This window comes from Amia ocellicauda, chromosome 5 (genome assembly GCF_036373705.1).
Source record: "Amia ocellicauda isolate fAmiCal2 chromosome 5, fAmiCal2.hap1, whole genome shotgun sequence".
NCBI classification, from domain to species: Eukaryota; Metazoa; Chordata; class Actinopteri; order Amiiformes; family Amiidae; genus Amia; species Amia ocellicauda.
Genome location: NC_089854.1, coordinates 5,113,486 through 5,257,664, shown reverse-complemented (window position 1 = coordinate 5,257,664; position 144,179 = coordinate 5,113,486). Strand labels below are relative to the sequence as shown.

The 144,179-nt window shown below is 44.1% G+C and overlaps 1 protein-coding gene and 2 long non-coding RNA genes across 7 annotated transcripts in view; 1 reads left to right on the top strand and 2 right to left on the bottom strand.

The window, feature by feature from the left end:
• The window catches only part of LOC136750533 (uncharacterized), a 4,814-nt gene extending 3,917 nt beyond the window's left edge, over positions 1-897 (bottom strand). The window contains exons 1-2 of the long non-coding RNA XR_010816882.1: positions 672-897; positions 278-337 (exon numbers count right to left, since the gene is read on the bottom strand). This is a non-coding gene — a long non-coding RNA (uncharacterized LOC136750533). The remainder of the gene's footprint in view (positions 1-277; positions 338-671) is intronic.
• A 719-nt stretch (positions 898-1,616) lies between these two features.
• Positions 1,617-8,508, bottom strand: LOC136750532 (uncharacterized). 2 transcript variants are annotated; one of them, XR_010816880.1, is made up of 7 exons: positions 8,142-8,508; positions 4,887-5,207; positions 3,848-3,946; positions 3,355-3,417; positions 3,079-3,177; positions 2,619-2,650; positions 1,617-1,942 (listed from the first exon to the last, which is right to left on the bottom strand). It is a non-coding gene; the product is annotated as an uncharacterized LOC136750532 (long non-coding RNA). The 2 variants fall into 2 exon arrangements; XR_010816881.1 differs by lacking the exon at positions 3,079-3,177.
• A 29,831-nt stretch (positions 8,509-38,339) lies between these two features.
• Positions 38,340-132,416, top strand: tbc1d22b (TBC1 domain family, member 22B). Of its 4 annotated transcripts, XM_066703407.1 has the most exons (13): positions 38,340-38,612; positions 43,163-43,219; positions 45,774-46,123; positions 54,415-54,594; positions 59,276-59,346; positions 71,493-71,621; positions 77,136-77,201; positions 86,316-86,430; positions 103,369-103,475; positions 106,051-106,126; positions 108,644-108,771; positions 126,232-126,327; positions 128,094-132,416. In XM_066703407.1, exons 1-13 carry the CDS (start codon positions 38,557-38,559, stop codon positions 128,220-128,222), a joined length of 1,560 nt encoding a protein of 519 aa, XP_066559504.1. In that variant the 5' UTR covers positions 38,340-38,556; the 3' UTR covers positions 128,223-132,416. The 4 variants fall into 4 exon arrangements, with proteins under 4 accessions (XP_066559504.1, XP_066559506.1, XP_066559505.1 ...); XM_066703409.1 differs by lacking the exon at positions 43,163-43,219 and having other exon boundaries at positions 45,777-46,123; XM_066703408.1 differs by lacking the exon at positions 43,163-43,219.
• Positions 132,417-144,179: the final 11,763 nt, after the last annotated feature.

Sequence of the window (144,179 nt, the reverse complement as noted above, 5' to 3'; positions counted from 1 at the left end):
TGCATAAAGCATCGGTATTTGTCCATGCCCATGTTGATTAGAGTATTACAAACTTGAAAAAGTAGTAATTTAAGGTACATTTAGAACAGATACAAATGTGCGATTAATCACGAGTTAACTCATGATAATCATGCGATTAAATGTTTTAATGGATTGACAGCCCTAATATATATAAAAAAAAAAACCAAGCAGAATTCATCGTTTTATATTGAGACAATAAAAAGGTTTAAACCCCCCAAAAAAAAAAAAATATATATATATATATATATATATACACATTGTGGGGACTGTTGGTTTCCTCAGGATCTGGACTGGGGCAGGCAATAGTCCATGTGTCCTAGTACAAAGTAAAAAAGAGGGGCAGGGTCAAACAAATCCAGCTTCTGCTCTGGTCCGGGGTTGGCAACCCAAAGAAACTACAACGTCCATGTACAGTCCAAGAAAACAAAAATGGCCAAGTTAAAATATAAAAATTGAATAAAACCCAATGCCTTTGCTGTATTAACAGTTCATTTGTGGCTACAAATACGGATACAAAGTATAAAAGTAAAAGGATTAAAAAGTCTAAAAACGAGGATCTCTAAAATAATTAAAATACAGAAATGCTTAAATCAGTGGATGCTAGTGGACACATACAAGTAACAATACCACCCAGTTCTGTTCGTTCTTACCCTGTAAAACCCTGTGCGTGGTCCTCTCTCTGGCATTGCAGGGGTCTCCTGGCTCTCCTCTGGGGCTTCCTCTTTCCATTGGCTCCATGTTTCCTTCCCCTTGCTCTGCAATCCTCTTTAGCTCAACCCCTGGGAGCCTTTTATCTACAGCCTAACAGGTGTTCCTCATTGTCAATTATTGAATTTCACGTGATCTGGCGAATAAGCGGTACTCTCGTGAATGCGTAATTAGCCATGTGCATATTTAAACCAATCAACCCTAAATAAAACTCGTGCATTTCCCTTAAGTGGGGGGGATAAATACATGTGCTTTTAATAGGAATAAATTTGATAATCTAAGAAATGTAAAGTGGATAAGTTAAAACAAAAAGAAAATAAATAAATACATGCATGCATACATAAAAATAGGCCAACGCGCATTATTCCAATGTCCCGCGGGTGACCTGTACATTTTGCCCTAGTCCATGAGAGCCCTATTCCTGCAGGCTTTATGGAAATCTTCAAATCAGTGGTAATATTGCCTAACTGAGCCCGTGAACTTAATATTATATCATAGAGCTTGGTTAGTATGAAAACCACAAAACTCTGAAGTTTGAGCCCCCTGTGCTGCAGCTCTACAGGAGCACAGAGTTTCCTGTGAAACACTCTTGTTAGGTGTTAGGTGTCTGTATTTAAGTATATTCATTTCGGAGTACTGCAGAATGCCATACAGGGGCCTTACTGTTACCAATGCTTTTTATTTCATTGAAATACTACACATTTGTTGTTGATTTGTTTCGCTCATACTTGCCTTTGCGCTGCGGTGCTTGGAGTTATACTGTTTTTAACGGGTGTTCATTCTGAAGCTTCTCTGAGCTTTCCTGTTCATTTCAAGGTTGAACTGTGTAACAGTACTGTAGACCGTGAGACAGTGGCCTTGTTCACACAGACACTCAGGGACAGACATGCGGTTCTACAGTTTTAATTATTTATACGATGTATGATGTACCCATGTGTGGGCATGTGGATAATGTCAAAAACTGGAGATTGTGTTTATTAACTGATTTTAACCTTGATTAAGATTCCTTGTCCTTGTTAAAACGTGTTGGAGTTCACTGCAGTGCAGCCACACTGGGAATGACTTCTTCAGTGAAGATCAGAACAGAAATACAATATTCGTGTCAATAGCCGGCTCTTCTTGGGGTACAATACAATGTTGTTGTCTGGGGTCCATGTGTGTGTCCTGCTGGTCCCCTCTTGTGGTTCTTCAGTGAACTGTCGGCCTCTTCAACCTGAGAGAAAACAGAACCACAGCTGTAAAGGTAATTTTTCTGTTTTACTAAAATCAGTTCTTGCTTTCAGCAACCTGCTTTTTAGCACATCCTTCCACTGAAATGTATCAAACTTAGCTTTTCAAAGTAAAGTTCAGGCACAAGAATTGAGACATTATTAAATATAACAAATATAATAGGTATCACACAGCACAACTGATGTTAATTCCTGGTCCTGGGTCAGGGGAGTGTGTCAGAGTGATAATTGGTGAAAGGCACATTGGCATACACAGCGCTGTCCGGGGCTGCGCTGGCAGATTTGATGTGGTCTTTGGGTTGCTTGTTACCCTAAATCAGACCATGAAGGTTAAGTAAAATGAAAGCTCTGTCAGTGTGCATAGTGCTATATTTCACCATGAAAGTGAAAGTGTGCTAAAGTACTAAAGCAAAGTGAAACACTGTGGTATTGACAGAGACTGATAGTTACCAAGAACGCAGTCACTTCCTGCAAAACCTTGATCTGTTTTGTTTCTGAGCACGTTGTTCCTCTTGAGGGGAAAAACTAAATCTGTCATTTCTCACAGTATGCTTAAACCATTGTTCATCTACAAATGTAGCCAGAATGAGGTAAGTTAGCTGGAAGCTGCCATCATTATTAAAAGAAGAAAAGGGGCATTAAGACACTGATCTGGTTTACCTGTACTGGGGCTGTTCTCCTACACTGTTCTCCTGCAGTGAAAGAAGACAGAATTTATCAATGTGGTGTAATTCAAAGTGCACACTGCCTTCTCCCAGTTCAGTGCAATCCAACACACATTATAGATTACTTATACAGTCAGAAAACCCTGCATAAAACACTTATTGTATAAACATATAATCATTAATTTAATATAGGACATTGATAATATGACAAATATGTTGTTAACAGGACTGAGCTGCAGACACCAAGCACACCAGGGTGTACAAAGTGTATTATGGTATACTGACACACATAACACTTTGTGGGACAATACTAGATTGCTATGTTGATATTCAATGGAGCTATAGGACAGAAACCAGTAGCTGAACATCAATCCTGCTCCCAGCCTCCCACTATGAAGTATATGGGAGTCGCGCTGATAGCACTGTGCCTTTAAGCCCTGATTAAGGAAACTCACCTTGTACACCTGTACGCCATTTCATGTACAGAAAGAAAAGTGCCACAAAACACACAATGATCCCCACCCCGGACAGAGCTCCGAAGACTATAGACATTTCTGCAACAAAACAGATTCAGATAGAATGCTGAAATGTGCGATTTATTTTACCAATGATCTTTATAAACGTGTCTTCACTTTATGAAAAACAGTTAGAAGAGCAAGAAAAGGGCATTGCTTTTACTTGGCTATCCCTGTAGTGAGAGGCTCAAATCCTAGTGCGATAGCGTACTGTACCTTTGATGCCTGGACGTCTGCCATCATGTACTGCTCCTGCTGTGCTGGCTCCTACAGGAGACACTGAAGGGCAGGTTAAAAATCAAAAGAAAGGCTGCAATATTATGTTTGGTGTTAGTTTTTTTTGTTTTGTATTTTTAAGAGAACAGCCTCAGCAAGTAATTGGAAGATTTATGATAATAAAGCTTTACAATAGACTGGGTTTGAAAAGCCTCTTAATATGACAACAAATTAGAAACGAGAGAGCGAAAAATCCAGTCCTCACACTGTATTTAGGAAGAAACAGTCAACATAACAAATATTTTCACTGACACCACATTTTATTTCTTTGTGGAATCTGGTCTAAAGTGCTAGAAGTTCTCAAAAGTGGAAGCAATAGCAGCAAACATTTCAGTGATTATGGTTTCATCAGTGCTTTTCTAACAAATTAGAAACCAAGTAGGAATCATTTTGAGCAAAAAATAACCATCAAACTACAGCCTTATAAACTCACTGTCTTCAGCCTGGGTGGAGATCTCTGTGGTTGGTGTGACAGTAACTGTGGTCTCTACAGTCACAGGTCCAGGGGTGGACAATAGGGAGACTGAGGGAGCTGAGAGACAAACACAGTACTGGTTCAGGGCGCTTCATTGTAACATCATTGTCAACATGCCAGACTCAGCCTAAATTCAGTGAGTCCATTTTACAGTTAGGGCTGGTTCACAGACCCACATTAGCACTAGACTTCTCACTGCTATTTTGGGTAGAGTAGTCTAAGATTAGTGCTAATCAAGGTCTGTGAAAGTCATTAGCATTGCTAGTTATAATGTCTTAATAAACAACAGGGACGACTTTCTCATATTAACACATACATTTACTGAAGTCCCTTAGATATAAATAATGCTTGATTACATTTTTTTCCATTTAAAGGCTACTTTAAAATACTCAAAGAAATATATGATGAAACATCACAGATACTTTACTTATAAACCCAAAGGGGCTTTAACATTATTTGTCAGTAGTAGATAGGATCATCAGTTCTCATTCCTTTAAAACAAAAAAAAATACAGATATCACTGAAAATGTGGAAAGACCTGTCAGTGTTGTGTTTGTTGCACTGATTTCAATAGTAGGATAATTTTCAACTGATCAACAAAGTTGATCACAAATTTGTGTTAATTAAGACTACATTTTATTTCTGTATTTGGAGGGTATTTGGATGAAGCAACTTGCTTTTAGTTTAAATCTTCAGAGGAAAAAAAAAATCCCTTTTGTGATCATTTTGTTTGCTATTGCACAGTTTGCATTGTTATTTAAATAATGAAAAATCAACAAAATAAAGAAAAAATAGATTCCCTGCAAATATCTGTGTTTGTCTGCGAATGAAATACTGGGGACCCTGACCCTGACCAATGCAGTCACATGTTCAATTCACAAACAAATCAGTTCAGTTAACCAACATCAACTTATATATTTTGGTTTATGAAAGTATTACAATTATTTGTCACAAAATAATGTTAATTCAAAAACACCTGTAAGTAAGGACAGCCTACCTTTACTGACGATCAAGTGTATTTTTCTTAATGTGTCTCTGCCCCATTCCTCCACTCCGCAGTAATAGACCCCAGAATCCTGCAGTGTCAGTCTGTTCATCCACACAGTAAAGGTCTTTGCTGAGACAGAGTTAATCAGGTTGAATCTCCCTGCAGTAACAACAGTGTCTGTCTTACCAGTTCTAATGAGAACATCCTTATTCCCACAGGGATGACGACACCAGTACTTCACACGGTATTGAGAACCATCCTGATATGGACACTTAATCTCTACGCGTCTACCAGTCACTCTTCTGTCAGCCGACTTCACACAGCCTAGAACTAGATTAAAAAATATGTATAATCAGGAATTCATTCATCAGTGAGGAGTGAACAACAATCAAAAGCAAAACTCCAGCAACCTCAGTGAAAATCAGCGATGGTTGTACGACTAGAACAGTGGTGGGCAACCTAAATTAATCAGTGGGCCGCAAGACCACTTTTACCACAAGCCATGAATGTTACATTTTAATTAAAACATAGCAATATAATGCAATATATACACTCACCTAAAGGATTATTAGGAACACCATACTAATACTGTGTTTGACCCCCTTTCGCCTTCAGAACTGCCTTAATTCTACGTGGCATTGATTCAACAAGGTGCTGAAAGCATTCTTTAGAAATGTTGGCCCATATTGATAGGATAGCATCTTGCAGTTGATGGAGATTTGTGGGATGCACATCCAGGGCACGAAGCTCCCGTTCCACCACATCCCAAAGATGCTCTATTGGGTTGAGATCTGGTGACTGTGGCGGCCAGTTTAGTACAGTGAACTCATTGTCATGTTCAAGAAACCAATTTGAAATGATTCGACCTTTGTGACATGGTGCATTATCCTGCTGGAAGTAGCCATCAGAGGATGGGTACATGGTGGTCATAAAGGGATGGACATGGTCAGATACAATGCTCAGGTAGGCCGTGGCATTTAAACGATGCCCAATTGGCACTAAGGGGCCTAAAGTGTGCCAAGAAAACATCCCCCACACCATTACACCACCACCACCAGCCTGCACAGTGGTAACAAGGCATGATGGATCCATGTTCTCATTCTGTTTACGCCAAATTCTGACTCTACCATCTGAATGTCTCAACAGAAATCGAGACTCATCAGACCAGGCAACATTTTTCCAGTCTTCAACTGTCCAATTTTGGTGAGCTTGTGCAAATTGTAGCCTCTTTTTCCTATTTGTAGTGGAGATGAGAGGTACCCGGTGGGGTCTTCTGCTGTTGTAGCCCATCCGCCTCAAGGTTGTACGTGTTGTGGCTTCACAAATGCTTTGCTGCATACCTCGGTTGTAACGAGTGGTTATTTCAGTCAAAGTTGCTCTTCTATCAGCTTGAATCAGTCGGCCCATTCTCCTCTGACCTCTAGCATCAACAAGGCATTTTCGCCCACAGGACTGCCGCATACTGGATGTTTTTCCCTTTTCACACCATTCTTTGTAAACCCTAGAAATGGTTGTGCGTGAAAATCCCAGTAACTGAGCAGATTGTGAAATACTCAGACCGGCCCGTCTGGCACCAACAACCATGCCACGCTCAAAATTGCTTAAATAACCTTTCTTTCCCATTCAGACATTCAGTTTGGAGTTCAGGAGATTGTCTTGACCAGGACCACACCCCTAAATGCATTGAAGCAACTGCCATGTGATTGGTTGGCTAGATAATTGCATTAATGAGAAATTGAACAGGTGTTCCTAATAATCCTTTAGGTGAGTGTACATATCAACAATGTATTAAAGGAGTAACACATTGATACAAAGTAAGCAGTTGTCATAAATATACTACTTTATTGTGTATTATTGTGTGGGGAGGGTGGTTGTGGGCCACAAGTGGATGCAGCATTGGACCCGTGGGCCGCTGGTTGCCCACCACTGGACTAGAAGTTCTCTAAAAGAAAGCCTTTAAAAGTGTTTTCACTTAAAGGTGGGCCAAAAAGTGGACCAAGAGAAAAATAACCCAGTTCTCTTTGATTTCACACTGTCCCTAGCCATGAAAGAGGACCCAGATCTCTTTCTGGTCCACTTCAGCTGTTAGGTCTCAGTCCACTTACCATTCACATTATTGGTCTTTGGGAACCCAGACCACCAGTGTATACATATGTTAAAATTAAATATTTGTATGTTTATATGTACAGTATGTAGGTCTATGTATTTTGAATTAAGAATGAATTAGCTTAATTAAAACTAACATACCATGAATATAATAATGAGCATCATAACAAAAACAATACTAATGCTATTAACAATATATAATTATGTTCTTAGCATATTGCACTTTTATTAATTTACTGTTTTCAGTGTAGGCTGGTTTCTATAATTTCAGCAGGTTTCAAAATATTAAAAACAAAGAAATACACTAAAATAAACTTGCATGTGTGTTATTGTGTATTGTGATTATAGAGGCTCTGGAAAAAATGATGCAGCTTTCACAATTTAATCATTTAGCAAAAGTTAAAGTTACCTCAGCTCACAAGCTGGGAATCCCCAATACCGAGGAAGACTGCGCGAGCTCTTCAGTCAAGAAGTATGCACAGATCGAGTGATGCTCAAATCATTTTTAACACCACAATCTTTGCTGTGTGATGATATACATTACATTATCGTCATTTAGCAGACGCCCTTATCCATAGCAACTTACAGTTGGGCCCATTTACACAGCTGGGTATTTCTTTTTACTGGAGCAATCTAAGTGAAGTACCTTGCTCAAGGGTACAACAGCACTGCCCCACCCGGGATTTGAACCCACAAATAGAGCCCTAACCACTACTCCACAGTGCTGCCAAAAATCAGACATTATGCCCACAATCTGCTCGTTGACTTGTTTGACGAACTCACCTATTGCTTACCAAGGTAAAATTGGTTTTATATTCAGACATTCAGACATTCAACAGACATTCGCCAACAGCAATGCTACAGGTTCATCATGGACACAAGAGTGAGTCTCCATAAGGACAGAACACTTGAAACTAAATTGAAGTCATAATTCAACACTAAACACTAACTGCTCTAATACTTTAGACCAAGTCACAGCTTAAACAGTAGAGAAATAAATCCTGAAAGTGATGCCATGGCCACATCCTTGTAAGATACTTTGATGAGAAACATCGACCATAAATTATTAATAATAATATTAATATTAATAATAATAATAATAATAATAATAATAATAATAATAATAATAATAATAATAATTAAACCACAACAACTCACCTACCAGGAGAAGCAAACAGTGCAAAGACGCTGGCATTTTCAACCCCTCTGGTAATTTTAATATTCTTTACAGAGCGAGAAGTCGTAACAGGAAATAACAGAAGTGTTGTTGAACTCCACTTCGTAGGTAAAAATAGCCACACATTTTCATTTCTTGTCTGTTGTTGCAGAATGCCCTTTGTATAGCTAAATAGTTTTGAAGCTATTTTTAGCCAATGGAAAGAAAGACCCATATCAATATATTGTAACAGTTACCACTTTTCTTGGCTCTGTTACAGTTCCACCACACTCAGCAGAAATAAGGGAGGAGGCGCAGGATGCAAGCAACAGGAACTTTATTTGTGCACAGGCTTTTACTCAGGCAGGAGCCACCCTCTCTAACACTCTACAACAACTACAACTCTAGACCAGGCCACCCCTATTTAAGTCCTCTGGCCCTGTGACTGGCTCCTCCCTTTGTTTGGGTCGGTGGACACCCCTTCTGGTCTGACGAAAGGTGACCTGCCTCTTCAATAACTCGCACTTCCGGGGGTTGAGACGGATGCCCGCCCAGCGGATGCTCTCCAGGACACGGCAAAGATTGGCCAGAGCTTCGGTGAAATCAGGGGTGTGTACCAGGAGGTCATCTAGTTACAGGATACACTGCGACCGGGGAATGGGAGACAGCACCCGCTCCATGAGGCGTTTGAACGTGGCGGGCGCATTACACAGACCAAAGGGCATAACAGTGAACAGTCACAAGCCCTGGCCTATGGAGAAAGCCGTCTGCCAATAGCCGCTGTGGAGATCAAGGGAGCTGAACCAGGCGGAGCCCACGATGTAGTCCAGTGTGTCATCGATTCCTGGTGACCTGGTTCAATTTCTTGTAGTCAACGCAGAATCGCCAGCACTGCCGGGGCTGACTGATAGCTTGATTACCCCCGCAGTGACCATCTCCTTGATCTTCTCTTCCATGGCCGCTCTCTTCGCCCAGGCCATGCGTTGAGGGGGAATACAGATCGGGGGTGCAGTCCCGGTGTCGATATCATGCTGGACTAGGCTGGTTCGTGTACAGTCTTCAGCACGGAACGCAAATATGTCCCCAAACTCCCCCAGGAGTTTCTCTAGCTGTCGCCTCTGCCCCTCGCTCAAACCTTCCCTGCTGTGCTGGAGCAGATCTCGGACTGCCTGTTCAGTCTCTGCTGACACTCCGTACGGGGCTCCCTTGTACTTCCCGTGATCCGTTTCAGGGCCAATTGGCTGATTCCCTCGGGGCTGCTTTCTTTGGCCATCGCTGGTGGTCTGGTGAGCCAGCGTGGCGGGCTACCACTTGCAGTCATCTGCTTCTGGAGAGGCGGGGGACCCTTTTCATGGTCCTCAGGTTCAGCGTGGTCACTTCCCATGTCGTTTCTGGAACAGCAATGGCACCGGGGTGTAGCAGAGAGATGGTGGAGCCGGAGTCAATGAGGCCCCGACATATTTGTCCCTCTATGGGGGAGATACAAGCTGCGACCTTGTTCATTCTGGCCCACTTCTGCAGCGTCATCAGGCGTGACTGTTGAGTCAGAGGGACTGTTGTAACCGGAGGGCTGTCCCTCTTCTAGGCTCTCCTGCCAGAGTTTCCCAACGGCTTGCCTGGAGGCCGTGGTTGCGGCGCCTGGTAGACCCGGGCTATGTGTCCTCTTTTTCCGCACCGTTGGCAGATAATGTCCCATGTCTTGTCGGCCTGCTCTGCAGCGCAAGCCATCTCCTTGTCATCCCCAGACTTGTCTGTTGCCTTGGTGTGTCGACACGGAAGGGCTCACTTGGGTTGCGGTCTGGTGGAGCCAAACACTCCTTCTGCATGGGTCACCAGATGTAAGGCTTGCTCGAGTGTGGTAGGGGCGCTGCCAGCCCCACATAGCGGTGCCGGACCATGTATCTTGCAAAAATATATTTGCACGTATTTGTTTGTTCTTTCACAGTAGCCAAGCTGCTACTGTAAAGTACAGTGTATGCTGTTCTGATGTGTTTATTCTGTCACTCAGTATTTTGCATGTGTGAAAGCACACCTTAAGAACCGACAATGTTGGTGTGTAAACATATTTCGCTGGTCCCTGGACCACTGCAGAGTGGTCTCTGTACTGGTCCGGACCAGTTATGCCTGGAGTATTTCGGACCACTGTCGAGTGTTGATTCAAACTACTACTAATAAAAATGATGATGATGATGATACATACACGCTGTCTCAACTTTGGCATTTAAATTATTTGGTTAGCCCTTCCATTTTCTCACATCAGTTATCATTGATATTTTATCAAATCTTTTACACTGATTGCTGTTCACACCTTGCACCAGGTTACTGAAACAAGACATTCCGACTCGGCACTAATCAAAGTATCAAATAGTTTGTGTCTGAGTTTTTGTCTCTTGCTCTACTTCTGTATATTTTCATAGTCAAAGTCTTATGCTCCACTTTTTTCCATACTGATACATTTTCATGTCAAATGTAAAATTTTGTAAACTTTGAAAAACATTCCCAAAACTATATATGTCCTTCTTATTACAGATTGCAAAATTAAAAATGGAGAATGTAATCCAGGTAAGGACTCTTTATTAACACATTCTGTACTGTACTTTCTAAGGCTGATCCTAATATTTTACCACTGTTGTATTTTTGTTAACAAGTTACATTCCTACACAGTTCTAAAAATGCTATACAGGCAAATCAGATGAAATAAGAAAACCACTGATCTCATAACCCTTTTCTGTGAGTAAAGCACCCTAACATACATTATACTGACATACATGTTCTTCATTAAACATTGTGCATCTGTTTTATTAGATACATAGGCTGAAAGGAGAAAGATTCCTCTAGACAGCCAAACCAGTCCTTGAGGACTTAAACCAATGCAATGTAATACCTGCAGTGCCAGTTTTGGAAGTCATGCTGCCTTGCAACGACACTCTATGCATCAACATGGGGGAGCAAAGGATCCCATTTACTGTGTTGATGTTGCAAGTGGTATTTATTCACTCCCAAAGACAAAAGTGGTCAAAGAGCACCATTATATATCTGCAGATCTTTCACTGCACAAGTGATTGACTGTGAATCGGAGAAGTGTAGGGAGTTCATGGCTCTTGCTAGCCAAAGTGGGAATCCAGCTTTGGAATGTATTCATTTACAGAGAACTGCTGTGTCACTACCATTCACTCCACCATCTACACTACAAGACACAGTTTGTGAAAATATGTGTGATAATTGCCTTATTTCAAAGTTTAGGAAAGATGAATGTCATTCATTTCAAACACAACCATCTATTGAAGGGGTATGTAGTGTTAACCCAGTTTGTTTTAATGATCATGGATTCTCTGACAGATTTGTGTACTTTCTGTGTTCACTGGAAAGAAAGATTATTGGTGTTATTTTGGAAGGACAAGGGTTACTTTTGACCCCAAGACAGGTCAGTGGTGCTGCCAATGCAAAGGAAGTAGGAAAATGTCAAATGTTAGTTAGAATGGATGGAAATGAGTGACGAAGAAGCCACAGAAGTTATGAGTGAGAAATGCATGGCTATTGAATAGAAACCTTCTTTTGAAGTACATGAATACCCACCAGACAGAGCACTCCTTGTCAAGATGGTTAATTACTTGTGGAATAATAAACGGATATCTGAAGACTTACCAGAAGACATAGCAAAGCAGAACAAAGATGTACCTGGACAGTTTATCCACATGAAACAATTTGTCCTTACTGTCCACCACAGCTCTCAGATACTAAACTGGTGACTAAGATTGCTATTGTATATGGACTTTTCAAGGTTCACAAAGGTAAGTATTTTCAATGTAAGCAGTTTTTCATATTTATTTTGAATGATTGTATTCATGTTCTTTAAGTAATGTTCATGCTTTTATACACAGGCATCCAAGTGTATGTAAAGATATGTCCAGTCTGTGAAACACCAGTCCGATTTCAAGAATACACGTCAGGATTTCATAGTTTCAATGGCTGGATTCTCTTTACCGTTCCACTGTGTATGGTTTTAACAGCAGCACTGCAAGTAAGTAGTAATTGAAGTTACTATTTATGACTTAACATTTGAAATGCAAAACGTGGAAGAAGAAATTATAGCCAGTGGTTTATGTGATGGTAAGTATTTATAATAATTACATTTGTCAGTGTATTGTATTGTGAGAAACATGAGAAGTATTGATTACAGATCATTAAAATGATGAACAATTCTCAAATAGTCAAATACATATACTATGTATTTTCCCTTTATAAGTCCTTGAGAATGGAAATGTCACATACACTTCTTAATAACATTCAATTTGACACATTCATTGCAAGAGGTCAGTCTATGGATATTCAGGATTTATGTTATCTCATATCATATGTAATTTCATACTTGTCTGATTATTTAGTAGCCATTTTAATATATTATATCTGTATAATAATTAGCATGTAATGCATGTGTATTCTAATTGTAGTCTAATTGTATGCGTTCTGCTATGCATTTTTTATATTTTTATTTTCTATCCTTATAGGTTATACTGGTAACAGTCCCTTCCAAAAACCATTGTCATATTCTGCATTTGCGCCATGGATTGGGGCAGCCAGCAGAATAGGGTCAAAGGTACCAAAAACAGAAGCATTAAAGGGTATGCCTAGAAGAAAAGCTGACGAGCAGCAAATTAAAAGCATCACCAAGAGGACATGGTTTTTCACCTTCTGGAACATGGAACATGCATCTGATCCAGCATTTAACTGATCAGCTGATTATTAACCTATTTAGGTTATATCATCATACAATCACCTAAGTGTTATCAGACAGGCATATACCATAACTATGCTTCTATATGGACTGGCCAACCTACAAAAAAGTAATGCAAAAATACATATACAGTACTGTATATCAGCCATAGCATTATGACAACCTGCCTAATATTGTGTAGGTCCCCCTTTTACCACCAAAACAGCCCTGACCCATCGAGGCATGGACTCCACTAGACCTCTGAAGGTGTGCTGTGGTATCTGGCACCAAGACGTTAGCAGCAGATCCTTTAAGTCCTGTAAGTTACGAGGTGGGGCCTCCATGGATTGGACTTGTTTGTCCAGCACATCCCACAGATGCTCGATTGGATTGAGATCTGGGGAATTTGGAGGCCAAGTCAACACCTTGAACTCGTGATTCATCAGACCAGGCCACCTTCTTCCATTGCTCCGTGGTCCAGTTCTGATGCTCACATGCCCATTGTAGGCACTTTCAGCAGTGGACGGGGGTCAGCATGGGCACCCTGACTGGTGTGCGGCTACGCAGCCCCATACGCAACAAACTGCGATGCACTGTGTGTTCTGACACCTTTCTATCAGAACCAGCATTAACCTATTCATCAATTTGAGCTACAGTAGCTCGTCTGTTGGATCGGACCACACGTGCATCAATGAGCCTTGGCCGCCCATGACCCTGTTGCCGGTTCACCACTTTTCCTTCCTTGGACCACTTTTGATAGGTACTGACCACTGCAGACCGGGAACACCCCACAAGAGCTGCAGTTTTGGAGATGCTCTGACCCAGTCGTCTAGCCATCACAATTTGGCCCTTGTCAAAGTCGCTCAGATCCTTACGCTTGCCCATTTTTCCTGCTTCTAACACATCAACTTTGAGGACAAAATGTTCACTTGCTGCCTAATATATCCCACCCACTGACAGGTGCCATGATAACGAGATTATCAGTGTTATTCACACAGTGGTCATAATGTTATGGCTGATCAGTATATATCTATATAGATTTTGTATTTTTCCATAATGATTGTATCTGCCTAAAACTGAACATTTACATTTTCACAATTACTTTCAGAAAATCAATTGTCATTTCATGACTTTTGCTTTGTAATTGTGTTGATCATCATAAATGACCACCTTCATTCTCCACTGACTGCATTGAGCTTTTTTTTTTGCTACTTATTATGTATGAGATATTCAGTCTTCACATACTGCAACCCTTGCACTTGAATTCATTCAAAGGTAAGATTTAGTGTACTTCCAAATACTTTCAAATAATGTATGGATTTGTGGAATGCAAGTGTAACCCACTTAATTATCTTAGGTGGGTGATTTCTGTATTAGCTCTCAAACAGGACTGGATGCTTTCTGACAATTCATATGTGCTGTGAGGACGATGCACCTATTTTGGCATTTTTTATGAATATTTTAATTTAAGACTAAGGAAAAATACAATCAAGCAGAACACTTCCTTTTCTAAACTTTTCATCCAAATTTTAATTCAGTTTTTTCAAAGTACTGTACTTCTGTTTAGGTTCAGAATTAAAGTAATAGCAAGTACCTGGAAACGTATTCCACATGTAACTAGATGTTTTAGAGGGCTACTTCAATATCTGTTTTGTATTTTTGATGAGGCTCTTGTCAGAATAGACCCAATGATTGACAAATTGTGGCTCTTTTTAAAATTGTTATACACAGGAACATGATACACATTACTAAGCATTGAATGACTCAACAGAGACTCATTATGATATGCAGTAGATTCCAATGTGATTAATTAAGCTGTTGATTGGTTCTTAGTTTATTTGGTTCAATACTGACCAGAAAATCAGCTTGTTTCTATTTTTGTGTTTTTGTTTGTTTCCGTCCTAACATTTATCCTTTTATATTGTAGATGCCTTGTTGGAATTAATCCAGATCAAGGATCAGAAAAGGAGCAGAACATGGAAAGAAACACACATAATTTGGCTTTTATTTTTGTACAATTGACAAGTTGTCTATGGAGTGTCTTTAAAAAACTTGTAATTTACAGCAAGATAACAATTCTGTAAAAAAAGAATACAAATTATCTTCTGTAAAATTACAGAATATTTACAAGGAACTTTCTGCCAGAAAAATAATTGTACATTTACAGATTTCATTTTTTACAATCCAGGGATATATATTGTTTTTTTTACTGAATACAACTGTGTTTTTACGAAGATAGTACTGTACAAAAAAACATACATGGCATTATGTGAATATACTGTAATTTATGTAAACTTATGTAATATTTATATAAAAAACAGGATTTTATCTTCCGTATAATTACAGAAAAAAGTCCTGGCAACTTTCTGCCAGAAAAGTTACTGTAAATTTACAGATTTATTTTTACAGTGTAGCCAATGAGCATTGAGCACTGCATTGCATTCCAAGCATTCTCTCATTTAATGATAGTGTAATTACTGACAGCCGTGGTAGGCTTTTAAAAAGGGCTTGTTTTACTGAAACTGGGATCACAACTAATAGAGTGAGCAGCAGAGAGCAAGAGAGGGAGAAAAACTGAAAATAGGAGATCTAAAGAGACTTCAAACTTTATCCCTGCAACAACGCACATTTTTTCCCTTTACTTTTTATCTTTTGTATGTGTTTTTTATATCTCCCGGTTGCTGTTATATTTGTTGTAACCTGGATTTTAATCTGGAATTTTGTAAGCTCTCCATGAATACTGGATGCACTTTTGGACTGTTTGAAGACCACATCTATACCTGGATACAAGCCAACCCTACAGACATCGCTCTAGCAGTGGATTGGACAACCTTCTGGAAGCTCTTCTTTTTGCTGCAGAGACTGAGTTTCTTTTGGACAGTGTTGTAGATTTGAACTTTTTTTGGTTTGGCTTGGCCTTTAACTTTTGCACAGTTTTTAATCTGTTTTAAAATTTTCAGCCTATAAGGACTCTTCAAATAAAATTGTGCCCCCATTTTGGTCTCCGTGTTGCAGACTTGGGCTGCGGACCCCAGGTAAAAGAACCTGTGAATTACCTTTTTATAACTATTGGAGGTTTGAGTCCAGTGCTCAATTAAAACGTTAGGTGGCGTAGCTGTGCATTTTCACTGACCCTGCCGGCCAAATGGAAATTTAGCCCCCTCACTTTAGCAGCATTGAAATTCGAAATAATGTATGCTAGTACAATATCTGTTGTGATGAAACGTGATGTAGAAAATACTCTCGCTTTCAATCTGCAAAATAGAAAGGACAATAAGATGTAGGCAACAACAAATTAAATAATTATCAATTGTAAAGTGAGATTAAACAATTAGTTTAACTGAGCTACTTAGGAGAAACACTGAACTGTTTAAAAGGCTGTCTAAGTTGGATAAAATATAAAACGAAATTCATTTTCACATCTTTACTCAATTGCCTATGAGATTCACAACAGTTTAACACCACAAATGATACCTGCTTTTATAGTTTGTTTCCTGTCACATGACTCTTTGGCCTGCATTATGTGACCAAATCAGTTTGTTAATACACACAGTATTCTTCATTTAATGATTAAAAAAAAAGAAAAAAAAGAAAAGGGAATTTAAAGAATGAACATGTTAATTTAAACCATTTGGTCTAATGAAAAACAACAATACAGCTAAACCTATCATGTACAACTATTTTCTATTGCTAATCTTCAATGGAAAAGCTCTCAAAAACAATTAAAATATTTAATGGTATGTAATTGTTTGAATGCATGAAAATAATTTGAAGGTTTGGAATGAAATCCTAATGCCATTTCAATATTCCCAAAACTGAGCATTTTTGTAAAAAATAACGAATATCCTATAATATGAAATCTAGTTGTATGTGCTTTATTGAGTGTTAACCATTTCATAATCTATTATGGTTTCCTCTTGTATTTCCACCTGCCCCTCTGGCTGCCTGAAGGACATCAACCAGCGCAGCGCCGCATGGCCTGTCCTGATGGTGAAGGACAGCCCACACAGGCAGTGGCAGAAATGGCGGGTTGCCTCTACCACAGCGAGCAGCTGCTGACGGGTGATGCAATAGCCGCGCTCAGGCTTGCGAGGTGTCCAGGTGTAATACGCCACCACCTTCTCACCGTCTGTGGTCTCCTGGGCCAGCGCCCCACCGATTGCTTCCGCTGCTGTCCATGTCGAGGGTGAAGGGTCTCTGGGGGTCAGGCGCGGTGAGTACAGGGGCAGCGCAGAGGACTTGGATCAGGGCGTCGAAAGCCTCCTGGTGTACAGCTGTCCACTTGAAGGGGGCACATCTTGGGTCAAACCATGGAGGGGGGGAGCCACCGTGGACAAACCACCAGTAGTAGGAAGGTAGGCAGATGAAAGTCCGCAGCTGGCGGAGGTTGGCGGGGGGCGGCCATTCTCTCACAGCCTCGACCTTGTCTTCCTCGGTGTCGATGTCGACCTGGCTGACCCGGTGGCCCAGGGAGGAGACTTCTCGCCACAGCAGCCGAAATTTCTCCGGGTACAGCTTGAGACCGGCCTGGTGCAGTCAGTTTTTCACGTTCCACAGTGCTGAGAGGGCATTGCTGAAGCTACTTCCATGGTGCGGAACTGCTCGCCCTGTGAAGAAAGTGGTTTTGGTCCGTGCTTCTGGGGCCAGGGCCACCTGCCAATGAAGCTGGCGTCGGAGTCGGTTGTTCTTAGTCACTCCCTCAGACCTGAGCTAATGTCCAGTCCATGATTTGGAGCCATATTCCCTCAATATACTTGTTAAGGTACAACCACTTCACCAGAAGTAAACCCTTCATGTTCCCTGGACTAGGATAACCCCTGGACTGGGATAACCCAGCGCCGTCAGTACAGGATGGTGGATCCTCCGCAGGAGACGAGCTCGGGAAGAAAAAAGTCACCGACACAATGCCAGATCGTTTGTCTTCAGTTTATTTCTGCCACAGCACACAGTTTTATACATGTCAGAAGTCCATTCCGGGGCAGGACATATTACAGATTTAGTTGCTAGGCAGACATGGAATGTGTCCTATATCATAACTCCTAACACACTCGAGAGGTTCGGTTGACATATCTGCACGGTTTGCCTAGCAGTAGATGACGTGGGACTCTTATCTTATTTCTGGTTTGTCTGAAGAGCAGCATGTATATTGTTTATGTTATCAGCTCTGAGCTGTTCCTCACAATATAATATAAATATAGCGAGATTGTGGTTTGACATTTCCAAAATAGAGGTGAGGGGATGGCCGTGAGTTCAAGTGTCTAGACTTTCACAGAAATAGTTATGCGCGAGTATGTTATTTATGTTATTTCTGCAATAATGACAATTTTCAGCCCCCCTTGCCATGGCAACGTTTCCAGTGAGATATGACAATGTTAACTCTGCAACTTCTGTTAAAGGCTAATCCTACAATAAGAATACAATACAATGAGTTACATGGTTACAGTAAGCTAAATTATCAGTATGCCTACCAAACTTAATTATCCCCAACAATTAGTATATGAATATGTTATATAAAAATCCTTGTACTCTGTTCTCCCAACATGCATAGTATTATAGAGTGGGTATATACAATACATAGGGGGCAATTTTACCCCAACAATACTGGAAATAGAAATTGTATTTTTATAAAGCACTGAAATCACTGACACATGCATGAGTATTCACTCAGCATTAAACTTTCTCTGCTAACCTGTATATACCACTGCCATTAAAACAGGGGTACTTTTCCTTTGGCTATCCCTGTAGTGAGAGGCACTAATCACAATTTGATAGCGTACCTTTGAAGCCGGGACTTTCACCATAATGTACTGCTCCTGTTGTGCTGACCCCTACAGGAGAAACTGAAGGTCAGGACAAATATTTGTTTTTCGTTTGTCTTTTTTGTTTTTAAGAAGAACAATAATGTTAAGGTACAATGCTTCGGTTGAAGCAACCCTACGGGTCCCAGTGAATCAGACACCCCAGTCAGCGCTTCCAGCAACAGTGGAGACTTTTCAGCAGGAGACGAGTGCTCGGGAATAAAAAGTCACAGACACCAAAGTCCGTTCGTTTATCTTCAGTTTATTGAAAGTTTCACACAGCCTTTTATACATCTACAAGCAGTATTTTCACATGAGTTTCAGGGCAGTCCCGAACCTGGATGATATTTTCTTGGCACATGTTCCGGGCAGTTTTGAGACACGGGAAACAATATTTCATAAGGTTTTCTATGTAATTAGTCCAGACATGGAAGCGCTGGTACCAAGAACATAGTACACACTTTACTGATAAGAACGTGTTATAGATAATTTTGGTTCGTTACCCAAAGAATTGCCACGGCAGCAGTGTGGCATCTACAACAGCAGTGTGGCATCTGCCACACAAATACATTTGAGCAGAGAAATCATAAAAAGTGCAGAGAAATCCTAATAAGAACAAGTTTTAACTAGTAACTTACTGGAAAGTTTCTTATATTTTATAACAGTTATACAGTGGGTATATATAATACATAGAAGGCAATTTTACCCCAACAAACAAGTTCTCTGATTTAGAACATAGAAAGAGCTAAAGTAGTATCAGAGCGGTGCATATTTAGATTTTGGCAAAGACAATGTGTTACTGCTCAAGGGTAATTGGAAGATTTATGAAAGTAAAGCTTCACCATAGGGGGGGTTTGAAGAGCCTCTTAATATGACAACAAGTTAGAAACAAAATAGGAATAATGTTGAGCAAGAAATAACCATCAAAGTACAGCCTTATATATAAACTCACTGTCCCCAGCCTGGGTGGAGATCTCTGTTGTTGGTGTGACAGTAACTGTGGTCTCTACAATCACAGGTCCAGGGGTGGACAATACAGAGACTATGGGAGCTGAGAAACAAACACACAATAGTATCATCATTGTGTTCATGTCAGACTAGGCCTAAATTCAGTTCATCCATATTACAGTTAGGGCTTGTTTCACAGATCCACAAAAGCACTAGTCATGACGGTTTACTCAATGTAATGTAGGTAGTCATATACCCTATTCACACAGAAACTTATGCTGGGTTTTTAGTGGCATTTTGTTGCCGGCAAGGTGTGGGTGACAGGGTTTATGCCGGCATTAAGACACCAGCAATTTTACACCTCGAGAAACAATTACTAGTTACAGTTAATATCTGAGTGTATTAAAAACTTGCCAGAGTTCTTGCTGAACACGGATTTATCAGGACCCAGTGCAGTGCCGTGACAAAAAAAATCAGGCAGCACAAAAAATGAAGGACAATAATCTGAAAGGTAGCAGACAATATTATTAACATTTTATGAACAGCTGGATGGTCCTCCTGTGAATGATGTGCAGGGTCTGTTGTACAACAGCTCAGCAGAGAACATCAGAACAAGGTTTAATTAACGTTTGCCCATTTACAAGTTAAATGAATTAAAAAAAAAATCAGCAGATGTGGGTTTCCTTCTGAAACATTAGGACTGGTTTCTTATATACCTTCATTTGTAAAACTCAAAGTTCACGCCACTCGATGTCCTAGTAAACCGGGCGGAATTGAACAACCCCAACTTCACCGTGAGGCAGTTGTATGATATCAAGCAAACATGGCTGCCCTGGTACAAATCTTGTCCAGGATCCGGTTTAAGATCCTGTATGATCCTATGCAGGATCTTACAAGATCTTGTAGGATCCTGTATGATCCTGTTCAGAATTCTGCAAGATCTTACAGGATCATACAGGATCCTGTGCCATATCCTAGGATCCTGACCATATATTGTACTAAAACCTACAGTGTTGCACAATGCACATGATCATGAGGTAATGTATGGATAAATGTATATGGAACATGCTACACTAGTTTCTTGAATGAAGAATAGTAACAAGAGTACACACAATTTTATTTGTTTGAAAGAAAAAATAAATGTCCCTAAAATGCCATTATGTCCAGCTGGTCTTTCATATAGAACATAAGAAGAACATAAGAGAGGAGGCCATTCGCTCCATCATGTTCGTTTGGTGTCTATTAATAACTAAGTGATCCAAGGATCCTATCCAGTCTATTTTTAAATGTTCCCAATTTTTCAGCTTCAGCCACATCGCTGGGGAGTTTGTTCAGATTGTGACACCTCTCTGTGTGAAGAAGTGTCTCCTATTTTCTATCTCGAATGCCTTGAAGCCCAATTTCCATCTGTGTCCCCGGGTGCGTGTGTCCCTGTTGATCTGGAAAAGCTCCTTTGGTTTGATGTGGTCGATGCCTTTCATGATTTTGAAGACTTGAATCAAGTCCCCACGTAGTCTCCTCTGTTCCACGGTGAAAAGGTTCAGGTCCCTCAGTCTCTCAGTAGGACTTTCCCTTCAGACCTGGAATAAGTCTGGTTGCTCTCCTCTGAACTGCCTCTGGAGCAGCGATATCTTTCTTGAAGTGTGGAGCCCAGAACTGTCCACAGTATCCAGATGAGCTCTAACTAGTGCATTGTACAGTCTGAACATCACTGCCCTTGTTCTCAATTCTACACTTTTGACAAAATGCCCTAACATTGTGTTTGCCTTTTTTATTGCTTCCCCACACTGTTTGGATGGAGAAAGTGAGGAGTCCACATAGACTCCTAGGTCTTTCTCATGCGTTACTTCATCTAGTTCTATTCCTCCCATAGTGTAATTGTAGTGGAGATTTTTGTTACCTGCATGTATTACCTTGCACTTGTCCACATTGAATTTCATTTGCCAGGTGTTGGCTCACAACTGAATATTATCTAAGTCCCTCTGAATAGCCTGTTCTGCTGAGATTGTATCTGCTGAGCCGCCTATATTAGTATCATCTGCACATTTGACAAGTTTGCTAACTATCCCAGAGTCCAGATCATTAATATAGATTAGAAAAAGCACAGGCCCTAGTACTGATCCCTGTGGAACTCCACTAACAACCTCACTCCAGTTAGAAGCGACTCCTCTAATCAACACCCTCTACTTACATTACCCTGAATAACTACAGCTTCCAATCTGAGGATCAGTCTTTGGTGTGGAACCTTGTCAAAAGCTTTTTGAAAATCTAAGTATATCATTTCATATGCTTTCACATGATCTACAGCTGCAGTTGCATGTTCAAGAAACGAATAAATTAGTTATTATTATTATTATTATTATTATTATTATTATTATTATTATTATTATTATTATTTCTTGGCAGACGCCTTTATCCAGGGAGACTTACAACATAAGTGCAATACAAAGTGCAAGAATACAGTTAAGTACAAGGCATCAAACATTACAAAATCAAATTAACATTAAACAAAGCAATTCAAGATATAATACATTTTACAACTTCCAATTTATACAGTTAAGTACAGTAAGTGTGGACATACATCCTGGAAAGTAATGCTAAGTCAAAATGTAAAGTCACAGTCAAGGGTTACGGGAAAGGGAGCAAGGAGGAAATCAATCAATAATGCAAGAAGCATGATAAAATGCTATGAAGTGCTATCTAACGGGGATTAAAAGGACTAATATTACAAGTACTGTCTGAAAAGATGTGGTTTGAGTAAGCACCAGAAGGAGGTCAAGGACTCTGCTGTTTTGACTTCGGTTGGAAGGTCGTTCCGCCATTTAGGGTACAGGGATGAGAAGGAGTGGCTCTGGAGGAAGGAGAGTGGAGAGGAGGCAGAGTTAGTCTTCTGGCACCAGAAGAGCGCAGTGGTCTGGAGGGGATGTATGGGGAGACGTGGGTCTGAAGTGTGGTCAAGGGTAGCTTGGTGCAGTGTGGTTGAGACAGCGGTAGGTGAGGGTCAATGTCTTGAACTGAATGCGTGACGCTATCGGGAGCCAGTGGAGGGAGCGGAGCAGTGGAGTAGCGTGTGCGAATCGGGGCAGAGAGAATACCAGACGAGGCGCAGAGTTCTGGATGAGCTGGAGCAGCGGGTAGTAGTTGCAGGCAGGCCGGCCAGGAGGGAGTTGCAGTTGTCCAGGCGGGAGAAGACCAGTGACTGGACGAGCAGCTGAGTCGAGTAGTCAGTGAGGAAGGCACGGATCCGGCGTATGTTGCTCAGGAAGAATCTACAGGTGCGTGTCAGCGTGGTGATGTGCTGGGTGTAGGAGAGCGCAGGATTGAGGGTGACTCCTAGATTTTTAGCGGAAGAAGAAGGAGAGAGTGTGGTGAATTCCAAGGGGATTGAGATGGAGAGATCAGCAGAAGGTGAGGAAGAGTGGGGGAGGAAAACAGGAGATCCGATTTGGAGAGGTTGAGCTTGAGGTGGTGTGAGTGCATCCAGGCAGAGATAGCAGACAAGCAGGAAGAGATGCGTGAGGGGATGAGAGGGTCAGAAGAGGGAAAAGATAGGAAGATCTGGGCATCATCTGCATAGAAGTGGTAGGAGAAACCATGGGATGCAATGAGGGGGCCCAGGGAGCGGGTGTAGAGAGAGAACAGGAGGGACCCCAGGACAGAGCCTTGGGGAACACCTGTGAGGAGAGGCTGGAGGGTGGATGAGGAACCTCACCATGTCACTTGGTAGGTCCAGTTGTTGAGGTAGGAGGAGAACCAGGTGAGAGCAGTCCCAGAGATTCCAAGGTCAGCGAGGCAGGAGAGGAGGATGGAGTGATTGACGGTGTCAAATGCTGCGGAGAGGTCAAGGAGGATGAGGACTGAGGAGCCACCCGAGCACAGCTGAGGGAGTCAGTGACTGCCAGGAGAGCCGTCTCAGTGGAGTGAGCTGTGCGGAAGCCGGATTGCAGAGGATCAAGGAGTGAGTGTTGGGACAGAAAGTCAGAGAGCTGACGGTGGACCACCCGCTCGAGAGTCTTTGAGAGGAAGGGGAGTAGGGAGACAGGGCGGTAGTTCCGAGGAGAGGTGGCGTCAAGGATTGGTTTCTTGAGCAGTGGGATGACAGCAGCTTGTTTAAATGCAAGGGAAACAGCCAGAGAGGAGTGAGGAGTTGAGGAGGGAGGAGATGAAGAGGAGAAGATCAGGAGCGGTTGCTTGGAGGAGGCGAGAAGGGAGAGGGTCCAGGGCACACGTTGTAGGTTTGTGATGTAGGAGGAGAGCGGAAACATCAGAGTCCGAGAGAGGTGAGAAAGAAGAAAAACAAACTTGGTCGGTGGGAGGTTTGGGTGTGATGGGAGAGGAGGGGGGACTGTTGAAGATCTTGTGGATGTCTGCAATCTTGGAGGAGAAGGAGGCAAAATCATCAGCAGTAAGAGATAAGGGAAGAGGAAGGGGGGTTGGAGAAGGTGGAGAAGAGTTTGCAGGGGTTGTTGACAGTGGATTCAAAGAGAGATTGTAAGTAAGATTAACACCGTCCCTGACACAAGGGGCTCATTGTGTACCTGAGTAACAGTGATGATCCCCCGCATGGGAGAGCAGGTCTGTTGGCGTAGCGGGGTGATCGCTATACTGGGCGGGCTGTGTGGTGCGGTCTGAATCTCGAGCAGGAGCTCTGACCCGCACATGATACTGTAACCCCCCAAAATATTCCAAATTAGGATTAAGGTGTGGGTTATGATTTTATGACAAGGGCTGCGCACTCCTCTTAATTCCACTTTAAGATTCACAAATTAATATTTCAAAACCTCATGACTCATTAATTGGAGAAATAAGAATATAAACAACTATATAGAGTTGATGAGTGTATCTGAACTGAAATCATAACAAGTTTCATATACAGTTGATTCACATGGATAATGTTCACATAGACCATTCACCAAACATACCATTCAATGAGGTAAAACAAAGAAAAGAAAAATAAACATATAGTTGTGCACAACTCTAGAACACCTCCGGAGGACTTAGTAAAGAGTCTGTATTGATGTAAAGCACTTCCGCTGGGGACACGATGTTGAGAGTGAAGTCTTCTGTCTTGTTCTGCAGCCGGCGCAATGCACACATACAGATGCAGCCCTAAACAGAAATATTAAAATAATGCAAAATCCAGGGCTGTGCAAAGGCACTTCAGCACGTGGCGTCCCTCTGCAGTTCTAAGTTGCACGTCATCAACAGAAAGCAAATACTCATGAGAGAAAAGTGGGGGTGCAAGGACAATGAACGCCTTCTCAATACTCTTAGGGAACCTACATAAAGAGGGGTTACACTACGCTTATCTTGTTCCTCTGGTTAGGTCACAAAAGTCTACACTTTCAAGTTTTACCACTGACGTTTACACATAATCAAGGTTATAGTAAGTATTGTGGCTGAGGATGGTGCTTGTTACTCCTGACCTCTCCTGAATGATTGACTTTCTGATATACATTTTTAAACAGTTAAATCTCTCAGCTCGTCCTCTTTTCTGACATTAGAAACACAAACCCACTGAACGTCTGGTGACAGGAAGGTACCACTGGCAGGACATTGTGTCATCAAAGTGACAAACTGATGCTTAAACCACAAAAGCAGGTATATACTCGCTGGCGTCCTTTTCTTTTGCAGTGCACAAGTAATGAGGCGGTTCTGAAGCACAAGCAATCTTGGTTTTCTATCCCTGCCCGGCAGCTCACACAGTTCTTATAACTGCAGCTCTGTGCTTGTTGGTCGATTGTGCTTTGGTGCTTGTTCAGGTGAGTATAGATTAAGTTGTTCTTTCATTACATTTCAAACATAGAACATACATATCAGTAAAACTTTGCAAAAACAACATCGACAGAGATCGTAATATAGTAGCAATATGACAATTTTCTACAATGCCCTTTGCTCTGTTTAAAATGGGGCTTCATTAGCTTGCTGTCCTTCTGGTCATAATAGGAGACATAATAACACAACTGACACCCCCTGAGCGCAGTCCTTGCCTACACTGCATGCAGTACGGTAACACACCTGTGAATGCACTGGACGGAGTCTGGGTTGAATTGTTGCTTGCTGTCGTGTCGGTACCATTGATCTGAAGAGGATCAGAGCTGGATGATGGGGTGGGTGATGAGCTGGGTGATGGGGTGGGTGATGAGCTGGGTGATGGGGTGGTTGTTGCTAAACAGAAACATGAAGCCATCAGTATGATACCTAGACTAGCAGTACTTCACAAAATGAACACTTCAGTACTTACACAGGAGAATAACCAGCTATACCTGCTGCGGTAGACCTGTTCACACAGACATACCCTTCAGTCAGTCCAGGCTGGCTTAAGCTCTGCCTTCTGGGATCAGTAGATCTCTAACATGCCCAGCAAAGAGCACTGTTTAGTTAGTAGAACATAAGAAAGTTTACATTCGAAAGGAGGCCATTCGCCCCATCGTGCTTGTTTGGTGTCCATTAATAACTGAGTGATCCATGTATCCTATCCAGTCTATTTTTAAATGTTCCCAAATTTTAGGCTTCAACCACATCGCTGGGTAGTAGTACTAGAATATGGAAATGCCATTAATTACATTCAAGCATAAAACTGTCATCACTTCATGTTTAATAACAGAAATGCAACATATACAGTTTTTAAATCATTATTTACCTTTACTGACACTCAAGTGTATTTTTTCTAATGTGTCTGTGAACCAATCATCCACTCCGCAGTAATAGACCCCAGAATCCTGCAGTGTCAGTCTGTTCATTTTAACAGTAAAGAACTTTGCTGAGGCGTAGTTAGTCAGGGTGAATCTCCCTGCAGTAACAACAGTGTCTGTCTTGCCAGTTCTAATGAGAACATCCTTATTCCCACAGGGATCACGACACCAGTACTTTGGATAGTACTGAGAACCATCCTGATATGGAAAGTCAATCTCTACAAGTCCACTTTCAGCCCCAGTCACTCTTCTGTCAGCCGATGTCACACAGCCTAGAACTAGAAGAGAGAAACATCAGTGTCACAGGCACGGCATGACGGGCAGTTAATTGATCACTCTTAATTTATTTATTATGATTTATTTTCACTTATGTATTGGGTGTGTGCACTGATTGATTTTCACGGTTGTCTTATTTATGAAGTATGTTCTTTTACTTCCCTATTGTTTATTTTTTTGTGGTTTATTGGTTATTGGGTTATTTATCGGTTTATTGATTGATTGCTTCTATTGCCAAGCGCACGCCGCCGGATCGCATTCTCACCCGGACTTACCTGCACGTTGTCTCGCTGATTGCCTTCACCTGCACCCCTACCTCTTTTGTCAGTATTTAAACACAGAGACACCCTCAGTCAAGAGGCAACCTACTACTGAGCACATGGTGAGGAGAAACGGGGTTCAGGAACATCCCAACTGACATCTAAAGCAAGGTGCAGGACTGGAGGGAAGTAGACGGGAGAGACGATGAAAGATGGGGAGAATGGCGAAGAGCTCCCCGAAAAAGGATTACAAAGGAAACCCTGGGAAAATGGACGTTGCTAAAGGAGGAGGAGACATAATTGCTGGAGACGACAGGGGTCTACGGAGCGTTCAGTATCCTGCCTTGTTTCTTGAAAAAGGGAATAGTTGAAAGAAAGGAAGCATACACAAAGTAGATATTTAATCTTTATTGACACTTTTTGGATAAGTATTCCCCTCTTGATGTCCATCTGAATGGAGAAGGGTCCCTGTGCTGGGTGTAGAAACTGGGTGTAGATTCTGCTCTCTACAGTCCCTGCGGTGTGGATCTGTGGATGGGAAGGAGAGCGAGTGAACAATCACGCTTGGGCTTGTGCAATCTGAGACTTGATATTAATACTGGTCTCTTACCTGCGGTCTGGTTGGGGTCCCAGTTGGCCGACAGGGTCCCGGCACGGCTGAGAGATCTGTTTATATCCTCTGAGGGGAAGGGGGATTCTTCCTGCACTATTGCACTTTTCTGTGAATAAATTGGGTTTTATCTATTCTTAATTTCTGATTATTATTATTTATTTGGTAGGGTTTTTAGTAGTTTTAGTGCCCTGTTTTATTAAAGGTGTTGTTTTTTAGACTAGATTTTATGCATTTAGTCTCCCAATTTATTGTTTATGCTGGCACAGTCTTCATGCCCTGCCCTAGCTAATTAGAAATTGTTAGTTTCTGAAAACTTGCCTTCATGATTGTGCTCTGGGGTGCAGTCAAGCCTGCCCGGGGAGAGAATTGATGGGGGATAAAGGAGGTGGCGTGGTCGTGAAGCATGTCATCCCTAAGCACCCCGTAGGTCATGACATCAGTGCTAGTGACAGATTTGATCTTTATCCTTCAGCATATGAGGGGGTCAGTCTGAGACCAGGCTGCCGTCCGGCTCCTCAATGTGGATGGACAGGAGAAGCCTTCAGTCTGAGGGCAGTAATGCTGGGAATGATCGTGTATTAGGGGCTGTGAATTTCTAATCAATACAAAACAAGAGCAATCCTAAGGACTCTGATGTGGATCCTCTAGTCAAAGCTGCTGCTACGACTCCAAGTTGAACCTGTGTCACCCTTAGGTTTTGCCCTGTTCGTTACCGTTTTTCATTTTGTTTCGAGCACTTTCTTTTGGTTTGCACTACTTAATTAGGGAATGTATAAAATGGCCTTACCAGCAGAAAGAGAGGCTGGGACAGAGATGGGGAGAGGAGAAGGAAGCGAGGGCAGTGTGGTTTAGGGTTGAAGACGTAGCAAAGGAAGGAGAGCTCGGGCGCAGTTGTACTGGAGGGAGAAGTCTCAGTTTAAGCACTCGGGTCGGTTTTAAGTGCATGTAGAGCCGTGAGCATTGAGGACGTGCCGCTGCTGGAGACTGTTTTAAACCTGCTGCAGTATTTCGAATTCCCGTTTTAAAACCATTGACTTTCGCTTTTATTTTGGTTTTATCTTTGAGCGCCCTCTTATAATTTTTATTTTGATTCTCACGCCGCAACCCAGCTAAGGACGCAGTGAGGAGGACAGTAATGGTGATTTCGGGTGGCCTCCTGTGCTCCTTGTGGCGAGAGTTTTTTAAACCTGCTGGACTTTTTAATATTTTGTTTTTGGATCTTCTACACGAGGGCAGCAGGACGTCCAGCCGGGTCTCCAGCACCGGAGGGGCAGCAGAGCAACGGTCCGCTGGGAGGTGGAGGTGGAGATCCGCGCACCGAGTACCAAGCCATGGGGGTGGAAGTTGGTGCTCCATCTTCTGAGCTGCTGTAATTCTTTTGGAGCTCCTTTTACTCGACTGGGTCTTTTTTTTTTCTCTGTCCTCCTTTTGTTTTGTTGAGGTATTGTGGATAAAGGTGGGACTCCTATCAAGAAGTTAGCCTACTGCTCGAGTGGAAGATGGAAGCCCTGGTGGACGAGTCCAGTATTTTGTTTAAAAACTGTTAACCTTTGTTTGAAACGTGGGGAATATCTGTATTAAATTACTGAAACCCATCCCTTAGTGTTGCTCTATTGTAACTGGTGTGTGGGCCCCTGGGTGAAAGACCCTTTAGGAAGAGGTATTTTTGTAGGTACTTGTGGTTGCTCGGGGGCATTGCAGCCCTAAGAGTCCTGATCCTCAACCACCGAAATTCAGGTGGCGTAGTATGGCTACTTCGATTTATTTTACCTCATCTTGAGCCCCGGTGACACCTGTTTGCCCAGAGAAGGCAGGTTCACATTAGTCTTATACAGCCTACTAAACTCAGTGCATGAACAGGGAGGGGTCCCATCTGAAACATTTCAACATTTTCCCCAAACGTCTGCGTAACATCAAATTCCCTCACTTGAACTTGTGAGTGTATTAGTAGGCTTATTCAAAACTGTCATTGCTCTGTGTGACAGTAACTTGCTTCCTCTGTATGTGTTTCTGTTGGGTTATCAACCTTTAAAATGTCTTTAACAGATGGGAAATGAAAGAGCAGGACATTGTTATAAATCACACCTTTAAGAGTAAAGCGTGAAGCTGCAAAAGAAATCTGTGAATTGATTTGGTGAAAATGTGATGTACTAACTATGGAGTAACCTAGCAAAACTCAAAAAATCTAAATCTTTCAGTCAAAATGTCAAGATCTAACTGACAAGTTTACTGAAATACAGCCATTAGGGAAGAAATGGGAATACATGTGATTTACTTGATTGTTTAAGATCGCTCACAAGAAAACAAATGTTACACAACACTTTCTGTTAACTGGTTTGTGGTCGAAGGGTTTCTTTTACAACATGACTGTAAAGACAGACGGTCAGACTGAAACTACAGCTTTTGGATCACAGTGACATTTTGAAAGACTATGGCGCTGCTCTGTACTTCTGCTCTCCCTTTTCACAGGACAGGTTGTATCTTCTACACTCCGCATTATGCATGCAGGGTTAGTGTATTTACAGTACGGAAACAGATCGTCCCTGTTATCTTTGCTACACCTTATCAAGAACTGGACCAGTGCGCTCTCTCACTCACTACAACCTGTAGCCATCACTGTTACTGGAAAGGAGACGCCATGGATTCTTTAGTCCAGGCCCCTTAATTACATAATGCAATCATAGTGCAATTCAGGATTCAATTAAGCAATTAAGATCTGAGTTAGAATAAAAACTCAAAAGAATTGTATAACTATTCAAAAAATATATAGATTTACAATAAAAACAAATGAGTATTCTGAAAACGCACTACATTTCTGTTAAACCTCTTCAAGATGATCGAATCTGAATTGTCCTGCACAACTCTGGAAACAATGGTGATTCCCTGTAGCTCAGATTGCCTGCGTTCTCTTAGTTTCTGCCAGGAGATCCCCGTGTGTTTCTCCACTACAGCAGCAGTCTCACTCCCCTGCGCCCCTCCAATAATCAATTACACTCCAACGTGTCTGTCTCAGGAAACGAGGTTATCATATTCACACAGTTCTCTATCGCGCCAAAAGCAGCAATGAAGACTGACTCACCAGCGAGGAGGGAGACAGAGGGAAGAAAGGAGTTCATTTTCAGCCGCTCAGTATCATGATGCTGTCAGCTGTGCTCTGATACAGAGAGGCTTCCTTGCAGCTCATAGGAGGAAATGAATTGATTGTTTTCAATTCATTATTTGAAGAGGAAGACATGCTAACATGCATGTTCATTTGTAAAGTTGTATCCTCACAGCTTTAACTGCTGTGTTTGAGTCTGCTCTGATTTGTGCTTTGTGTCACACCTTGTTATCTCGGTGTCCAGACTGCGCTTTTCAATAAAGTCACATTCACTACCACACACACCGGGCAATATATCAGAAGTACTTGGCAGATATTTCAAAGTAATCCAGAGTTTAATCATCATTTATACTTTTTTTTTCTAAGAAATAAAGCCTAAATAAATGTAACTTCAAAACAAAAACAAAGTGCTACATCCTATTGTACAGCCCAGTCTCTGAGGTCCCATAAAATGTGAGGAAAAATTATGGTTCATAATTCAGGGAAGGAAACAGACCAAAATAAACAAACAGGGCTTTTGTTTGAAAGCTGCAATGGAAATAAAGATTCACTAGTACAGCTGAATTAAAGGCAGACCAGATCTCAAGACCATTGGCTTTAGATGAGCTACAGAATGACAGTGTATGATAGTGACAATTAAATGAAAGGTGAATATATGAGCATTGTGAGGTTTCTTATGGACTGAGAAAAATCCTGACCATTCTTTCGCTCCACTCCTTTGGAAAGCACATGCACTTGTTAACACTACTGTATTGAAGAAGAACTATCACACTGCAGTCCCTAAACTGGTGGGTTTATATCAATCAAGTTTAATTTGTTAGGTACCCTTTGCAGTATAGCCACAGAGCACTTTACACAGTGATAGACATACAACAAGATAAAGATAAAATAAACAGTTTAAGTGAACTAAAATAAAGTAAACCAACATAAAACAAAAGGCACAGTGCAGAAAAAAACAAGAATTCCTATGGAGAGCATATAGGAGAAAATACATCTCTGGGGTCCACAGTGTAACACAGGAGAGGAGGACCCAGGCACAAAGAGCTGAAGGCCAGAGATGGGATCAGTGGAGAAGAGGCAGCAGCGCAGCACAGCACAGCTCTAGAGAAGGGACTGTAAACCACTGGGAGACGAGGGTTGATGGACATGGTGACGAGGAATGTTAATTGGATGATTGCACTTGTTGCTGTGGGATGTCAGAAGTTTTGTTTAGAGCTGTGGGGATGACGACCTCTGGCGGGGACCTGGAGAAGTGTGGGGGGGGAACATATCACATGGCTTAAGGCCTATATATATTTGTTACAGCAGCAAGGAGATCAGAAAGTTGTGTAAATGGTGCTGCTGGCTGTGGTCTTCCCTCTGGTGGGGGCCGTGGAACATCAGCAGCCCTTGGGTGGCGAATCTCCATGGTGGGGTTGCTCATTAGCCCTCTGGGGTGGGTTGTTCCTCATTGGCCCCTCAGAGGGGGCTATTGCTGGAAGACAAAAATAAAATTGTGCTCAGGTACTGGGAATACAATACAATTTCCTACCAGACAAATGCAATTGTGCATTGCATGTCCATGGCACACCTGCATATATGTACTTATGTGTCACATGTTTTGTTAAAATCCTGACTTAAAAAACATTCATTCTGTCTCACCACCAGAGCAGTCCTAACATCTGTCCACTGTCCACTAGGGGGCACAATTGCCACAGTATTTGGGTGATTCAAATTGGAAAAGTTGGTAAAACACTGGGCAATTCGGAGCACAGCCCCTTTCCATGTTTGAAGTGAAGAGGCTCATTTATTATGTGTGTTCACACTGCCATTTCTGATCTGGATCAAATACGTCGGTAGCAAATACGATCCTGGCAGTGTGGGCGCTCGACCAGCTCAAGTCCCAGCATGCACTGTGGTGGCGTTTGTTTTAAAGGCAGGTGGCAGACGAACACCCTTCAAATCAGTGGACCAGATAAGAAATCACTTCCCTACTTCCCTAATTATAAATAAAATACTGTTAAAACTAACACAAAAGGGCTAATTTTATGTCAGAAAAATATATAATGATTGTATTTGTATTTAAAATGCTTTGGTTGCAAAAAATGCAAGTGGTTTTGCTAGTTAGAATAATTTGTAATGAGAGGAAACAGCAACATATGTCTCTGTGTTCTAAAGGACTAATTTCATATATACATATAGTTCAGTTTGGATCAGGGTTCATGTGCTTACTAAGACCCCTGTGGGGGGGGGTTACACTGCTTACAAAGAGCAGTGTAAACCCCACACCACTGATCCGGATGCATTTGATCCGGATCAGAAATGCCAGTGTAAACGTGCCTATATTACGGTCCAAGTCCGAGATCTTTTAACTTTTTATTAATGATTTATTGTTTTTAAAAACGAATTTAAAATAAATTTTAATTGCTTTTAAAGGATGTCTTGATTTTAAATGCACTTGTTTTTTTTTGTTTTTTGTTTTGGTTGTTTTTGTTCTGTTCTTTTGTCAAATGCATTGACCGTTTGGATTTTAATTTTAAATGCATCAGATTGTTTTGGTTTTGTCTTTATTTTATTATTTTATTTGTTTTTTTTATTTATCTGGTGCATTTTCATTTATTTTCAATGCATTTGACTTTTTTTGTTGGTTTGGCGTCTCAGTTTGCCTTTTAAACACATATGTTTTGAATGATAATTGCACGTAATTTGAGTTTTCGTATTTTTTGGTTAATTTAAATCACGTTAAGATTTAAAAAAAGTTTTAAGTGATTTTAGAATTGTTAAAAAAAATGTTAATCATCAGCATTAAAATGCTGTATGTTTTTATTTTGAAAATGTAAAATACTTCTCCATTAAAAACAGTATTACGGTTGATTTTGAAATGTGAACTATGTAGTGAAAATATTTTTTTTCACTTTCAATTTACAGTTAAAAAGAGACCCATAATCTCATGCCAAATTGTAAAGCCAGAAGTATCGTCTCTCATATAGTACCTTATAAAATTCTGCCACCTGCTGGATAACTATCACTACTGCACGTTTTGACTTAAATGCACTACAAATGCACTGGAGCTGCATTAGAAACCAAAATACACTGTCTCTGTCCAGGACCAGGGCTGAAGTCCCCTCTCTAAACCCACTTGAACCGTCCCAACAGGATCCGAGTTACCTGTTCAATAACCCACCCTGCTTATTTCTCTTCATTTATAATAAAGCAGAGGCTTTAAATAAACAACACATACAATATTAAAAAGATTGAGAGAAAGACAGAGAAAAAGGGAAATGAGAAAAGTGGTGGATTGGGGGTGGGGGAGGGAGGAAAGACAGAGGAAGAGTGAGAGCAAGAAAGAAAAGGGAAATAAGAAAAGTGGTGGCTTGGGGTGGAGGAGATGTTTTTGCATGCGCCTAGGAACTGTCCAGGGAGGTTTCATGACATTTTGAAGAAATTTGTGGGCTGCCATTCCTCCAGATGACAGGCCTAATCCCCGTCACTCTGTCAGTGGTGAGGAGCTCCAACGGCCGTCTGTTTCCCAGAACGCGGTGACATTTCAGCTTTGGAGACGCTACAGCCGCCGCAGCTGTGGCACCCCGGACTCGCTTTATTTACTTATTTACTCAGGCTTGTTTGAGGGGCAGGCGGTTTGAGATGAGCCGAGTTCCTTGACAGAAGCAGTGGTGAGAGAGGAGACCTCCCTAGGGCTGCCCTTCACGTCACTCTCACCAGCCTAGACTCATACAGCGTCTTTCTTTCAATTGGCGTCTCAGAGAATTTCACTTCACAAAACCGCCATCCCAAGTCCAACCAGTACCCTCTGAGCTCGAAGAGAATGTGCTCTAAGACTCCTCCAGTTTCATACACACTTCCTAGACGCACAGGGCTGTCCATGAACACTCACCAGTCTGGATGACCTTTAATAACTGGACAGGAGATAACAAGGAGCAGATGCTCATGCAGAAAGCATCGCTCGATTAATTCGGCGAGACGTATTCAATACTGCAGTCTCAGGCGCAGTCTGCTCCAAAGGGTACATTTTTGGCACGGAGGCGGCATGCCAATCAATTTCTTATTGTAATCCAAGAGGCTGCCATCTGCAGGGTTTGACATTTTTATTATGATTATTATTTATTTAAATTATTATTATTATTGTTTCTGTCATCTGCCTCTCTGTGTTATGGTGATGTGTAATCCTCCCCCAAAGACCCTTTACATCTTGGATTATCTCATCGTATCTGGTTTATGTCCCATCTTCTCGCCCTTCCCCCCACGATTGTAAAACTGCTGCAGTCAGAGAGTCATTGCTCACTGTGAATGAGGCGGTTAACTATGACATCACTCCTTCTCAACTTCAGAGAGTGTCTCTGGGACGGTGTCTGTCTCTATGTCGAGGCCACGAAAATCAGGGGTTTATGGGTGTGCCTGAGATGATGGTTCAAATCCGACTGGGGGGTGTTGGCACACGTTATAATGTGAAACAATGGCATGAGGTTTCCTGACACTATGGAGGTGAGGCATAAGAAAATAAACCACCAAGTTTAGAAAAAGCACTACTGTGAAAGCTGTCACCCAGGCCATTCCCACCGATTTTGCATTTGCATTCTGTATCCAAAAGGCTATTGCTAGAAAACTGAGCCCCTTTTCTCTAGTTTTTATTTTGAGTGTGGCATGGCCCCTTTAAAACAATTGATTCCGTCTGAAATTGAAGCTCAGTTAATAACACGAATATAGGCGCAGGACACATCCCTGCGGACGTCTGCTCTTGCTCTGACCTCCCCGGGAGCCTCCTGCGAGTCCCGTTATCAAAGCCGATGCCAAGGGGGAGCGGGGTGTGATTAACAGACTTCAGATGAATATTTGATGTAATCGGGGACGGACTGGGAATTGGAGTGATTACAGTACAATACAGAGAGCCTGCTGCGGAGAGAGCACTGTTGCTTGTGGAGAGAGACAGAAAAATACAGAGGACTGAGGGTCAGATCCGACATGGAGAGAAAGAGAGATAGAGAGAGAGGGAGGGAGAGAGAGATAGAGAAAGCTGTGTGTAGTGTTGTACAAACAAAGTTAGACACACCAAGTGATCATAAACCATTTCCCCCCACCCCTTGTGTTATGGACTTCATCTGGTTTGTTTGTGTTACAGGAATGTACGACTCCCAATCCCACAGAATGATGGGAACAATGTTTAGAGGCCCCGTTGGGACTCTTCAATTAGCACGGTGGAGTTTTTTTTTAAAAGAGCTTTGTTTTTCCAAGTCTTGATGTTGCTCTTCTGAGGGGGAACAAGCCGGTGTAAACAGATGGTAATGTATTAAAAGTGTGTGTCTGCTTTGTCTGCGTCACAGAGACATGGCGGCGCTCAGTTGTTGCATGCCTGCGTTTCAGATCGCATTGCATTCCTGTCAGCCACCCCCTGCAGCCAGTGAGCTGGATTCTGAAACACTGCCAGTGTGTCAGGATTTACAGAGCGACTTGGCAATTTAGGAAGATCACATAATAATCACTGGGGCCCAGATCTGGACAACAGGGAGAAGGTTGTTTGCAGTATGTACAATTCTCCCCTCCCCTCAATTTTCAAGTGGAAGAGGGACAGAAACACTTGTATTTGCATGGGAGTGTCAGTTTGAAAGAAGTGCATTGGAGTTAAGTGACCTTACATTCAATCACAACATGTGTTGTTACACACGCAAGTGGGCTGAGGAAGGTATTGGACGCCCCTCGTAGTTGATATTGCTTTATAATGCATTCAGCCTGAGCAGTAGAGTGTAGTATATAATCTTCCAGGGGTTAAAGTATTTGCATCCACTTTACAAGAATTTAAAGGCTGCTGGTGCAATTCAAATACACACCGGCTCGGATCCGAATAGGAAAACATGTATGAAGGGAATTATAATAGAACCGATAAAGAACTCCATATTACGATTACACAAATTCTTTCTGTAGCTGTAAGCTAAGATGAAAATAAAGGCACACGCTTGAGTCTGTCTTTGTTTTTATTAGGTTGTTTATTGCATTACTTTGCCTTTTAAAGCTGACATTTTCTTTCATGGAATAATACAGCCCTGGAAATTAAATATGTGCCGAGAGCTTTTGTGCCTGACAATGGATGGGCTGATGTAAGATAACAAGGTACAATGTGTTTTCAGTGCCTGGGAAACACTATCCCAGCCAGGCAGGGCTCTGACACAGTTCGGGACGTCAGTGGCAGGGCCCCAGGCCAGGGTGGGAGCTGGAAGGAGTTTGTGCCTTGTAATTGCTGTGCAAGTTCACTCTCACACCTGTCCTACTTCACGTGTGAGTAGAGCCAGTGCAGTGATGCCATTTGTTGAACGAAGTGAACCAGCCAGGGGGAAACGACCGCACAGAGGTCACAGCCATATTAAAATGAGCAGAGAGATCACAACAAAGCCGCACAGTTCGACGGAGCTCATCTTTATTTGGCAGCCAGCTCCACTAGCGCTGTATGAATCCAGCCTTCCCCGTGCTGCCTGGCTCCGTTAACAAGAAGTGGGCCGCCGTTCTTTAATCACAGCATCCCCCAGGCACCACCTTTTGATTAATGCACAGATGAATAATTTAGTGGCAGAACTGCAAACCACTGATATGCAGCCTCCCTCTGGAAAATTGAACAACTCCCCCACCCCTTTTCCCCTCTCTTTAAGGCTGGACAGCAGCCAGAGAGCTGGCCTCCTGTTAACACACTAAACAGAAGAAACTTTATCTGTCGCCACTCCCCATCCTCCCTGCGGTGCTTGATCTAATATAAGTGGGCAGGAGTGGAGACTGCGCTCACAAGTGGGTAATAGCTGTCATCAGAAAAATCAGGCACTCGCCTAGTTTGTTCTTACTGATACCGAGTGAACTGTGAAATCACTGGGACATTTTTCCAATTTGAGCTTTTAATGGTCTGTGTCTGGATTATGGTCTCTATTCACTCCTATTAGATCCTAAAGATTCAGAGCCATTGACCGTGCTTAGTGCAGGACCTGAAAACATCAGGAGGTTTGGATTGCAGGTTCCCAGTCGGTGAAACTCAGTCACATCAGTCTTAATCTGTGTCAGACAAATCCCAGCTAAAGCCCTCCCCTTCCACCTTGTTGTCAACTCTTCGCTAAAAAGTGCTTGATATATTAAACAAGGCAATTCATACAGTACTACTACAGAAACAAACACAGAGACAGTCAGACAACATCAGTGCTTTACTGTATCAGCAATGGTAATCATTCCTCATGTACAATTGCGTCAGTGACAATGCCTGCTGATATTTCCGGTTCTCCCACACAGGCAGCTGCAACGAGGCTTCCTTCAGGCAATTTGTGTGGGGATTATTATTGAGAAAGACATACAACAGTAGTTAAAGAAAAAACAAACTCCAGTGAATCAAGGAGGAAAAGAGAATATGCTACAATAAATAAATAAATACATATTTGAGAGTGTTTGTTTATGTACGTTACTGTGTATCTTGCCTTCTTTGCAGCACAACTTTTCTTTCCTATTAAATAAATAACTATTGGTGCAGTGAAGCTTTTAATAGGATTGTTGGGATATGGAAGGGGACAGGTCAGTTGCCTACATTTGCAAGTACAATTAAAGCAGTTTAACTGGAGGAACAAAAGAGACATCCTATTGATCACTGAGAAGAAACTAAAAGATACAAATAATAATAAAAAAGTACCATTCCCCTGTCCCATCCCTCTGGCGTCACAGCTCACCTGCTAAAGCTGACGACACCTGGGGGAACGCCTGACGTCAATCACGCACAAAGCCCTACTTCCCCTGCGCAGACTCCGCCTCTGATTGGTCCCCTCCCGGCACCTGTCAGCCGCGGACCAATCAGCGCTCCGTCTGTGCAACACTCCAAGATGGCGACTCCCAGTGCTGTGTTTTCCACCCTCCGCTAATGTGAACTAACAACAATAACAGCAAATACGGCTCAGCTCGGACTTCCTTCACCTTGTCTCACCCTCTTTCCATGAGAGCCCGTCGCAGCAGGTCGGACGCCGGGCTAGTGTGACCAGGAGACCGGGGACCCCCCTCAGCATGGCCACGGATAACAAAATCCAGTTCTGGAAGCGGAGCAGCAAGGTTCCGGGGAGGTAGGTCTCTGATCATCGGCACACACGGACATGGCTCCCCACGTCTCTCTCTCCCACACGGGCGAAATGTCGACGTAAGGACATAGTTTGTGTCCCTTTTTAAAAGGAATATGCGCTTATTGACGTCATCTGCACGGCGGCGCTCTGTGAACTTTTCTCCATCTGAGGACAGCAGGTGCCACAGTGACACACAGTCCCTCCTGCATCCATAACAGCTGTGTGATTTACTGGATAAACCAGTCATTCATATCTGTCTATCTGTGTCATTTCTGTATTATTGGAGGATTAGCCTTTTAGCATATGCTTTACTGACAGCTTATGTGTATAAACCTAAGCTACACCCTTCTGATAATCATAATAATACGAAAATGTGTGGATGAGGTTAATTCAGATATTATTGACAGTGTCTTGACTCTTAAGTGTCTGTATATTCACTTTAACATAGAAACAAAAAAACGAATAAAGCAATAAAGGTCCAAGTTCAATAATAATGTTAACAATAGCTATAACTGTTACAATGTTACAGTTGCAGTACATTTGGTATAATAACAATAATGGTTATTTGTAACCACAAATGCTCCTTCAGAGCAGCTGCAGTAAACTCACAAGGGCCCATAGTCAGTACCAGCCTTTTGAATATAAATTGTAAAAATTGTTTTTGCTCTTCTTCTTTCTCTTTCTGTGTGGTGTACGAAACTGAAACTTTATCTTGTTGATATTGTGTGTGGCTCGCACTGTGCGTTGTGTGAAATAAGGTCAGGTGCGTCACTAGCGAGCATCGAGCAGCTGAAGAAAGTGTGGAATAGGGTCGGGTTCCTCTGCCAGGACAGGCGGTCAGCAGAGATGGAGAAGGACTGATTCCCAGCAGGGTCCCAGTTCTAGCCCTGGTTCTGCTACAGACTTCATGTGTTAGGTACTGAACCTCTGTATCAGTGAGAGATAAAACTCGTTCTGTTGTGACACTACAGGAGCAGAATTATTAATAATAATAATAATAATAATATTATTAATAATAATAATAATAATAATATTTCTGGCCTGTGTCTGTCTCAGAGAAACCTTATGAGCAAAACTGAGTTCCTCAAATCTGTGTCAGTGCTTCCTACTCAGATTTCCCCATTTATTGTGAAGAGTCACATTCCTGGCCCATTTCTGACTGTAACTTTTTAACAGGTTTGGGTTTCCATTGCTCTTGTTCATGGAATCGGTTTGATCTGCCTTTAGAGGCTGTTTGGCATTACAGAGCCGAGTTCGGTGAAGTCTTGGCACTGTTTGTGCTGCTGCAGACCGTTATTGGTGTTTGCAGATGTAGAAGCCCCCTAGTCCTCTCTTTCGGCTCATCGCGGCGCTCTCTCGGAGGGCGCTGTCTGCGGTTAGAGTGACAGAACGGCACTGGGACGTGCCGCAGTCGGACGGCCACAGGTCCCTGCCTCTGACATGGGTGCCATCTCATTTGGGCAGCAGCATCATTGTGCTGTGCGTGTGGCCGTGAGTGAGAAGTGCACAGGAGTCTGGAGTGTGTTTGCGTTTCATTCCATGACATACCAGGGATGGCTTTCCTCTTGGCCGTGCCACCCACTCACAGGTTGATGCAGTCTGGCCAGTTCTTTGACAAATTGTAGCAAGGAAGCAGAAAACCAAATAGCCTATATCTATATCACAAGAAGGTAAACAGTGTGAATTACCCAGCCTCTATGCAATAATTGTACCAGAGATGTCACCCTGTGGATGCTGAACAAGATCTCTGAGGTGCAGGCGTGTGTCTGCAGAGCCATGACTCAGCCGAGGGGAGTTCCAGGCCGTGCTCTGCCCTCGGGGGTGGCGGTGGGGGAGTTTGCTGCTCTCAGTTTCCCAGAGTACTTAAACTGATGCCTGCTGGGTCCCAATGTGACTCCCTTGGTTTTGACTGTGCGCTAAGAGAGAGCCTTCTGCCACAGTCTGAAAAAGGAGAAGAGAAAAAGAAACTGTCACTTTCAATTATGATCAGTTTTCATGTCTCACACAATTTTTTTTTTTCTCTTTGTCTCTTTAGCACAAGTCAAGTTTGTTTTTCAGATGGCTCGGGATCTGCACATAATGATTCGTTTGATGAAGCGTCTGTTCTGCTCTACAGCGCGAAGCAGATGAGATCAATAGCAACTCTTAAATATTTAGCAGTGAAGAGCTCTTTCTTTATTGCGATGGCTTTGGCACGGCGCTCGTTACCAAACAGGGGCTCCTCATTCTTGCCTTTTATTTGAGTCTTTTTCCTTCTCCCCGTGCTCCGTCAGAAGTACAGTAACGGCTCCGTGGGGAGGGTTTATGCGTTTTCGAGGCGCGACGCCCCCGGCGCCTGTACGAGGCAGCGCTTAAACCGAGCGGAGCTGAACTCCTGACACTGAGATCTTTTCCGAGGGGAGGCGCAGCTGTGGCCTTGCAGTGCAGACGAGAGCAGGGAGTGATCTGGTGTGATGTGGTGCGCGGGAGGAAGGAGGGAGAGAGCCGGGGAGCCGTGCTCGTCTTAGCTGGGGGGAGAGCGAGCGCATTTTATTCACAGCAGAGATGTGCCAGGCCGCTTCACCGTCTTGGGGGAGATTAGGAGGAGTTTAAGCCTGCCCGTTCCCCGAGGGACTTTGTTGATAAGAGCACCTCGCGGAGCCAGAGACGGGCCGCTTGATTATTTGCGGATCACCAGCCAATCATGAGTCACGAATCCACCATCGGAGCTAGCGCTGAATGGGCATTAGGACCAGTCTCAACCCTGTGGGTGGCCGTTTCTGTCAACGTTTGAAGCACATTATTGCAGCTGAACTCGAGCTAGTCCTGTCCGTCTGTGAAAGTGGTACAAAACACATTTCTGATTAATTGGATTGTGTTTTCTGGGAGGGTATGAGCCGAAATAGTCTGTGTAATTTAATTTTACATTCCTTTAGTATATTTGCCCGTCATTATCGCAGTCTCAATACTTTTGCATTCTCATGAACAACGTCTCCCAAAGTTTCTCTCTTGGTAACCTGCGTTGTCTGTCCTCTCAGTCCTGCAGACAATGCATGGTCTCAGCTGTGTGAACTGTCCAGTGCTGTTAGCATCCCGCCTCCTGTATAACACCCGTCTCTGTGCATCAGATCAGTCTCCGCTCCCTGCAGTCTTCCACAAAAGCCCGTTCAATTCTCGTTGTGTGGCGGGGTCCTCTTTCTTGCGAAATCCCCACTTATCATTTAGTAATGGCCATCCTTCCATGTCTTCTCTGATGTGATGTGTGGGGGAACTTTTTTTTAAAAGTTCCTTAATTTTTTAAGGTGTTCCCAAATTATTATTTTGTATAAATAAATACCTAGTGCTGCTTATATTGCAAAGGTACAATTAAAAACACAAATGACTCACAGCTTGACTTCAATAATGCAGGTAAATGATACAGGCGAACGCACAGTAATAAGGTGAAGGTTTTCCCAAATTAGTTTACTTATGCAGAAAGTACATGAGCTTCTTATTTATTTAAATGTTTGGTCATTTATGAGTGTGACCTACTTAACTACTATTATTATTAGTTATTATTATTATTATTATTATTATTATTATTATTACGGGCAGAGAAGGTTTAATGGCTTGAAAAACAATAGAGGGAAAAACTGTGAATCAGAGGAAGACCGAAAGCAGAAGAGAAACCCAAAATAGGATGAGGGAGGGAGAGGGAGGAGGAAGAAAGACTGGTGAGGGAAAGTGTCAGTTTCTCACTGAGGAGATCCTTTCTCTGTGCTTTGCAGTCTTTTTAACAGGACCCTCGCTGGCGAAGGGGTGGGGGTTGTTTATCAGCGCTCTCTGCTGCTGTCTGTGGTCTGGCTTCTATGCTGAGAGGAGCTGATTGACAAGGACCAGTGGAGAAAGAGGAAGTCGTCTGCACTTGACTGAGAGAACAGTTCTACAGTCCTGTGGGCTCCATGCTCTGGCCAAGCCCTGTCCCTTGTTCTTTGAGTGTGTTGAAGGGTAGCATGGGCCCTGCCAGCGTTGCTCCTCCGGTTGTCCCGCTCTCGGCTCGCCCGGCGGAGGCCTAAATCAGGAAGGCGAGGTTTCTGCAGATGTCACTGCGCCGCATATGCTTATAGGCCAAATATGATCCTCTCCATTTGGCAGAATTAAAAGCTTTTACTGTATCACGCTGTTGACAAGCTTATGTGGGTTTAACCTACTGGTACAAAAATAACTTAATATTCCCAACAGCTGTTATTACGGGCAATTGCTGGGTTTTGTTTTTGTGTGTGCGCTCTGTTTTGCTAAAGGGATGATTCGTGGATGAAGGACTGACTGCACTCCTGGTGTTATAAGTGCCGTGTGATAATCCCAGCTGCGGTCCTTGTGGTGGGATTGAAAAGCCAGTGCAGACGAGTGTCTGGGAGGAAATCAGACCAATATCTCATGAGAGGATTTATGTTTATATCCAGTGGTCCTAATGTCACTTAAGTGTTTGGTGTGGGACTGTCGGAAACAAAGTGTTTTTTTTGCAACATACATCCAGGCATTGCCCCCCCACCCCCCACTTTACTCACAGCCTGTGTTGCCTTGTCTCCCTGCAGTATACAGCCTGTTTATGGAGCTCAGCATCCTCCTCTTGATCCGAGATTACACAAAACGTAAGTTGTGTTCATGAGAGATGGGCATGCAGTTGTGTTTCTATTTGTCTGCATGTATGACTCGTGCGTACAATCCCACCTGTTTATGCACGGTTTCATTCCCATCACTATTGTTTTACCCATTTTTGTTTTGGCCTTTTTAAGACATACTCAAACTCAAGTAATGCTGTTCCTCAGACGTTCCTCTCTCTCTGTCTCACCCCTCTCCTTTGGTGAGTGTGTATATATGTCCCCTCTGTGCACTCCTTGGAAGTTGCAAGGTCATGTCTAATGCCTCATTTTGAAAATTATGATCTTCATATCTTCTGATATGAAGAGAAGTGAGGGGAGGGTATTTCCAGGCCTGCTCAAGGTCCTGCCATAAAATAAACACTTCTGAGATTACCTGGAATGTGAACAAGGAAGTGGCGGCCACACTCTCTACACTGCAGGAGAAATGGCCCGCTTTGGTGCAGAGATGTTGAAATGCATGGGGTTGGAGTGTGTATCTGGACCCTGAAGACCCTATTCAAAGCCCGATAAAGTCGTGTGCTCCTGCTGTATTTCTCCTGGGTCTGTGCCTTCTCTCGTCTGCTCGGAGAAAGATCAGCATATTTTTCTGTTACCATCATTGCGGATTTCTCCCAGTAAAGCAGTCCGATAACAGTAATGGGATTTCCACAATTTTCCATTAATCTGCATTAATGAGAGGAGAAATGGGGCTTTCTGAAGGAGGGGAGAGTAATTTACAGGAGGTTGTTTTTGGCAGAAGGTGGAGGGCATTCAAAAACCCACACCTTTACTACAGCGGTTTTTTTGGTTTAGAAATGCAAAGGTCACACTTTGGGTTGGGCTAAAGTAAGGAAGTAAACTAAGCGAAACTAAGGTGATCTATGGTATCGGCGAGGCTTGTGATAAAATGTGAGGAGTTTAAGTTTAAGTGTTGCATTCTTCCAGAGGAACACCCTAGGCGTGGTCCCGAGCATGAATGGGAAGGCAGTGTGAGACACGGCTATGAAAGTCTAGCTTTAAGAGCTCTGCAACACACGTGGCTTCACCCACACCCTTCACAGACTGCTGCACTTGGGTAAAGATGCTCTTTAATGGATGCAAATTGCAGGCATTATCAGGGCCGGAGCCAAATGGCTGCGGGATCAATACAGTGTCACCGTCTGATGGCCGCAGAATGCACCGGGTAATTGATTTCGGATCCGGCATGGGACAGGCTTTATCTCTGGGAAAAGGCCCGGGACAACGTGCGGCCAATGAAGATTAATTAGCTGCAGCTCTGTTAATGCACACAAGCGGGACCCCGTCTTCGGTGCCAAGCGCTCGGCCCAGCTGGGTCCTGCCAGAGTGAGAGAGCCTTGCGTTTCGGTCGGTGGCCCACCTCACGCGGGACACGGGTCTATTATTGATGATCCTCGGCAGAAGACTCCCTTGTGATGCCGGGGATGTTGCCTCACACTGGTCGGCTCTGGGCAGCGATTGGCCATTAACTGGGCTCTTAGCATCTGTGGCTAACATCTGATTCTAAAAACATTCACGCCAAAAGTGTAACGGTACAATTCTTGCCGTGCATTCACGATCAGTCTTTTTATTTTAATTCTTATACATAAATAACACCCTACCCTGCTTCACTGGGCTATGACTGCTGTTTGATTACACATACATTTTACATTACTTAAGCCTTAGCCTTTGATCGGCTTACTCGTGTTTGGACTCATTGTATGAAACTTCTGACAGAAGTCACAGGGGGCTCACATGGCTACTGCGATCAGGCCTTCGCTATTCTTTTAATTCCTAGCTATGGGTGGGGAAGCAGAGTTTTTTTTCTTTTCATCATTTCCATTAATAAAAATCAGTTCCCTCACCCATCAGGATTGAGTCGGGGCCACTCTGCGCTCCTCGCCTGTCTTGATGCAGGCCCTGTTGTGGAGGAATCCTGGCGGGACACAGATGTGTGTTGTCTAATTCTGCTTGATGATCTGCCATCTCCTTGACTTGCTAATTCCTGCCCGTAGATGAAACGCACTGCTTGCACCGAATTCTGACTTCAAACCAAAGCAGTCGCTCAAGGTTACGCTGGGCTGCTTGTGAATGCTAAGACTGAGGGTTTCATTTACTCCGCTCGAGCTCTAGAATCCACGCAGTCTTATATCGCATCTAAGTACACCGGTAATAGCCTCACTTGAGCTGTGCGGCTGCATTATGGTGGCACGTTCTGCTCTCTCATGCGCAGAGTCAGATAAGTGTCACTGGGTGCATTGCACAGAGCAGCGGCCATCTGGTGTTTTGCTGTGTCACTAACTCCGTCCTTACAATGTGTCATTATAGAAAATCCTCTATAATTGTATCCTGTTTCAAATTCAGTGTTATAGGTCACTAGAGTCCCTGGTAATTACATTCAGGTTTGAGGCTGTGCGTTTCTTCTCCGTTGTACACTTCCAAACTCTCTCCCTCGTTCAGGTTCGTCCACAAGTCTTCCCATTCATTTGTGCCCCCTTCAAAGATGCTTTCAAAGGACTTGGCTGCGTACATATGCTCTCTCTCTCTCTCTCTCTCTGTCCCTCAGCAGGTTTCTGAAAGAAGCTCCGAAAACAAACGCCCTGTCCGTCAAGTCCAAGAAGGCCTCAAGCTTCCATGAGTTTGCACGGAGCACCAGCGACGCCTGGGACATCGGGGACGACGAGGACGAGGACTTCTTAGGGGCTCCCGTCCCCAGCCTGACCCACACGCTGCCTACTCCTGCCCCTCCTCCGCTTCCCACTCCTCCCCCGCTTGATGAGAAGGTGGATGTGGCGGCGACCAATCATACGCTGCAGGAGCACGGCTGGCAGTGGGACCAGCCCAAAACGGACAGGAGCCAGAGCAATGGGAGGGTGGTGAAGTCGCAGAGCGAAGCCACGCTCAGCACGACTACAGGTGGGTGGGCAGCGGTGGCAGAGAGAGAGTGGGGGAGATGAGAAAAGAGTGGGTGGAAGGGGGAGAGTTTTTATTATTGTTATGTGTTCGCTGAAACAAACCCATTAACTGCAAGACTGGCTCAAGTGTTTTTACTCATTACCTTATCATCGATCTCTGCTATTGTTTTGATTATGTGGATTATATTAATGATCCAAACTCAGGTTTTGTGAGTCAACAGTCTCCGAAATAGTCACTGACAAAATTACTGGTGTGGGTTTTGTGGGGTAGTTTAATTTGCGCTTTTGAGACTTAGAAAAGCAGCAGGTGTCTGGGTTCTCCACTTTGAGGTGTTTAATCCCTGAGCGATATGCCCTCCAGCTTTATTTCTTGGCTCTACTTGGAGTATCCCAGCAGCTTTGATCTCAAACAAAAGGGCCATTTGAGAAAGTGGAAATGCAGGCTGGGTATTTACATGGTGGAACAGGGGCTTTATTGTAATCCTCTGGTGTCTACAGAGAACACTGAGTACTAACGAGGGATCTGGGGGCGGGATTTAAACAGACCCCCCATGTAGTCAGTCAGTGTAATACCGTAAATATTTATACGTGACAAATGTTCGCAAACTTTCTTATTTTTCACCGGTTTGCGAGGAGAAATTTGCGAAGGTGCACAGGACAATTAAAATACAAATAAAATGTTCAGTGTTAATGAATGCTGAGTGCCAGTGCCTAATTCCACACCGTCTAACCCTGAGTATACGCTGTCACGGTCCGTCCAGACATTGTTATCAGGTATCGGATTTTAAAAATACCAACTGCAGTATAACATTAAACCGGATAATTAGCACAGCGTGATACAAATGATTAAGCACACAATCACACAGAATAAATAATGAACGTAAATGCAAGTAAAGTAGCACATGCCATAGTGGGGTAAAGAATAATCCAAATCGATGAAAGCTAAATTCCCCTGCAGATTTCTCAAATGATTTAAACATTTAAACCTTTTGTAAATGTCATCACTTTATACACGGTGGATAGTTATTTGTAGCTTTTGTTTATAGTTAAGGTTTATTATGTCTCAGGTGCCATTTCAGTTTCCGTTTGGGACTCTTAACTATTCAGAGTATTTATGTTCATTTGGACTGCAGTAATTTGGCGATTTTTCACGGTAATTATTATCCGTGAAAATATTTGCGTCAACGCTATTTTGTTTTCTTATAGAGATCCTGCAGTTTGTCTTGGTGTCTGTATACTGCCCTGCCTTGACACACTGTCCTGCAGAATTCAGCATACGGGTTCCTGCGGGATCCAGTTGATCCCAGCTGCTGACTGTGATGGCTGCAGTTTATTTGTTTAGAGGAAAAACGAAACATAACAATTGCTGGGGAAAATGAATACTGATTTTAGAATACAGTGAGAGGGTAGTGTCTGCTTTCCTTCTCTCCTTCCTACTCAGTTTCTAGTCTCGGCTCAGCGGCACTGTTTTTCCTAGCCTGCAATGTGATTTTTGTCCCAGTGATGGCAATGTTGTGCCAGAGATGCACCTGCAAATGTCTGCGAGTCAGGCAAGGAATATCCGAGCTCAAGAGACAAGTCAGAAATATGGAGATGTGAGCTGTTTGTCCTGTTGGCCCCAGTGGCAGAAGAGACCGACCAGATGTTCCTGCGTCTCTCTCCAGAGCGGACAACGTACTTTCCACGGGATTGAAAACATAGAGGGGGAAACAAAAGGAGACGAAATCACAGACTCCATTTTCCAATAAATCCAGAGCAGCCGAGCGTGATATTTATCGGGTATTATTGCCTACTTATTGGGCGTCTGCCATGCCGAGAAATTGACAATTAGCCGCGGCTGTGTTTGTGTGCCACCTACGGTTCCAGTCTTTCTTATTTGCTATCGCGGCATTAGTCAGGCTTTGCTAATGAGCCTGATTGGGAGTTCCGGATGGTTACCTGCCGCACCGTGCCGCGCACAGCAGATGGGATCCCTGCGGTGTGGAGCGGCTGTGTCGCACGTCTTCCCTCTCCTCTCTCTACGACGGCGTGCTCCGTGCAGGGTACGGGTACGGTTGCAGTGCCAGTCAGGTGTTTTTTTTGTTTAGTTTTTTACACTTTATACAACAACACTTTCTTCTGAGTCCCAACTCTCCGTGGGACTTTCCCATAGACTTCTCCTCTCACCCCCCCCATCAGTTTAGCTTAATTTATTTTTCTCATTAGTTCAGTTTGTGGGTCTGTTTGTGTGTGTGTTTGCATGCTCTGGAAGCTGACATTCTCCAACCCCAAACTCTTTAAAATCACATTTGTTCAGCAAATTTGTCGCTTGCGGTAGAGTGGGATTTATTCTTTTATTATGTTTGGTCGGAGGGGGGAGAGTGAATTTCGATGCCATCCTCAATTCTCTCCAACTCTCCAACCCCCCGCCCCCCAAGCCCTGTCTTCTTTACTGGCGTCTTCTGAAGGGATGAGTGATTAGGGACCAACACTAACAGGATCATCGCAGAATCTATCATATTTAATGCCGGGCTGAAGCAATTACAGGGGCACCCTCCCTGGGACGGTGGGTAATTTTAGGCAAAGCTTGCCTCTGCCACTCAGCAACCAGTGAGCAGATATAAATTGCTTCTGGGATGCTGGGGTCCCAGTGGGGGGGCACACCGCTCTGCTTGCTCAGGAATCTGGGTCACTTCTATTTATCCGTTTATTTGTATTTATTTATTTATTTTGTGTTTTTTTTTGGTTGGTATTTTTGTATTTTCTTTTCATCTCGCATTTCATGGACGGCGGCTCTCGGTGTCAGTCCTGAATGCGGGAAAGACTTGTAATGTGTACCATCACACCCTCGACAATGATTTATGCTCTGTGTTTCGGCAACTGACAGTGTGAGGGTTCCTGGATATTTTACACCTGTCTGTGCGTCTGTGTGTGTGCGATAGAGAGTGAGGGAGGTGGGAAAGATTACCGATCTATGCATGTCCCCATAGATTGAAGCTTTTTCTATAGCAGCACTGATTTCACAGGTCAGTCATCTCCTCCCCAGCTGCTTTAAACTCTTTTCACATTTTTATAATTTTAAACTCTCTCTACTTCACTTTCTTCCCCCCAAGGGCACAGGCTGAGTTCCTCATTAGTTTTCATATATATATATACACTCACCTAAAGGATTATTAGGAACACCTGTTCAATTTCTCATTAATGCAATTATCTAACAAACCAATCACATGGCAGTTGCTTCAATGCATTTAGGGGTGTGGTCCTGGTCAAGACAATCTCCTGAACTCCAAACTGAATGTCTGAATGGGAAAGAAAGGTGATTTTGAGCGTGGCATGGTTGTTGGTGCCAGACGGGCCGGTCTGAGTATTTCACAATCTGCTCAGTTACTGGGATTTTCACGCACAACCATTTCTAGGGTTTACAAAGAATGGTATGAAAAGGGAAAAACATCCAGTATGCGGCAGTCCTGTGGGCGAAAATGCCTTGTTGATGCTAGAGGTCAGAGGAGAATGGGCCGACTGATTCAAGCTGATAGAAGAGCAACTTTGACTGAAATAACCACTCGTTACAACCGAGGTATGCAGCAAAGCATTTGTGAAGCCACAACACGTACAACCTTGAGGCGGATGGGCTACAACAGCAGAAGACCCCACCGGGTACCACTCATCTCCACTACAAATAGGAAAAAGAGGCTACAATTTGCACAAGCTCACCAAAATTGGACAGTTGAAGACTGGAAAAATGTTGCCTGGTCTGATGAGTCTCGATTTCTGTTGAGACATTCAGATGGTAGAGTCAGAATTTGGCGTAAACAGAATGAGAACATGGATCCATCATGCCTTGTTACCACTGTGCAGGCTGGTGGTGGTGGTGTAATGGTGTGGGGGATGTTTTCTTGGCACACTTTAGGCCCCTTAGTGCCAATTGGGCATCGTTTAAATGCCACGGCCTACCTGAGCATTGTTTCTGACCATGTCCATCCCTTTATGACCACCATGTACCCATCCTCTGATGGCTACTTCCAGCAGGATAATGCACCATGTCACAAAGGTCGAATCATTTCAAATTGGTTTCTTGAACATGACAATGAGTTCACTGTACTAAACTGGCCCCCACAGTCACCAGATCTCAACCCAATAGAGCAGCTTCGTGCCCTGGATGTGCATCCCACAAATCTCCATCAACTGCAAGATGCTATCCTATCAATATGGGCCAACATTTCTAAAGAATGCTTTCAGCACCTTGTTGAATCAATGCCACGTAGAATTAAGGCAGTTCTGAAGGCGAAAGGGGGTCAAACACAGTATTAGTATGGTGTTCCTAATAATTCTTTAGGTGAGTGTATGTATATATATATATATATATATATATATATATATATATATATTTATTTTTTGGGAAAGTACCAGCATATTATTTTATTGAAGATCAAATATAAGGTTGATGGTGGGAATATGTCTCATCTATATGGAAGGAAAAGGTGTTATTAAGTGGAGTGGTGAAAATTAAGGGAGGGTAAAGGAAATAAAGGAGAGCTGGAGGGCTTGTTGGATGATCAGAAGGGTTTCTAGTCATGCTTAAGTTGCGTGTGACCCCAGCGGTGTGCGAATTGGTGCGTCATTTGGTAGCTGCAGTGACAACTCTATGATGGCAGCTCTGGACACCCCTTTTGAAGCAGTGTCCAGCTATAGTCTGACCATCGACCCTGGCAGAGACCATCAAGACTTCGAATGACTTTGACGGGGAGGCCAGAAGCTTTGCACAGCCGATTCATTCCCTCCATTTTCATTGCCTCGATGGCGGGTGATGGGAATTGGAATTTGTAAACTGGCGGAGAATGGTGCATCGCTGGGTGTAAGAGCTTGTGTGACCCCGTCTTCGGTGATGCCGCAGACGACCAGGGCCCCCCAGCTCCAGGGGGCCCCACTATTGAAGACGTGGGTTGGGACAGATCGTGTGCTGATACAACCGAGGAACAGTGGAGGTGGCGCCTTCTGCCACCTTCTCGGGTCCTCTCATAATCACAGCCTGCGGGGGGGGATGGTTACGTTTAATTATTAAGCCGTGTTCTAATAATGGTCTGTTGGAACAGTGTGCCAGTCATGTGCTGACGAGCCCAAGCTGCTGCCAGCCATGTTCGCTGTGGCAGCCCAGCCCTGGAAAGTCCCCCGAAGAAAAACTGCATTTAACCGTGAGCCCCCCCAGGCAATGCATCACTGCTGTACTTGATGCAGCATCGCTGAAACTAAAAAACGCACAATAAAAAGCACCAAGACCATAAAAAACTCTCTTATTCGTCTCCATGGATAGCAGTTTTGGATGCTTTTTATGTGCCTTCCCTGCTCACATCACAGCTGATGGATTGATGTTCCGTGTCATGATTGTCATCTTATTTATAAATGCCTAAACACACAGAGATCATGTAGTTTGCGGTGAGCTCTCCCCCACTACAGCAGGGCAGAGATAACCCTCATGTGTGGTTGCCAGTCTCTCGGTTTGTGTGTCCTTGCCAAGCCTTAAAGAGCAAGTTTCTGCCTGGCACGGGCTGGTGCCCAGGAGGCTGAGGACAGGCAGATGGTCCTGACAGGAAGCGCATTGAAAGGTGGCATGGAGCGTGGGGGGGTGCTGGCACCACTGCAGTTTGTGTCTGCAGCAGCTGTTTGATGTCCCGGGGGACACCGCTGTTGAAATGCATGCTCCTTTTGGGGTAGAGACCTCTACCTTGACCGTTTCTCTCTGTTCAGCTTTTTGTGCTGCTGCAGAACTTAGTCTTAATTGCGCCCACGAGGAAACCGCAGTTTGGTTCATCCGAATGGAGCCTCGGGAATCCCTGTCAGGGAGCTGGACACGTGTGGTCCCATCGTAGCTCTCGTCAGCCATGCCCGAGCCGTGTCACGGTGTTTATCGTTGGCTGTGTAAATGGAGTACCGGCTGCGTGTTTTGCATGGCACGTAAAGAGGCCTCCCCCCCCATACGGTGCACAACAAAGCCCTGCTCAGCCTTTTCCATATTAATATTGTCACTCAGCAGTGGGTTATTAAAAATGTATTCTCTCCCCCCTTTGAAGCGTTTATATACGGTATGAGTCTGTAAATTCGCATCGGGGGAGGAAATTGTCATGTGTGAGCGTGCTTCCCTGACATGAATAACTAAAAACTCTCTAGACAGCCATTACATTTAAAACATATGTAGACTACGCTATTCTTTATTCTGATAAAGTTTCTCTGTACTCTTGATATATATATATATATATTTTTTTTTCTACATGAACGCGAATAGAGAAAAGAAAGACATGCGGTTACTAATGTCCACCGAAAGTCCCACACCTGAAGGTCATTGTTTCCATCAGTAAGAGATCCTGGACACTTGAGAAACGATTCCCAGGTCCTGGCGATATGGAACCTCGTGAAAGTGATGAAAATGTATACAGTGCATCCAGAAAGTATTCGCAGCGCTTCACTTTTTCCACATTTTGTTATGTTACAGCCTTATTCCAAAATAGATTAAATTCATTATTTTCCTCAAAATTCTACAAACAATACCCCATAATGACAACGTGAAAGAAGTTTGTTTGAAATCTTTGCAAATGTATTAAAAATAAAAACAATAAAAGCACATGTACATAAGTATTCACAGCCTTTGCCATGACACTCAAAATTGAGCTCAGGTGCATCCTGTTTCCACTGATCATCCTTGAGATTTTTCTACAACTTGATTGGAGTCCACCTGTGGTAAATTCAGTTGATTGGACATGATTTGGAGAGGCACACACCTGTCTATATAAGGTCCTACAGTTCACAGTGCATGTCAGAGCACAAACCAAGCCATGAAGTCCAAGGAATTGTCTGTAGACCTCCGAGACAGGATTGTATCGAGGCACAGTTCTGGGGAAGGGTACAGAAAAAATTCTGCAGCATTGAAGGTCCCAATGAGCACAGTGGCCTCCATCATCCGTAAATGGAAGAAGTTTAGAACCATCAGGACTCTTCCTAGAGCCGGCCGCCCGGCCAAACTGAGCGATCAGGGGAGAAGAGCCTTAGTCAGGGAGATGACCAAGAACCCGATGGTCACTCTGCCAGAGCTCCAGCGTGTCTCTGTGGAGTGAGGAGAACCTTCCAGAAGAACAACCATCTCTCCAGCACTCTACCAATCAGGCCTGTATGGTAGAGTGGCCAGATGGAAACCACTCCTCAGTAAAAGGCACATGACAGCCCACCTGGAGTTTGCCAAAAGGCACCTGAAGACTCTCAGACCATGAGAAACAAAATGCTCTGGTCTGATGAAACAAAGATTGAACTCTTTGGCCTGAATGGCAAGCGTCATGTCTGGAGGAAACCAGGCACCGCTCAACACCTATCCAATACCATCCCTACAGTGAAGCATGGTGGTGGCAGCATCATGCTGTGGGGATGTTTTTCAGCGGCAGGAACTGGGAGACTAGTCGGGATCGAGGGAAAGATTAATGCAGCAATGTACAGAGACAGCCTTGATGAAAACCTGCTCCAGAGCGCTATGGACCTCAGACTGGGGTGAAGGCTGTGAATACTTGTGTACATGTGCTTCTTTTTTTTATTTTTTTTTAATACATTTTCAAAGATTTCAAACAAACTTCTTTCACATTGTCATTATGGGGTTTGTTTCTAGAATTTTCAGGAAAATAATGAATTTAATCCATTTCGGAATAAGGCTGTAACAAGTGAAGCGCTGTGAATACTTTCTGAATGCACTGTAGATGCACAGATAACAAGAGGCACAGTGAGCTCAGAAAGTGAACACTATGAATCCTGATAACAGGCGGCCAGATCGGACGTCGTGGGCCTGCAAGCTCCAGTCGGGTTGTCCTCAAAAAGGTCACATAAGGAATGGATGAGAGCTGCCACGTCCTGAGGTTTCATTAGGACACTGCTTAAGGCAAGAATGCTATTATAGCTGAAATTCAGCTGTGTTCTTAGAGACGTATTTTGACTCTAATGAGCTAAAGCACATACTAGCTGCATACTGAGGGTTGGGCTTGGGTTAAAGTGTGTTCGATTCCTCAGGAATCCCCGACTTTTGTGAATCTGGAATCTTGCAGAGAGATTCAGAGATTAAAGAGCCCAAGATCGAGATAGATGATGTAATTAATGTATGCCACCACAGAGAGCCTGGGGGTGATGGTGATGACAAGTCTGTTTAGTGTCAAGGAAACCTGCCAATGTCATGGGGGTATCTGTCTTTGTCTCTGTATCTCTCTCTCTCTCTCTCTCTCTCGGTCTCTGTTTCTTTCTCCCTCTCTGTGTTTGCTGATGACACCGTGCCCCCTGTCTCCCCAGAGGGCTCCACGGTCAGAAACCCACTCCAGAAGCAACAGTCTCTGCCCCTGCGGCCCATCATCCCCCTGGTCGCCCGCATCTCGGACCAGAACGCCTCGGGAGCACCACCGATGACAGTGCGGGAGAAGAGCCGGCTGGAGAAGTTCAGGCAGCTCCTGGCCAGCCCCAACACGGACCTGGGTGAGTCCCACAATGACTGCATTGCCCCAGACCCCCCGCCGCTCTGATAACCGCCTGCCACGCTGCCTCCTGTAGAGACGCTGACAGACTGGGCCTCGTCATGTGATGCTTCCATTTAGATTTCAGAAATCTGGCGGATTGATGAGACGCTTGCAGTTTGGGAGTGTGGGCAAACTAGCTGTTCTTCACTGATTTGCGGTTGATGTGCATATTCTGAAGATCAAAAGTCAAACAAACCCCTCTCTCTATAGCGCTTGTGACATTTCCCCCTCGAATAATACTGCATGGAAACTATATTTTACATTTAATTCTACCTTATCTTAATGGGGTGAGACTTTTTATGAAGTGGGCTGCTATTGCCATTTGTGTACACTACAGCATATTATCCGATATTTGTCGATTCGGTAGTTGGTGCTGTTTATGGGGGTTTACAGGTGTTTGTGAGTTTATCTTTTCAATCAAAAGTTATTATTTTACTTGTTGAGTAGTTTTTGCACCTTGATTTCTATCGGTTTTGAGTGTGTAATTTTGATTCCACGTGTCCCTGTTTGGTTTATAGGCAACACTTTAGTTTGGAGTTATTTTATCGTATCCAAGACTCAACATTTTCAATTCATGTTGGATGACTTTTCGTTTGGCAGACTAACGAGTAGTAAATACAAGAACTGAGATTCAGACCTCTTTGGCGGATGGCGGCTTGCGAATTGGCGGATTGACGGGTAGTTTTATAAAGGGAATCGATTTGTTCTGTTGCATGTTAACTCTTCACAGCCAAGTCCCAATGATGGAATGTGTTGGAATGCTGTGTCTCTTGCCGGGAGACCATGTGGAATGTTGAGCTTCCAGAAATCTAGAATGTGAGCATCCTTCACAGGATCAAAGCCTCCTGTCTGAAGAATATATGTAGGATATATATATTATGGAAGTAATGTGGGTGCTTCTGATGCCTGCGATAATGTGCACTTTTTTTGCTCGTTATACACAGAAAAAGTAGCCTGTTTTTGCTTTTATTATATATGATGATTAATATTATTATCACTACATTATTTTTCCTCCTTTTTCTTTTCAACCTAAACGGCAAATGTGCCTTTAATCTCATTATATCGCTCGGGGTGGTTGATGGCCGGCCGTCATTTCACAGACGCGTAGGGCCCGGAGCGAGTCCGCTGATTGGAATTGCCACCAATTACCAATGTTTCCCTTCGATGCTCTAATGGCAGGTGGGTTGGCCCGCCGGCCCCGAGTCGGCCATCAGCGCCGCGTCCCACACCCGAGCCGCCGCCGCGCGCCTTTGAAGTCGCCCGGCTCGGCTGCATCAAAGGCAGAGTGGCGGCGCAATTATTGTACACAGAGCGTGAGAGTGGGTGAGGGGAGAGGGAGATGGAGGGAGGGAGGGAGGGAGGTAGAGAGAGGCCGAGCATGCCGGTGTTCTTGTGTGAGCAGTGGAAGCCACGGCCACATCTAAATACTTTTTTGTACTCTGTGTGCTTTTACAGTGTTCATTAATTGTTGTTGGGTTATGTAAGGAAAGTTCTGTTATTAAGATACCGCCTCTGTCAGATTCGATGACATCGCACAACCTTCTCCTAGCTCTCTCAGACTCGTATGAATGCGAGCCTGCATCGGTCTCTGAAAGATGCACACTGGTAAGCACCTGGAGACCGAAGTGTGTGTGTCCTCTTAATTCTGCTCACGGTCGTGTCGCACTCCTATCATCTGTGCTCATTTTAATGTGGCAAGGCTTATCTGTCCCCAAGTCTGTCCCAGGACTCCAAAGAGGCCCAGAGAGCAGTTTTTGCATGTCGGGCTAAATGCTGAATCCACATCGACAGCTTAAACTTCATCTGTATAATATTTATTTTTATTTTTTGATTGTTTGCGTTTGTGGTCTCTGCAGCGGGAGAGAGATGGTTCCTCTCTGGAAGGAGTCCAGAGCACCAGCGCTAGGCCTGCAGAGAGAGTGTGACTCGTGTGAAAACATTAATTGAACATTGTTTTTCATGTATACGATTATACATCATAGTCCACGACCTGTAGTTCTGTTGTCTGCAATTGCCGTACCCACAAAATACCTGGTTCTCTCATGCAGTCTCCACACCTGCAGTATGGCACAATGTCTGCTTATTTATTTTTGTCTGAACACGTTGAGCTTCGACTCCCATTGTCCTAAGAAGGCGTTGTTTAAATGTGTTCAGAGTTACTGAATCAGTAACAGACACTACTGCTCTGGCTCTCATTTACTGAATAGCTGATGAAAATACTATGCTATACTACAGTACAGTGCAGTGCAGTGCAGTATCCGCTCTGAGCAGCATCTTCCTGTGAGCTGTGAGGGATCATTAGCGCAGGAGAAGAATTCTTCATACCCCACAGTTTAGTGTAACAATCTGTCAGATAAATTAAGTTCTCTCTCATGCTTTGTCAGACAGACCTAGTTTAATATATTTTTTGCATTCATTATGCCATATATATATATATATATATGTGTGTGTGTGTATGTGTGTATGTATGTGTGTATATATATATATATATATATATATATATATATATATATATATATATATATATATATATATATATGGCATAATGTAGGTTGTACATTATGTAGCTTGCCCAGTTGCCAGGGCTTTGATGCTGATTTTCTGCTGCACAAAAAGGGAAAATAACAACCACCCAAGCACGGCTGAAATTGCACACACACCTCACCTACTGAAAATGTAACAGAATAAAACACCAGGCTAATCATTCTATCAAAAACGATGATAGTGATAATGCCAGTAAGAGTAAAAATAATAATAATTAAGAAACTCAGAAGGGGTTGCAGGAGAAAACAGGTGATAGAAGAAAATTGAGAAGACCTTCAGTGGTGGATCATCAGTGAAAGATGATTGTAATCTTCGGCACAGACATTCACCTCCGCATACACCTCAAACTGTGAGTATGTACCCAAGCGCACACATGCAAACACAAACGCACACGCAGACATACGTTGTCGTACAGTATTTTTCGGTTGCATGAATAAATGCATCCATCTGTGCGTGCAAAAAACACAGGTAGACATCCGAACAGGGTCCCACTACACACACCGGAAGATGTAACCACGCTCCAATGCATGTACACCAGCACGCCAAGCTACACTCTGCAGTTCAGACACTCGCACATGCAGAGACACTGTTTTAACACACGCCACGGACGGACTGTGCTCTGACACTGCTGTCTGCCTTCAGCAGCATGCAGAGGATGCAGTGGCACAGCCGTCCAGGAGGCAGCAGGGGGCGCTGGCGGGCAAGCAGAGAGGAGCGGCACGGACAGGCAGCCCTGCCTGACGAGCCGTCAGCGGTTACCCACGCTGCTGTAGAACTGCTGCCTGTGCTGATGCCAACATTGCTGCTGCTTCTACTGCTAAAACACTGGCACCCGTACAAACACCACCCCTGACAATAACCCAAACACTAAGGAAGTGATGTCATCGCAGTGGAATTCCTCCAGGCCGCTGGTCCGGTTTAAAAATATCAGGCGATTTGCATATTTCTGGTTTTGTTTTGACTGCTGTTCTCCACAGAGCAGTTTTGGGTGTAAACCTCTGGGATTGTATTTGACCTCTTCCTTAATTTTCCTCCTCCACAGAGTTGCTGTCCGTATTAAAGGTTCCTCTCCAAAGTGCAAGGAGAAAGTATTTTTCCTTTGACTGTTGTAATCTGTCATATCTGGCATTGTATTACAGTCCTGGCCGCGTCCTTGCTGATCTTTGGACTGAGTGAAAGGCGTTGTGTACTAGACGGAAACTCCCAGAAACTCGCACGACTGGGATTGTTTGGTTCTGCTTCACTGGGCAGTGCACTGTGTGTTTACGACCTGGCTGTCAGTCTCGTTCTCCACCTACATACATGCATGTGCTGTGCATGTGGAGCATCAGTGACATATTTTTTTTTTTACCCCCCGTTGTTCAGTTTTAGTTTCTGTAAACCTAGTTCAGAAAAGGGATGTTTCAACACTCGAGGCTTTGACCCGCTCCTGGCTTTGTGATGCCACATGCTTGTGTAGATCGATTTCCATTCCAGTGGAGGTTAGTACACGGTGCTGCCACAGAGAACACAGTGTTGTGCGGTTTAAAGGAGCATCTCACACCAGTAGCTCTGTCCTCTCCTGTAGAGAAAAAGATGGGCGATGAGTAGGTTTTTTTTCTTCCCCTTAGACAAATGTTTCTCTGACGCACACATTTAAAACTCTCCGTAATAGTAGGGACCTGGAATCAGTGCCCTATTTGTGGTCTCTTCTTGTCCCCACTATACATATCTTAATGGTAAGTGCGCACACATGTCACAGTGGGGGCCTCTTACACGTACACAGGCCTTGCTGTGTTTCCCGCTTCTGTCAGAAAAATCTCTCCCCGGCAGCGCACAGCCCGGATGGGGATTTCATTAGTATTATTAGTATTATTAGACCGGTCTGTGTTTGTTTGTGGTTACTGACTGGTCTCAGACCCCGGTGCCACCGAATGGCAGCTTCAACTGCTAGTGTAAACCATTAAGGGCAACGGGTATGCGTGGATTACAAACACGCATGACTGCAACACAGCAGGGAGTGTGGCCAAGCAGAGAGTTGGGTCTTCTGCAGCTTTGATACTTTTTATACCTCTGGATACACCACTAACTCGCCGCCTGGCGTCTTCTGCCCACAGAGGAGCTGAGGAAACACAGCTGGTCCGGGATCCCCAGAGAGGTGCGACCCATCACGTGGAGGCTGCTGTCGGTAAGTGTGTGCCACTCCGGTAAGATGGACCAGAGGTTGGATGTCTGCAATCATCCCAAATCCCCTTTTTTTTCTTGTGCCGATCCACGGTGTAAATATCAACCTTTGCTTGCATCCGTCCGTGGCGCAGGCGTGCACACGAGCTCTCGGATCCGACAGTGTGTGCATGATCCCTATTGTGCTTGGCATTGTGTCACTTGTTATCCCAGCTCTAAGGCTGATCGGTTTTATTCGGCACGGCTCTGTACCATAAAAGCTACAGTTGTGCTTTTTATTTTTATTTTCTTCTTTCCTACAAGACAGATTATTGCCCAACCAATGACTGACTATGACCATTTTTTCTATTCGCCCCCAAACCTCGTAGTCTGTTTATTATTCTTCCCGCTGCTTTTCCCGTTCTGAAATGTTTCAGGCCTTTTTTTTGGTTAATGTTACTTGGCAAGGGGTTGTAAAAGATGCCTGCTGCATAATAACGTCTTGCCAATAAACATATCCTTAAGGTAGGCTTTCTCAGCTCCTAATTAAGCTTTACATTCCCACATTTTATGCTTTGATAATTACTCGCTCGTTGAAATTAGCCTGCCATGTTTACAGAGTCCGCTGTGTTTGATTATTCCAATTACTCTCTGTGAAAAGGCTAATACAGGTTGCCATTGACAGCCTGTCTATCACAAACACATTCCCCGCTTTGTGTTGTGGAGTTCTCTTTTGTCTTTTGTTTGCCATTTCTTGAAAAAGGACAAAAAATAAAAAGTAGCTGGATTTACAGATCTCTTTGGTCTCAAATTCATCTTATACTGCCCAACAATAACGTAGAATCACATAAACCTGAGAGTCAGGGCAAGGGATGGCCAGATGGTAAGAAGACCACTGTCAAAGCCACTGCATCAAACTCCAAACAAACCTCCTGCTCACAAAAGTTTTTTTCTCATCTTGGCTTGCTTTATTAACATTCATACTTTCTCATCATCCGGTTATGGATTCAGTTTCATATATTTATTGACAATCTCCAGTCAAGAACCTTCGGACTGTAGGCTTCCTGCAGGGGTACAATATTGTCACACCGTGAGGCAGCGTAGATCAAACGGGATTTTACCGAAAAGTGGGCTGTATTCGGCAAAAGCCCATCTCTGAAAAGCAAGAGCCCCCGTGGCATGGACAGGGAAGTGTGTCTCTCTGCTCACCCCGAGCACGTGTAGCGCCTAATTAAGTTATTATACAGTAGATGTAAATAACTGCAGCTCCAAGTAGCACTTTGTGAGAGAAGCCGCAAGGTGTAGAATTGCCATTTCGGAAAATGTCTCTCTAAAAGCACCCATATTGATCCCCCGGCTTCATTGCCTATTTACAGCCTGTGTTCCTGTGTCGAACAGGATGTTGTTTGATTAAAATAAAGTGCGTGTCACATCTTATTTTACTTCGTTCTTGGGGACGGTCTGCACCTCCCCCGAGGACGCGGTTCACCGGAGTGTGTTTACACAGCTGGATGCGCGATCTCGCACACACACAACATGCGCAGACGTATGCCTGTGTCTGATGTATAATATAGATTGTATTTAATTTGGATCAGTCGTCCTTCTGCCTCAAACACAGGCTGGGGAATTCGTCAAGCGGCGAGTGCCTGGTCACACCATCTGGAGAGAAGTTGGTTTTGGGGGGAAAAATAAAAAGAGAAGTTTCAACTTTTGTCTCCTCCTCCTCCTCCTCCTCCTCCTCTCTGGCCTCAAGGCGGCACAAATCCGGTGCTTTCTACTTATGGTCAGAGGGGATATTGCACCTCGACCCCTTAGGCCTTTCCAGCAGAGTTTTAAAAGATTTCAGCCGTCCCAGTTCTCATTTGGAAAATTGTAAAAAGAAAAAAAATCGGGAGATAAATAATTTGTGCCAACTATATGATTTATTTATCTTTTTTTTGTTATTTAAGGTACAATTTTATTTATTTACATTGTGTGTGTGTGTATGTGTTTTTCTGCTATAGAAAATGACTTGCACTGACATTAGTGGGCAAGATGTTTCCTGACCATGACAGCCTGCGTTTGGCATGTCGCATTTGAACTCCATGCGAAAAAAGCACGCCATGGCGAGTGAACAGGACAGCTGCACTATTTCCTCTCCGCTGGCGCGTTCGTGCGATTGAAAATGAATGCTGGCTCCACGTGTACGATTGGCCTTTCCTGGCAATGGCCTCCCCTCGTGCTGCGAACCTTTTTCTTCCGAAGACCCCCGGCCACCGTACAGGTACGCCTGTCACTCGCTCCAATATCGTGAGATCGCATCTCTCCCTTCCAGTGGTTTTCCTTTCCTCCCAAGTTGCCCTGCAATGCTAATTAGCATCAGGCTCAATAAATAATGCAATGGGAAGCGTCTTATCTCGGTGTTGCACCGCGCTCCATGCCGTCTTTGATCGCTCTTGATTTACGCGCCCCGTCCCTCCGTTTCTTCAGATCGCGCCTCTCCCCAGGTCAATTCATTAATGACCTGCAAATTGGGAATAATGTGGCCCTGAGCAATAAGGAGAAAGAGAGGAAAGTCCCTTTGAAGAAGCAGTGTAAGTTAACATGTATTTTTAACCTTGTCCCTCCCTGTCTGCTTGTATCAGATGAGTTCAGATGTGCAGTTTGGAGCAGCTGTCACTTGTACGAGCTGCGGTTGACATGGGCTTCTGTTTTATGAGACTCCGAGGAGGGGTCGACCGCCTTTGATATAAATGTGCCTCCTGGTTGCTCCTGACAGCCGTGTCTTTCCCTCGCGCGCGACGGGGAGCACGTCTGGTGGCAGCTTACTGACGCTGATTGTTTCTACATCAACTTTGAAAGGTGTCTGAAGTGGCTTTCCTTTTGGGCAGCAGAGGGGTCTTGTAAGACACCGAACTAAGGATTTCCTAACATGAATCCCCCCTGAAGGGCGTCTGCTAAAAATAAATAAATAATAACTGCATGAGACACCCTGCTATAACTTTCTTACCTGTAATTAATCATGTAATAGTGTCATTTAATTCCCTGTTCTCATGTAAACGTGTGCTAATGTGTCACACTTTGCTTAATAACCCCCTGCCCTGTTTAAGAGAGTCCTATGTCTGATCATCAGTGTCTGTGACTGGCTGGTGGGAGTGTCTGTGTGTGTCCCATTATGAAATGGTTGTAAATGGGGAAAAGAAAATCCTCAAACGCCTTTTTTTTGGGGCGGTGAGATTCTCTTTTCTTTTCCCTCAGGGTCGGGGGGTTATCTTTATCTTTATTGTTGGTCAGAGAAGCAGATGCGGTGTGCATACATGTGCAAAGGGGGTGCTCATTAGCCGGTCCGCGGGCCTCGCTTTGCGATTGAGCAGCACTTTTCTGTTGTGGTTGATCCTCTGCGGCTTGACAGCTCCCAGGCCTGTGAGAGATGAGCTGCCCTTTCTCTTCTCTCCCGAAGCCGCGTAGCCCCGGGCCGGCAGACGGAGAGGAACGAGATGCGTGGAGTCGGGGGTGGGTGGGGGGTGGCTGTAATGGGGGTTAGCTGAAGAGTGGAGTAAAAGTCAAATCCAGACCAGGAGCTGAGGTCAGCAATCAGGGGTGCGTATCGAGCTGGGAGACCGTGCTCCAGCAATGATAAATCCCTGCCAGGCCCGGCGGCCCACGCAGTGCGAGCTGCAGTGTTGAAACCCCCCCCACTTCAGATTGCTTTCATTAAGTCGGAGGTAGGAGACAACTGCTGCCTGATCTGCCACAGATAGATTAATGAGCTCCTGGAGAAGGCTGCTGGGATGCCATCTTTGACCAATCTTCCAGCCTCCTGAGAGAGCTTGGGTGGGGGGTGGGGGTTGGAGATTAACGGGGCCGCTCAGCGCCACTTGAGGTCGGTAGATATCTAGCTTCAGGTTGGAGGACTTCGCTGACACAAACCGGACAGGACTTCGCCAATAAATCGGACGCACAGCGTAACCATAACAGTGCAGACTGTATTGCTCTATACATTGAACAAGAACAGATAGGAAAGAAGTTCAAATGCACACCAGTCCTTATCGCCCCCCCCCTCACTCCTCTCGTCTCCTGGGGACCTTCAGACTGAATCATAATGAGAAAAAAGGAGCCCATACATAAGGGGAAGTGAACAATGCAATTAAAGAGACTTGCATAAATTATGCAGCCCAACATCTTGCCAAACCTAATGGGATGCTGAACGGTAATAAAGGAAGCACCTGGGGAGCCATCTTTTTGCTGATGGCCTACAGCTACACTTAGAACTTCTTCTCTTTGACACCTCTCTGATTTGAAAGTAATAAAAGGTTACAGTTGACTTCCACACCGACTCCATCCTCAATCTGCACCCGGTGCTGCCCAACAATCCGCAGCCAAACAAAAGCACAGTGACTGCCGGCGTTGTCATTATACTGTGGCTGCCGGTGATCTCCGCCGTTAATAGATGCCAGCGATGGCGCGCCAGAAGTCTCTGGCAAAGCGACATCTCCGCCCGCTCTTTAGATTCATGTCTGTCAAAACGGGATAGACGGCTCCTCTAACGTTTTTAAGATAAATATGTTTTGATAGGAACATTTGTTAATGTTTTCTAAGAGTGCCTCTGGACGGGGAAGTCTCTTTGTGTTGATTAACTCATGGGCGGCTATGTAAATATATTTATAGGGATGCACATGAGATAGAAGGTTTGATTAATTTAAAATGCAGATTGCATACAGAAAGAATACGGCCAAAGAAAAAACAACAGAAGAAAGTTTACTTTTCTCCAAATGCAAGTGACCATCCAAAAGAACAGATCGGCTCACAATATGGTAACAATGATGAAATATCTAGCAACTGTTTAAGGCTCATATTAAGATGCTTCCAGCTGCTAAAACCTAAATAAGAATAAAATATATGCTTGGCGTTTAAATGCAATTACTGCATTGCTGTATTAATTTTTAAGGACACTTGAGAACTTGCCGTGTCGAATCTACATTGTACAAGGAGTCCAGTATTAAAGTGTGACCTCTATCTGATGCCCCACCCAAGTCAACGTACAAGACAGGAATTATAAGCATCTGACCTTGTCACTGTGTTGGGTCCTGATCTAGAATCAATCACGACTTCTGGTTTAGGAGACAAAGATCTTAATGTCTGTGAAGGTTAGGGTTTCCCCCCAGCTTCCAAAAAGTGTCAAGCACAAGGTGGGGCCAACCATCTCTACTTTGTTTCTATGAAGCCTGGAGGGTGGAAGAAGCAACCGTAGCAAAATATATCAATGGGGAGAGATGGATTGGCTACATAGTCCATCCACTTAACTCTAGAGCTATACGTTCGTTTCCTCTTCTTCTCGTTTGGTCTTCATTTCCTTGCTGCTGGTGAGCCAGGGCTTTGGACTGGAAGATGGGGCAGATGTAGTCAATACAGGAAGTGTGAACTCAATTTACACTTTGATTTATTATACGTTGTAGCTTTTTTGTTTTTAGCAGAAAAAAACAAACGCCTAATGTTCCAAAATCGAATAGAAATTTTAGAAATTCACTGTTCGCTAAACCCACAAAAAAAACTGGTGTAATTATAACAGGGGGTTTAAGTTTTTAGCAGACAGTGTAACGGGTGTATCCAGGCTATTTGGCGGAGAAGACGGGAGCTCTGCTGGTGTGAGATCTCGGTCTCGGGTGATTACAGCGCTGCCGGGTCTGTTCTCGTGACCCCTGGCGTGTTTGTGCCCTGCTGTGAATTTTCCTCTATCGCTCTATTCCCCAGAAATGGTTCTGTGTGTGTCTGAAGAAAGGAATGACTAGTGTCTTCCTCTGATCAACAATTAGGTTTCTGTTCCCGTAGGGTTGAAAGCAGATCCGAATCCTTAGGTAGATTAAGAAAAAAACACTTCTTACCCTTGAGCAGAATGTAATGCAAATTTTTTTTTAAAGACTGCTGTATTAATTTCTTGTTCAGTTTAAGCCTTACCTTGGCATGCGCTCTCTCTCACAATCTCTCCCGCCCTCCCTGTCTCTCTCTCTCTCTCACATGCACACACACATTCACACAGAGCAATTTATCTGTATTTATTCTTCCTCATGAGAATAATAACAAAAACACCTCAATCAAATGTAGTTTTAGGGCCGTATGCGTTTCATATTACTGCGTGTAACATATATAACGGTATAATCTAGGTATTTCTATGTCTTCAGCTATTCTGTATTTGTTTTCGTGTCTGTGTACGTACATATATATGTAATTAGACCAAAGTGCATCGCAACAGATGCACACTGACAGCCGAGCAATGAAGAATACCAGATAATTAATCTCTCTTCGCGCAGCTTTCAATTCAAGCTCGCAAAGTGGCCGATCGAGTGAACGGTATTTATAAACTCCACCGAATGGCCCCCGCTCTTCCTTTTAGGGGACTGGAAGGGGTCCAGCCGTGATGCTCCTTTTGGTAATCTATAAGCACAAGTTACATATAGCGATTGCCTCTGGCTACGATCCTGATTTCACTAATTCAGTACCTGGGCCCGGTGCCAGAGAGCCTTAATTTCAATCTGAATATTTCACTTTGACTTTGACCTTCTGTTTCTCTCGGGGGAGGAACATATTTCCTCTACTTACTCATTTATTTAATTAATTCACTCCTTCGTTTGAAAGAACGGGCCACCGCCTTCTCTCAGAGTAGGGTCATGCGAAATAAAGATCTGAGAAAAGCAGCGAGGCTTTTTCTACATCAAATAATCTTTTCAAATTGACATGCCAGCAAGGAAGATGGATAATTCTGTCAATTACTTTTGCTATGAACTTTGTGCCTTTGTGATTCCTGTTTTTTGTGTGGGTGGACTATAACTGTTGTATCTTTATTTTGACACCTGGGTTATATACGTTTCTAACGGCAGTACACACCTATCATGGACTTTCCTTTTAAGTTACTTTCCCAATTTTGCAATCTTTGTTTCCTAAAATGCACCCCTTCCTCATATTGTGTACACCCTGCAATCAGCTGATGTGTATGTTGTTTAATTAATCTATTTGACTTTTCTAAGTAGTTGAATCCCTTTGTCCCTGATGGATTGATGATAGTGAGATAAATATGGACAGGGTTTCCATGAACAACAATAGGTTGTAAATCGTTTTTTTTTTTTTTTTTTTTGGCAGCTCGTTGATTAAAAGCCCACCTGTTATGAGTGCATTTTGTAAATATTGTATTTGGTACAATTGTTGTTTTTTGTGATGCTCTTATTGTACCTAGCGGGGGGTGCTGGTTCACTGTGCGTCAGCGGTAATCATACACTCTCTATCCCTCTCTGATAAGACCGTGAAAGAGGTCTGAACGGAGCCTGAGAAACTCGACTGACTGTCAAAATGCGGTAATTGATTGAACAAAACAACAGGCAGGTATATCTGTATTTTCCTTAAGTTCCTGAAGTCTGGAACAAGCTCAAGAAAACTGATAAACTGAAAGAGGGAATTGCCGCTTGATGTATGGGTGAATGTTTTGCTTAATTTATGGCATCAAAGCTCCTGTCAGAAGCAGAAGGAGGAAACAAGCAAAACAAGTAGTTTGCGGAAAGTATTGAAAGATAAATTGGCGGACCGAGTTTTTTGAAAGAATCAGCCCTTTTATTTTCATTCATCTTCTTAATGACATCAGAACCTCTGAGATGAAGGAACATGTGATAACGACAACACCACAACACTACGCACTACGCACTACGCAAGAGCAGGAAAACGGAGGAAATTAACGCGGGCTCCGGATATTAACGCACGCACAGTTTCTGTGTCATTAATTGACTGAGCTTTTCATAATCATAAGTCAAGACTAGGGAAGACAAGCTGGGTCTTTCAAAGAAGGTCCGAAAGGCGAACTGCCCCACTGGCCCAAAATCACAAGGAAAACCGTGGTGCTGGAGAAGGTAGAGCATTGGTAGGCTTGTCACAGTAGGTGGCTGGAGGAAGTGATACATTACCCAAAAGTGCTGCACACAGAAAATAGGAGCACTTTATACATGCCTCTGTGTGTTTCAAAGGGATGGGCACCAGTATTTTAATATGTGAATATTCAAGTCGACATTAGCATTCGATTTACTTGTGAGATTTGTAAAATTTTGGGTAGTTAAAAAATGCACATTTAAAAAAATGAAAAACCTTGGTCTAAATTTGACATTATCCTAAGGCTTGTGACATTTGAAACTCCTTGCTACCTCTAGCACCGCCACCCCCGCTCTTATGTGGTACCGCTGGCACTAGGGTGACCATATGTTCCAGTTTTACCAGAACAGTCGCGCATTTTTATTAAGGTCCCGGTGTCGCGTCAGTTCTCTCAAAATCTTTTAAATGTCCCGGTTCTTAGCTTTCTCTTGTTTAGACGCACTTAAAACCTTGAAAATAGACCAGGCATGTTTTTCTGTGACCGATCTCATGAACAAGTGAGCATTTTAATTATATTAGTAAACCCTAATTACTGGTAACTCTTTGTAATACGGTAATGCTAGTATTTAAGCCTACGGTTTTCTGGATGACAACATAAAGAAAAGGCACTGAGTACGCATGCATCAGAGTTGTGCCCACAGAGACGCTAATTTGACAAATGAGAGGCAGATGTTTTTTAATTTTACTGACTGCAGAAATACATCACTACCTTGAAAAAATTGCGATTTAATACAATCACCACCTGATCCATTGACAACAGTGTTGAGACAAGGTGTTTTTGTAAAGCAATCCCCTACAAAACGATCTTACACGGAATTGCATACGTTTTAACGAATACTAAATTTTTTGGGAGGAATATTATTCAAATATTGAAATCAGGCCAACTGCCCATCCCTAGTATTTAATTGTATTTGATTATATTTCTGATTGTGTATGCAAAGTTTTACATTTGTGGGCATATGACAACAAACACAACTCGGGAAGAGACCAACGCTGGAAAACAACAAAAAACTTCACCCGAATCCTCCAGCTGTATATCAGAAGTCTTGCAGGAGCTTTTAAGACCAACCCGGGCTCTCTGTGCAATGCATCCTGATGTGCCGTCCTTTGTATCATTGTTCGTGTCCCAATACTTTGGGTATATACGATCATAGGCACACAAATTGTCTGTTTTCAGGAGACAATCTTTTCTCTCTCAGTCAAAATGCTTCCCGGCGGTAAATGGCCAGACGTCCTTTATTCCTGAAACATACGAGTGAAAGAATGCTTTGTGATAACAGCACTTTAAAGAGCAAGATAAATGTTTCCATTTTCGCGGCAGGAAAATAAAAGCAAATAATGGATTTCTAACCCAGGCGCTAGGCACCATTAGGATAAGAGCATTTGATAGTATAGTGTAGCCAGTCCGATGTATGCAGTGGATTGTAGTTGATGATTGGCTGATGTTCTTTGGTGCCATTGGAGGAGGCAGTTGATTTCGGTTGAAGGAGGTCTCTAGTGAACTCACACCCTCCTGTGAGGACCCTACCCCTCCCTGGTCTTCATCCTACCTGCTCCCACCTCAGCCCGTCCCTTCGCTGTATTTCTGACAGCAGGTGGAGCAGAAAGGCCGAACAAGATAATGGAATCTTGTATCCTTTATCCTCTCTCACTGTTTTTTTTTTTTTGTTAATTAAAAGTGTTATAGATTAGCTATTCGGGCACTTGCAGGGAGATCGATACTTTGTTAGAGTCGGGCTTTCTTTTTAATCTGTGGTGGTGGACGTGGCGCTGTCAGGACGGGGCCCTGATTAATCGCCTGGCCTCGCGGCAGAGTCTAAACGGTCAGATCTTTGTCAGCGGGAGCGAGTCCTTATCTTCCATCAAAGCCCTGACAGAGGGACTCGAGTGCTTGGCTGAGAACTGCCGTCTGTGAAGAGGGGCTATTTATTTGAATTGGCAAGTCTTTGTACCCTGCGTTTGATTGTTGTCTGAGTGCAACGCTCGGGAGAGAAAGCCAACCCCCCAAGCCATGCTGCTGACCTATCCCCTGTCCGGGCGTGTGTTAATGGAAGTAATTAACTCTTCATCTTGACGTTCATTTGCATCCCACTGCCTGCTCCCCCTTTACCAGCTTTTAAATTGTCCCTGGCATTGCTTCCTGTAGGGGGGGAGAAATCTGCTTCCCTTGTCTGCTGTAAAAGACTGAAATATCTCGGGCAAGCTGGTTTAAACAAAGGGCCCCTATAATTATACGTGCTTTTCTACCAACCAACAAATCTTTCAATTACTGTAAAGGCTAAGTTTTCTGAAAGGTCTAATGCATGCACTAAGCAAAAATAACAGCATGCATTCATTAAAGGTAGATGAAAATGTAACTAAAAGTACACATACAAACTGATCCATACATAACACCCCCCCCCCTCAAAGAAAACCACGCAATTATGTTATAAAAGCATTTAAAACATGAATCGTACAATATAAAGGACCTTTTATTCCAATAACATTGACTCACAGGGAATTTGGAGATGGGGAGGGTAGATTGCAGTGTCCTCCCGGAAGAATGTGACAGTGCTTCTATGCCATCATGACATCATAACTGTGTATGTCAGCAAAACTGTCTTGCTCTCATTCTGGGGTTTGGAAAAATGTTCTTTTAAGGTTGGCTGTTGTGATTAAAAATGCTCGTTTCTGTGGAGTCAGAATAAAAACAAAAACGCGAATAAACACGAATAAACATGACCCTAGAAGTATCCCTTAACAACAGGGCCCAGAAGTGGAGAAGCATCTCTGTGACACGGGGGACTTTTAATCACAATATTGCTCCCCTGCTTTTGTCCGGTCTGCTGTGATAGGTTCCCAGGACCCCCTGCGTCTCTGTACCCATCATAGAACTGCAAGCGGCCCAGTGTTGTCTAGTTTATGGCGTAATAATGCTGTATTTATTCTATTACCATGTTATCTATTCTCCGCTTGTGGAACTAGATGGTTATAAACGTCGAGCCCTACAGCCTGAATAATACTGGCTTTAGATAAGGGAGCTCTGAGCTGAGATTGAGATGAAAGCCTTGTTTATTTCCTCGCGGCTCATTAATCTATGTCGGCAGACGGTGAGTGGAGGTGACGCAGGCCCCCAGTGTGTCAAAAGGTTCCTTTATGTTGCTTTCTTTTGATATAATTTAGTTTATTGTAGTGTGTTTTTTCTCCTTTTGTAACAGTGGTAATATGCGGGTCGAGAAAGTAGGTTGCCAACCGATGCTTTCATGTCGTTTCACTCTAACGAACACAGATGACAAGAGCTTTTACCTGGCTGGAAAGCCACTTACTTGACCTTGGCCGAGTGTGCACCGAACAGGGCTGTGGAGTGGATTGTAACGCCTCCGAACACACTCTTAATTGTAGATGCACCTGGAGCTCATCCGCTAGGGGCATATAGGGAAGACACACACTCACTCACACAATGCGTGGCACCTCTTGGGAAATGCAGGAGGACAAAGAGCGAGAGAACTACTTAGTTTTGGCCTTTGCCTGGATATTGACCCTGTTTTGGAGACTAAGGAACGGAAACCCGACCCGGCACCAGACAACAACCATGATTACCACACCCCTCACTGTTCTTCCCTTTCCAACCTTCCTTATGCCCTGGAGAGTTTATTATTTGATTATTCCAGGAAACAGAGTAGTGGCCCAATCGTCCCACGCTCCGCACGCTATCGATGTGTTGTTGTTTTCCTCCTCCCGCCAACGTGACACGCCAGAACAGTGATGCCAAGAAAATAATCATAAAAAATGTTAATGGGAAAAAAATGCTGCGCCGCTGTGCTCTCTCTCTTATCTGTGCTCTCCAGTTCCACTACAAGGCAGAACACAAAATCCTCTTTGCATATCTCAGTCTGCTCGCAAGAGACCCTTGTACAAGTCGTTTGTTCATTGAGACGTTCATCTGGCGGGAGAGGGGGGGGAATAAAATTGGAAATGTCTCCAGACGTCCTGACTAGGTAAGAGTCGTGAGTGAGATTACGCGCGTTCCTCCAGGTTCACGAGCCATGTTTACGTCTGCGCGCCGGTTTGATGTCAATTCGAGTGATTTCGGGATTACTTTTCAATAAAGGATTAATTCCATAAGTGCCGGTGGCTGCCTGCGCCCAGACGCCGTAATGCATGACAATGCGTGCCGGGGAGGGACGGCGGTCTGGGTGTGTAACTGATTAGACACCATGTTTACTGTAAACATCCCCGGGAACGGAAAGCCATCAGCCCCAGGAGTATTAACCTTAACGACTGAAATATTCAATTTCCTTGCAGGGTTATCTGCCTGCGAATATGGAGCGCAGGGAGCTGGTGCTGCGACGCAAGAGAGAGGAGTACTTCGGCTTCATCGAGCAGTACTACGACTCCCGCAACGACGACAACCATCGCGACACCTACAGACAGGTACGGTGCCATCAGTAGTGCTACCTCTGTGATCCACTCACCAATGCCTTGAAATGCCTTATTCCAGGAGAGCCACAGCGCCTTCTAGTTTCAGTTAAGTATATATAATGAGATAAATGAAGATTTGCTTAGTTTCAGTTATTTTACCTAAATTTAACATTAATTATTGGAGAGCACAGGAGGAAATCCAGATTAAGTGCGTTTGACTGAAAACGGGAGACCCTGCCTTGCACAGGGAGTTTGTGGGGGTCTGTGCCGTCCTTCCCAGCCCTGTTGTGAAGCTCACATGCTCTGTGCTCCGTGATAGAACGGCTGGAGGGTTCATCTGCTGCAAATCCAATAAGATGGAAGCGTAGAATTTCATCTCCAGTTTTAAAATCCAGCTGCCTGATTCTCATCTCCCTCGACAAACCAGTTTGCCAGTTTCCTGTGGGAGAGTTTCGTAATGATGTGAAGCAGGTACAGAGAATGAAGGTTCATGATCAAGCTTTTAGATAGGTGGGATAAAATGACAGATAATTGGGACTCCCTCCATGAAGCATGTGTCCTGCTGTACCAGATTAAGCAACGGCATTGTCGTGTTTTTGTGAATTACAGCTCGGTTTATTTACAGTCGACTGGGGCACAGACAGGTCGTTGCCGCCGACTGTTCAAACACTTCCCCGCCATGTGGAACAGCCCTCATGCCCCGGCATAAATTGAATTCCTTATTTATTTTTCAAACATTGGCTCGTCCCATGTTGTATTGATGCCCTAAATTCCCAAGGATATGTTTCCTACCTGCAAAACAAACTGTTGCTATTATGACTTTCAAGGTGTTATGTAATTTGCGGCACTTGAAACGCCACTGCCTCCTCGCCTCGGTTGTTTCCCCGGGCTTTTGCTTTAATATTTCAACTCAGAACTCCAGCACAACTTATAAATATCACATGAGCTGCTACTGTATGAAGAATCTTACAAGTTGCATTTTAATTGTGCCCGATTAGACATAAGCCCCCCGAGCTCAGACTAATGCCCCCAACTAATGTTACATACAAAGCTATTGGCACCCCTCATTGATGCAGTGTACGGGTAGCACGTCTCCACTTTGATGTGCGCTTTCTCCATCGCTGTTGCTTCGATGTGTCGTCTTAAATTATTAAAAGGCTTTGTTACAGAAGTTGGGTTTATGATGGGGGAATGGCGCTGCCTTACATCAGGGCCGGGTGATTGCAAAATGCTAATTCCGACTGCAGAAATAAGAGAGGAAAGAGATTTAACATGCTAACTAGCCGCAACCTGAGAAGCACTTTTGGCTGCTTTAGAAATTGCCCTTTTGGTCTGATCTCTTGTCTTGGAGATCGGCAGCTCTCTGTGAGGCAGGCAATTAAAGCTGGAGATTGGGGTTTCTCACGAGGGGAGCACGTGGCCGAGCTCCCCTCCTGAGCGATATCCCCGCTGTAGACTTCTAACCACTTCTGTTACATCACTCCTGAGACGGGCTTCAAATGTTTCTGCGGCACAATGGTGTATTTGATTTCTAGGTTTTCTTTGCTTCCCTCTCGATGAGCCAGGCCTGCAGGGTTTCCAGGGATGCCTTAACCATTCCTCTCCCATCCTCTCTCTGTTCCCCCTCCTCCAGTCCTCTGGCGCCGTCCATCGCACACAGTGATGCAGAAACCGCAAAACCTCTGTTTTGCTAAGCTTTTGCTCTGGCGTGAGCAGGAAACCTTGTCTGCGATTGCGCTGTGCTGGAGTGAAAATGATTGGCAAGGATGAGGTTTCCTGGCTTGATCCCAGTAGTGCGGATCTGTACGTTCATCTGGATTCTCATTCTCTCTCTGTCCACCTCTCATTCTGTTTCATCCTTGTTCTCTCTCTCTCATTTTGTCTTGCCCTCTCTCTCTCTCCCTCTCTCTCTCTCTCTCCCTCTCTCTCTCTCTCTCTCTCTCTCTCTCTCTCTCTCCTCTCAGAAACCCACTGAAAACAAGGCCATTCTATTTGTGGGTTTGGAAATCCCTCGTTTTTGTTTGTTTGTTTGTTTGAACAGTTTACGGGTGTGTGATATAACTGGGCAATGTGGCTCGAGAAATCTTTCCCCCTCGCACTTGTCAGTCGAATTTGTGAACATTGTTGTAGGTTTTATTAAACTAGATGGTCAAGCAGTTCATTAAAGTAGTGCCCTTTTTAGATATCTGCCTTTTCCCTGTGGATATTTGTTTTTTTAGTAGTTTTTTTTTAAGATCAGAATCCTTCTGATCTGAGATTCGTGCCGTTTCCCCGAGATCTGTCTTCGTGACAACGGCTGAAAAATGGCCGGGACATATGGAGGCCATGTGGGAGAATTACGCAGCACAGCAGCGGTGGAGGCAGCAGAACTGCTTTTATGAAGACAGAGACATTCATAAAAACAATAACCTCGCCTCCCCTGGCAGCTTAGCTTCCCCGAGAACGTGCGCCGTAATTGCACATGGCGGGAAGTGGCGACATCTCTGCCGCTGATGGATGACACGCAGCAGGAGAAAATGGTCCGTAATCCTCCGTCAACAGATGGATAAATGCCATTGTGGGGAAGATGGAGTTCAGTTTCGGTTTGATCGCTTTCTGTGCCCTGGCCCCGATACGACTGTATGTGCGGCACAGGGCTCTGCTGCCACCGGGCTGCCTTGTTCCAGCTCAGCGGAGAAGTTTGATAACTATCACAACCAGGACCACCGCGACACAAAATCGAGGACGTCTGTAATGGAATTGTGGATTTCAGGGAACAGTTTGTCGGCTGGAGGTATCGGCTGTGGACTAATGTTTTTCCCCCGGAAGAATGTTCTGCCCTTGGGTGACAGCATGAATATTTACACTCGGAAGGTCAGGACGCTCAGAGGAGTAAAAAATACACATAAAACCGTTCTCTCCAACCGACTCGGAAACCCTTCTGGATCAGCAGAAACGTGGGTCCTTTCACTGAGCGATTGCACACCTGGGTCTTCCACAAGATCAGCTGCGATTAATAATGCATGGCGCAGCGCTCATGTTGTGTGGATATGAGTGACTGCAACCACTTAACCACGAGTGCGAGGCGGCCCCTCTCCGGCGTACACAGCGATGTTTGTGGATGTGTCCATGGATGTTATTAAATGGCTTGTGAAATTGCAGTGGCTGGGGCTGGTCAAAGTCCAGGTTGTCTCATAAATAACCTGGAACGCAGACTCCTAAGTGCTCAGGCAACTAGGCTTTGCAGAAATTGGCATATAATTGTCAATAAGGAGGATATTCTGGCTCTTCTCCAGTGATCTGCGCAACAGGAAGCTTTTTATTAATATTGACAGTGCGGTTTGTGTGGCGGCCTTCACCCCTGTTGCATGTCATGAATTCAGAGCAGGACTGAGGCGTCCATTGCAGGCGGAACCCCGGGGGCGGTGATCTGAAGGTCGTTGTCAGTGCTAGTGGGTCTAGTGGGGCAGGCCTGGGCTGGGCCTGAAGTTCGGAAAAATCAAATCTCTAACCCGCTCGCCAATTGCAAATTAAAAGCCTAGGAGTTGATCCTCCATTTTTCGCTGGATAGAAGCAGACGACAGAAAAACATCCGCCGTTCGTAATACGGCCGGGTAGAAGTTTGGGTTTAATCCAGGCTGTGGTGATTGCAATGGGCAGATTTCAGAACATCAAGCAGTTTGTCACCTGTGGACCTAGTGGCCCAGAAACCACCAATCAAGACCCTTCTTTAAAGCTGTGAACTTGGCAGATGATTACTCCACCCCCATACACTCCTAACCTTTTATGTTAAAAACAAAGTGGGCCAACCATAGACTCCCACATATCGTATAATCGAACTCTGCGTCTTCCTTTTGCTTCCTCTGCTTGAGCTGACACATTTCATTTGACTTCATTTGTACTTTGTTGCCAACACATTTGCTCTCTCCTTCCCAGCCCCCCCCACCTCCTGGTCACTCAGCGGTTTCCTATTTCACAGTCATGACTTGAGTTTAGATGAAGGTGCACCTTCAGCCAGCATAGTGTTTATAAAGAGGAGGGGAGATTACAGTTCATGTTTGTTAGGCCTCGACAGCTGCAAAGGTTATCGATGGCGGTTCACCCCTCTTTGAGAGGAGTAGTGGAGGGGAAATCTCAGACCAATTCTGATAGTTTTGCTGGCGGTTGAGAGGTATCTAATTTCTTTTTTTTAGCTCCACCTGAGAATTCAATTTGAAAGGGCTTTCATTTTCTCCTCTTCTTCACAATCCTGAAATATTTACTGCCCCATAAGGGTTTAGGAGAGTTGATGAATATTCCAGGAGTCTGTTTGAATTGAACTCTACACCAGCGGTGTCAGGTGCCCTGTAAATAAATAAATAAAGGGATTGAAGTCTCTGTAGTGTACTCCAGGAAGGCCAAAAAAACCATTGAATATACAATACCCTTCCTCTCACTGCCGGTGTTTCATTTTAGTTTTTCTGTGAAAGCCAAAATTAATTCAGGGCTGGGATTTTGGTGAGGTGGTTGCGCTAGATTTACTGAAGAGCATATACGCCTGAACTCCTTCTCCGTGCGAACAAAGAGAAGTAAGAATGGAAGGGGTGGAATGAATGCGGAGAGACTGATAAAAGGAAGAGAAAACAAACGGCAAAATGTAAGCGGCCCGTGTGATTATGCTTCAGTCCCACATCCAAATGAAAGAGGGAGAGAAAACGTATTTTACAGCGACTCATTAATGATTCCCTGCGAAAATCGATTCCCTTACAGCCTGTAAAACTCAAGTTAATGGTGCAGGGCTAGTGTTCGATAAGTATTGCATTCTCTCTTACCTCTTTCCCTCTTTCTCTCTCTTCCCCCCCTCCATCTCTCTTTGTCAAATAACTCACGCAGCAGCTATCAGCTTTATTTATGTAGCATTTCAGCTCCATCATAATGAGCCCTTTGTCTGGAGCAGGCAGCTAATATTCCATAAAGCTGTTTTTTCTGGAGCGGCGATGTTCGTTTTGATGAATATGCCGCCGAGGAGATGCTTAGAGCAGCGCCGGCCTCCTGTCAGGCCCCTCTTGATCCGCGGGCCGCTTCTCCACAGTGCTTGAGCTCAGACGAGCTGGGGGAGGAGGTGCGGGGCCCGAGCGATTGTTATTTTCATCGATGTTTCCCGCGTTGATGGAATGCAGCGCCGCGCTTATTGAAATTATTGCAGTCATTCGCAGCTCTGAAAGTAATTACCAGAGGAGGGCTCTACCTGCCCCCCGCCCCCCGAAGAAAAGTGCTCCACTAGAGCCGGCCGGGGCTAAATGACACCAGGTTTCCTGGGACTGCTTGAACACAGAGCTGGCATATTCTTATAGTTAATTATTTATTATTTTTCTTAACTTAATTCCATTTTTTTCTTATTACACCGAGGGATGAGCTGACAATACTTCAGTTACACAATTCACCCAATATCTTGCCGAGGCGTGTCCCGTTTGTTGTCAGCACTGGTTATAAAGACAAACCGAGGGTGTGCAATTTAACCTTTGCAAGCCTGAAAGGACTCATGTTAACATCTGTTCTTCTTTTCAGATCCACATCGACATTCCCAGAACCAACCCCTTGATTCCTCTGTTCCAGCAGGCGTCAGTTCAGGAGGTGAGTGCACACAGCCTATCTTTTATAATATAAACCACCGAGTCCTGCATTCGAGCATCCCTCCAGCTGCGGAGGAAGCAGCAGCTTGTGAACCCAGCCTAATAAATGGTTAATGACCATCGGCAAACGAGGAAAACAAACTCACATCGACAGCACAGTATGTTCGAGAGGGAATGGCATTCTTGGAAGTTGACTTTGGGGGGGATTATCACACCAGGGTGCTTTGCAGGTTGCGGACACTGCCAGGCAGGTCAGTTTCGCCGGTACAATATGACTGCTGCCCCTTTGTGCCGGACGGAGAGAAACTGCACCACGTGGAGTGGCGTTGCAATATTGCACATCGCAGCGGGATCGTTGTCTGTGTTAAAAGGCTCTGTGTGGATGTCCATTTCTTTTGTTGGCTGAGAGACAGGCAGGCAGCCAGACAGCTCTATGTGCCCCATCCCTCACGGTCTGCTCTCTGCCGCAGCTCCGTGCCGTGCGCCTGTATCTGTGACCCACAGCCCTGATCAGAATAACATCTCAATAGGAAGAGAGGGAACACAAACAGACAGTCACGAATGGAATAACACATGATTTTCTATCCCCGTCCTAAACAAATAGAGCAGGGCAGTAATAATAATCACCTTGCCACTGACAAAGACATCGGTATTATTAATAATAATAATAATAATAATAATAATAATAATAATAATAATAATGATGACAATGTTGATGATATGATGATGGATTGTCATTTCGCATACGAGTGAATAGTCTCACCTCTGTCTTGTATACAGTATCTGTCCCTTGACGTTTTTCTTCTCTCCCCCACCCCCATCATCCCCTGCTTTTCAATGACTTCGTGTCATTTTTTTTTTTTCTGCGGCATAATCTGATAAATCCATAATTAGTTCATCTCCAACCTCCTCGTCTTCCCCTTTCATAGATTCACCAGTGAAAACAGTGACAATAATAGCATTTCCATGCGTAATGAATGTGGGCCATGCCACATTAAGCCCTCAAACTGCTTTCAATTAACAGGTTTAAGATGCCTTTAAAATTATTTCCACCTGTGAAATGGGTCACCTCTTGTCATCCCTGCTGTGTTTGATTAAATTCACTGTGACCACGGGCACTTTTAATCAAATACAATTAAAGTGCATTGAAATATTGCTCTGCTGAATTGCTGACAGTGGTTAAGGATTAAGCCTGAACAATGGGTAATTAAACATTTTCAATTTATGCTATAATTGGTAACTTGAAGCTGCTGCCACCCAGGAAAAAGGGACATAGCAGTGTGTGATGAACCGAGTCCTCCTTTATCACCGCCACCATTTTGGCTCTTCCGTTTTTGGACCTTAAAGTCTACTTGCCAAACATTTAAATTCCAGCAGTTTCTCAATATGTAATGAAGCCCTTTTCCTGTCATATCGCCCTTTCTAATAAGACATTATTAATTCAATCTTACTTGCCTCGATGCATCAAATGGACAGATAAGGATCCTTAATGACATTTAAGCCAGTATTAAACATAAATTTAATACATTTTTATTCAGTATGAAATTGCCTTTCCCTCAACTCTTCTTCTTTATTTTTCATTGACCTAAATGAGCTGTAAGTTTCTCCCTTCTTTCTTTTTTCAAGGTGCATTTTCAGGCCTCAAACGTTTAATTCCTCTGGGGTTAGACTCACACATTGTCGTTGTTTTGGCTGTTTTTCCCATTTTCAGCTTTAACTCAGGGATGCCATGAATCTATATACCGTATATATAAATATTTAAGGGTGACAAAGTTCCGCAAACCTTTTTGAAATGTTCACGGATGGTGCACAGGAAACATAAACTTAAATGTTCTGTGCAGGATTGCATCCTTTCAGAAACCCCCGATAATACAGTCCGGATTCTGTTTTGTGTGTTGGGATGCGTTCATTAACCATCTCGCACAGAGAGGCTGGAAGAGGCTTGTGGCAATGTTTACTGTCACAGTGCCAAATCTGACCAATGATATTCAGAGCCACTATACATTATTATGCAAGTATTTATTTTCGTGAGGACTGTAGTGATTTGGCGATTTTCGCGGCAAATATTAACCGTGAAAATATTGTCATATACGTTACTTTATTTTTTATGTTGCTGGATATCTGCTTGACTTAAACTCTTATTTGGGCCTCTATGTCTCTGATTGGACACTTACTTAGTCTATTTGTCATCTTAACTAACAAGGTCACTGCGCACCGCTGACCACAAACCCTAAATGATCATTGCGTATTTGAGATTTTAAGAAGTTATCCCATAACTGGCATTTAACAGCTAGAAACTTAATGCTGCTCTAAAGCTGTGGATCTCCTCACAGTAGCTTCGCACCTGAAGGTCACATGGTTCAAAATGTTTTATGTTTATGGATTAACTTAGAATGCATTTAACAATAGTCTAAACCAGACACACACACACAGACATTCTCCAGCTATAATGATGCATGTTTGAAGTTGTATTATTTCTCCTTTAGAGAAACCAAGAACAGGTGCCTAAGCTCTACCTGAGAGAAAAGGACACATTCTGCATTGTGATTCTTGATTGTGTGTCATTGGGTCAGGGCACACACAAAACATATGGGCATTTTCTCTACGGGAGAATCGTGCTCGGTGCACTTTATAATTTAAGGTTGTGCAACTGGAATGCAGTGTTTTCTCCCTGTACATTTGGTAGTATAATGTCTACCGCTGTATTGAGATGTAAATGTGGCCTGTAGGGTCAGTGTAATAGTCTAAGAAACCTAAACCTGTCAGACTGTTTAATCTGCAAGCATTTAATAAGAGAGGAGGCAGTGGCGATGGGTGAAAGTGCAGGAGACGGCTGGCTGGGATTTTACAGAGCTATTCAGAACCATGCATTTCGTTTTATAATTTTTTTATTTTTTATTTTTTTTGCAAAGACAAGGGATATGCAAACCTGGATAACTCAATTTACCTTGAACTCCGCAAAATTACATTAAACTTAAATGCAGTGCTTCGATAATCATTCTGAACATTAGGTTGCCAGCCCAGGCTATATAATATGCATGCAAGATTAAAAATTCGACTTCGGCAGTACCCGATGAAGTGAAATAACAATAGACTTCCCATCCCATTCCCATTTTCTTTTCTTTCTTTTCCCATTAAAAATGTAGAATTGCATTACTGTACCAGCTGTGCAGGACACGGTGGGATTCGAACATTGCCAAAAAAAGACAGATGCATGGAAAATCAAGCTCTCAAAACAAAATGAAAATATATGAGCTAACTTAAAGTAAAACAAAGTGTAGCTCAACCCAGACACACACACACACACACACACAAATATAGGCCTGTATAATAAAACAACCAACAGATACTTCACGAGAGAGTAACAGAAGGAAGGGGATTTTAATAAATACTGCATGAGTTCATCTATATAACGGATGTGTTGATGCTTGTAAAGCGCTACATTATTTAGCAGTCTCAGAGATGGATCCCCCGGCTCTGTGCAGTCGGTTTGCGTTTGACCCAGGCCCCCTCACCCACTTGTTAGTTCAGCCACCTTGGGAAAGTGTTTGTGTGAGGTTTATTAAAGCAGCTCTTTACAGAAGGGTTCAGGGAACAAAGCAGCGGAGGGAGGCGGCTGAGGCCAGCAGATACGAGCCCCGCCGCGTCGAGTAGCTGGAGATCAGGCAGGAAGTGAGAGATTAAAGATCGGTCAAACGGAACAAGCACAGTCTCAGCCCCCCGGAGTGCAAAGCTCCCTTTTACATTTTTATTCTTTCATATATGTATTCTTTAAAGTTGATTTTGTTCATCTGAAGAAAGCACACCAGTGTTTTTCATCAGTGTATTTTTTTTTTATTTAATGATTACTATTGATGTTGATTTGCAATCCATAGGAATGTTACTATCATGATGATTTATCTGAGATTTCTTTCATAGTCCTTCCGAATCACAATTACAATCACAGACGGGAGATTTTCTGACACTGCAGGGCTTGGCGATCGCCTCGTCGCTGTAGGAGGTGGCGGGGGGGCGTGCTAAGTTGTTCCTTGAATTGTGTCCTCATCAGTCTGGGCCCTGTTGTAATTTCCTGAGACGCTGATGAAAAATACGAAGTGAGACCATGTACGCAATCAGATGCATCATTTTTATTATTGTGATTAGTATTATTTTATTTTTTATACGTCTCAGTCTTCCATATGGTTTAATCCGATCTCTTCATCTGTCGCTCCGGGGTACGGCTGAACTTTCAGAAGTATGCAGTCAGCTTTTTTTTCCCCCATTGGAAATGCAATTTCCCAGAAGGTGGATGAAAAGAATTAGCAAAAACAGACTGTACCTAGCGGTCGTGGTGTGGCTGTCACGGGCTTGACTTGTGCTTGCACTCCAGCGCTCGGCAGGATGCATCAGCCCAGCACAACAGGCGCGCAGCCTGCGCTGTCGTCCTGACCCGGCATCTGACAGGACAGCGACAGGTCTTCTGTTTCCCAAACAACAATCTCTCTTGTATTGCAACACAAACTGCCAGTAAAACTCAGAAGCTGTCCTTATGTTATTCATGTTCAAGAACAGCAGGCTTGCTCGGTACTGGAGGAGTGACTTTTGACACAGCGATTTTCAGCTGAAGAGGGGGCTGATGGGATTGTTTACAGTGGAACAGGGACTATAGCTTATTTAATATCGAATCCTGTTACATTCAGCCTCATTCATGATGCTGTTCATTGGTGTTTTAACATAACCTGTCATAGGCCTTTGTGTACAGCTGACAAACATTAATTGTGCCAATTCATTTTTGGGTGTATGGGGGTTTTCATTGGACATTTTTTACACACAATCTGCTTCCCCTTAACTGTGTGTTTTAACATCTCATAACATCCAAGTTCAGCCTCACCTCAACCCCCCGAAATTGGTGCCATGTGATCAGCGCCATCTTATCCGCCTCACCCTGTATCCACTGTCATACCATAAACTCCCCTGTGCCATAGCAGAAGACATCCCAAGTCCTGCCTCTCTGTATTAATTCTCAGGGGCATCTTATGTCTGTTTTGACTGGGAATTTTCCCAGAGAAAGACGGCTGACACGACCACTGGGGAAGTGCGCTTTTATTGGAAGACGCCGGCACGGATTTCTCACTCCCGGCTTTTCTCCGACGCGTAAACGCGACGTGAGCTGAGCTGTGTAATCCTCCTAAAAGGGCAGGGGCCACTTCTGTAAGACGGAGAACTTGAATGGTAAACACGATCGGCACCCGTCTACCAAGTGTGAAATGTTGCCTTGCAAAATACTTGCTCGGTGGAGTAGAAAAGCCAATTTAACTGATCCTGGGCTGTTCTCCGTAATAATATTACAGCCAGTCCTGCCCTTCTGTTATGAAGAAGCCTGTTCTCTTCCACGGGGCTCGAACAGCCATCACAGTCAATGATATGCGTGCAATTAAAATGGGAGGTAATTAATAAGCGCTGCCTCCCTCCCTGTATTCTGCTCCGTCGTTTGATTTCTCATTCATTTTGCACAATAGGCTGAGCCGAGCTGCTGCCGTCTCAAAGTACTTCGAAAGTACTTTTCACGTGCTTTCAAACCGCAATTATTATTGCCGCTAAAACTTTAGTCTCCCACTGAAATTTAAATTGCATTTCTACCTTGAGCGTTAACCTTTAGACACGCGGCAATTGGTTTTTTCAGAGACATTAATTATTAGTATCAGGTTTAGAGAGAGGAAAAGAAATATACTGCTTTTCTGAAAGCCTGCATGATATTTATTAATTGCTTGAGCTTTGCTCGCGAGAAAACCGTTGTGCTAAATAAACTTTGAACAGTGTGAAGGCTAAATGGTTTTTATTTCCTCGTCTTTGTCTCGCGCTCATGCGTGTCATGTCTTTTCCACAGTCACTGCTAATGTTCTTGGCCTTGTGAAAGAAGAGCACAGTCTTGTGTCATACAATAATATTGTGTCTCTGCAAGCAAACGGATACCCGTTCTGATACAATACAATACCAGAAGTAATTGGATGAGCTTCCCTCTGCCAGTGATGGATCGCACCAGAGGTCACACGCTACACAGCGGGTTTGCTTTTTGAAGGATGCTGTAACTCCAAATATGTATTTGTATTGGACCAAAGTGTTCTGTAAGCATTGATGCAATTGATGTAGTGCAATAAATCATGAATTGTACCATAGTCTGGATCAGTACAGAACAACACAGCCATGATTTGACATCAAGGTTTTGTTTGGACACCCCGTATTGTAGCAGGTGTTTGTAGGTAAGATCAGAGACTGCGCTAAGTGGACATGGGCCACTGGCCGAAAGTGTTAAAGGAAAGGTTGCTTTATTGTTCCACCACTTGTAAAACAATAACACGAATAAATAACTAAAATCAAATAAAGCAACAACTTGCCAGTGAAGGTCTGCCGGAGAGCAGTTAACGGACAGCTGTATCTCGACTGATGCACTGAGTTTTGATACCTCATTACCTCCCCCTTAGCGCTGTGCGCAGCTCTGTCACGCCTGTCAGAAATGCTCTCCTGCCATTGGCTCCTCCGCCCCGCTTCCGAGAGCGGTCTGAGGATGCCGCGGTGAACTTGAGAGACCTTCCCATGACAGGGCTCGGGCAGATAACACAGGCACTCTCCCTGCATTTCGTACAGAGCTGTCGGAGTCAAACAGAGACGGGATCCTTTATATATTTTTATATATATATAATATATATATATATATATATATATACTGTATATATTCACCATTCCTAAAATTTACGCTCAGCCAGTGCAATAAAATGCATCCAGACAGATGTGCGGAGCAGTAATTAAAGGAATAACTGCCACTTTGTTGGCTGTCTTTATCTCAGTAGTTGCGGTAATAACGATACCGGTGGTGGAGCCCATACCGGTGCTATCAGCATTAATAAGAGTTGCAGAGCTCGGATTTTATACCCTGCTCTGCAGTCATCGCTCCTCCATATGCAAGTTGAAAGTTTGATGAGGATTAGACAGACATCTGAGTCTCAGTTGTGCCCAGGGCTTTACTTCTATTTGATATTTCGAGAAGACACGATGGATCAAATCTCCTCTTTTGCCCAACCACCACACTGTGTACAGTTGTTAATGTGCTGAGAGCGAAGGGATATTCCTATCTGGTGCATCCTAGCGTACGACAGTGGCTCTGCTTCCCAGGCACATAGGTATTGACGGTCAGCATTCAGACTAGATGACGTGCGTGGTTTTGACACACTCGGAAAACCGAGAAATCCGTTTCTGGTTATCCTTAAAATAATCTGAAAGCAATGCTATTCGCAAGCCTTTCTCTGTCGTCTCTCTCGTAGTGACAGAGGCGGCTCCATGTTTCCCAAACACAGCCTCCAGAGTTCCTCAGAAGTATCTGCCACTTTTGTCTTTGTAACAAGTGCCCAGGGAAGTACCGGAGCTGTACACAAACACTAAATTGATTCCAGTATGCAATTAATTAGCCCAATTAAGCAATTTGGAGGCACGCAGCAGTGAAAGGCCGGATTCCCGGTGGGCGTGTGATAGCAGGATGCTCATCCCGGGAGCTGTGTTCATCCTGGAGGCTTGTTGTCTCGGTGGCAGGTGGCCTTGACACTCGCGGACAAGACGAATACATAAATATTCCCCTCCCCCCCCATTTTCACCATCTTTCTTTCTCTCTCATGTTTTCACCCCTCCCCCTCCCCTCTTTCTTCTCCTCTTCCATTGTTCCAGTCCATTTCATCGAGGAACCCGTGACTCGATCGATAACCCGCCTGGCCGGGACGGTGCTGCTTGCGAACGTGCCTGTTGTCGTTGGCGTCTGGGTGTGGGGGGGTGTTGGATGCTGCGGAGCATCCAGGCAGGTGTTTAAGCTTCTCATTACCTGCACTCTAATTTAACACAAGCTAATGAGCCCTTTCAGAGAGGCGTCACTGCTCAGTGTGCCTGGACGCGGCTATTAGTTAAAACCGGACCACAGAGAGGCGAGCGAAGACTCTAATTACCTGCTGGGCGTTTGATGGTATACGTACTTAGTCTGGTGTCATGCTTTATTCCATCAAGGCCTGGGATTTATTGTCTAATTAGCCATGTTCCACAATAACAGATCCGACGCTGCCTGCCGCCCCCCGGACGACAGATTCCATTACTCACTCCCCGCCGCCGTCCTCTCAGGATGGCAGAGTAATTACAATCATTTAGCACCGCTTTACAACGTTGCGGTCCTTTGCCTTCTCTTTGTCCGCATACTTTTTCTCTCCTCTCTTTCCCCATTTCCCCTTTTTCGTGCCTTCTGTCAGAAGGTGACGGATTGATCTGTTCGCAGGCGCACATGTGCAGACATGAATATTTATGCGTTTGTCACATAATGAGATTATTGCCACTCCTTTAAGCCGTGTCACGGATACATTGATGAAGCCAGGCGTCCCTCGCACAGCTGTCGGTGAGCTGATGCCACAGGCCAGTGCTTGCTTGAGGGCCGGCTCTCCTGGTACCGTTACCTGAGCTCTCAGATTACTCATTAAATCAGATGCTTGCTTTCCCAGATCCCAGACTGTGTGGACCTGCTGCACCTGGTAAACAGAGTTAAAGTGTTCAGGCCCTGTCTGTGTACCGGGAAGAACGGTTATATCCATCCATATGAGCGGACGCTTAGACCAGTGCAGCCGCTTAGAGCTCACAGAAGCAAGGGGGACCTGTTTGACCCCAAAAAAACATCTCTCATCTCCTAACTGTGTCTGACCAGCGCCGGGCCAGCGTGTCTGTGTGTCTGGCGGCGCGAGAGTCCTGTCATGTTGTTTTATTGATCCGGTCGGTATTTGTCAGACATCCAGCGTTCGCCAGTGTGATCACTGACCTGGAAGCAACACTGCCAGCTTCCTGCAGGCGAAGTCAGGCGTCGCTTTTACATCCATTCACAAGCACTGACCCCACTGATATCTCCCCTCCCGGCCCAATGTTTTGATACGCCACCATCGGGGCTGTTGTGTCTGGTCTCCTGGAAGCAGGGCTACAAACACGGATTACAGACGGTGTCCTGGCTTGTGTTCGCTTTACGTCAGCAGCACAATTGGTGGTGAAGGTAAGAATCGAAACCTCAAAGCTGTGCACAGTCCACCTCTGGCCCTGACTCCCACCCCTCCCTCTCTTGCAGGTGTTCGAGAGGATCCTGTTCATCTGGGCCATCCGCCACCCAGCCAGCGGCTACGTGCAGGGCATCAACGACCTGGTGACGCCCTTCTTCGTGGTGTTCCTGTCCGAGTTTGTCGGTGAGTCCCGTGGAGCTTGGTCCCCTGACAGCCGCGCGATGGAGTCATTGAGAGCGGGACTGTTTTCCTTCCTGTGTCACGGTGATGTCGTGTTGTTAGATATACTGGACCTTCACAATTAAATCCTCCCCGCGCTGGCAGTACACTATCAGCCACAGCAGTATTTACTGGCTGTCACGTCGTCCCTCCCCCCAACTAAAATAAGTTCTTCATAGTGTGTGACCTGATATAATCCATTACTGTTGAAGAGAGGCTTGTTCTGTTCCCGTTGATAAGGTAGTGGATCTCATGTCACCATCTCAAAGTCACTTGAGTTGTTTCAGGAGGACACTTTATTCCGTCGCACCAATTATTTATTTTTATGTGTAATTTATTTGCATCTCCTGCCATCTCACTCAGAGAGACTGAAGAAACTTGGACACATTTCAGGAGCTGCCTTCACATTTATCTTTTTGGGGGTTAATGTATTTTTTGTCAAACATCTGATTATAATAATATAAGGAGGCCATTCGCTCCATCGTGCTTGTTTGGTGTCCATTAATAACTAAATGATCCAAGGATCCTATCCAGTCTGCTTTTGAATGTTCCCAAATTGTCTCTTCAGCCACATCGCTGGGGAGTTTGTTCAGATTGTGACGCCTCTCTGTGTGAAGAAGTGTCTCCTGTTTTCTGTCTCGAATGCCTTGAAGCCCAATTTCCATTTGTGTCCCGGGTGCGTGTGTCCCTGTTGATCTGGAAAAGCTCCTTTGGTTTGATGTGGTCGATGCCTTTCATGATTTTGAAGACTTGGATCAAGTCCCCATGTAGTTTCCTCTGTTCCAGGGTGAAAAGGTTCAGTTCCTCAGTCTCTCAGTAGGACTTTCCCTTCAGACCTGGAATAAGTCTGGTTGCTCTCCTCTGAACTGCCTCTAGAGCAGCGATATCTTTCTTGAAGTGTGGAGCCCAGAACTGTCCACAGTATCCAGATGAGCTCTAACTAGTGCATTGTACAGTCTGAACATCACTGCCCTTGTTCTAAACTCTACACTTTTGACAATATACCCTAACATGCCTTTTTTTATTGCTTCTACACACAACGATTGTAGTACAAGTACATGTCTTTGGTATCCGGTCGTGTCGTGTTGTTTGCACGGGCCTGCTGGGCGCTGTGATGATGGCAGTCTATTATCTGGGCACGAGGAGACGTCCTTCAGTTGGCGTTTGACGTTCTCCCCCGGCTTGCGACCGCCAGAGGCTGTTGTGTGAAGCAGCTCACACCGGGAAGAAAAGGGTCATTACCGGCCATGTCAAAACAAGACAAACCGCAGTTACTGTAATAGAAAAATCTCTATTTCTCCCAGAATCAAACAAAGCACGAACCCTGGCCGTCTTCTCTTCTCCTTTAGTGTGCATCCATGTCTGGCGCTCTTCTCTCTCGGTTTTGTCTTGAAATTGCCACATTTTTCACAGCCAGGACTTGGGATACTCCGTCACGTCAAGACTGGGTGACTAGTTAAAGTGTTTTTTCTTTCTTTCTCTCTTTCGACCATATACACTGCATCACCCAGCACTGTATTATGGCAAGTGCATATTTTAATCGTGCCGTTGTGTATCCTTTCTACGCACAGAGAGAGAAACAAGATCTCTGCATCACATGACTTTCGCTCCCTGGCCCTTCGCTTGACACATGCTGCAACTGTTTCTCTTCCTTTCTCTTCCTTTCCTTCCCATTTCTCTGCAAGGTTAATTACTTATAGATAGTTAAGTATTAGCGTAGAACAAAGGCATTCTAGCACAAATGAATTGATCTCTTCCACTCTTTACCGCTCCTGAAATGTCATTAGTTTACACACAGAAAGATTACCCCTTCACCAATCAATTACATTGCTTTTTTTCCCCTCTCTCTCCCTCGCCTCATTATTGAAAAGTAGATTTTTCACACCGATGCCTCTGTTTTGTTCAGGTTTGTTTTCTCCCGTTTAAGAGGATGAGGCCCGAGAAGTGAAGCCAGGGAGCCTTTAGTCGATAATTCAAGTACAATGAGCACCATTGATCCAGGGATTTATCTGTTTACAGAGATGGCTGATGGGAAAGCAGAAGGGCTTTGCCCGAGATCAATTGCTGTGAATGATACTTATAATCCCAACATGCCTCTGCAAGAGATGAGAGGTGAAGGGCTTCCAAAACATGATTTATTTATTTATATTTATTTGATTATTTATGTATAAATAATATATCTCTCCTGGTTTGAGGAGTGAAATACGTATTGCAGCCAAGTATAGCATGCAGTGAGTAATCGATGGCCTCCATTTTGTTACTTTGTGTATTTAGCATTATACCCTATTATTGAGGTTCACTTTAATCTGGCTCCATTAAGTGTCCATCGTTCTTTTACCCCATCTTTCTCTCCGCCCGCCTCTCCGAGTTGCTCCCACAGACGCTCTGTATGCTCCCCGCGTAGCGTCTGCCTGCTTCCTGCGAGGTTGTTTGTTTTTCCCTTGTCTTTATAATTTATTTGGAACCTTAATGATCCTTCATAACAGATGTTTTCCAGAACTTACGTGCTCCGAAGAGGCTCTTAAAGGCACCGCGGTGCCTGCAGGATTTGGAGTTGACGTTCAAGTGTGTTTGTGTGCGCGTGTCGTTGGCTTGCCAGACGACTGCTACAACCTGAGCAGCCACTGCTTCGCCATCATCCTCTCAGTTTAATTCGAGCGGTGGAGTGCATTTCGAGGAGCAAATGTTAACCGGATGAGAAGAAAAAGAGAACAATTAGGGAGAAACATGGAATTGAGTGGAAAGAAAATGCACACGGACACACGCACCTGGGGTTCACATCTGTTTTATATCCCTTCTGCACTTTGAAGAATGCAAGATGATGTTGTCCATGTTAACATACTCTGTCTTTAGCCCCGTTTTTAAATGCTTTTTTCAGGTGGAGCCGAACACCAAACGATCAAATATGATAGTGTCTAATATCTGTTGCACATCTTCAGCCGCTAATTGAATGTGCTCTATAATTGAATTCAATTAAATTTCATTGTATTATGTTTAAGTTATTACTGAAACAGTGCCATAAATGACACTTTAGTGCTGAACAGAGTTTAATGATCTGGAGATATGTGACACGTTTACATTTTTCTTTTTGCCTCCTTTTGAGCTGTTGTTCGTATTCTGTCCATCCCAACGTTTGGACCGGTTTTGTACCTGAGAATTAATATTGTGCAAAATGGACAGACAAACGCAGTGGAAACACACATGCACACACAGTTCTGTTGGGCTCGGGGCAGAGCCGGTCTCTGGGGGAAGACGACCCCCTCTCCCGGTGTCACGGCGGCACAAGCAGACGGTGCCGCTCCGATTGCTGATGAAGATAAGGTGGCGAGTCTTAAATAGCCCTTGTCGCCGGGGCATCATTCTGCTCTATTCACCTTCACGTCTGCAGCAAAATTGAGGACATAGCTGAAGACATCGCTGGTTCATTCATGTCTACAGAATGAGCTGTAAAGCGCAATTCCAGCTTGTGGCGGAAGGTTGAAGGTATTGAAATAACTGCTACCTTTGAGCGAAATCTTTGTGCTCGTCGCGCCAGGATAGCGCGCTTGAGGCGAATACAAGCATAGCCTGTTCTCGATTGCAGGCCTGAGTTTTCCATTGTAGACTCTGACAGCTGGCTGCTATCTGGTTTGCACACCAGGACTCTCCAACTGCGTTCCTGGAGGGCTGCCGTGTCTGCAGGTTTTTGTTCCACCTCAGCTCTCACTTACTTAATTGTGCTAATTACCTGATTAAGTGAATTAATTCTTCTCCAAATGCACCAAAGTGTTTTGTAGATACTGTGCCTTAGCTGGGATACTATTTTAAAACAAATCGGCAACCCTTCTAGATTTCTGTTTGAGACTCCGATCAGATTTTACCGTGTTCCATTTTTGGCCAAAATATTTGCATCACTCTCTATCATTGGGAGAATGTGTATGTGTATTGTAACAGATGTGTTATTGTTATAAGTGTATCATGTGCAAATAGGTGTAATTACATAGTGTGACCAGGCCATGGGGGGTGGCGCTGTTCTCAGTCCTGGTCAGAGACCCAACCTATAAGCCATGTCTCAAATCGCATACTATGCTCAATGCACTTAACTGTGGACAGCATACTAATTGTCTTAGTATACTATGTAAAACATAAACATCTTTATCTACTGGCCAATTTGCCTTTTATTTTTATTTTATTTTTTGGTTGCCTGACATGTTAGAAAAATTATGAAACAAGTGCAGACATAATACAGTTAAATCCTAGGTATGCACTACAGGGAGGGAGGGAATAGGAGAGGTTACACATCTACATATTTTATGCATAATAAATGTATTTAAATTTAAATATTCCTCGATTTAAGTAAAAAACAAAAAACAAAATCATAATTAAAAAAATATATATATACAGTTAGATCCATAAATATTTGGACAGTGGCACAATTGTCATCATTTTGGCTCTGTACGCCACCACAATGGATTTGAAAGGAAACAATCAATATACTATTTTTTTAATTTCTTTTTTTTCATTTAGCATTTGTTCTTCTCTTAACCTCCTAAGAATGATATGAAACTCTCACAAGAAGGCCTAGTTTAATAAAGTAAATGTTCATGATAATTTCTAATTTTCCTCTTGGAAATTGAAAACAGAAAAAAGCAGCGACGTCTTTAAAGGATTAAATACGATCTCTGATTCATTGATTATTTCATTTTTATTACAGAAGCGAGCTCACTTCCGAGGCAAAAACAACAACAACATCAGAAAATGCACAGACCCTCCTAGCTGTGGTTTATATAATCTAAGATGTTGGCTGTGATGAAATAGTTTCAGATAATATCATCTCTCCTTGTAGCGGGACGCATAGTAATCATGTTCCTGTGTTATTCAAGGACACTGACAGGATATCAATAAAAACTTACATATCATAGCGTTTCAGATAATTACAGAATCTTCTGTCTATTGGTGTTCCAGTTAAAGTAGTGGGGTGTCCGAGATGTATAACATTATCATCTATATATTATATAACTTATTTCCTAAGGTATTGCTTCAGCTGTGGGTATTCAATGCCTATTCAACTGAAACCAACATCTATTCCCAGCAGAGGGAGCCGAACCTGTGACACCCAGTCTATCGAACCAGGTGAAAGTGTGTCCTTCCCCCTTTGTGTAGTCATCTCGATTCCACAGATACCTTTTGCCTTCTTCCCTGATTCTGGCCCCATCCTTTAATCAGTACACAGCAGTAATGATGCATGCAAGGGAACAACAAAGCACATATATGTATACCTTCCATTTGTTCTGGAATAAGAATACTACCATTTCAGAGTTTTAGAGCACTTTTTCAATCTGTTCTGTACAAAAGCCAGCAGGGAGTACAATGCGGTGGTTTCCCAGCGTCCTGTTACGCACACTGCAGTAGCTTGACTCATGGCGCTCTACTTTCACAATGATGTCAAGGGACAGAGTGGCTCCTCCGAGTCTGAATTGTATGGCTTGGCAGGTGGACAATCGCACATCATATTCATCTCCGCATTAGCATTCGGGACAAAGGCCAGCTGACGTGCCTTTACAGAGTCCTGCTCGCTGAGACAAAAGACAGTGGGCCGGCACTCGAATAAGCCTGTCACCGACCAGCAGGGACAGATTGTTTGCTGTCTTGTGTTTGTACCGAGGCTTTATCTGCAGATCCATACCAATCGATTGCATTATCCTGAGTGTATTGGATGTCGACAAACACCCTTTCCTTTTAGAGAAAGAAGGATAACCCCTCCAATCGATTGGAGCTGCTTGGGGTCTTCGAAGGGTTGAAGGTGTTTTGTAAAATGGCTCAACCCTTTGTTGTTGTTTTATAGTTTGCAAGACTGTTCGCACGTTGATGGAGATGTAAAGAGTGGGTAAGAATAAGACTGAACTCCGAAGGTGGCTTGTAAAATTACTATGAATCGAATTTTAACGAGCTTTAGTCTGCCGGTTACATACACCTCGAAAACAAGGTAATAGTGTGCAATTACCGCAATAATGACTTCAATTAAGAAGTAAAAGGCCAACTGAACAGTATTTAATGAATAATTATCAACGGAAAACATGTCGTCTCCTTCGCGGTGTGAGCAGGTTGGGTTTGTTGGTAATATTGTGTTCGGGAGCTCTAGTCTAATTTTTATAATTCATAATTGAATAAGTCCCTGCTGTCTCTGCTGTCCCTCACGCGCTGCTGGCAGGCTTGAAGAGAGACACGCTTCAGTTGGACACGCTTGCTCCCTGCATATGGCCGAGAAGCAGAGTTGCTGGAGATATACAGACGTGCTCATATTTGTTGGTACCCTTACAGCTCATTGAAATAATGCTTAATTCCTCTTGAAAAGTGATTAAATTAAAAGCTATTGCATCATGTATACTTGCATGCCTTTGGTATGTCATAGAATAAAGCAAAGAAGCTGTGAAAAGAGATGAATTATTGCTCATTCTACAAAGATATTCTAAAATGGCCTGGACACATTTGTTGGTACCCCTTAGAAAAGATAATAAATAATTGGATTATAGTGATATTCCAAACTAATTAGTTTCTTTAATTAGTATCACATGTCTCCAATCCTGTAATCAGTCAGTAGTCACTGTGCTGTTTGGTATCACTGTGTGCACCACACTGAACACGGCCCAGAGAAAGCAGAGCATTGTCTGAGGAGATCAGAAAGAAAATAACAGACAAGCATGGTGAAGGTAAAGGCTACAAGGCCATCTCCAAGCAGCTTGATGTTCCTGTGACAACAGTTGCAAATATAATTAAGAAGTTCAAGGTCTATGGAACTGTAGCCAACCTCCCTGGGTGCGGCCGCAAGAGGAAAATCGACCCCAGATTGAACAGAAGGATAGTGCGAATGGCAGAAACAGAACCAAGGATAACTGCCAAAGAGATACAAGCTGAACTCCAAGGTACGCACCATCCGTTGCTTTTTGAGCGAAAGTGGCCTCCATGGAAAAGACCCAGGAGGTCTCCAAACATAAAAAGCCATACTTGAATTTGCTAAAATGCATATTGACGAGCCACAATCCTTCTGGGAGAATGTCCTTTGGATAGATGAGTCAAAACTGGAGCTTTCTGGCAAGTCACATCAGCTCTATGTTCGCAGATGAAAAAATGAAGCTTTCAAAGAAAAGAACACCATACCTACAGTGAAACATGGAGGAGGCTCGGTTGTGTTTTGGGGCTGCTTTGCTGCACCTGGCACAGGGTGCCTTGAGTCTGTGCAGGGCACATTGAAATCTCAAGACATGTCATTTGACTGTTTTGAAGTGGCCTTCTATGAGTTCTGATCTGAATCCTAACGAACATCTATGGCAAGAGCTGGAGCTTGCAGTCCGGAGAAGCACCCATCAAACTTGAGACAGCTGGAGCAGTTTGCTCAGGAAGAGTGGGCCAGACAGGTGCAGAAGTCTCACTGAGAGCTACAGAAAACATTTGATTGCAGTGATCGCCTCTAAAGGTTGTGCAACAAAATATTAGGTTGAGGGTCCCATCATTTTTGTCCATGCCATTTTCATTTGTTTTATGATTTACAATATTATGTTGATAAACAAAATCAAAAGCAGTCTGATTTCTATTAAATATTGAATAAACAATGGTGGATGCCAATTACTTTTGTCACTTTCAAGTTATTTCAGAGGAAATTGTGCATTCTTCATTTTTTGTGGAGGGGTACCAACAAATTTGAGCACGTCTATGTATTATTTAAATTATATAATACATCACACTACATCAATACTAATCAGGAAATTGCAGGCTTTGTGTTTGTAATTAAGTTTTCATGAAATACTCTTCAGCTGACCTTTACAAACCGAAACCAAGAAACATTTCACGCCTACAGGACCAGAATTTGAATGCATCCCACTCTATAGGTCTGTTTATCCGAGGGCAATCACTCCCTTTCTGCTCTTCTTCTCTGTCCTGCAGAGACTGATAAAGCATTTGCTTTCCCGGATCTTGCCCTCGTGTCTCCGAGGCCATCGTGCTCGGGGCAGATGCAGTAATTCACTCCCGAGTCTCCACGGTTGCATGGGAGGGAGTCGCTCCAGCACTCCGGTCTGATGCAGATCTTGTTCCCATCTGCAGTTTTCCTTAACTTGATTTTGCAGAAAAGAAAGAAGCCAGCGTGTAGCAAACCTCCTCCCTGCTTTCTCCCCTAAGCTATGAAAACAATGCAAGAGAAAATGGAGAGCCAGTGGGATGTTGTTTGTGGCTCGGTTATGCGACTTGACTTTCTACAAACAAATTAAGTTCTTGCTGCTTTTTTATACGATTGCAGGGACTCGGCAATATAAGAAGGCAACCTGGCAGACAACCAAACCGTTGTAGTTTATATACTGTGCATGAGAAGTGAAATAAGTTAAAAAAGAAGGCAATCAGTGCGGAACAAGCGTCGTTGTCCTCAAAGAGGAGGTTGGGTTTGCTACATCACTTCCCATCGCTCCGATATGCAATAGCTCATTTAACTGCCCACTGACGGACAGTATCCCACACTGCCCTCTGCTCTCCGCACTGTGGGGGACACGCCTCTGCTTCAAGGAGCCAGAGAAACCTTAACCTAACATTTTGCTGACATATGAAGCCCAGCCGCTGGGCCGTTTCTGGGACAGTGGCGTGTGATTGCAGAACCTCTGTGCTGCTGATCAGAGAGCTGGGGCCAGTGAGCCAGAGAGAGGTTTTTATAGGGCCGTCCCTGAGCTGCACACTCACTGCACTGTATCATTTAATCACCTCAGCTCATCAATAGTCAACACAAAGCAATCAGGCAGGTGCTCAAATGTTCCACGCTCCTGTTCGAACTGGTTCCACTGCAGTTACCTTTCTTGTCCTGCAGAAGGTCCTACTGGTTGCTTAAGGGTAATATTTTCCCTTAGTCATGTAAATCCATGCAAGTCTTGTTCTCTAAAAAAGCTTTATTAGTCTGCATTTGAAAACATCTTCTATTGTTAGTCTTCCGTTCCTCTATAACTACTCCTCATACAGCTCTTGTACCAAACTTAAAACGGTTATCCGTCATGATACCGTTTAGGTTGCTTGTGCTTTTTGTATGGCTCGGATCAATAGTGATTGATCTATGATTGATTGAAAACACCAAATTTCTCATTGACTTCAAGGGTGCAAAGTGTGAAATTCCATTCTCGTGCACAGTAATTCCAAAGCTGTGTGCTCAGTAACCAATCAGCATTGAGCTGTGCATTGCATAGCCAATCAGCAGTCAGTGAAAGCATTATAATACATTTTCTGTTAGAGCATTATTTTTGAATATACTACATTCATACATAACTTTTACATAACTTTTTTTTTTTTTAAATAATGTGTAGTAGCAGCATGTTTTCATTATTTAAATATAAGATTTTTTATATAATGGTATTTTGTTAGTCAGCTTACAACATATGGACTTGCAAGACATCTAAATCATGAAATTGTTTAAAAGATAACACACACACAACCCACACACTTTATTTGCAGTATTTAGACTGTTTTTTTGCCATCATAAATCGTAGCCTACAGCTAGAATAGTTTGAAAAGTTGCGGTGCTTAAAAAAAAAAAAAATAGTACAAACTGCAAAATTAGTAATACAACAGAGAAGGCAGGTGTACCTGTAATACCAGGGGTTGCATAATTACTCTTGTGAAGAAGACCAAAAGAAGGAAAATCACTAAGGAGTTGTACATTTTCCATGTACTTCATCCTTGAACCCAGGGCACGTGTGAACACAAGGCTTGTGCTCTTACACATGATAAACCAGTGTAGCCGTGTGTGTGGCATCCGCAGACAGCCGTGTCAGTTCTCACTCAGCCTTGGCTGTCATCATCCCTGTCAGGACACTCGCCCCCTGGGGCCTGGCACTCCTGATTGTGGGAAACCTAATTGCCACTGGCTCTGGGCACTTAGAGAGCTGCAGTGTGTCTGTTATTCTGCACACTTTCATCCCCAGTGTGCCACTTCCCAGTATGTGTCTGCGGCCGCTATGTGCTTTCTCATTCGGTGCCAAGTCTGTGCATTGAGCTCCCTGGCAGTGCAACACAGGGCTAGCAGAGACGCAATAAAATAAGAAGCCTTTACACTTTAGCTATGAAGTCAAGTGGTGTCTGTTTTGTGTGCAAGTGTTAAATATACCTCCCCCCTCCAAGAAAGAAAAGGTGAAAGAATTGTTGTGTTACATAAATTAGATTTCCCTCTGCCTGAGTTATTGAACACAGAGTTGTGCAAACAAATGCTGGTGCTTAAACAATAAATGAATCAATAAATATGCGAAGCACAGAAGAAAATAAAAGCACAATGGCGACGGGGAGGGCGGGGGGCACAGCGAGAGACTCGGATTAGATAGAGGATGACCAGTGAACGGGTTATGGGCAGAGATGGCTGCGGTCCCTCCGTTCATTAGCAAAAGGCACATTAGCGTAATGGAGCGGACGCGATTCAACTCTCCCTGCAATTAGTAACTTTCCCCAGAATTTAATTACGGAGCCGTGTTAACTTGCAAAGACAGGTAGACCGAGGTAAATGCAAATCAGTAGATGGTAAATAAGTCCTACCAGCCTTTCTAGGTTCTCCGTGACTGGAATGATTCTCATTTAAGCTGTCCTGTTTATGTTAATTAGAAGAGGAGAAATATGTACACATCGGCAGGTTACACTTTATTGCATCAGTACTAATAAACTCACAGTACCGTGGATTGGTACCCAGCTAACAACTGCTTGAGTTCTCCCGCCCGTTCCCTGGTTGAGGGAACGGCATTACAACCAAAAAGAGACAACACGAATAGGAAATAAAAACAAACAAACTAAATGTTAAGACTGAGAGCTACAGCTTCATTACTGTAGTTGATGTTTTTACTCATCAGTCCCATTTCCACGGCAAATCCCTCCCGTGGGGCTTCTCTCAGCTGCCAGGATCCGCGGCTGTTTTGTTTTAGTCCTCTGTTTACCGACATTAGTAAATATTTGCGCCAATTGAAAAGGCCAATTACGCTCGGTCCTCCAGGAGCGAGGATGACGCTTGATCCATAACGGAGCAGATTGACTCCCGAGCTCCCCGCGCTCGTGCCGCCGCTAAACCTTGTGGGTAGGGGCTGTGAGAGCTGACGGCAGAAGTGCATGGCCTTGACCTTCGCTTCACACTACGAAGTCTGTATGTCTCCCGCTTTAAAATGTTCCTAGTCACTAAAACAGCCCACTCAACTTCAATTCCATAATACCAGTGTGGTTTTTAAACTGCAGGTGCATGAAAACTCTTAACTGTTAACAAATAAATCTGCATGAATTTAAAATACAGCTGAGGGGGACTGGAAACCTTCTGCTCCACGTTCTAGGGGTCTTACTGACATATTGACATCTTCTCTTTTGGTGTGTTTGGCCAAGATTTTAAAGCAGCATCCTCGAGATGTTCCCTGGGTTAAATTTGCACTTGATGTGTACTGGTGGGAAGAGAGGACCAGAGGCTCAGACAGGAGGGCTGATTGAAGAAAATATAGATTGAATTTGCACACGCTAGTGACCTAAAGCGAGTTTTTATTTATGCATGTGCTGTGTGTGTTGCATGTCCACAATTAGCTTTTTGTTGAAAGATTGCAATCTCGTTCGTTTGTGCTAAAGTGCCCTCCAGGCGGCCGCAGAAATGTGTCCTGCTTTCTTGTGTTGCCTTTGATTTAAAGGGTCTCATTAACTTCCTGTACCTGCTTTTGCCCCTTGTGTGCGTTTGTGTGTGCGTGTGCGTGTGCCTATGCAAATGATTCTGCACCCCGGAAAGGCTTTCTTGATCAACAATTAGACCTGGTGAAAGAGTCGGGCACTCCTCCTCTGTTGCGGAAAAGTGATTTTGAATAAATCGCAATCCGGAGTCAAATAGGAGAGTGTAGAGTGAGCTCTCGGGAGAGACAATCCTTTGCCTGGCTTTGATGTCTTTGGCTTACAGTTGCGTGTGATGTGAGATGCCGGGGGGGAGAGAGAGAGAGAGAGAGAGAGAGAGAGAGAGAGAGAGAGAGAGAGAGCGTTCGGCATGTGCTCTGAATGCACGATATATGGGACGGTGTAGGAGACAGTTTAAAAATAGGAATCCGTGTGAATGAATTAGGAACAGCGTTTCTGACGGAGAAATAGAAAGTTCAAATCAGACTGTCTGTGCATATTAATGTGTATGATCTTTTGCCTTGCACTGATTTGGATACACATGCAGTAAGGTACACGCAGACTAATAGGTTTTCTTATTGACGCCTTTAATGTTTTATTCCTAAAAATCCTCAAGTGGGTTCATTTTCTGAGCTCAAAGCGCAAGAAAAAGAGGGAAAAGAAAATGAACCCACTTGAGGATTTCTAAGAATAAAAAATGATCCCATCCTAGTTACTGGGCTTCAGGGTTCATGTTTGACATCCGAATGTTAATACAGGCATCTCTCTGTGGGTGTGAATACATATATTATAATTTTCCAGCTTTATTTTGTTCTGGTTCAAGAGTGGCATCTTTACCAGACACCTTGTAAAAACAATATTGGATAAAACAAAGGTTTGGAATGTGGGGTTTGCTCTGGAATCCTGCGCACTTCCTGTTGCTCACGTTTCGCCTCGAGACCTGGTGGCTAGCGCAACTCTGAGCGCGTGTGTGCGGACAGACCCTGCAGCACCGCGGACTCGATTTATTTCGGGTTGAGGCGGAGTGAATCAGCATCCAGTGTCCTTGGGTTATGGCTCAGCCTGCTGTGTGCGCCACTGATTTCTGTAATCAGGGCAAGGTTTCCGATTCTCTCGGTTATGTAAAAGATTGCATTGAGTCCTTTTGTAGCTGCTGACAGTGCCAGCCCTGCTCCTGTGTGTGTGTGTGTGCACGCGTGTGTGTGTGAGAGACAAGCCGGACGCTTCGTGCATTACACATTGTTTGCCCTCTCTCCTCTGGCTGAATTCACCTGTACTGTATCTACTACCTAACCCCTCCTCCGTATTATTTATTTATTATTGAATTCATTATCTCTGAGGCCTGTGTCCTTCTTCTAACATTATTTATTTGATTGCATTCCCATTGACACAGAGAAAGCCTTCTCTTTATCGTTCTTTATCAGCGTGGAAGGGCTGAAAGACATACGCACAACAGGGGTGTGTGACACATGCAAACAGTAAAGAAATCCCCAAACAGCAGGAAAACAGTCTGTGTTGTGAGCTAGTGGAGAGTCTGTGATGCCTATGGGGGCCGGGGTGTCAGACAAAGGGAGGTGGCAAGCGAGTCAAAGTGGGATCAGCTGTGCTCTGTGTTAGGCTGTCCGGAGGGCCACCTGCTGACCGCTGATATCGCACGGCACAGAGTCTGACTGTGAGGACGCGTCTTCCTCTCAAGAAAGCCCGCCCTATCTGTCTGCGATCTGGGATTCCATCGAGCACCGAGCAAGTGTGACAGATGAGGGGGTAGGAAGGGGACGAGTAAATAAAATGATGATAAAAAGTTTTTTAAATTCTCCAAACAAGAAACCTGTCTTCAGAAGAAAGAAGGGAGACCGTGATTGTCCAGCACACTGACTTCACCGCACACCATCTCAACGTTGAGATAAATAGCCTGGCCCACTTAAAGCAGATGCATTACACCTCGTGCAACTGGCCAGCTCGGTTAAACTCCCGAGTCCCTCCCCTTCGAACAGGTATAGTGGAGCCTGATAACACTTCACCTCACTCCAGACTCGGTGGCTGCAGGCACGGGAGCTGCAGCCCACGATCTTTCCTGTCACTGCGCGCTTATCCTCTGTAAATCCTGCTCTCCGCGGCAAGGTGATCCTTCTCAGACGTGCCGGCGTTATCACGACATCGGTGTCTCGACATCAACGTATACGCCTGCTTATTTATCGGGGACTTCTCCTTGGGCTTCAGAAGCGCCTGTGAAATGTGTTGCAGCAGGCAGGAGGTCTTCCGAGTCAGCGCTAGGGGTGGGGCGTGCTGGAGGTCCTGTGTTCATTCAGGATGTGGCTGCTGCTCTAGTGATCAATTGTGCCTCTCTTCCTGCGACAAATAACAATGGATTTTCCACCCCAGTGCGCTCCTAGTGGGATTTTAGGTTTTGTGCGAAACTGAATTACTCATTGCAATCCCTTAGGGGTGAATTTATTCTTATTATTGTTGTTTTTTCCCCACCACTCTGTTCTTTTAGCCACAACACACAGAATCTCATGTACTGTCACACAGGCATTAGATTTCGCTCCATTCTGAGCTCATTTGTCCCCCGACACACTGACTGCGCTGCCCTTGGGCTTTGCCGAGGTCTCTGTAAACTTCATAAGAATTCAGGTATAATATTATAAGCCACCACAAAGCGCACCCAGATGGGCTCTTGCGCTATAATAAAGATGGAAACACGGCTCTTGGGAAGTCACGTGTCCGAGAGACTGGCCAAACTTCCTCTGCTCTTGTCACTTTGTTCAGCATTTAATACAAAATTAATAAAGCTGATAAAACCAAACAATATAGCTACCTCTTTCACCTTCACTAAGTGTGGCTCTCCCTTTCTCTCTCTCTCGCTTCTCTTAATTAACTCACATCTAAACTTCATCAGACTTGTGAGAAGAAGCACTGAAAAGGAGTCCATTAACGATGACTCCGATGTCTCAACTGCCCTATAAATAACCTGACGGGGGGCCTGTGTTGTTCAGCCAGTAAATACTCAATCACTTTTTTCACTAAATCTCTCAATTACTCCCTCACACTCCCTCCCTCACGATATCACTCTCTCACTCTTACTTAATCACTCAATGATTCACTCACTTTCATTCACTCACTTGCTCTCACACTCACACTCACTCAATAATCACTCACTCTCGCACTCGCTCAATCTCAATTTCTCACTCCCACACTCGCTCTCTCACTCCCCTGCTCTATCACTGTCACTCTCACTCAAGCACTCATTCACCCACTCCCTCACTTTTACTGTCCCACCTCACTCTGTCACCTACTCACTTACTCACCTACTCACTCTCTCACTCAATCTCCCAGTTTCTCCCTGTCACTCACTCCCTCACTCTCTTAATCACTCAATTATTCACTCTCACTCACTCTCTCACTCTCACGCCCACTCACTAGGGGAATAGCAGGTCAGCTGCCTCTCCGTTAATTCTCATCCCCCGGGCGCTCTCTCTGTCTCTCGCCATGCACGTTATCACAACACACACACACACGCGCACACACGCGCACACACACACACACACACACACACACAAGGGGAATTCTAAGTGTGCTGGCAAACGCATAAGGATGCTAATGTGGCGGCCGGTCTGTCTTCCCCAGTGTTATATTATCAGCCCAGTCTGTTGGAAAGGTGCACCTGGGGATTGCAGTACATTATATAAATGCAGTGCCGAGCCGGAGACTGGAGAACTGGAGGCAGCTATTCAGCTCCCCCCAGCCAGTGTGTGTTCGTCTCCACAGGTGTTGTCAGACGTTATGCCAGAATTTGACCATTAAGAGGTTGCCCCCTCCACTTCCCCTCCGAGGCCTCCCACACAACACCCCACCCCTGGCTTGTGAATTATCTCCACAAAGAACAGCAAGGTCAGACCTGCAGGGATGTATTGAGAGCCTCGAACCAGAGACACCAGGTTCAGTGCATTCTCTGAGTCTGTCTTGGAGGCATCTGTGCAGGGAGGAACAGGAAAGGAAAAAATTAAAGCATAATATACTTTTGCCAGACTTTTCATCGAAAGAGCATTTAAAGGTCAGGGCCATGAAAACCGGAGGGAGAGATCTGTGTGATGGCGGAGACTGATTTATGTTTCCCCTCGGTGTGACGGGGAAGTCGAAAGCTGTTGAGGGCGGGCAGTTGGCTGGTCTCAAAATACCAGGTAACGCCTGGCTCTTTGAAAGTGGGACCCAGTGAGGTCAAGGAGAGGTTTAGTCTGCGACGGCAGTGCAGGTGAGATTCTTGGCTGTGTCTCAACTGCAGAAATGAGCTTCCAAAAAAATGGATTGAAGAAAAGATGAGGAAGGCATCTCTGTGAAGGCTGCTGCGGTCAGGGGCGGGAAATAAAACCGTAGTGTGGAGGTGAGAGGCTGCTCGTCTTTGCTTGGTAGGAGCAGGTGTTTGTGAAGACGCTGCTTTTGGCAGCAGTGCCAGATCCGCCCGTGGCCTCGACAGGGACCGTCGATCGGCCCGGTGATTAATGAGCCGCTGCGTTGGCTGCCACTCTCGCAGTGTGTGAGGGGGCTGTTCTTTTTGAAGAGGGTCCAAGCGCTCGGACCACCTGGCCAAGGTAGATGTGGAGGGGGGGGCTGGAGGATATCTTCCCTTGTTCAATCCTCTTGGGGGGAAAGAAAACAAAGACTCTCTCCTGGGGGGAAGTTTGTTCCTGTTTGTGTACCGTCATGTCCCCGTTTCTCTGTTTGTTTGTTTTGCGCCGCAGGAGGTTGCTTCCAAAAAACAAACAAACAAAATGCAAGTTCTGAGTGGAAACCTGCTCCTCTGATTTCAGTTAAGATTCCTGTTCTGAAAAGGAGCCCAGGCTGTAATGAGTCATGCAGTGGGGGGGTGGCAATGCCCGTGAATTAATAAGAGCTTATTAGCCTGTAGTTGTATGCAAGCTGTTGGGGGAAATGACACCCTGCATATTGTTCTGTGTGCTCTACACTTATCCCCTGTCCTGCACCTGGATGTGAAGCAGATCGTGGTCTTGAACATCAGTGCAATACATTTTGAATCCATTTCAAATACCATTTCAAGTCCTGCTGCTGCTCTGGGCCTGGTGCTGGTGGTCAGGGAGGAGACTCATAGTAGTGTTTTAGCAGCGTTATGAGCGTACCTGCAATGAGTATAAACAAGCCCAGCAGTGTTTTTTGAAAGCAGAGGTTTAAATCTCACTCCCTGTTGCTTCGACAGCCGGCCGCTGTGATTTGGGTTGTCAGGCAGGTGTTGATATCACTTCTCCTGTGTGTGTTTTTCAGAGGAGGACGTGGAGAACTTCGACGTTGCAGCCCTGCCCCTGGACACGCAGAGGAACATCGAGGCCGACAGCTTCTGGTGCATGAGCAAACTGCTGGACGGCATCCAGGTATGCACCGCTACTGCACAGCGGACAGGAGGGGTGGTGGGGTTTGCACACTGTTTGCACATCGTTATATTAGAAAAAAAGACCTTTATATTGACAAAAGTAATTAATAAATGAGTTTGCAAACATCAGCGACTAATTTATTTAGTCACTTAATCCTTCTTCGATGTGGGCAAAAGCTCAGCGAATGACAAATCTCGTGTTGGGATCCATCTGCATGCCTATCTGTCTCTCTGCCTCACGTTAATCCATTGAAGTAAAGCACGTGGCGCAGGCAGCGGCGGCCTGAATGCTTTAGTGGTTTTATGACTAGCGGGGCTATACTGTTTTCAGAGCCGCACAGATTGATTGGACCGATATCCATCACGGGTAACATTTCTACTTGAAGAATTGCACCGGATCGCCCGCCGTAGATTATAATTGCATGTTGTTATTTATGTGCTATTCCTATCAACATCGCTTGCATTTCAAACGCAGGCATTTTCTCTCTAAAGTTCACACGCTTTGCATGTCAGATTGAAATGCTAGCTCACTCCAGGCTCCTTTCCTTATTAGTTTGCACGGGCTGGGGAAAGGAAATTGTAAGAAAATACACAGTTCATTACTTTCTACTACTGTATTAGTGTTGCATTCTACATCCTTTTCTTTAATATACTTTAACTGTCCCTTCTTGTATATTTCTAAAGCATTGAGCACAATCTAATAGTTTGATATTCTGGCTCATAATTTAGAGATTATTCTTAAGTGAAGAATTTTGTAATTTAATAGTTTTTTGGCGTACGGTCTGTTTCGGGAAGTTTTACTGTCACAAACGCAGGCACACAGCTAATTGCTGTCAGCGAAATGGATTGTAAAAGTCAAAGATGAAGGGCCGGCTGATGGATTTAAATGTCCCGGATGTTTGAAGCGCTCACCGCAGAGCCATTTCAGTGCATCCGGTGGCCGCAATGTTTACCGCAACTTAACTGAACGGACATTTAAGGAGAGAGTGGGCTTTTACTTTCCCTCATTCATGCTTGATCAAGCAGACGGATTGAAAAAGTGTCCAGACTCTGGAGGACCCAGTTTTATAGGTCAGGGTTGGGCAGCGACAGCTAAAAATATGAAGCCTCTCGCATAAAATAAAGTGAGGGAAGGGAGCAAAGACAATAAAACGACCAGACTGATAAATAAAACAGGAGAACTCAGTCCAGTTTGAAGTAAATCATCTGGAAAGGGGTGTTGTAAAAAGAACTTAACTCAGTACCTACAAAATGTGAAGGAGTTTTAAGAAAAGGCAGGAGGTAGTGTGACATAGTGAGACTAAAAAAAGAAATCGAGAGAGAGAGAGAGAGAGAGAGAGAGAGAGAGAGAGAAGGGACAGTTTGCTGGTTAGGCTATCCACAGGAAACTCCTGCATTTTATTTATTTTATGATGTTATTTATTATCTTTTACTTCATTCCCCGCTGGCCAGAGGGGGGGGGGGAGCTCGTGTGGTATTTCAGGGCATAACGAAGAGGCCCCCCCCTGGGATTTCCAATGAGAGCGCGGAGCTCGTCTGAGCGCTGCAGATGCTCCCGACGCGAGGGTCATATTAAACCCCCGTGGAGCCGGAGCAGATATTAAACACGACGATGAAACGGGCTTTATTTGTTTGATGGCCTAGACAGCGATTGTCTACACGTCGTTATTAGTTTACATTGGGGAATCGTAATGAAATCAAGACGGCGGCCATGTGATTGAGAGTTTCACTGCGTTGCCCACGTTCCCTTTTGATGAGACGACTTCAGTCCATCTTGCTTAGCTTTTAAAAAGAATAAACAACATTTACTTATTGTTTTTGGTTATAGTGTGTGCCATTAAAGATAAACATCTACAAAAATACCAACTGGCAGCATCCTAAGAACATGGAAAAGGTGACAGTGGGGAGGAAACAGTTTGGCCCATTGCTTTACTCATAGTTTATTGAGTCAAGACGGTCCTTTTCTTCCTAAATCATCCATTGATGAAGACTTTGAACACATCAGCACTGTTACCTCACCAGTTATTCAGTTTTTCTTTCCCAGTACCTACTTACTAAATGTCTTAAAACACCTGCTGAGTTCTTACTTCCCTCAAATCATAGAGCTTACATGATGTTATATACATATTGCGATATCCTGGACAGGGTGCGTTTGAACCAATAAGGGGGAGACAACTCCTTATCTTATGATATCCTCACTATCTTCCCGATTAAGCTTAAACACAATATTTTCTATTTTATGCCCAAATATGGAGACATATGTGACCATTTCGTTAATTATATTCCACACGTATCTAACGCATGTCTAGATAGGCAAAGGGGGGTCGTGTGCCCACTTCCCCATCTTCTTGTGGTTTTACAGAATGTATGTTCTGTACTAAATTTTGTATTGTGTGTTTGCAGAGAGATGCATCTGGTACAAACTGGTAGAAGCTGGTCTCGTTATGTGCTCTTTGGTGACCCCATGTACGGGGGGGGTATTTGGGGCCTCTTCACAGAGCGTCTGCCAGTGAAACAACACTCATCTTCTCTGTTTCTCTCTCTCTCCTGTTTGCTGTGATTGGTGTCTCGAGCAGGATAACTACACCTTCGCACAGCCAGGCATCCAGATCAAGGTGAAGGCCCTGGAGGAGCTGGTGAGCAGAATCGATGGTGAGGTTCTGACTCCTATTGTTCGATTTCCCGGTCCAACTGGAGGGGATTGTGCCTCCATACAGGTTTCTGTCGGTGTAGTGTGGGCGAAGCAAAGCAAAGTGTAGTAAAGTTAAGTGAAGTCCTGATAACAGCATATAATTAAATTTAAATTTGTCAGTTCCTGCCCCTCACATGGTTATTCATACTGTAAGAGTCACAGATATTTCAAATTTCTGTTCCCTGTCTCATGGCCAACACCCACTAAAAATAAAACCGATAGCAACATAGCATTTTAGGTAATTAGAGCACAGTCCTCTTCCATTGAGACCTGTCACACTCTGACTAATAATCATAATAGATTATGTTAGCTCTGTGCTACAAAATAGCCCCCTCGGGTGGGGTTGAATTGTCCAGTTGTTCTCCGACCGCGAGACAAATATCTGCCATCTGCCGTCCGCCATGCCCGGGTCCGCTGTGCATTTATCGATGTCCGCTGCGTCACTCCTGCCGGCGGGTCGATCTCGCACTGCTCATTGTAATGTGGTAGGGCCCTGTAACAGTCCTGGAGAAGACGTTAATAAAAGTGCGGCGGGGAGATATTTGTTGGTAGCGTAAATCATAAAGCAATGTAATAGAAGAATTCTCCTCTGACCCTTCGCGAGAGACAAGAAATTGATTTTCTCTGAATCCCAGAGATCTGCGAGAGGGTGGTGAGAGAGAGAGCAGCTGTCTGTCATTCAGTTATATTATGTGTTACGGCGCAACGATAACACGCGATTTTGTGACTGAACCGCATATCCTCTTAGCGGCAATCAAGCACTTTGCCTAGCACTGGCAATCTCTTTTACCGCCTTATTGCTGCTTCGCCGCTGCTGTGGTGTCGAGGAAAAATAAAAAACGCAATTGATAGACTTTTGGGTGGAGAGAGAGAGAGTGTGCGAAAGAGAGAGGAGAGAAATGTAATTTACTGCACTGAGTGCGCACAAGATTCAATTGCAGGTGAGCCCCTCAAACACTTGCCTGATTCAATTTGTTGCTGTCTTCACAGTTATCGAATGTGACTGCGGTGTGTGTCTGCTTTCTCTCAGAGTCACTGGGGGTGAAAGGGGTCCAATACATTCTCTAAGCCAGGCAGAAAACACCGCAAACAGACAATCCCCCCACATACACACACACACCTCCCCTCCGAATTGCACTACCAGCAACACAGACAAGACATCTATAACATCAGAGCTCCGCCGTATCGTCTGCGCGAGCGGAGGATTGATAAAAATATAAATACATAAATTGGTCGCTCTCCTTCACCCGCTAAGCCAAAGACGCCAATTAGACACATTAAAGTTATTTGGCGTGCTTAGTGTGTTCGTTTGTTTGTTTGCGGAGCTGCTTTGTGGCGGATGAAAATCCGTTTTTCATAGAAAGATCAATGCATTAAAATTCCCCTTTTGAAGTGTGACAGAATAATTATCGTTTTTTTCTTTCTTAATCTCTGCCCACCTCCCCCTTGCTTTCTGTGACGGCAGGCAGACCGGGCACTTGGAAGTGCCTCCAAAGTCGGCCGTGTGATTCGGTATCACTTACAGGGAGATATTAAGGTGCAATTCACGCAGATTGACGCCCTTTCAGCACGTACCGCTGTGTCACCCTCAACCTGTGACCTGACTTTGTAGCCACACAATCTCATTCTTCATCTCAGTCTGATATTGTAGCCGAGTGGGCCGGGGGGGTTGCATGGATGTGTTTTCGGTGGAAGGGTTGGAGTCTTCTATCCACCATCTTAACTTTGCGGGCTTGCATGACAGATCTGAGCATGTTCCACAGAAGTTGTGTTATTGTCATTCCTCCTGTGGAAAATTAGCCACGTTTATTCAATATTGTTGAATCGGAAGTGGGGGAGGTAACAAATAGACATATTTGGCAATCTCCCAAATTAAAATAAACGACACACTTTACTGTTTTACTTTTATTTATTTTTTAAAAGCAACTCTCCCCATTGCTGATTAAAATGCCAGTTGCCGACGTGCCTTCATTCACTGCGGCAGAGAAAAGGTAGATAAAGAGGTTAATTGGAGTTTGAGGTGCAGCCGCTCGGTAATGTGATTTATTTCTCCGCAGCTTGAAGTTTGTCTTATTTTATTTTTTTAGGTCCCTGCCCCCACCCCATTTTTTAATTTAGGGAAATGGAAAAGGATCGGAGGAGTGAACGACTGTAATTGTTCCTGCTCTCACACGGGGGTTCAGTCTGTCTGGGCAGACAAGCACAGGCCTTGTGTTTTCATCACCAGCCTTAGTTCATTAAATGAATGCGTCTTGATTCCAGTTTCTCAGGGGACTGGTCAAACCGTTGGCCTCAGTTAGAGTCCTCAGTTTTGCCACCACCATCCCATCATACTTCTCAGGTCGTCCACAGTTTGACACTCAGTCGTCCTCCTGCTCACTGGGAACGTTAGTTAGTCTTGACCTTTTGAAATCACGTTGGGAAGAATAGAATCAATCCACGACTGTTGTCTCACCCACTTCCTGTTTCTCTTCCAGAGGATATCCACAACCACTTCCAAAAGTACGAGGTTGAGTACCTGCAGTTTGCCTTCCGCTGGATGAACAACCTGCTGATGAGGGAGCTGCCCCTTCGCTGCACCATCCGGCTATGGGACACCTACCAGGTCAGTGGGGGCTCCCTTATCATTCACAGGAGCGAGCATTTGAAAACATTTGTGTGCCTTTGGCCTGAATAGTCTGAGAGACCCGTTTCAAGTGTCGCCTGAACTTGGCCGGACGTTATCTTTATTTAAAATGGCCGTCTCTCCCCATCATCTCTCAGCTGCTGTAATTACAGGACCGGAGAACTGGAAGAGAGAGTCGGATCGTGCCGAGGCTTCACCTTCCCGTTATCTCCAGTGTTCACAGCTGGTTCCCGGTCATCAGATGCACCCCCGCGGCCGAGAACAAATGAGCCCCTTGTCTGATTTTATCGGCAGAAGTGGCAGCTATTGTGACCAGTGTGCGTTGATGTTTTTTTCTTGTTTTGGTGGATTATGTGTTTCAAACGGCACAATGAAAAGGATGCTTTCTTGGAGATAGTCTTGCTATTATCTGATACATTTTTTGTAGTTTTTCTGCCTTGAAACACAGTCACTTAGCGTTTTGTTTGTGGAAAAACACAGTTTGAACCACCCCTTCAGTTTTAAGGAAATCAAAACATCCAGTGGCGTTTTAGCACAGTTTTGAGCAAGGTGAGGTGAGAGTGGAGCAGGGGGGGGGATCGGCACGGAGAGTAAACAGAGATAAGGCCTAAGTACATTAAAGAAGGGAAACCGGGGGAAGGAATTAGTGATAAAATGAGGTGATCAGGCAACCCGTATCTGTGGAATGGCCCTAATTTATTACATACAGGATGAGTAAATTTGATCATGAAAATCGCAGCGCAAACAAGAAGCAAGAAGTAAGACGTTAATGAGGACATTAATCTCTGCAAAATGTGATTTCTGAAACGTGGCGTCTGGAAATTGCTAGGAGATCCGGCGGCAGGGGAATCGCTATTATTTAGGGAATATATTCATAGGAAGTGGGACGGTGGGATTGTTCCCGAGCCGATGGCACCGCGAATCCCACCGTTTATCAAAGCATCCTCCATTTCCTTTTCAACCGTCTATCGAGGCATTTCTGAGCGTGGCAGCCATGACAGTCAGGGATGTAGAGAGCTGACGTGGAGAAACGCAAACAGCCCCAGGGACTTGCATAGCAGTTTGATCCGTCTCAGATCTTGATGAGGCTGAACATATATTGGATATTGTTTTATCTCCACATGCCTGTCTTTACATATTTGCATTCAATAAGGTTCACAGCCTGCAGCCCATACAACTGGAAGTCGCTACAGATTGAGAACAGGAGTCGGGCACCTCTCCCCGGGTCTGTTTTTGAGCGCGCAGTTTGCTTTCAAACGTATCGTTCTGCGCTGTTTTGGGGCTGAACCTTATTATTGTAATGTTGAGGTCCTGGAGGCTGAGAGAGGAGCCTTTTTTACTCATTCTTGCTGGTCTTTTACACTTCAGATACTGAGCTCCTTACACGAGACGGCAGGTGGATTAGCTCATGATCGTTGTTTGTGCGGGAACTCAAGTGAAACTAGCGATGGCATTCGTAATGCTCTGTATTCAGGCTGATTTATTCTGTATGGGCAGTGCGTCGCCCTCTCGATGAGGCATCTCGAGAGCTGAAGTGCTTAAAGTGACGTGCTGCGCTTGTGACAGAGTCGTTTGTAGCTGGAATTCAGAGTCCAGAGAAGGTATTCTGGGTTTAGGAAGATGTCACATGACCCCCGTAATACGTTTGAACAGACAAACTGATTAAATCAAAACTTTGACCCACCCGCTAATAAAAAAAACTACAAATCTGTACTTAATTTTTTAACTAACATACGACTCTCTTCTAATGGTAAATGCAACTACTATGCTTTGCAGTTTCCTATTGGTATGTGTCTCAGTGTTTTGATTAAATCTGTCTGTCACCTGGGGGCTGATGGCTGGGGAACGGGGAGTTGGAGGTTTGAGGGGATTTGCCTGCAATTCATTTTATCCAATTCTATGTCATTATTTTTCTAATTGTGGTAATCTAGTGTCACATTCCCTCAGACGCACCAGGTTCCAGCCTCTGTCTTCGTAATCTCTTCCTGCCGGCGGGCAGCTGGACCCGCCGAAACGTATGAAGTGACTCCTGTTAGACGCCACAACTGGCGAGCGCCGGTGTAATACGTCAGCCGGCTGCTCTACAGTCCAGTCACAGCCGGATCGCCGCAGGGTCACGGCGCTGAGCGGGGATGGGAATCTTCTCCTCTCCTCTGCCCTTGCTCGGATTGGTAGGGGTGGGGTAGTTCTCTCTAACTCTGCCCTGTCGTGAAAGCCAAGTGTGTTTAGCGTCCTCCGGGAGAGAGAAGTCTTGTGTGACAGTGGCACCGTGCTCTCAGAGACGGAGCAACTGCCTCCAGTCCCTCGCGCTGCAGGTTTGCATTCTGCTGCTCGCTGTGCACACTCGAGTCTAATGCCTCTCCCCAGGTTCCCACTCAATAAAAAATCTTCAGAGCATCTCCGGCTGAGAGGGAGCTGTCAGCACGCGGAGAGGAGCCGGATTGCGATTGCAGCGGCGGGCGGTGGGCCGTTATTCTGCAGCGGGAGAGAGAGGGAGAGCAGCAGACGGTTATTAGCTTTAAGTGCCTCAAGATAACAACATTAATTTAATAAAACAGGCCATTATTACCGAGCAGAACCTCCAGTTTTAGAGCCGTGTATGTAGATTTATATTTATATCCTGATAAGTTTGTTTGTTGTTTTTATCCTCTATTCCCATGTATGCGGCGGTACTTAATATAGCCGAACACAGGCACTCTGCCAGTCAGTGCTTTTTAATCTTCCTTTCCGAGTGTGGCAGTCGCTCCTCCGCTGCGATACAACAGTATTACGGTGCGGTTCAGTTCAGGACGCTTTACGACTGTGTTTCTCAGGCTTTTCACGCCTCAGTCACACATACTTAACATAAAGCCCCTTTTTAAATTAAGTTATGGATTTAAGTTTCAATTTCGGTCTGTGTTCGGTTTAGGTGTCCCCAGTAAAGATGCACTCTCTCTAATTGTGTGATGTAATTCAGTGGGTTATATTGAAAAGTCTCTTCTGTTGAGCATAATCCATCGTCATGCTTGTGTTTAGAGAGTATTTAGATGTGACACAAGCCAAAACCCCAAAAGAAAATCTGAAATGTGACCAAGGTTAGGCTTTCGTTATGGTTTGGTTTGCTTTTCTGCTGCGTTAACTGTATCTGGAGTCGATTGTTGTGTAATGAGTAGCATCTCAGCGCAGCCCTGGATTCGGACTGTTATCCACAAGGGCAGCAACCCCGAGTGAAACCGGCATGAGCTTCCCTGACTTCAGCCGGAACTAAGACCCTCTCGCTTCAGCAGCAACTAATATAATTCAAGTGTCCTTCAGCAGCTACCAGGAATCCATTCTGTGATCTCCGAAAACAGCAGAGAATAACCCCCCCCAACACACAAACAGGCCTGGCTATCTCTCTCTAGCCAAGCTGAGCCCAGGGGTCTAATGCTCATTCTGGGGCCAAGATGAAAGTTTGCCAACACCGTCTGCTGCCCAACCAAGGAAGTGTTCAGTCTCCAGATGGATCTGAAAGGACTTGGAGATGTGAGGAAGAAACGACCCCCGAGTAAGAGCGTTATTTTTAGGAACTGCAATGACATTCCTGGTTTAAAAACGCATCATCTTTTTGTGACGCGTCGAGACAAAGACCTCTGAACAGGATGGCTCGGGGAATGGATGAACTCACGGATGTCAGCAGCGGGAGAGAAAGACAGTGGGGGAGAGATGGAGGAGAGGTGCCAGCAGCCGAGGTACCAGCAAGGGTGGCTGTGGTTGCCACAGCTGCAGCGTGTGATAGAGACCGGTCTACACGCCTGTCGCCTCGTGTTGTCCCCCCTGAAAGGGAAATGTTTCTCTTAAGGTGGGGGTGAGAATAGAGACTGTGACGTTTTTAATTCGCACTGCCGTCCGTAGCTATTTTCCCACCAACCATGATAAGTGACCACTATATAGTGTGCGTGTCTGTGTCTGTGTTCGTGTGCGTGTCCGTGTGTGTGCGTGTCTGTGCGCGTCTGTCTGTCTGTCTGTCTGCGTGTGTGTGTGTGTGTGTGATTTTCCTATTGAAGGTTGCCCAATGAGAGAGAGTAAAGCCAGCCAGCGTTGGATACATCCAACGTGGAGAGAGAGGGGACGTGTGGGACGGGGAGACAAGATGAGACACGGCCGCGCAGCGTGGGATTACTCCGCAGACAAGCATCACTGCGCTCAGCCAATATTGCGCGGATTAACCCTTCACACAACCCCTGCGATTCATATGCGGCGCGGGGGGCTTTGCCAAGCGCCGTTCGCAGCCAGCACCTGCCGAGTTCTCTTGGCTTATATTTATTCAGTTTTATGGAGCCAAGGCGAGGGATAAAGTGCTTAACTATTCTTTGCACAAGTGCCAGCATATATAACTGTGGGCTTTCGCTGTGTCTGTTGCATTTTGCTGATGGTGTTACTGGAGGGAACTGTACCTTGACAGAGAGTGGATGTGAGTCAGTGTGCCGTGAATTGGTACTGGCGGAGGCGGGCGGCACATATATGTGTGGCGGCCCAGGAGAAAAAGCAGAGTGTGCCAGAAAGAATACAGAAAAGTTAGCCTGGAGTGCGGCTTGTCATTTGATTGCTGTGTACATATTTCAGAAGATTCGGTTTGTCCCTGAAATTTTGAAGAACATGTTGTGATCCCAGGAGATGGAAGAGAAAAGGGACTGACGGGTAAATGTGGTGTCTCTTCGCCAAAACATGCTTGAGAGGGAGCGTGGCGTCAGATCGAAATGACCCTGAGCTGTAGTGCAGTAAAGCAAGAGTTAAAGCCAGATGTGTGGCAGGAGCTTCAAATCCAATCTGTGCAATTACAGACATTGCGCCATTAATGTTCGCAGTCAACAATCCTGTAGTTTCCCATTACAATCAGTGTAGCCTGTGTCTGTGTAGGCTTAAATCGCACCACATTCCCAAACATTGTTATTATTTACTTTATTTATTTTTTATGAGCAATTTAATCACAGTATTTGTCAAAATTGTAGGTCTCCCTATTATGTGAATTGTTATTTTCCAAAGTGGTCTGAACAAAAGATCACATTATGCGGTGCAGCCTTGGCTTTGTTGTGCCATGGAGGCTGTTATCAAGCAATACTTCGGCGCTTAGATCCATGATGCGATTTTGCTTGCAGACATCGTTGTAGATGAAAGGAGGCGCTCTCTCCTGTTCCCCTACTCACAACAAGGGAGAGAGGGATTGTTTCAGTAATTTGTGTTTGACAGATTATTTGTGATATACACACCATATCCGTTCTAATAAAGGAGGGATTCTTTTCCGAATGCAATTTATTCTGTCCGTTTGTTATTCCCAGTATTTTATTCTATGGTCTGCCTGGTGTCTTGCACAGGTTGTGTTTTTCTCCCCACTCGAGATTTAATCACCTGAAGGTGTATAGATGCTCAGTCGGATGAAACCGCAGCCGGGCTGTTGAGCAGGGCAGTGTGTCAGTGCCAGATGGACCATGAGTCCCAGGCAAGGCCGACTCGCACCCTCAAGTGAAATTCATGCAAGACCCTAGCAACCCAAAATAAATCTCAGACTCTTAATGTTGTTGGATAGGGTGCCCCCCCACTCCCTCAGCAATCACAGTGAATGTTATGCCGCTGAGGAAAACTATCCAGGAGTCTGTGATCTTGCTGCTGATTGGGCCAAATTTAAGCATAACAGAAAGCATAATACAGAGTCTCTTCACATTGAGTGCCAAAGCCTGGCGCTCCGGTTTCCATCTGGATGCAGAGCTTGCTCCCAGCTGTCTTTACGACGTGGAAAATCATTCAGCCAGAAGTAAAGGGTCTGAGTTTTATTGAGCATTTTTATTACTATATAGATTTGTTCTTTTTTCCCTTAAAGGCAGTCTCGTCTGTTTCCAGGCTCTCTGTTCGAGTGCTGTGCTGCAAACAATGACATTGAATCACTTGACGGCCCAAAAAATTGAAATTAACCTCCCTTTTCTGGTGCCGTGGTGAGTAAGCAGAACAGACGAGAGCTTAATCTCTGAACTCTAATATCAGCACCACTGTCTCTGAATTGTTAGCATTGTTAAAACGGGCCCCAGGGGTTCACCTTCAGCCTCTGTAAAGCTCCACCTAGCAAGTCCCACGTCTCCACTGCTCTGATCCCGGGCAGTCATCTCCTTTCTGGAGTCAAAGCTAATGACGTCTGATTATTTCTACCTGGGAGGGACACCGAAAACAACAATGACACAAACGCTGTGTCTGTCCGTTTAATCACAGCCCTCCTGTGCCCCTGAGAGAGAGCGGCAGAAATGTCCAGCTTGACGTGACACTCAATGCACGGAGGAGGGCTGTTTCCACTCGTCCGCCTCCAAGTACGCATGGAAGAGCTGGACTTAGGGCAGACATGCCCACACAGCAGATAAACACAGAGACACCAGCTTCAGCTCCCCCTATCCCAAGTGTGATAGTTTGGCTTTCGCACCAAGGAACTCAGATGACTCTTTAGCAAACACCGTAGTGTACAACGACATGGTCGGGCATTTAGAAAAAGGCACAGACCTCACATCGTTTGGGGCTGTTCTTGAAAGCCGAGTTTGGATGAGGACAGGCAGATTGAAGGCTTGGCTCTGAAGATGCGATACCATGAGATAAAATGAATCTGGTCCTTTGAGAATTGTGATTAGGAGGATGATATGATGAGATGAGTGAAACATCCTGTGAAATCTCTCTTTATTTTCTAAGTAAAAGGAAACGTATGCAAATGCCTACTCACCAGGGTGTCAGATTTATTAACCCCTTCTGCCCTTCGACCCCTATGTTTATATAACAATGATAATTATAATAAAATGCATGTGTTTAAGTGTGAAATGTGCAACTGCAGCCCAATAGGCACTGAAGGTGGAGAGAAAATGAACAAGACGTTCTAATTTAGCAATGGATCCCGTTGAGGAAATCAAAGGCATGAACACGGCCGACAGGTGCCGCACGGGGCTTTGTTCCTCGAGAAAGGCTTTAAAGACAATTAATGGGCACCCATGGCCATTAGTATTAGCACTAATCACTACCCTGCTGACTGGACACTTTCATGCAAATGCAGCATAGTTCATGCTAATGCCATCCGGCCCACACTCGATACAGAGCCATGGGCGAGAGCTCCTTTGTGCGTCTGTGTGCATCTGTGTGCATGCATCTGTGTGTATCTCTGTGCGTGTGTGTGCGTGCTTCTGTATGCGTGTGTGTGCATCTGTGTGTGTGCAAGCATGACCTTAAGGCTAAGAAGCGGGTTCATGCTTTTGTTTTTTCTCATTCAGATTTTTGCATTTTATTGAGATGACTGACAGAACCAGCCAGAGTCTTGACACAAACTAATAAAAGAGAGAGCATATAACCCCTGTCCTAGCATCTTTACACTGGTTACCTGCTTCTTTTAGGATTGATTTTAAAATTATTGTATTGGGTTTTAAAGCTATTAATGGTTTAGCACCAATTTCCAATTTCAAGATCTTCTGTCGCTGGTTTACTCAATATCCTCAATAAGGATATCAATATCTACTCAATAAGTAAAATAGGAGAAAAGAGGAGACACCGCCTTTTGTTTGTATAGATGCACCTACGATTTTGTACTCACTTCCTTTAGATATTCGTTTGGGCATCAAGTTTTAAAAAGCAGTTAAAGATCTTTTGATTTGTTTTGGTGTCAGGATATATATGTAATGATTTGTGTGTATTTATATGTAAAGCACTTTGATTGACAAGTTAATATATTAAAGGCGCTATATAAATAAAGAGTATTATTATTTTTAATATTGTCTGCCAACGTCAGTTCACCACAGAGTGTCATCTTGCCTCTCAGACGTTGGGAGTGCCCAGACTAACACTATAGGTGCTCCTTTACACCCACCTGTACACCAGTCCTCGTGACTCTCAGTGTCTGAAGATACATCTCTTGTTTATGATCTTTGGAGATGATAGTTCAGTCGGCACAATGATCTGATTTCACTTCCTACTGCCTTCTCAGCATTCGCTCTTTGCAGGCAGACTTTTTTTTTTTTTCCTTCGTCCATCTCAAATTAAATATGCAACATTTACATTTAAAAGGATTGCTACTATCTGAAGGAAGCAATTGCTAAATCATGAGCAAATCCAAAGCTGCTGAGTTCGCTCTCCTCCAAAATAGATTACGGCTGCTTATTTAGACAGGAGCACGGGACATTCCTTTAGCAATCGGCGGCGTCTTGTGCCTTTTCAATAGTTTGATCCCCGTAATCTCGCCTTTCACAGAAAGAGCCACAAATAAATCGTTTATGACAGCCTAAAACCTAATTATTTTATCTACCTTATATTTGTGCTTTTCTGTGTTCTCTCCACACTGGTTTATGTGCAAAGCTAATTAGGTGGCTTATTAGACAGCTAGACATGCTCACAAGAATTATTATGTCGAGGAGAAGAGACTGTTGTATTCTCTGCAGATTTGCCTGCATTTAACACAATCAGCTGCAGAGAGTTCAGACTGTGGTTAAATATAAAAATGCCAGCTTATGGAGTTCTATAAATATTTAACCTTAATTGCACATATATGATAATGTCTAGTGCGGAGATACAGATGAAGCACAGATAGATACACATCATTGTGTCGTTAGGTGTGTATGATTTGCAGTTAGTGTGCTTTGTTTTCTCTTTTCCTTTCTTCCTATGATAGAGAGAGCAATATCACACTAAACAGCCTTGACTTGGAGATAATCCAACGGCTGCACAACACAAAGCACACAAAGGAACCCACTCTCCAGCTCTATCGGGTAGCTTGACCTGTTCAGAAGGTGGTTTTAAAAATCCCCCAGGCACAGAATGACTTGAGGGAAAATTGGACAAATCCACATGGTGTTATTATTGGTAATAACGATAATCATTCCTTCCTTTCTGATTATTTGTGTTTTTTCATAACGCTGGTGTCGATCGGGAGAAGTGGGTCATTTGTGAATCACACGGCCGGGGGAAATTGCGTCGTTTATTTCCGTGCCGCCTTCATTCGGTTTTGACGCCAACGTGGCTGATAAAGTTTAATTACACGGCTTTAACTCCAACTTTTATTGTGATGGGTCCATTATAGAAGGCTGTAATGAAAACGCATTACATAAGGAGTGCGGGCTTGCTGACCTGCACGGTGATGGAGCCGGGGACATTTGAAAGCCCGTCGTTTATCTTATGATGTTGCCTGTTATTTCAAAAGCCTTTCTGCCTTTTTCAACACCGCCAATTGGGAAAGCAGCAGGACAGGGTGCTCGGGATTGGCTTCCTACCAGGTCACAGCCCCTGTATGTGGTGTAAAATCCATGGAATGAATCACACATCTTCGCAGACACAATAAAAACCCAAATCCATGGGACTTGCATTCGAACTGCCATTACTCACCTCACGCACGCTTTTGCAAAAAAGCTTTTTAAGTGATATTGAATCGATTAACATTACTGTCTAATGTCTGAGCACAGCTTTAGTGATGAACAAAAAACGAAAGAATTCCAATGAAAATGCAATAAAAATAGCACCGAATGAGTCACTTTACTTGCCATGTGCGCAGCCCTGTTGAGTAACGGGGGCTGCCGGTCCTCGTGTCGCATTAGAGGGTCTGATTAGGTCGAGGTCACGCTCAACCAGTCTTGTTATTGTGGTGGTGTCTGCGGTGACCCCAGACGATGGACTGTCATCGATCTCATTCCTGCCAGAGACTTTATAGGATTTTGTAATTATTTATTATGATTTTTTTCATTGTAATCAGCTGAAAGACAAACTGTTTTGGGCCATTGCTTTTCCAGATGGCTCGCCTGGTATATTTCTACCCGTCAGCACTTCCAGCACAGCTGCACGGCTTTCACTTTTAATGTCAGCGACCTCTGCGCTGAGGTTGGGAGGTAAAAATAAATAAATCATTGGCTCGGCTCTTTATCCTAATCACCATGCTTAGAAAGTCTTGCTCTGAAAACGGTAGCCTGCCCTCTGCCTCAGCTTTTTGGTCACTTCATTCTCTCTCAAACCTGCCATATCTCTCCACTCCTCTCTGTGCATCTACAAAAGTATGTGTCTTTCTGTGTGTCTGTCAGTGGTCGTTGCTGTGTCTGTGTGCGTTCGCCCCTCTGTCTGTGTGTCTGTCTGTGTTCACTCCTGTCTGTGTGCGTTCGCTCCTCTGTCTGTGTGTCTGTCTGCGTTCGTTGCTCTGTCTGCATCTGTGTGCGTTCGCTTCTGTCTGTGTGTGCTTATGTCCGAGTTATTGTGTGCCTCTGTTCGTCGGCTGGGGAGCCCACATCACAGGCAGATGAAGAGTCAGTCGCTAAGCACTGCCTTGACACTGAAATCTGCAAAGCCTTTTTAACACCGTCTGCAGAAGTGAAGACGGTTGCCTGCTGCCTACGCACACTCATGTAAAAGGAGGAACTGTTCTGCTTAATAGATGCACTCTAGCCCAGTTATAAAACTGTCAGAAGGTATACATTTTGCAATACATAATAATAAGACATAATTGCACTCTGTACACGCCGCACACTGTAATGATGGATGAAAAGTCTGTACCTTGAAGGAGATAGAGGAGTAGACATGCTTATATGTATGCTATTTCTCCAAATATAATGATCCTCCTTCTGGTAAAGGGTTGCACCAGAGCTCACGCACTATGTTGTGTAGTATTAATTTACATACTTGCAAAAGTATTCAGAGCCTCTGACAGTTTTCACGTTGTTGCTGTAAAACTTGCAGTCATGACACCATGAAGTAGGAATTCCTGTGATAAGCGAATTCACACATTCAAAGCAAGAACAAAAAGTAAATAGATTAATTTGAAATAAAAATGTATACGTATTCAAACCCTCTGCTGTGTGCAAACCTACATTTATGCAGGTGCACAACATGACCTCACGAGCCACACGATTAGTTTAGTCTGTGTGCAGTAATAGTGGTTCTCATGATTTCAGAATTAAAACACATGTCTCTGTGGGGTTCCTTGGTCAGGTCATAGATTTCAAGCAAATATTCAAGGATTGAAAGAGAAATTCAATCCCACTCTAACACCAATATAGCGTTTTAGCCCTCTTCTTACGTGCATTCACCAGCACAAAACAAATAATGAGAGATAGTCAGGTTTCCTTCAACACGTTTATTCTCAGAATGTGACCAGAGTTTTTCAAGGAGCAACACTCTTCTCAGGCTCTCTTATAACTACTTTAGTCATGCAGGAACTGGGACACCCATATCTATGTCCTAGCGCCCCATGACTGGTTCCCCCAATCACAGCACCATTGTTCCTGTGTGGGGTTAACCCTCGACCCCGGGAACTATAATTCCCGCAACAAGAACAAACATCCAACACGGACTGCAACGGCCCCTAACACACAGAACTGACAGACAGACGCACACTGCAGTCCCTCCACATACACAGTCCCAGATCACTACAGTATATATGTGTGTTTGTGTGAATTATGTTTTTATTGTTTTTAAAGGCTTCTTGACCACTTTTGCCAACTGTCCTCTCAGCTGTGATGGAATTGTATAGCGATGGCACATTTACCGACACTTCTCATAAATCAGAGAAGTGCGACACGGTGGTTAGAAACAAAGTGCATTGAAAACATGTCAGCGCAGCTCAGTGTCCTGACCTCAATCTCTTACGGACACCTCTCGGCTGACATCGGCCTGCAAATCATCTTCTCTTACTGCGGTAGAAACCATTGGATGGCCGCAGCGGCACGGCGTTCCCTGAGCCATCTGTGAGAAGCAGCTACACTGAAATGGACTCTGAGAAAAAGGGGGCGGAATAACAGTAGATTCCTAAGTGCGGTAACTCGAAAGTGCTCCTGATGACACAAGCCAAAACCTCCAGATTTTTTTAGTTTTTAAATCCTTTTTATGGCATTAGAGAGGCACCAAACATGAAAAGGCCATTTGTTGTGTCTTGCTCGGTGTTTAGTACGGTATCGATTCCACCTGTTTCTCGAAGCATCCCGGAGCTTCAGGAGTCGTGCTTCCTCGGCCTCCTTCACTCCTGGTGCCGGCCAGTGTTCTGCTCAGTGACATTTCTGCTTCCCGATGCATCTTTCCCGTGTATTCGGAGGACTTGTGAATGAGGAAGGGAGGGAGGGAGAGTGTGAAAGAAAGAGTAACATTACACTCAGCACAATCAATTGTCACATACAAACAACACCTCGGGTTCTGCTTATTTTTTTACATTTTTCCCTTATGCGGCGTCATTTGCATTTTATAATGAAAGCGCATGTTCGACTGGAGGTGATTTCGTTTTATGTGTTCATTTATTTATCTTTGCATTTTTCCACTCCTAAATTGGAGACGACAGCGTGCCAGACCAGCCCGCGGTTTTAGGAGCAGAGGGTGGGGAAGGGGATGGGGGTGGGGAGGGTACACTTTAATCACAACAAAGCGTCGTCTCGTGCATGATAATGGCACTCAAACTACAGAGAGCGTCTCCACATTATGGCAGCAGAGGCAAGGGAGGACCGCATTTTCAGCAGCCCAAAGCCACTCCGGAGTATGTCCGAATCTGGCACAGGCTTCTTATCTCCCTCCAAGCAGTTTGTGAGGCTCGGCTCACGCCACAGGCTTCCAACGATGCCCGGACGCACTGAGGGACACTGGAGACGTTTGAGCACTAGCAGAGGATTCAGACATATTTGCGGAGCAGGGCTTGCTTTAGGACTCAGTGAGATCCGTAAATAATCTCTGCTAATTGGAGATATGATTCAACTAGATTATAGATATAAGGTTGTATGCATTTATGGTTTATTTTCTTTATATATACCACAACGTTGCTCTCTTGAGCCGACCTCCCTTAGTGGTGCTAATAAAGCCATTATCAACTATTGCCAGTCGACGGGGAGAGAAACGGGGGGCTCTTAAACCACAACTGATGATATTGCTCCGTATTTGACCTTAAGTTTCAGATCACTCCCCTGGCTGACCCATGATTTGTCCTGGAGCCCTTCTCTAATGTGCGAGAGGAGATGGGGAATCTGTCAGCCCAGCCAGGTCTGACTTGTGTGTCTCTCTCCCTCTCTCTCTCTCTCTCTCACTGCCATCACTGTTAATGTTCATCTTAATGTTCTGACCTCAATCACAGCCGAGGTAGAGGTCACTGGAAAGAGCCAATAAAGCATGACGTTTAAACAGGGTGACTTTATGAATGGGTAAAGGTCCTTGTTGAGCTGGGCGTGTGAGTGTGTTTGGGGAGGGTGAGCTGATGGAACAGAGACCACAAACACATCAAAGGTTAATCTCGCTCTTCTTTAATGGGAGATGGACGTTTAGCCCAGTTAACTGCTGTTTCAAGGCCGGTTTGCGTCTCCCACTGCTGTGAACCTGTCACCGGCTCAAGGGAGCTCTCTCTAACGCTGGCCCTTCCCTTGGCCTGTTAAGTTATCTTTATCGTTATTTATTTACACGTTTCTATTGCACTCAATCCCCTTTTATTTATTTAGTCTTTAATTTCTCAACACAGTGGTTTATTGGTGCTGGGAGACAACGGCGAGAACTGGCACAGTTGAGCTATAGCACACAGGCTGTTCATTCAGACCAGGTTTATTGTCGGGAGAGGAAAGTTGTGTGGGGCTTGGAGGGGTAGGTCTGTCTCTTGCAAGCTTCACGAGAAACACGTGGACTTTATGACATACTGGAGTGCGTGCGCTTCCCGTGTGTGGCTTTAGTGAGCTATTGGTAACTTAGGGGAAAAAATAAATACATCTCATGAGCCATTTAGTACCAAATGTGTTTCTGTACATCATCTGGAGTTTCTAACTTTTTTATTTGTGAAGGAGATTTATAATGCACCAAGCATATCCTGGGCTTTCAGATGGCATTGTTCTTTTATCAAGACTTCCTAATTAGCCTGTCAGGCTAGCAATACAAAGACCGCTCTGCAGATGAAATAATAGTCATTCAGGATGAGACTGGGGTGCAGGAAACAAAGACGAGAGAGTGGAAAAAAAGAAAAGAAAAATGTCAGCATCTATGATGATGTATCTACATCTTATTCACAGCTATTAGTGCATTGTCCCCCAGCGACAAAACACAGACATGCCGGTCCTTTGGGCTTATAGAGAAGCAGGTAAGCAATAGCATGGTCAGATCAGGTTGTGATTTCTCCGTGTCCTTGGACATATACAATTGCCGGGTCTAGCCTTTCAGAGCGGCAGTACGCTGATTCACATCTAATGTTGTCAACTTCGGTGTGAGGCGTCACGTGACTAAAGATTTGTTCTGGGGCTGAACGCTGGTTTGGCCTACAAGTTGTTCTTCCTCTTGATTTCCTCGGGGGTCTCTTCTCTCGGGCTTGCTGGGTACCATTTGTTTCAACCCTTTGCTGAACTGGTATAAATCATCCTGTGACACGTCTTCCATCACAGCCGTTTCTCTCCCATTCATCAGCTGAGATGCCACATATTTCAGCTCTTTAGGCCTTCCTTTGTCCCTTTTCGAATGTAGCACCAGTGTTTCAATCCAGCCGGGTAAGGGACAGAACTAGGAAACATGGCCAGGGGAAGGGGTTCGTTAGTGAGAGCCATGGACCATCTGATCCTGAAACACCTTCCAGAAGCATGCACACACTTAAAACAATGGCACACAGATTCCATTGTGCTTTTCGTGTCTGTGTGCGTTTGCTTGGGTGTCTGTGATTCCTCACCCTGTTGTGCCTGAGGTCAGAGTCCAGCTCTCTCAGTCCCCAATCGTTGGACTGAGCACCAGGAGCAACAGGTTTGTGATCAAAGGCAGCAGCTGCTCATACGCCAAAGTCTCTGTCTTTCCTCTGCCGCGCCGGGCCGAACAGCAGCTCTGGCAGTGTTTCTCAAAGAGCAGCAGAGTGTGTTTACTGTGAAGAGAAAGACAACCGCATACAAGCAGCCGGCAAACACAACTATTTTTAGGCCATGTCCTCGTGCATGTTTACAAAGCAAGAAGTGGCGAGACAGAGAGGCAGGGAGCGAGAGTGGGGGGAGGCAGTGATGATGGGTTAGTGGGTGGGTGGATGACAGCTTTATCAACTGGGTTTTGACACTTTGTTTGCAGCTCGCTTGTTTTTCCGTCTACTTCTTCTTTTTTGATTACTTTACCTCAGTTGCTCCTTTTGGTTTGCGTTTTTGCCACTTCCAGATACAGAGGAATCGGAAATAAACTAGACGGGGAACAACTACTTTGTCTTGTTTGCATTTTCCAGACTTTACAGATTTGCATCCAAGCAATAACAGTCAGTGTAACAGTATAAATATGGGTTCACCAGTCAAAGAGCACTAAAACCACCGGGCACTAAGAAAACATACGTCTTAGTGAGGTGAAAGCACCAGCTCCCTGATCCTGTGGATTCCTGCATATATGATCGCCCTGCTAATGAACATCGCATGCCGAGAAAACAACTTAATCTTCTCCGTGACACGATTCTCACAAATCATGAATTGAAATATACAGATACAGGTTATTAACCTCGAATTCTTAAAGGTGGATTTACACTTACACTTCTTTTACTAGAATTAAGCAAAGCCAAGGAAAGGAGTACAAATAAATAGACTTCTATTTCAACAGCGGGAGATGCACTTTCTTTTTTTCCATTTTGGCCTTGAAAACCATTAAAGAGGACGGGCCCCAGCAATAGCGCTGGACTCCCACTGAGCTCGGGCCCGGCTGGCAGTGTGTGGTGGGTCAGGGTGACCCACTTAGTGCTGGCATTACTGGGCTGGCTGGCACGGGGGGACATGGGTAGAGTTTCCCCCTCTCATAGGCACCTCCCCTTGTTCAGGATCAGGGGGGAAATGCTGTTATACACGGCTGCTGTGTGCCTCAAGAACGCTTTCCAGTCTCTGGTTCCTCGCTAAGATGTGTAATTATTCCAAAGGGCATCTGGAAACAGCTGTGCGTTGCTCAAACGCATATGGAAATGTGCATTAGTACTCTTTTTCCACGGCTGCACAGGATTCAAGTTATTTTTAATGTAGTGGCTTAAGTAGCATATATTCTTGCTCTGTTTGTACACTGTCCATTTGGAAGATGCTTTAAAATGTAACTAAGGGTTTCTTTAGTACATTTGGCATTTTTACAGACACACATCAAAAAGTAATGACTGGCATAACTATCAATTAATATATCCATCAACAGCATTTCTGTTAAAAAAAGTTACATATATTTCTAAACACACACTGCTCGGATGTATTCTACAGCAGTCAGTGCTTTGTTTGAATCCGCTTGGGCTTTGATAACATGGAGGAGCTGCTTCTTAACAGAAAATCACTGATGCAGCAGTGGCATCTGTAAGAATAGGAGGCGGCCACCTCTCCCCTCCCCTCAGCGTGTGCAGGTCAGCGCAGCACCACGAAGTGGCTTTAAGGAGAGGAGTACATTCTCTGGATTGTCTTACTCATAATATGCAGTATGCATGAACTGTTCCCCTCTGCGAGAACAGATCCCTGGTGCAGCAAGCGCTGACCTTGAGTCTTCGGTGTAAAGGTATCTGTGAATAGCACGATTGCACCTGTGGGAGAGATGCATTATGCACAGGGTTCCTTCTCCTGATAAATGTGTGTGTGTGTGTGTGTGTGTGTGTGTGTGTGAGTGAGAGAGAGGGTGAATTTCGATTCTGTAGATTTTTTTTCTATTTGTTATTCTTTTAAACTTCTTACCTCCTCAGTAATAGCACATTTTTGAGTGATGGTAATTGTGTCGTTTCCCAGAAAGACACAATCTAATAGATGCACGAGTAATCACATTAAAGAGATGCTTTTGTGCTCACTTCAAAAATCTTCTCTCGCTCCCCACTTTGCAGCCTCGAGGTGTTTCTCTCGGGTTATTCTTCTTAATTCCTTTTAACTCGCCGCTTAATTAATGATGGGGGTGCTTCCGACAGAGCGGACTGGAATGCTGTGGGTTGACTGGCAGGTTAGGGCACCGTAGGCTATGACTGCGGCTGTGCAATCCTTCCTTCGCAGCCGTCTGTGTGTGTACGCTGTGTACAATAGGAGTATCTGCCCAGGAAGTTGGACTTTTGATAAATTCCTGCACACGCACAGAACGGCACGCAGCACAATGGGTTATTTTCTGTCTCCAAATATTATTTTTAATTAAAATGTTTGTCGTTTTGAAATCACCGAACAATTGCTGATGTGTTGTAATTAAAATCCATCGGCTTCTATTGTGGAGAAACATTTTGGGAATTTACAGTCCCATTTAAATTTCTTCGCATTGAACCCCTTAATAGCACTCGGTAAAGAGATGACCAAACCAAAGAGATGACTCTCGGTGCTCAGCACACATTGAACACTATTGTACTACAGGCATGTGTCAGAGGACCGGATACTTACTGCTGTACATTTCCCGAAATTTAAACTGTATTACCAATCATTTATTGCTTTTCTATTTGAAGGAGCACGGCTAAAATGTCTTCAGAGCAGTAATAAAGTTATAGTCTGAATGTTTGTGACTGGTTTGTGACCGTGGCCTTGCATTGTGTCCCCACCCCAGGCGGAGGCCGAGGGCTTCTCTCATTTCCATCTCTACGTGTGCGCCGCATTCCTCATCGAGTGGAGGAAGGAGATCCTGTCCATGGTGGATTTCCAGGTAAGTGACAATCAACACCGGGTGAATCAACACCCACAGCTGCCTCGCTATCTCCCCCTCCAGATGTCTGGGCTTTGTCAGTCTGCCGCACTTCCACAGAACCAGTTGTTCCACAGCTTCGCTCCAGGTTTATCACTGTGTTTTTGTGTGGCAGATGTACGAAAAGCATTCAAAACAAGACTGCATTGTGAACCTGTTTGACAAAGTTGTGTTGGAGGACCGTATCTTGAACAAGAGAGAGCTTATTGAGGGATATCGGTGTCTTATGAATGGTCTTGGGTTATTTTTAGCTTGAGGAATGTAGAGACTAGTTTGGCTTCCTTTATTGGACTAGATTTGTTTGCAGTGCAGGCTAGGGCTTCTAAAATCGAGCGTCTTCGCTGGAAGGGGCTTGTGTTTGCTCCCACATCCCTCTGTACAGGAACCGAGTTGCTCTAGTTATTTATAGACGGGTATCGAAATGTTTACTGTCTCACACTAGCACTCGTTTTGTACGAGATCATTCCAGCACATGTTCAGATGGGAACCGATATTGGTCTCTTTAACGATACACGTGTCTCCATTCTCACATCGACAGTCTCAGATCCAAACTCGCAGCGACTCTGCGTCAGTCTGGCTGCTCAATTATGCGAACTTGATCTAACTTACTTGTCAGTCACAAGACGAGACGGGGGTACCTGTCATCTCTCCGAAACCCTTTGATCGTTTGATGTCTTGGCGGTTCAGAGCCCTGCCATGTTGAAACAAGCCCCCAACACAGTGGGATCTCAGTTCTCCTTCTGCTATAAATATCAGCCTTCAATGAGAGTGTCTACATCAATTCCCGCTCCACGTCAATAAATATGGCAAGCTAACAGAGACGGCTGTGTTTGTGTCTCCTCAGTTTTGTGCTTGGTTGTATGTGTTAATCCCATTTTTTTTATCACAAGTGGCTTACACTTTCAACACACATTTGATACAAATCCTTTCAATTATATTAGGTGTCCCGAATTGAGTCACATCGCAGCCAGGTCCCTACTCTTCCCATACACCGATATCTAGGCTCACTGTATCTGAGCTGATTCTGGACAGGGATTTCCCAGTTGTTTGCAGACCTATGGATCAGAACCACAGCACTGCAGTGACTGTGCCGGCTTGTCTGTGCCGTGGTGCTCTTTTCAGCCTCTTCAGGTTTCTTGCTTGCGTTTCAGTGAGAGAAAGCTTGACAAGAAAAGAGCTGATACACTTTGATTGTGCATCTCTGAGACTGCTGTGTGTGAGATTGTGATTATTCAATGGTTTGGCTGGTGTTTCCTGGGAGGGGTGCAGAGTGATATTACAGCTGACATGAAAATGTCATGAACATGCAAGATTTTGTACTAATCAATCCTCAGCAAAAATGTTGGGGAACTGATATAGGTGTCTAGGGGAGAGGTATTTTCAAGAATATACTTGTTTCAGTAAGTGAGTGAGTGTGTTTGTCAGTGAGTGTGTCTGTGTGCAAGTGTGTGTGCATCAGTGTGTGTAGTAGTTTGTGAGTAAGTGTGTAGTGGTGTGTGTGTGTCAGTAAGTGTGTGTGTGAATGAGTAAGTGTGTGTGGCAGTGATTGTGTGTGTGTGTCAGTAAGTGAGTGAGTGTGTGTAGTGGTGTGTGAGGGAGTGTGTGTGTCAGTGAGTGTGTGTAGTGGTGTGTGAGGGAGTGTGTGCGTGTTTGTGAGTATGTGAGTGTGTGTGACTAAGTGTAGTGGTCTGACAGCACAGTGACTGATGCATTTTGCCTTCGCCCAGGGCCTGCTGATGCTCCTGCAGAACCTTCCCACGATACACTGGGGCAACGAGGAGGTGGGCCTGCTGCTGGCGGAGGCGTACAGACTGAAGTACATGTTCGCGGACGCGCCCAATCACTACCGGAGATAAGTCCCCCACGCACAGACACACAACACGGCGCAGCGGGGCGACACGGCGCGGTGTGGCATCAGTGGGGGCTGAACGAACTTCCAACTTCCCTCAACACTTCCACACGCAAACAGAAAGATGTATATATTTTTTAAGAATCCCCTCGAAGGGTCTGGTGGGATTTCTGCCCATTTTTAGGTTTTATTTATTTTGTTTTTCTCCCATTCCCTCGTGGAAAAGGGAAGTGGCATCCCTTATTGTATTTTTTTAATTCAGAGAGGAATGTCAATCTCTTTTTTTGGGCCGTGGAGGTGAGGGGCTTCCTCCGCAGACTGTGTACATGAATACGCGGGACAATAACACAATTAAATCACACGCCTACCCTCCACAATCACCCGGGCAGTTCTCGAGTATTATCATGGTTATTTTCCTTTACAAAACAACAAAGGATTGTGTTTAACCGAAACAAAAGAGGAAGAAGTGTATCTCTGTCTTCGACGAACTGTAATATACGAATCTGCTCCCTGCGGTGTGGGCCGGGCAGCACTTTGCCTTATTACACGAAGACTGTTTAATCAATGAGCATCGTTGTGTGCTGTGTAGCCTGCCTGTGTCGTCTGAGGGTAAACCGGTTGCATCTGGGTGTCCCATGACTTAAATACTTTGTGTACATGTTTGAAATGACATGCCTGTGAATACAAGGACAATCTCGCCATTATTTAAAGGTACTAATATTGCACAGAGCTGCAGAATGTGATTATAAAGAAGCTATAACTGTGTCGGGGGTTGGGGTGGGGGTGCAATGATGTAGTCCAAAAACTTTTAGATCGATTGATTTTTATTTATTTTTTTAAGATTCATTTTATCGTGTGGTCTGTATTCTGCGCTGTGTACACGTGTCCGGTGCGCATGTCAATCAGAGACACTGGAGACCGAGATGAGACGGAGGAGAGGAAGATTTCTATTAACAATCAGAACTGCATTCCATTAGCAATTAGCCACAGTGGCTGGTTTTTACATTTGGAGGGTTTTAAAAAGAAAAGACATAAGCTTTTGTTTTTGTGTGTGTGTGTGTGTGTGCATTTGATGTCCGTTGTTGGGTCGCCCTGAAAACTCTGGGTCCAAATCGGCCCGGCAGGTCAAAGGTCGATAACAGCGGTACTTTCGAGTCCCTTTTTCACTCAAATCCTGGTACTCTGACGAAATGAAATATCCTTTTAACACAATACACAATGACGGTGTTCAGCTGTGCTGTGATACTCAAACATTGCCACAGAACAGCTACCTACATGTTGTCGTTTGTTTGTTTTTGTTTTTTCATACAGCAAATGAAATAAACCTGAAAAGGAGTGTGAGGAGAGAGGGATGATTGTGGAAGATTTGAACATTTTAGCAAAATAATGACCACCTCTGGAAAGTAATCCTCAAAGTCATTATTTGGCAACTTTTGATCGCTGATGTGCATGTTTTTGTGGAGACTACGATTGGGTCTTTACTTACCAGGGACCTCACCACAAAACCCATCCTTACTGGCTGTCATGGTGCCTTTTGAGAAAAAACAACAACAGAAAAACAACATCCTCTACAAAACACGCAACCTCTGGTAGAAGACCTGGCCCAACACACTCCGAGAGAAGCTGTGGGTTATCTGTTGTCGGGTACGATATCATATTCCTTCCTAAGACTGACAATAAAGTTACGCACATTGCTTGTGAGCTGCTGAAACGGACTTGTCATGGAGGTGGGGGGCGGGAGGAAATGTACTCTCTCTTGTCTGGCTTTTGTGTCTTTTGTTGCCTTACGAGCTTCTAGAGCCGCCAAAATGAATGAACTTGTAGCTGTAGCCGCGCATATGTGTTTCTGACGGTACGCCCGCGCTTCTGAGCTGTGGTCTCTGTGTTTCTTCGCCGATGGTCGATGAGTTGGCGGAGATTTGTGCGTAGAGCACAGGAGAGCCAGTCCCCCTGTCCCCACCTCTGTCGGAGATCTTCCTGCTGGTGAATGGAGCTGCTCAGAAAACAAACGAAGCTTTTAAATCCAATGAAGAATGTTATTTTCACTTTGATCAAGGAAGATTAAGTTTTTCATGATGTGTGGCGTTTGTGTATAAGAGCATTTTTTTTTGTTTTTGTTTGTTTCTTTGCTGCTAGGTGTTATGGGATATTTACAGGCACTGTGGATTGTAATTTGCTTGTAAAGATTAATTTCCTTACACTATATACATCAGGCGCTATATATATATATATATATATATATATATATATATATATATATATATATATATATATATATATATATATATATATATATAACACTATTCACAGCCTTGCTTTTTATTTTTGTTTGATTGTTTGGGTGTCGAACAAGCCCGACCATCCTAAATTCACTCCATATATATCAAGAGTCCTGCAATAAATTATTTTTGGTTGGCTTACAGGTGTTTTTTTATTTTATTTTTTATATCATTTGTATGCTTCAGTTTCAATCTCAGTCATACATTGCTTGTGTTTTCACTAACAATAGAAAGCAGTGTTTGTTAAAAACGGGTCAGGCATCCTTGACTCTTGCCATCCAATCTGCAGAAAGACGATCCGTAGTTAACGATGTAAGTTGTAACACTGGTGTAAACTGGGCGTCCAGGATGCCTGCCTGCCTCCTGCTGTAAACCCCTACTCAAGGACTCACACCGGAGTGAGGGAACGACGGTCTCTCTCCTCCTGCTGCAACTGAACAAGCAAAATGCATTCCTCTTGTGTTAATTATGTTCTGAGCTTTAGGTTTGATCTTTGCCCTGCTGTTTACTCATTTTAAACCACTTGCAATTTACCGTGACCTGATTCGGCCGTGGGAATTGGTACTTATACAACCAATTCCTTAGATTACTTTCAAATGTAACCTACTTTGAGTAGGTTTTATTCAGTGACGTACAGGCAGACACGGCCGTAATAAACCCTCTGAGTGTCGCCTGCGATAGTTCATCAAAACCATATCTTCAGGAGGAGAGCTCTGCAAACCCACCCCCGGATACAACCTGTCAGACACAAGTGGAGCTGAATTAGTTTGTCATCATGCTAGTCGTTCGATGAAAGGGTTCGACCGGGCGACTTGAGGGTTCAGCTGGAACGAACGCAGGGGCAGGATGGAGAGATGGCACGGCTTAGCAGATCTGGCCGTGGTCCCACTGAGGCGGGCGCCAGCACCGCTGAAGAGATGGAATGCGCTCACCAGGGCCCCGCAGCCCGGCCCCTGGCCTGCCACGGGTGCCTGCTGGCTCCCATTCAAGTGATCACGTGATTAAATCAATAATCTGATTAACGAGAACAGGTTTGACTGATTTCCCCGTCTCTCTCTCCGATGGGCGTTTTCGGGGGCCGTATATCAGCAGGCGGACCGCGGCTCTCCGGAATCAGACAACCTTTGGTGTATTTTAGTAAACCACCGATTCTGTTACATGATGTTGTATTAGGAAGTGATTCCGGTGTGCGATTGCATGGATTGATCAAGACCTTGTGCCTGTAATTGTGCTGTAGTTAGCCGGGATAACCATTACTCTAAACCAAACGCCTGTCCCCAATACCTGAAGCTTTTCAGTATTATAAGTTGTGGTGCTCAATGTCTCGACTCGTGCGCTGAAGAACAACGTGTCGAACCCCAACAAGGAGGTTTTGTGGTTTGAGTTGCTGTGAAGAGACGCAGTGGCTTCTTTGGCCCTCTCTGGAAAGGGGTGGATACTGAACCGGGTCTAAGTGCCCCTCTTTCCTTGCATCATCTCCAGTGACACTGCTTCAATGGTGTAAAGTATCTGAAGAAAGGCAGCTGCACAACGGGAACTGATCCTTTGTTAAACAATTCATTTCTGTGTGATCTGAGGTTTTCTAAAAATGACAAGGGGCGTCAGATGTTGGAGGTCTCAGTCCCGGCTTATCTGTGGTACAAATGCCACCGCTGATGTTGAGAGTTTGTGTTTTATTATTAGGTACTTAGATTAGTATTATAAATGCCGTGTGGGTTCCTTTTGTCAAACCTGTTTGTTTCTGTCTCCCTCTTACACTGAAATGTACTGTATAAGAAGAAGTGGCACTGGGAAATCTGAATTTGTACAATGATATCAACACATTCTTAGCGGTAAGATTGCTTTTTGTTGTTGTTGTTGTTTTTGTTTATATCTTTTATTTGATTTTTGTTTTTTTAAATAAATGATCAACGCAAAGAGAACGGGAGTGTTAATTCATATGGCTTTGAGAAAGGAGACTATCTTGTTTCTGCCCTTCCTCAGAAACAAACCTCCACTCGCTGGTCTTTTTGTTTCTATGTTTAGCCTCTGTCCCCAAACTACACAGTGCAATGGTTTCTAAGGTTCAAAATCACATGACAACTTTAAAGCTGTTGTGCAAACTTCCCCTTTTGTATAGTTACTCTCTTTGACTTCACTCAAACTGTAGTGTGTATACTGGTTACAGTGACTGTCTGAGCACATATTTGCCCCAGAATACAAATCTCCCTAAAATGACACCGTAGTGATGAAACTGTACAGTCAAATCAATTCAGTATGTTTCATGACTGCAGTGTAGATCGCAGGTGTTCTTCACTGGAGCAGCTTTCACCTTGTTCAGCTGATCAGCACTATCCATCCTGCGTCTCTGACAGCCTGCTGTTTCACAGTTGCAGACATTGAACAACATAAAATAATAATAATCCAAACATGACTTGTGTGCACACTTTTGTGCATTGGGGAGTTTGTACATTGGATATATCCTGGTCGTCCTTCAGAAAAATAAGGAGCAAAAATAAGAAAGCAAGCTCTACATCTATGCAGGACATAACATATGGTACATTACATTACAGAGGCAGGCTTTGATATTTTTGAGTAAACTGACAAACAGTGGAAAACAAATTAAAAGTTGCAGGTTTATAGAAGTGTTTCCAGAAATTGATATTTCTCCTTCTGTAGACTCCTTTAAGAGTGAGGAGCGTTGTTGTGCGTCGACAGGTGGTTCGGCATCTGTTGTAACATTAATTACCGGATTCCTGTGTTTATTTTCCCATTTGTTGTTGTTTTGTTTCGGGGGCTTTTCCCATTAAAACCAAAAAAAGCTTAATTTAATCTGCTGTCGAAAGCTAAAAATATCTTGCCTCGCTTCTGACGGAAACACGTGCCCACCGAAAAACATATGTAAAGTGTAGTGGGGAAGCTCGATGATCCCTCTACACTATATATGTAAAATGTACCTTTAGGGGCCCAAAGCCCTGATCTGAAGGCCTGTGTGATAGGCGATTCAAGTGAGCTCTCACGGGAAACTTAATCAGGCAGCAGGGCTTTGGCCGTGATGGGTTTTATTAATAAAGACGCGGTGCACTGTTTCTCGCAGAATCCCATTAGAGGTCCTGAGAAGGCATCCTTATCCTGCAAATGAACTGATTATATCTCCCCTAAAACCCAATCTCTCGGCACAGGCTGCTGAGCAGGTCTTGCTCGCACTGCTGACTGCGTACGCCTCTGATGCGCTGCGGCCGGCCCTCGGATCGTAAATACAGACGGTCCTCGGAGCATCGGGGTCTCCTTATCTCCCGCTGCTCGTTCCACGCGGTCTCTGGAGATCTTTAAGACAGGAAACGTGCAGATCTGTCGGTTAACCCATTGAAGGAAAAGTTGTGCTAAATCAGCTGCATTCAATTGTCCGATGTTGTGCCCCTGAGTCTGTAGAGCATTGTTAGAATCATAAATATCATCTGCCATTTATTTTTATTCCCCCCGCTGAACCCGTCACCGATGGGCCATCCGAGACCAGCAATGTGCCACGTCTGCCAAAGGGGCTTCAGACCTAATGCATGCCGATTACTCCCTCTCTTGTAACAATTTAATTAACCTCTTTATTAGTGAAATATACGACAATGCGATGCTTCGCTGCGGTTGAAAGCCTCTTAACAAGACCCATAATGAGCCCGATGTATTCTGTGAAAACTACGGCATGTGAACCTTTTTTGTATTTGGAAAAAAATACCGGCAGGGGCAGATTGATCTCCACTGATTGTCTGACTTGATTAAGAAGTTATTATTTTCACTAACAGTGTCGTTACGTTTGAGCAGATTCCAAAGTGCTGTTGCTCTGTAATTACATTAATTATCCCTGTCCCTCCCCCTTTTTTAGAAAGACTCCCTGTAATTATGCTGTAGTTACAATGTAATAACCATGCTAATATGACGCAATCGCAAATTCTTGCCGTGTAGTAACGTGAAGATCAATTTTATGTGACAGGAAGCCTTGACGCAGTGTGGATTGTGTCACAGTCACCCCATGGAAGTAAAGGTAGATATCAGATGTTGAGTTGCTCTTTGTGGTTGTGCTGTAGTCAGTGTGCATTGTGTGTCAATGTTTTGGACAGTGGTATTAAAATGAAACACGTGGTTCAAAACAAAGTCGTTCCTGACAGAAGATTGTGACTGAAATCTCCCACAAAATGAGCTGGAGACAATCACACTCTTCCATTAATTATCTTTCTCCTCTCCCTTTCCTCAACGGAGAGTTTGTTTTGATAAACAGGGAGAAGGTTTAGTGCTACCATCAGCGTCCGCTCCCATCAGTACCTGGAGGTCTCCTCACACCGCCGAAGACGGTAAAGAATGGCAAATCCTGGGCAGATAACGCGGGGTCAGAGCTGAGTCGAAAAGCTTATTATTTAAGCTGAGGTCTCCAGAGTCTAAGAGCAGAATCAAAGAGAAGAAGAGAAGCAAAAAAAAAAAAAAATCACATGGATGCCGGGGACCTATATAAGTAATAATAATAATAGGAGGTCAGGTCTGTGTGACTTTGAGGTTAGCACGGCACACGATTATAAGCTATCCCCCTGACCTTCACGGAGATTGTTCTGATCTGCAGCTGTTTACTTTTCTCATTCCTCGAGTTTGTGCCGAGACGTATCCACAGACTTTTTCACCAGTTCGTGACGTGTTCCATTATTCTGCAGGAGGAAACATAAATACAAATAAATGTATGCAAATGTTCACACTCACGGGGATTTAATTTGGTAACTAGCTACCTTTTTTACAAGTCCTTGATGGTTTCATTCAGTTTGACAAAGATAATGTTCTAAATCCAGGCTGCCCACACTATTCGTTACCTCTACTTTACTTCGGAATTAATTAATACGCATAAAAATTAAATTAAAAGCACTCCTGTTTGTTTCTGAAACCAGTAAGCTTCTGTGTTGACATGACTGTAGAATAAATACTTTATTTTCAACTTCCAAATTAAATAAAACACAATAAAACAATCCTGAAATAAATAAATCCACTGTTTTGTTCAGGCTTTTCAGTTCCGATTTTCCCTCAGCCTGCAAATGTTAATATTCACATGACATTGTTGTGCTTTCTTATCTGCTAATTTCCATTAATGTCAAGGTTAGCATACTGGGGTGTTTCCTAGAATTGTAGTCATTGGTGAACTATTTTAGTCTTTGGCTTTAATGGACATTCAACCCATGTTAGAATCCAGCCTTTGTTCACACTTTCTTTCTCATCTCGTCTAATTACTTTTATTCCAGTGGTCTTTCTGTAACGTACTGTGAGGAGCCAGTCTAGTCCTATCTTATAGATTTTAAAGGAATAGTCATTCAGTAATTCAAGTGCCTTGTGGATTGTCCGTTGTGGGTAGAAAAGTGGAAGCATGTTACTTGAAAAGTCTTAATTTTAATGTATTTTATACCTGTTAAAATAATCACTGTTACACTTATTTTATGGTGCAGTTGATTTGCCTGTTCACCAATAGGTCATAGGTTTATTTTGTTGTTTAATATTGAACCATTTCGTATTGCGTATGTTTTTATTGGTATTAAATATTTACTTTTACTTATGAAATGCTTATTAAAGGTTTACAAACACAGTAAACAGATATGATATGAATTAATATGTCCCCCTTCAAATATAGTGACCTGATTGTTGATGGTTTATTTTGCTGTTTTTAATTCAGTGGTGTTGAAATTCAAGACTTTGAGATCTTCGAAATGGTACGATCGATCTTGTAAGATTTTACATTTCCCACCCCTTTCATTTGTGTGAGTTTGCCCACGAGTCGCATCAGCATTCATTAAGACTGGTTTCAGACTGACCTACAGACACATGGGGGAGCTCAATAATTTAGGAACGCACAATCAGATCGTAGCACATCAGTGGAAATGCATGTTTGTGTTATTTAGCCATAAATAATGCGTGTACAGTAATCATCTCTCAGACACGCATCCGACTTTAGCAGAGTCGACGAAGCGGCGGCATTAACAGAGGCTTACATCGCCCGGCATTAAAGTCTTAAAAATGCAAACGTGTTCAATCGGAAGATAGGGACTTCACACCGGCCCATTACTCTGGCGTGTTAATTGCATTAATTAATGTTTTCTGTGCTCTGTAAGTTTGGCTCTGAAAGTTGTGTTTTTTTTTATTATTATTATCAATGTACTGACACAGCCCATGCATTCAACCATTCTGTTTTTTGTGGGTATTTTATATTTGTACATCAAATCCACCATCACATGATCCACAGGGGTCATGAATGTCTCAGCGTGAACTTTAAAGGCCCCTAAGTGGATCCCCTTCGTTGGCAATTGCAGTCAGCCTCCCGATGGGGCTATGCTGTCATAATGGCTTGTGACAAGTATGCAGTTTTGCTAAACTCGAGAGGTTGGAAGGGCCTCCTCTGACGTTCCCAAGAGCCCTGCTTCCTCGGGTTTGTTTTTTCTCTGCAGGAAGCCGCTGAAAGAGACAATAACATATAACTACATGCAACCATGAAAGCATAAGTTATAAAGGTGGAGAACAATTAACCTGCCACTTCAAGCACTACAGTTTCGAAAACAAGAAAGCTTTGGTGCGTAAAAAATAACAATTAATAGGTGTGACATTATTGTTGTGGAATGGATTTGTTAGTGTTGTTTTTTTATTAATTTTGTTTGTTCTGCTGACAAATATTCCAATTATCTTCAGCTACATTTTGAAGCGTTTCACCGCGTAAGAAAAACAGGCCATACGCCGAAATCTCAATTTAATGCGAACAGCAATGCTACGGCTATTGTCATCTTTCCAGTTCCTCAGGTCGGTTAATGTCCGGCCTGTAAATGACAGTGGACCTTTGCCTTCAATGTAACCCCAAAGCTTTTTTGTTTGTTTGTTTTAATTCTGATCATTTCTTGTGTGTTTTTGCAAGCTCGTTTGACTCCTGTATTAGAATCTGAGATGTAGATGTTACGGAACAGCTGTAAAACTGGGTTCCAAACAACTGTATTAGCAGAACAGCTTGCGTGCTGTAAGTATAGAAATCTCTCTGATGTTAGAAATGCTATAACCCGTGTGGGGATTAACACCACGGTAATCAATGTCTCTCTGCTGCTTCTTTTTATTTACTTTGGCGAAAACATGCCAAAATGTTAAAGTCATCTCCTTTTATGTTAATTTACGCTTCTGTGGTCAATGCTATTATGAGCCTTAAAGGAAAGAAAGACAGTGATTATCTACTGTATATTTAACCCTTTTGTTTATATTAAACGATTGGTTCTCTAAAACTAGGCTTGGAGTCTTTTTTTTCCCTGACTGTCGGTGCCGGGGAAGTAATTTGGTTGTTTTTTCAGTTTTGCATCTGTCAATAAACATTGTTTGTGTTCAGTGTGTGCGTGTGTGTCAATTTCAACACAGCAGGGGCCGTACAATCCTTCTCTGGTTTCAAAACCTCATCTCAACCCCTCGACATCTTTCTTGCCAGCCGTGCTTGGTTTTCTACCAGGCAGCGCCGTGGAGCTGTGCCAGGCTGTGTCGCTCCCTGTGGAGGTGTTTTGTGCACCGCGCTGAGAATGACAGCCGCATTCATGTGCAGCCTGAACTTGCAGTGGGTGGAGGAATTAGCAAAACTCCACTCCCTGCCTCCAGATTTGTGTTTGTCAAGCCTGGGGTCTTGCAAGGGTTTTGGAAATCTCTACTGTGGATTAAGGAGTGAGACTCTATTTTAGGTTGTCCGTTAATAGACTAAATGCATTTCCGTGGATGTGTAATTGTAGCATCTTCCCTAATGCATGTTTTTTCACTTTATTTCTTTTGAATCAGCAGAGAGAAGCTCAGCACTAAGACAGGGCAGTTCATATGTTTGCTCTTGGAACAAGGGGAATATGCCTCAAATAAATATGTCATCACTTCCGTGTGCCTTAAGTCTACATTCTGCTCTTACTTACAAAGCCCTGTGGGATACTTTTGAATCCAATAAATACTGTGTAAGTGCATATATAATGGTTTGTCAGATCAGCGCCAATAGCAGTGATGTTGAGAGCTAGTCTTTCTTCACGATCTTAAATGACCTCGGCCATTTCTTTACATAGTTTTCTGGCCTTGTTACTTCTCTGCCAGCATCTCTCAGACTCAAAAACACGTGAGCTGCACACGCACACGCACAGGCACACACACACACACATACACATACATGGCTGCTTCAGACTACGCACAGATGCCTGAATCAGTTTGTTTCTTTGAATGCGTTCTTTTCTGTTTAATTAATTTCTATGAAACAAAATCCAGCTAATCCAATTATGTACAAAAACAAGCAAATTCCTCCTAAATGGGTTTTATTTGCTAATTGATGTGTAAATGAATGCCGGCGCCTTCCGGATAGAGTAGCTCATCAGATCAAAATGTGTTTCAAGAGTGAGGTACTTCCCCATTTTATCATCTGTATTGTATGTAATTGAATGGGCACACAACGTTTTGCGGTCCTCTTTTGGTGGCAGCATGGATCCCACGGGCTCGCTGACATCTTCTCTCTGCTGCTTGGTGACATCGAGTCGTACCTGCGATATGGCAACAAGAAGAAGAAAAAAACCTTTTAGAAGTAATTATCTCAGCCACATCAAAGACCACTTTTATTACAATAAAGAGTCCTATTTCTGTTGTCTGATCATGGGCGGCATTTTTCCTCACGACTTCTCTTGTCTGCCTCTGAGTGACAGAACGTGTGCTGCTTTATTTATTTATCTATTTATTTATTTATTTCTCTGTGGGATTCAGCGCTACACTGGTCGGCCGTGGCTGAGCATTAAATAAGTAAACTCAATTGGAGATATAAAGAAGAGAGGTCAAACCGAAGAGACTCGAGGAATTGATCAGCCTTAGTTTACAATGTTACACGTCAGCATATTGCTGATTCTAATCTCAGCCGTGTCGCCATGTGGTCACACTACACGATTTTTAGAATTTGACCCGACTGTTTTGCACCGAATTTGTGTCTTTTGCGTCGTGAAGGAGCGCACACTACACGATCGCTTAAGTACAGGACAACACACACTACACGACTCATCCGACATCCTTGTCGTGGCGATCTGCGTCACAGCCTCCAAATCTCGCAGAAACACGCGTGATCCACACAGAAAAGGTCAACAAACACGGAAGTGCACATGTACAGGTCACGTTTGTGTAGTGCAGATCTGCGCAAAACTGCGGAAAGAACACGACCACAAGCCACTGTTGTTCTTTGTGTTCGTCTGTGCAGACAAACACAAACAGCGTATAGTTTTTTAAAATAACGTGCCCCGAAACAACCATTGGTATTGGAAGTATTTTAATAAATACGTTTGACAATCTTATTGTCCTGTCATGTTTATTCCTCCCGTTTCTTTTCTCTTCTTCAGTCAGCTCGGCTCTCATTGGCTGCCGATGATGTCACTCTCCACGATCGGCGCCGATCGAGTCGTAAATATTAAACATGTTTAATAAAATTGTAGGGGATCCGACCAGCTTACGATCAGATCGGAGGGCAAGCGATCACATTGCAGCCCGTCTCTCACTACACGACCATCGGCGGCAGGGACGCGCCCGACCAGCTGCCTGTTGTGACGATCAGTGCCGATCTGTCGTGAGGGCGAAATCGTGTAGTGTGACCCCGGCAACTGGTTCTCCCCCAACCTGACTGAATGGGTATAACTTACTCAGCGCCTGTGTTGTTTAGTTTAGAGCTGAAATAAAACCTAAGGAAAGCAGTGGGGAGATTTAACTGCTGGGTGAATGGTAAAGACAAAGGCATCGTACATGAATCTGTAGGGTTTCAGTGAATGTTCTCCAGAGGCAGTGCTGTTTAGTTGGGTGAGGCTGGGTCTGGGTGGGAGGTCGTATTGAATCTGCAGGGCTTTGTGAAGCGAGAAGATAGACCCGAGGCTATAGAAATGAAGATTAATCTCTGACTGCGCCGAAAGACCATGTTTTTGATTTGTTTCTTATTTGGTCGGTGGATTTCGCCTGGAGAATTATTCAAGCAATGTGCAAGATTGTAATATGCTATCATTATTATATACAATATATAAGATTTAGATTTGGAAAAGTTACGTTCACTGTTTATTTTTTTCCCTGACAAAATGAAGACAGTATAACTGGCTGTGTATATATATATATAATTACACTGCTGCTGTATTCTTTGTTTTTGTGCTGTAACTGCCTTCCCCGGCACAGATGTGAAAAGTTCACTAGGTTGAAAATCATGCTTGGCATATGTAGTACTGTACTTGGTTAATTTACCTCATATCTCTTGGAATCGAAAGCATTTCTTCTCTCGGTGGCTTCAGATCTTTTACTGGTCCTTTTTCTTCTGGTGTTCTTCAGGGGTCCATATTGGGACCAATCCAATTTAGCACTAATATGCTTCCAATTTACGCTGATGATTCTCAGATTTATCAGCAAACCACATCTGACACTGACCTTGCCATGTCTGCGCTCCCAAATTGAACAGATGACATCAAGCTCTGGATACGAGAAAATTGCCTGCAGCTAAACAGTGACAGCTAAGTTATGCTTTTAGGAACTTCACAGCAATTGTGTGAGTTGATCATTGATGGTGTGGTAAAATGAGAAATGTGGGGGTTATTTTTGACCCTAGTTTAACTTTTGAGCCGCACAATCGGAATTTTCCACCTCAAGAACATTTCTCGGCTGCATCCAGTCTTGTCACTGTCCGCTGCTGAAAAGCTTGTTCAAACGTTTGTGTCCTCCAGACTTGCCTTCTGCAATCCCTACTCACTGGTGACAGGGCTTTCTCCTCTTACGCACCTAGGCTGTGGAACACACTTCCTGTTGAGATGCGAAATTCAGTCTTTATCTGAATTAAATCTTGCCTTAAAACACATTTGTTTTTAAACGGCATTGTTATGATCTCCTGTTGTTTTGTGATTGTCTTATTGTTTACTGTTTCATGTTTTATTCTCATTGTTTTATGATTGTGTAATTTATTTGTTTTTTCCTTTGTAAAGTGCTTTGTGATATTCAGTTATGAAAGGCGCTATATAAGACAAAGATGATGATTATTATTATTAAATGCAAGAAAAGGCAAAACAGAAGACTCAGTCAGCACAAGGTAAATCCACTGTGGTCTTAAGATTTTTTTTGTTTTTTTTGTGGTGGAAGTCAGTGGCAAAACTTCTCTCCAAACTCCAAAGCCAAGCAGAAGTCTTAAAACAGCAAAAGCAGGTGCTATAACACCCCCCACCACCACGAAAAAAATAAAATCCCCTTAAATCCACTGTGAAATCTGCACATGAAATTGACCTGCTGCTAGATATTACCTCAAAGAAGCTATTTCGGTTTGCACATAAAGGAGAAAGAGAGGTTTGTTTCTCTCTCTCTCGCTATCACACACACACACAAAAACAAACGCATTCGATGACTCACATTTGTGCGAAACTCCACAGAGACTCAATCAGCAGCAAACAATAATGCAAAGAAAAAGATGCTGTATAGTTCTGGCATATCAGTCATAATCCTGACACGATCAATACTGACACTTCGCTCTCTTGCATAGTAGATTTCAGCGGGCAGGGCTGAGGCCACTAATCAGGCTGAGGCTTTCTAATTGTGTCAAAAAGTAACCGCTGCTGAGCTTCAAGATGATTCAAATAAAAAATAAAATAAAACATCGGCAGAGGGTCTCTGGGGGCAGCGGTGATGTCAGTGTGGAGACCTCGGCCGGGTCAGGACGGAGATGTTCAAGGAGCAGGTTTGGTCGTGCTCCCTGAGTCACTTTGTGTGGAAGCAGGCCCCTGTGTGTGTCCTGCAGAATTCACATCATCTCGTTAGCATCTCCCCAAATGTCATCACTAATTAGAGCTTGTTAAACATTCTGCGAGGTTAACGACCTATGCAGGGGTGGAAACTTGGGAACAGACTGCTGGCTGGGCCACTAGCACAGGCCTTCCCATCAGCACGGCTGTCAGTGCCCGTCTCTTAGCTTTGTGTGTGTGTGTGTGCGTGTGTGCATGTGCAGTTCTCAATGTTGTTATACAATACCAACGTTTTTACTGTAATCACATGATCACAGAACCCTGCAACATTAAAGAAAGTAACCCAAAACATACTGGAGTTCAGTCTTGCTTCTTGATTCAGTAGTACAGTGCATCCCAGAGGTGTTCTATGAGATTAAGGCCATTCATTATTGATTTGTTTCTAGCAATATTCCCATTGGATACCTAGTAGTCTCACAGCTTTGGGATGTGGCATCATCTGGTTGAAAGATATTTTGGCCCTAACATTGGTACATACAGTGAGTGAAAAAAGTATTTGATCCCCTGCTGATTTTGTACGTTTGCCCACTGACAAAGAAATGATCAGTCTATAATTTTAATGGTAGGTGTATTTTAACAGTGAGAGACAGAATAATAACAAAAAAATCCAGAAAAACGCATTTCAAAAAAGTTATAAATTGATTTGCATGTTAATGAGAGAAATAAGTATTTGACCCCTTCGACTTAGTACTTGGTGGCAAAACCCTTGTTGGCAATCACAGAGGTCAGATGTTTCTTGTAGTTGTCCACCAGGTTTGCACACATCTCAGGAGGGATTTTGTCCCACTCCTCTTTGCAGATCCTCTCCAAGTCATTAAGGTTTCGAGGCTGACGTTTGGCAACTCGAACCTTCAGCTCCCTCCACAGATTTTCTATGGGATTAAGGTCTGGAGACTGGCTAGGCCACTCCAGGACCTTAATGTGCTTCTTCTTGAGCCACTCCTTTGTTGCCTTGGCTGTGTGTTTTGGGTCATTGTCATGCTGGAATACCCATCCACGACCCATTTTCAATGCCCTGGCTGAGGGAAGGAGGTTCTCACCCAAGATCTGACGGTACATGGCCCCGTCCATCGTCCCTTTGATGCGATGCAGTTGTCCTGTCCCCTTAGCAGAAAAACACCCCCAAAGCATAATGTTTCCACCTCCATGTTTGACGGTGGGGATGGTGTTCTTGGGGTCATTCCTCCTCCTCCAAACATGGCGAGTTGAGTTGAAGCCAAAGAGCTCGATTTTGGTCACATCTGACCACAACACTTTCACCCAGTTCTCCTCTGAATCATTCAGATGTTCATTGGCAAACTTCAGACGGGCCTGTACATGTGCTTTCTTGAGCAGGGGGACCTTGCGGGCGCTGCAGGATTTCAGTCCGTCACGGCGTAGTGTGTTACCAATTGTTTTCTTGGTGACTATGGTCCCAGCTGCCTTGAGATCATTACAAGATCCTCCCGTGTAGTTCTGGGCTGATTCCTCACCGTTCTCATGATCATTGAAACTCCACGAGGTGAGATCTTGCATGGAGCCCCAGACCGAGGGAGACTGACAGTTATTTTGTGTTTCTTCCATTTGCGAATAATCGCACCAACTGTTGTCACCTTTTCACCAAGCTGCTTGGCAATGGTCTTGTAGCCCATTCCAGCCTTGTGTAGGTCTACAATCTTGTCCCTGACATCCTTGGACAGCTCTTTGGTCTTGGCCATGGTGGAGAGTTTGGAATCTGATTGATTGATTGCTTCTGTGGACAGGTGTCTTTTATACAGGTAACGAGCTGAGATTAGGAGCACTTCCTTTAAGAGAGAGCTCCTAATCTCAGCTCGTTACCTGTATAAAAGACACCTGGGAGCCAGAAATCTTGCTGATTGATAGGGGATCAAATACTTATTTCCCTCATTAACATGCAAATCAATGTAT

Coding starts and splice junctions, on each gene's coding strand:
- tbc1d22b (XM_066703407.1), top strand. CDS start 38,557: ATGGCCACGGATAACAAAATCCAGTTCTGGAAGCGGAGCAGCAAGGTT. Junction 59,347..71,492: donor TCACGTGGAGGCTGCTGTCG/GTAAGTGTGTGC, acceptor ATTTCCTTGCAG/GGTTATCTGCCTGCGAATAT. Junction 103,476..106,050: donor AACTGCTGGACGGCATCCAG/GTATGCACCGCT, acceptor TGTCTCGAGCAG/GATAACTACACCTTCGCACA.